At 39.0% G+C, this 144179-nt stretch overlaps 4 protein-coding genes across 19 annotated transcripts; 1 reads left to right on the top strand and 3 right to left on the bottom strand.

Annotated features, from left to right (window-relative positions):
- Positions 1-29196: 29196 nt before the first annotated feature.
- Positions 29197-46229, bottom strand: TMEM267 (transmembrane protein 267). 3 transcript variants are annotated; one of them, XM_075136268.1, is made up of 4 exons: positions 46085-46229; positions 43052-43197; positions 40682-41069; positions 29197-33423 (listed from the first exon to the last, which is right to left on the bottom strand). In XM_075136268.1, exons 3-4 carry the CDS (start codon positions 41003-41005, stop codon positions 33088-33090), a joined length of 660 nt encoding a protein of 219 aa, XP_074992369.1. In that variant the 5' UTR covers positions 41006-41069; positions 43052-43197; positions 46085-46229; the 3' UTR covers positions 29197-33087. The 3 variants fall into 3 exon arrangements, with proteins under 3 accessions (XP_074992369.1, XP_074992371.1, XP_074992372.1); XM_075136270.1 differs by lacking the exon at positions 46085-46229 and adding an exon at positions 45733-45943; XM_075136271.1 differs by lacking the exon at positions 46085-46229 and adding an exon at positions 45262-45723.
- Positions 46230-46494: 265 nt separating this feature from the next.
- CZH5orf34 (chromosome Z C5orf34 homolog) lies at positions 46495-61931 on the bottom strand. Of its 8 annotated transcripts, none has more exons than XM_075136259.1 (14): positions 60472-61931; positions 59227-59431; positions 58646-59054; positions 58167-58256; positions 54360-54994; positions 53690-53785; positions 52296-52419; positions 51348-51439; positions 51116-51185; positions 50641-50811; positions 49544-49632; positions 48710-48802; positions 47875-47915; positions 46658-47104 (listed from the first exon to the last, which is right to left on the bottom strand). In XM_075136259.1, the coding sequence occupies exons 3-14, from the start codon at positions 58991-58993 to the stop codon at positions 46911-46913; spliced, it is 2043 nt and encodes a 680-aa protein (XP_074992360.1). In that variant the 5' UTR covers positions 58994-59054; positions 59227-59431; positions 60472-61931; the 3' UTR covers positions 46658-46910. The 8 variants fall into 8 exon arrangements, 7 of the variants coding, with proteins under 7 accessions (XP_074992358.1, XP_074992361.1, XP_074992360.1 ...); XM_075136261.1 differs by having other exon boundaries at positions 58646-58853; XM_075136257.1 differs by having other exon boundaries at positions 46495-47104; positions 58646-59431.
- A 161-nt stretch (positions 61932-62092) lies between these two features.
- PAIP1 (poly(A) binding protein interacting protein 1) lies at positions 62093-89389 on the bottom strand. 4 transcript variants are annotated; one of them, XM_075136264.1, is made up of 13 exons: positions 89301-89389; positions 88066-88183; positions 85729-87178; positions 84292-84473; positions 78694-78882; positions 75136-75248; positions 72340-72451; positions 70934-71059; positions 68596-68702; positions 66567-66684; positions 66378-66432; positions 65674-65767; positions 62093-63516 (listed from the first exon to the last, which is right to left on the bottom strand). In XM_075136264.1, exons 3-13 carry the CDS (start codon positions 85967-85969, stop codon positions 63423-63425), a joined length of 1431 nt encoding a protein of 476 aa, XP_074992365.1. In that variant the 5' UTR covers positions 85970-87178; positions 88066-88183; positions 89301-89389; the 3' UTR covers positions 62093-63422. The 4 variants fall into 4 exon arrangements, with proteins under 4 accessions (XP_074992365.1, XP_074992366.1, XP_074992367.1 ...); XM_075136265.1 differs by having other exon boundaries at positions 85729-87168; XM_075136266.1 differs by lacking the exon at positions 89301-89389 and adding an exon at positions 88533-88553.
- Positions 89390-89809: 420 nt separating this feature from the next.
- Positions 89810-134918, top strand: NNT (nicotinamide nucleotide transhydrogenase). 4 transcript variants are annotated; one of them, XR_012670818.1, is made up of 22 exons: positions 89810-89916; positions 90910-91104; positions 97954-98183; positions 99340-99557; positions 101042-101129; positions 101837-101925; positions 103532-103719; positions 104491-104624; positions 106361-106552; positions 107697-107850; positions 108748-108909; positions 109674-109784; positions 110568-110713; positions 111675-111870; positions 112499-112732; positions 114628-114788; positions 115527-115706; positions 119947-120106; positions 121531-121612; positions 130217-130335; positions 130489-130611; positions 131313-131399. XR_012670818.1 is itself a non-coding variant. In XM_075136253.1 (22 exons), exons 2-22 carry the CDS (start codon positions 90954-90956, stop codon positions 132883-132885), a joined length of 3261 nt encoding a protein of 1086 aa, XP_074992354.1. In that variant the 5' UTR covers positions 89810-89916; positions 90910-90953; the 3' UTR covers positions 132886-134918. The 4 variants fall into 4 exon arrangements, 3 of the variants coding, with proteins under 3 accessions (XP_074992354.1, XP_074992355.1, XP_074992357.1); XM_075136253.1 differs by lacking the exon at positions 130489-130611 and adding an exon at positions 132736-134918 and having other exon boundaries at positions 131313-131428; XM_075136256.1 differs by lacking the exons at positions 90910-91104; positions 130489-130611 and adding an exon at positions 132736-134918 and having other exon boundaries at positions 89849-89916; positions 131313-131428.
- Positions 134919-144179: the final 9261 nt, after the last annotated feature.

The following is a 144179-nucleotide window of genomic DNA, read 5'->3' as shown; positions in this document are numbered from 1 at the left end:
TGCTGCACCTCGGTAACCTTAGAACTGGAAACCTGGGAAAGGAGAGGTCCATTTAATAAGGATGGTATTACCAAAGAAACTCAGCATGATTCAGAATAACCTTGGAGCAGAAACATGCTCAGATGCGGCTAGAGGATGAACACACTTCCTCTTCCTCCATTAAAATCCAGTCTGTTTTGACAAAAAAGGAGTTTGAATTTTAGTCTCTCTCAGCATTTTTCAGCTGTCTGAAAGTGGGTGGGATCTCCTAATCCAGTACTGTTTTGAAAGAAAAGCGTTTGCTGTCTGATGACTCACCTTTACTTCTAGCTTTAAGCCAGTGTATCAAATTTAGGGCGCTGGTTCTGTCTCAATAGACCCAACAGGTTCTTTGCTTCTGTTAGTAATTCTTAAGCAATTCTATCCGTGACTTTTTTTCCTAAAGCCTCCTGAAGTGAAAAAGACTGTCATATTAGGTTAAGTTAATAACTCTTAAAATAAATGAAACAGCCAGGTGATTAAAGCTGTTTCTTAAATCCATTTAAGAGTGAATTTATTGGAATTTTCAAGAATGTTAATTAGAGGTCTAATATGGATTTAATTCAATGGGAGCTACACTTCTAAGTCACTGAAATACTCACGGGGGTTTTCAGGTGCAGCCAACTACATCTAGGCACCTAAACCCATTGAGAAGAGAGCTTTAGCCAGCATTTTCAGGGAGAACGAAGTCATGTACCATAATAATCTCTTTCACAAAACAAGATGTTGAGATGACTTTACTGAAAAAAGTATTGATTTTATTTTGTTGCCAAGTACAAAATAGCAAAGGTCAAAATTAATGCTCAGGTACAGAGAGGGTGAGGTCACCCAAGTGAAGGTTTGGAAACTGGAAGGTTTTTCTTTCACATATTTGTGTGTCAGGGTTCAGGGATAAGTGAAACTGTACCAGAGAGCAGATCTTTCCACTGCTGTTTTGATACTTCATGTACCAATATCAGGGAAGAAAGTTTTTTAGGAACCCAGACTTGAAACACAGTTGGCAGCTGGGAGAGGACTTCTGACATCTCATAATCTCTCAATTTGACCTACTGAATCCAAGAGAACCTGATACAAGATAACACACACTCTGAAGAACTGGGAGATGTAAACAAAACTATCACAGCCTGTCTTTTAAATGGGGTCCAGTAAATGCAAATATTTCGATAGTATTTGAGTTGCAGATCTGGCTGGGTCTTAAAATATTTGTGACATTGTAACAATTCCAGTTATTAAAAGCTATAAAAATGCATTTAGATCACACTTTGCTGCTTTTATACGGTATACATAAGAGGAGGAACTGCAAGAGTGTTATAATTTCAAATGCGAAGCAGTAATCATTGAACAGATAAGAACTTAAGATTTGGGGGCCAGGAAAGCTAACAGTACAAAAAGAGATCACCACTAGGAAGCAGATACTGCTCTCCAAACCGGAGAGAGAACTGCAGCTGTGCTGCGTCCTTACAACCGGCAGAGGACACGTCTGCAAGCCAAGACTGCATGGAGCTTCCCAGCAGCCTGTGCCTAAACCAGCAGGGACTTTTCCTTCCCCTTCCCCTTCCCCTTCCCCTTCCCCTTCCCCTTCCCCTTCCCCTTCCCCTTCCCCTTCCCCTTCCCCTTCCCTTTCCCCTTCCCCTTCCCCTTTCCCCTTCCCCTTCCCCTTTCCCCTTCCCCTTCCCCTTCCCCTTCCCCTTCCCCTTCCCCTTCCCCTTCCCCTTCCCCTTCCCCTTCCCCTTCCCCTTTCTCTTTTCCTTCCTTGTCCTTCCCTTCCCTTCCCTTCCCCTCCCCTCCCTTTTCCTTCAGCAATGTTTAATGATTCTGGAAGTGAAACAGTCAGATGGTTCGCGGGGGCCTCAGACATGCCTGCATCGTCGCAGAAAGTTAGTTGCATAGCTCTAATCCTGTGAAATGCTGGATATCTCCAGTAGAACAGGCATGGAAATTAGGGTACGCTCCGTACTTTAGTCAATACTTAGGGTACACTCCATACAGTCAAAAGGCCACTGGTTGCATTGATGGAAAAGCTATGAGGAGCTGAGATGCCATCATAAACCCACCTAGAAATCTGTGACTCAGGAGGGAAGCATGAAGGTAAAATCTGGAATCCAGAGCAGGACATGAGGAAGAAAATAAATAGAACTGCAGAAACAGTAAGATACTGATACCGTAGTGTAATATATTTCAGCAATTTAGCATTCCCAGTGCTCTGCTGACTGGGGCAAGAGGATTGGATTGTCTAATACCCATTCGCTAAATCTGTGTGGTGTCCAGGCAGCGCAGCATCAGAGTGCAAATGAAATGGTGGAAAATGTGCGCCATTTCAGCTTGCATCACCATCCTCTGCCTCCCCAGCGTGCCCAACACGGCGTGCGGGGGGGAGAGCTTCTGTGCGTGTTCAGACCAGAGGGAGCAATCCCAGCTCCTGCTCCTGGCCCAAGGCTTCCTGCGTGTCATTTCAGCAGGCAGAGGATGGAGCTATGCCAAACGTACGTGGTGTATGCAATATTCCCTAGAAACTGGAAGAAGAGTTAGATGAGTTGTCTCATCCCTGTTAGGAGGCTGTTGGCTCATCAGAGAGGATAATTATGTTTCTTGTTTTCTCTTATCTGTTTTGGAAGGAGTCAGTTTCTTTCATCAGATATGCATCTGTGGGAGTATGCTACCTACTCTCTAGTGACCTTGCTACAGATGTTCATCTTTATTTTATTTAGGGAACCTATCAGCAGCTGCTTCTGTCTACTGTCATCTGCCGTGCTTTCTCCCGTGTTTGCAGTATGTGGTTAGACTTAACAATTACAAAACAAATACAAGAGACAACTCTGAGGAGCTAATTTAAGTCAAATGCAGTGAAGGAAAATAAACAGTAAGTAGTAGGGGAAGAGGAGGAAGAACAGAATTATGCTGCTGTATTACGTATTTTTGGCTTACTAAGTAAATATTTTAAGTATGCATTCTATGGCACTTATTCTTTTTAAGACCTCTCTTTTCCCTCATGTGCTGCTTTCCACGTATGTGTCTCTGAGGAAAAGTGCCTTTGACTGAGATGGCTTTGTGGAAATATTAAATTAGTTTGAAGTTTCCAAGGAAGGAGGGAGGGAATTGGAGACTGTGGCACATGGGAGAGGCAGTGCTGTGCAGTGGGAGGGAGGCAATGGAGTGGGTAGCCAGACTGGCATCATCGTTAGTCTTCAAAGAAAGTCCTTGACTGACACGTGCAATCCTCAATGCTAATTACGAGAAATTCAGCAAAGAGAGTAGGAAGGACCCAGCTGAAGGATTTCAATAGGGGATTGAATGAACAAAAGCGGTGTTCCCCAGGGCTCAGTACTGGGGCCGGTCCTGTTCAATATCTTTATCAACAATCTGGATGAGGGGATCGAGTGCTCCCTCAGTAAGTTTGCAGATGACACCAAGTTGGGCGGGAGTGTTGATCTGCTGGAGCGTAGGAAGGCTCTGCAGAGGGACCTGGACAGGCTGGATCGATGGGCCGAGGCCAACTGTATGAGGTTCAACAAGGCCAAGTGCCGGGTCCTGCACTTCGGCCACAACAACCCCAGGCAACGCTACAGGCTTGGGGAAGAGTGGCTGGAAAGCTGCCCAGAGGAAAAGGACCTGGGGGTGCTGGTTGACAGCCGGCTGAACATGAGCCGGCAGTGTGCCCAGGTGGCCAAGAAGGCCAACGGCATCCTGGCCTGTATCAGAAATAGTGTGGCCAGCAGGAGCAGGGAGGTGATCGTGCCCCTGTACTCGGCACTGGTGAGGCCGCACCTCGAATCCTGTGTTCAGTTTTGGGCCCCTCACTACAAGAAGGACATGGAGGTGCTGGAGCGTGTCCAGAGAAGGGCAACGAAGCTGGTGAAGGGCCTGGAGCACAAGTCTTATGAGGAGCGGCTGAGGGAACTGGGGTTGTTTATCCTGGAGAAGAGGAGGCTGAGGGGAGACCTCATCGCGCTCTACAACTACCTGAAAGGAGGTTGTAGTGAGGTGGGTGTTGGTCTCTTCTGCCAAGTAACTAGCGATAGGACAAGAGGAAATGGCCTCAAGTTGCACCAAGGGAGGTTTAGATTGAACATTAGGAGAAATTTCTTTACTGAAAGAGTGGTCAGGCCTTGGAACAGGCTGCCCAGGGAAGTGGTTGGGTCACCATCCCTGGAGGTATTTAAAAGACGTGTAGATGAGGCCCTTAGGGACATGGTGTAGTGGACATGGTGTGTTGGGTTGACGGTTGGACACGATGATCTTAGAGGTCTTTTCCAACCTGTATGATTCTATGATTCTATGATTCTATGATTCTATGATAATAGAGAGAATCTTTATTGCATAGCTTTGGCTGCCACACTTTGAGCCCGATGAACAGGCTCGGTTATTATCACTGAGATGATATTTCACGATAATAACAGCTGGGAGCAGAGATTGTTTGGAATAGGTAAAAGATACATGGTTTTGGCCAACTTAAACTGAACTAGTATCTGGAAAGGTATCTGTAAAATTATGTAAGAAGGAAAAAAAAAGATTAATAACTGGAAGACTAGCAACGAAACAGACAATAGCACAAAGATGATTGCAGACAAGGAAGAATAAGGGCCAAGAATGGGAGTGGGAAAATGGAGCAATGAGAAGAAACTGCATACTGGCATGTTAAAATAGAAATCACAGGGGAGGTAGCCATGAAAGCAGGGTGGGAGAGCGGAGCATTTAAGTCTACCAACAGATCTAGGAGGTACAGTGAGCACTTGCTACAAGACATTGTCAGGAACACCTTGTTGTTTGGCTGGTGATCTGACCAGCATCGTTCTTCTGTACAGGTGGTGTTTTCTGCCACTGCTTTCTCTAGCACATAGATATTTGAGAAGTCATTTTAATGCTACAGTCATCCACTGTTGATGAAGTCTGGTGTCTTTGTTCCCAGTGCCGTATGCCACAGGTATCTTCATCATGGAGCTTGCTTCAACATGTTACTGTTTCTTTTCTTTCTTTTTAATAATTTTGGTTCTTCTCTGCTTTCTACCGTGAGTTTTTTTTCTGGGAATCTTGTGCTTATTCTTCTTCATCCATTTTTTAACTTTTCTAATCCGTGGGCTCACACAGAACTTTCTGCCTTCTATGTAGAGTCTGCCAGAGCAAAAATTGGTTGTCAGTTTCAAAGAAAAAATGTAAAAACCACAACTTTTTAAAACAATCATACTTATCACTCACCAATGAAGACCACAAAGTTAGAATTGGTTAATCTTAAATTATATTTTGTAGTATGTCTATTCACTTCTGTCTGGTTTCAAATATGTAAAAGTTAGGATCTAAGGTTTACATGATTAGACTTGTCTTGCAAGTCTGAAAAAAGCTTTACTACTTCAGTGGGTCTGAAGAGAACCACAGTGCAAAACAGTACATTTCTATGGCCAATAAATAAGTAGACCACTTTATTATTATTATTGTCATGATCATCATGCAAATGTCTAGAAATAAAAAATGTCCAGGATTTCTTTGAAATTTATCAGTTTAACCCAAACAGTGTGATATTGTACCAGCAAAAAAAAAAAAAAAAAATAGAAACAGCTTATGTACAAAAGTAAAGCTAATTTAATGAGTTTAGGCAAGGTTTGTAGAGGATCAATAGTTGGAAAAAAACAGAGTAGTCTTAAGATGCACGAGTCATTTTTCAGTTCTGAAAATAAAGCAAGTGAAAATAAAGTTAGTGCAGGCTGAATATTATTACCGAAAAGGAAATTCAATTTTAGCAGTCAGAAGTTTAAATAACACAAGGAAGGACAGTTCTTAAATCACACACAGTCTTGTTTTTCATTGAATTTGTGTTAGCATTCTAAGATCCGACTTGTTTAGATGGTGCCTAATAGGTTTTAACTTGACAGTACCCCTTTCACAGTGAAGGACCCAAAAGATCTCTTACATAACAGCTTCAAGGTGACACAGGCCATCCGCTTTCTGGATTTCAAACCTCTCCACTCTTCGGAGAATCCCTTTGGGAATTTCAGCTGAAATTTTCATGCAGCAATTAAAGGCCCCAGGAAACAAAGCTAAGAAGAGTAATAACAATGTTAGAAACAACATAGATATGAAGGGGACAAGTCATAGCTTGACTTCACAGAATCACAGAATGGTTGAGGTTGGAAGGGTCCTCTGGAGGTCATCTGGTCAAACCCCCCTATTCAAGCAGAGCCACCTGGAGCCACTTGCCCAGGACCATGTCCAGACACCTTTTGAATAGCTCCAAGGATGGAGACTCCACAACGTATGTGGGCAACCTGCTGCAGTGTTTGACCAACCTCACAGCAAATGTAAGTGTTTTCCTGTGTTCAGATTGAATTTCATGTGTTTTAATTCATGCCCATTGCCTCTTGTCCTGTCAGTGGACACTACTGCAAAGACCCTGGCTCCCTCTTCTTCTTTCATTCCCATCAGGTATGGGAATGATGATTACAACATCTTGATGAGAACTCTCTTGAGCCTTCTCTTCTCCAGGCTGAACAGTCCCACTCTCTCAGCCTTTCCCTGTATGCAAGATGCTCCAGTCCCTTCATCATCTTTGTGGCCCTTCGCTGGACTCTCTCCAGTAACTCCATGTGTCTCTGGTACTGGGGAGCCCAGAACTGGACCCAGCACTCCAGATGTGGCCTCACTAGTGCTGAGTAGAGGGGAAGGATCACCTCCCTCCACCCTGTGACCGTACCCCCGGCTCTCAACCCCTAGTAATGTGGTTAGCATAACTAATGCCATTTTATGAGGCAAGCAGGCATTCTCTGTGACCGAGTGAGTGACATATTCGTTCCCTTTCCCTCATCATCAGGCCCTGAAGGTCCTGTGAACCAAACAGACAAACCAAACAGATTTCTCTTCCCTTCCCTGCCAACCCCCAGCATGTACTGCTGCCTGGCGTTATTCCTCCCCAGATGCAGGGACTTTGCATTTCCCATTGTTGAACTTCATGAGATTCCTCTCTGCCCATTTCTACAGTCTGTTGAGGTCTATCTGTAAGGCAGCAAAACCATGTGGTGCATCAGCCACTGCTCCCATTTTTTTATCATCTGCAACCTTGTTGATGGCGCATTCTGTCCCTTTGTCCAGGTCATTAATGAAGATGTTGAACAGTATTGGCCCCCTGGGGTACACCAGTGGACTTTGTGCCACTGATCACAACCCTCTGGACCTGGTCGTTCGGCCAGTTTTCAGTCCGTCTCACTATTCACTCATCTAACCTGTACTTTGTCAGCTTGTCTATGATGATGTTATGGGAGACAGTATCAAAGGCTTTACTGAAGTTGGGGTAAAGAACATCCACTTCTGTCCTCTTGACCACCAAGCTGGTGACCTCATTGTAGAAGGCTATCAGGTTGGTTAAGCATGATTTCCGCTTCATAAATCCATGCTTACTACTCCTGATCACTGTCTTGTCCTTCGGATCTTTGGAAATGCTTCCCAGGAGGATTTTCTCCATCACCTTCCCAGGGATTGAGGTGATGTTGACCAGCCTATAGTTCCCTGTATCTTTCTTCTTGCTCTTCTTGAAGATAGGAGTGGTATTTTCTTTCTTCCAGTCTTCAGGAACTTCTCCCAGTCGCCATGACTGTTCGAAGATAATTGACAGTGGCCTCACAATGACATCAGCCAGCCTCCTTAGCACTGGTGGGTGGTGCATCCCATCTGTCCCTACGGCCTTATGTAGGTCCAGTTTTTTCAAGCGCTCACTAATTTGGTCCTCCTCCACTGACAATAAGTCTTCCTTGCTCCAGACTTTCCCTTTAGTCTCAGGGACCTGGGATTCTTAAAGGCCAGTTTGAATTGTAAAGAGTGAGGCAAAGAAGGCGTTGAGTACCTCAGCCTTATCCATGTCATTTGTCACCAGTTGCCCCACCCCATTCAGCAGCAGGTTCACATATTCCCTCCTCTTTCTTTTGCTATTTATGTACTTGTGGAATCCTTTCTTGTTGCATGTCACATCCCTTGCCAGATTCAACTCCAGCCCAGCCTTGCTTTCCTAACCCCATTCCTGCATGATCAGACAGCAACTCTATACTCCACCTGGGTCACCTGCCCCTGCTTCCACCCCTTTGTTCCACACTTTGTTTTTATGTTCAAGTTCAGTTAGGAGCTCTATGCTCATCCATGCGGGCCTCCTGCCACTTTGCTTGGCTTTCTGTTTGTCGGGACAGACCTTTCTAGAGCTTGGAGGAGGTGACCCTTGAATACCAGCCAGCTCTCCTTGACCCCTCTCCAGGGTCATATTCCATAGGATTCTTCTAAGCAAATCTCTGAAGAGGTTGTAAATCTGCTCTCCTGAAAGCCAGGGCTGTGATCTTGCTTTTTGTTCTGCTCTCTTCTCCTAGGATCCTGAACTCCACCACCTCATAGACACTGCAGCCAACGCTGCCTCTGACTTTCATGTCCCTTACCAGTTCTTCCTTGTTTGCAAATATCTGGTGCAGCTGAGCACTTTTCCTTGCTGGTTCCTTGATTACTGGTGCCAGAAGATGTCATCAATGCACTCGAGAAATCTTGTAGATTGCTTGAGCACTGCTGTATTGTCCTTCCGGCAGATATCAGGGTGGTTAAAGTCCCCCATGAGGACCGGGGCCTGTGAGCGTGAGGCTTTTTCCAGCTGTTTGAAGAAGGCCTCATCTACTTCTTCCTGCTCAGGTCTATAGCAGACAACCAGTCCAATGACACCCATGTTGGTCTGCCCACTAATCCTGACCCATAAGCTCTCAGTTGGCTCATCACCCATCCCCAGGCAGAGCTCCATGCATTCCCGCCGCTCTCTTGCATAAAGGGCAACTCCCTCTCCTCGCCTTCCAGCCTTTTCTTCCTAAAAGCTCATATCCCTCCATTGCAGCACACCAGTTATGTGAGCCACCCCACCACGTCTCTGTGGTCCCAGTGAGGTCCTAGCCCTGTACCTGCAGACAGACTTCTGACCCCTCCCGTCTTCTCCCCAAGCTGCACCCTTCAGTGGAAGGGCATTTCAGAGAGGTATCGAGGCTTAGTTATCTTTATAGCTTACGGGATGAGGTACCACCCTCTCAGCTTCTCCCACAAGACAGATTGGTGTTTCTGTTGTTTAAAGAACAGCTTCCTCCACCTGCCCTTGTGCACACATATGTAAAGGCTTGTTAAGTAAAATAAAAATAATTAAAAAAAAAGATATAAGTAAGTGTTTTATTTGTGGAAGAAACTCACTAACATTAAGGACGCAGGAAGTCTCGGGAGTATAATTTAAAAGCTCTGCCTTGTGAGGTTGAATCAGGCCCATTATCTTTTGTCTTTGAAATTATTAATGCTGTTGCTGGGTTTTGTGTTTTCTTTTGCCCCAAGGGCTCCCATGGCTGAATGTGTCTCCACTAGGGAATGATCTCCTGCTGATTTTTTCCTGCTTGCTAATACCATCTTGAAAATAAAAAGTCACTGAACTTTAAAAAGCGGATCATAACTCAAGATTTTTTTGATGCCAAATGCTAACGTTTTGGTGTTTGATTTTCTTCTGCTCTAGCACAGAAATAGATCTTCTAAAAGGGATTCCCTCCATGAGCTCAAGGACAAGCAAAGCTATGTGGCTCAGGGATTTGTATAGGATGGGAGAGTCTCAGGATCAAACCCATGCTTCAAAGTGAGCACAGCAAGGACCCCTGTGTCCCAGTCCATGAACTAATCTGGGAGAAGTGGGGAAAGAGTCTTCTTCCTGTTTGTTTTGATTAATTGTTTTTCCTAGCCTGTAAATCATACTCTTCCTTAAGTAATCATTTAGCCTTGGAGCACAAGAGTCATAGCGCAAGAAAAAAGGAAGCAGGAGAATCAGTTTCAGCTCCTGTAAGCAGGAGATGAGAAGTCTGTTTAAAAATTCTCCTGTAAGCAAGAAGATTGTGTGCTCTGTTCCTTACAAGAGTGCTCGCTGAGCGCTGGAATAACAGATGCCGGCAAAGCTGTAGCAGTGAGCAATGTAGCAGGAGTCGCCAAAGACCAGTCACGCTGTAGCTTGCAGGGGGCTTTCGTACCGGTGGGGTTGATGACAGAGCCCTGGGATTTCACAGTCGGAAGGGAGGGTGAAAGAAAGCAGCTGGCCAGCAATTGCCTCCTCAGCAACCCAGAGAGGAGCACTATAAATAATCATATAGTGCAGAAGGGTTAATTAAGTGTTGAATGTTGCCTGTATTATTTCCCTGTTGTCCTTTGCTTTTCTCTCTTCGACGGCATACTGCTTGTGAAGCCAATTAATTCACGTTTGCAAACGGGAATTCAGCTCACTGAGCACCACTAAGTTCAATTTTTTCTGAGAGTGTTGGTGACACTAAGTTTGTGGTCGCCAGTCAGTTCCTGGCAGAAGGATTATGTGGGATAAAAACTCAAGGAAGGGTAATTATACCTTGAACTCTATCTGAGGTTGCTGGCTGTGCTTTTTGGAGAGGTCTAGTCCTCTGCTGCTTTGGGGTCTAGTAAACTAAAATACTTGGCAAGACCAGCACTGCCAGCCTCCCGTGGAATGGCTGGATATTACAGAAGGTCTTAGGGTGAGCCAGCTGTCTCCTGAACTTTTCCTCACCTGGTTGCTCCGGTGCCTGGCTACTACCTCTTGCCCTTCACGTACTCAGAAACATCACTTGCTTTGATCCTCACATCTGAACCACCTGTGTTGCACTTTATAGTGCAATGTAGTGGACTATATAGCACTATGTTAGTCTTTTGTACACTTTATAACTGAAAATTAAGAAATTAATATTGATGTACTTCTATAGCTTTATAAGGAAAAATATACACAAACTCATATAAGGAAAATAAAGCAAAATTCTTGATGCATCCAGGTGGGCTTATAAGTATCTCGCTGGCCACTTGTGACAGATTGCCCTTTTGCAAGGAACTTAGCCAACAGGAATTGCGTCTTCTAGAAACTTGTTTATAATTGCACCTTTAGATACCACTTATATAACTGGAGTAGCAGTTTTAGAGTGAATTCAATTACCTGATACTCAGTCAATCTTTGAATTGGAGCATTAAGCCACTGACATCTAATTCATGCAGCTATACAAAAAGCTGTGCCTCTCAACATGAGACTGCATGTGAAACTGGTGAATACACCAACAGAAAGCGGATTGAAATTTTGTATAAAATGTGAATGACCTGATGCTTATGTTCTTGCTAAAGAGGCAAAAGCCTTTCCTATGGAGATTGAGAGCCTGCTAGTAACTTTTTATTCGAGGTGTGTGCCTGGGAGGCTGTCTTGCTTTCACAGCTTTGTACGGGTGTTTGCCGTGAGGAATTCTGATCTGCACTGGTTTTCTGACAAAAAAGAAGCTGGCAATTTTAAATAATTTTGTTGTTGTTGTTCTGTGCATGAGAGTACAGCTACAATATGGAACATAGAATTTAATTATCTTTGAATCACAGATGAATATGTGGCATCAGGTCTTTTCGTCAGACAACGTGAAAGTGTCATCAGCAACCTTGTGTTGACAGAGGCACGTGTGATAACTGGTGCCTTTTTACATGGGAGTCAGTTTTAAAAGTGATTTGTTTTTTTTCCTGAGTGTGAAGAACGATCAGGGCAGTGAGCCAAGGAGTTCCTGTATTTCCCCAGAGCCCCAGGGAGGGGATGCTGCTCTCCTGGAGCACTGAGCCATCCTGCAGCTCCGTTGCCCAGTCCATTATTACCGTAACTGCACTCTAAACCCGCAAGTGGGAAGGATCCAGGAGGTAGTAAGCAAAGCTAATGATTTCAGCCCAACCCAATACCATAAATTTTTAGGGATTTCAGCAATTATATCAGGCTTATTAGTAATCATTGGTCTAAACAGTGGTTAAAAGGAAAGAAGCGTGGTTTTCCACAAGGATGTTGGCCTTTTGTGTGCGATTTATCAAAGAGATTTTTTCAGTGCTGCCCATTTAATTTGTCTGTATGGCTCAATGGCACAATCAGAAATCCACAGCTGCTTACCCAAAAATTATTTAGACCTGCTGTCTGACACCGAGCCTCTTTAACCAGAGAGCTAAAGGAGCCGCTGAAAGTACTGACAAGCTTAGCGATAGCTCTTGAGGCAGGTCCACTCACTCAGGGATTGCTCTGTCGTTATTTCAGCGGGTGTTATAATTCTGTTTTGGTATTTCTTCCCTGGGAACTCTCACCAGGGAAAGACCTATTGCTTTTCAAAGGGTTTGTTTCATATTTTTGGTGGCATCTAAATACTTCAATCTTGCAGAAAAGTCCACTGGAGCAAGTTAAGTACCCTTGCAGAGGGCAAGCAAGATATTTACCAGAAAAATACCTTCACTCACCTCACCTTCTCTCTCAATAATGCCTAAAAAGGACCTCCTTTTCAGATACATGTGGCTTGTGGAATACAATAGTACTGATCTTTTAATTATACTGGATTTATTTAACATGCTACGTATAGCTTTATCAATTTCAAAAGAAGTGGAGAGAAATGGAAGCTTTGCCTTTCTAGAGACAATAAGTTGTTTAGCACATTTGAAAAAAACTCACTTGATTTTTTTCTTAAAAAAAAAAAAGAAAAAAGAAAAACAAAATCCCTGAAATTCTGAATTATTTAAAAAAAAAAAATTGTTGTTCAAGGAATGTAGCACGAGAACTTGATTTAACTTCCCACAGCGGTTTGTTTCTTTGGAAGCCTGTCAAATCCTGGTGGCACAGGAGCCAGTCACTTTCTTAGGGCTGAAAAGATCAAAAGCAGTTGGCAGCTAGAGATTACTGTTTTCACCTGCATTCAGCTAGACCTGTTAGAAGCTCTTTTAGTAAAATGTTGCTCCTAAATGCAAAAGATCCGCAAAGTCTGTGAGACTCGGTGATTGAATTGATGTGATTGCAGTGGGGTGCTAGAGAATGAAGCACAGCGAAAACAACAGCTCTGGTGGAACAAGACCTCCGCCAGCACTGTTCATTACATCTGTCTTTACACTTCTGTTGATCAGTATCAAGTCTCTTTGACTGCCGAAAGTTTCTTTTTCCATTTCCTATCTGCTACCTGGCCAAACTCAGTCCATAGACACTTTTCTCATCCTTTCTACTTTGCTTTTTCCATCATCATTCTCAACCTTGAGAGCCACATGTTAAACAGCTGAGGAAGGCCATGTCATCTAGAGTCCAGGCAAGAAACATTAAAAGCAATTTTTGATGCCTGCTCAGTTTCTGGGGCAACAAAGAACATTTCCCGCCTTCAGTGTTGAGCTGATATTCTCAGATTTGCCTACCCGTTTAGGGAAACTGCAGTGCCTGGTGAAGAGCCCTCCTCCTGCATAGGGCGGGAGCAGCCGGAGGCTGTTCTGCTGCTCTCCGGCTGCAGTCTTTAGGCAGGCAGGACTGGGTTAATGTCTCAATACGAGTAGGGCAGACCACTGGCCAGGAAAAACACAGCAATCATTGGTTCAGCCAGGCTCTTCTGTAGAAAATCTAACACGGCAGGGCAGGTCTGTGCCTCATAAAGGGGGGTTAGATGGAGAGAAAAGATGAGATGAAGCCACATGGACATAGATGGTGAGTGATGGAGCCACTGCGTTCCCCGCCCCTGTGCTTGCTCTTAACTATGCTTGGTTTCGTTTTGGGCTCTTTTGACTAAATACGATAGGAAAAGGTGGGGCCTAGGTGAGAACAGTGGGGAAGGCATTTTGTCTCCATTTCCCTCTGCCCCAGACCCAGCCCGGCTGCCTTAGGCAGGCCTGCGCAGCTCGCTTCCCGGCAGGTTTCACTCCAGCAGTTAGTGTTTTGACCAGGCCTTTGGTGGTCCCCCCTGAGTCCCGCGGGCAGCTCAGAGGAGCCTGTCAGTACTGCTGCTGAGCACTTAGTTGACCTTCGTGAACTGGATGTGACCCACGGACTGCTGAGTGAAAGGCCATGCTGTACACGTTCTTCTATGTAGCCGAAAAACCAGGAGAGTTGTTGCAGGAGAGTTACACAGACTAAGGGAGCCCAGCGAAGACGCATACAGTTATGAAGCGGAATGGGTTCCCCCAACATACTGTGTGGTCTGAGGGACACCTTCTCTTGCACGGTGAGGTCCATAAACCTGAGGCACTTTCTGTATCTACGCTGAAATGTGAGACCTGCTGCTGATGTGCCTGAAGTGCACCATGAACTGATGCGGCTCTGCACCGGTTGCGCAACTTCGGCACACCTGGGGCTATTAGCAGCAGGCGTTAGTGTTTCCTAATGGAATTCTTTTGTGGTTACAAAGTAGGCTTTGTACATCTGGAAGAAAAAACCTTTGCATTGATTAATTGGATTAATGTCTTGCTTGGTCAGAACATGATGTGTACTGAAATGCTCTGGTCTCAATGCAGCCATTTCCATGAAGGGTTTCAGCTCTTAATCCGGTGTGTTGGCTTATGAAGATAGAATCCAGGCTCTGTCCTTGGAAGGAAATTTACTGTCACATCACTTTATATTAACTACTGTAAGGCAGCTCATTTAGTACTCAGTTGCTCATGAAGCTGCCAGAAAAAGTTCCTCTCATCTAAACCAAACTTGAGGCTATTTTAAGAGCTCAGTACCTCAATGCAGGTCTTTTCAGCTTAACCTAAAGCAAGTCAATAACTATTTCGTTTTGCAGAAGGCTCTGGTCCTGGTTGGCAGGTGAACAAAGCAGGATGCTAGAATCCTTGACAAATGTAGCATAGCTGTACTCTGTAAAAACAAGGAGGTTGCTTAACAGCTGGAGATGAGAGGGGAACTCAGATGCTGAAAAATGCCCTAATGCAAAGGGGCATCAAGGAAATGCAGAGTGAAAATTGGCAAAACAGTGTGTAATATTGATGTGGTCAAACAAACACTACTACCCAGTGCCTTATCAGAAGGTGAAATTTCTGCTACTCCTAGCAAAAACAAACCAGATAATGTTTTGCACATTAAGATGCAAAAAGAAGTTGTCATGTGAACATACATCTGTTTTTTTCTATGAAGTAATGCAGTTTGATAAGAGGGAACCTATAGAATCATAGAGTCGTAGAATCATTAAGGTTGGAAAAGACCTCTACGATCATCAAGTCCAACCATTAACTCAACACCACCATGCCTATCTCCCACACTGCACAGATCACCCTCACTCTGACCAGACCAGCATTACTGGAATAACTTGACTAAGATAACTCTAGCTAACTCCTTCGGGAAGACCCGGACAGTCTCATTTAGTTGTTATTCCTACGATGTAGCATTTAATACCTTGTTTTGGATGCTTTTACTGTATAGGAATTACCAAATTTCTCTCTTCATATCTTCAAGATGAAATACATGTAGGAGCTTCTGAAAGAGAACTTCTGCCTTCTCAAATTGAAATTCAAACCACTTTTGAACTAAGTTCCCTTTTCCGATCTGTTGTATAGTCTGTCATGCAGTGCTGCCCACTTCACTGCAGCTGTGACAGCATCTGGCACTCTGTAAATCCCTTCCAATGAGATGGGATGATGGAAAATTACCAGGGCTTTTTTAAAGTAAAATTGCAAAAACTTCTTTTGAATGATATTATGGGAAAAAACCCCCACAACATTCCTGTCACACTCTACAAAATAATCTTGATCTCCTTATTTTCTGGCACTGCCTGGCAAGGCCGCGTTCCTGCCTGTGGCTCAGTGTAATTTTGGCCACCAGATAGCTTTCCTGGCCTCTGTCAACAGCTACCACTTCACATCCACAAACAAAGGAAACTTCTGCAAGTTTGCATTTACCAGCCCAAATCTTACTTGTGTGTCTGTACCATGACCCTGAAATAAATGAATGCATAATGGCCAGCCTAAGAAGCCTAACCCCAGTTAGGGTTAACCCTAAATCTAGTTCAGATGGGGGTAGGGTGTGCCTGTACCCAGATAGCCACATTCAGTTCTGTCCATTTTTACTGTGGGTTCTGCTGCTTGAATATTGTTGCTAAGAATGGAGCATGTTTGCATGAGGAAAATTAGGTGGTAAAGGTACTTCCCCTGTGCCAGATGGTTCCGTATAAAAGACCGTGTTCTAAGAGAACCTTTACTTTGATCTGTGCATGTACGTGCCAGTCCTATTGTGCAAGACCTTGCTGACTGGCCAGGTCATAAATCTAATAGAAGAGCATTTGCAGAGCCTTCCCACACCAGCAGGTGCAGTGGCCATTTTAACAGGATAAAATTTTAAGGCAGATTTTGTCCATGTGTTGTCTAAATCCTCAAGGAACTCCACAATTCCTATTCCTACTGAAGCCGGGAGCTTCAGAAAGGAGCATCTCAAAGGCTGAAGTCCTCCAGAATTTAAGTTATCTTCTCTGTGAACACAGCTTATTTTACAGTAGAAAATATTACAAAGAAAAACTAAGAATTCAAGCACAGCACTGACTAATCTGTTTTGAAAATTTTTTAATTTTGATAAAAATGCAAAAAGACAAAAGTAAGTGTTATTAGATCTCCCGAATCCTTGAGACATGCTGCACCGAATGCGGTGCAAAGCTGCATGCAAAATCGCTTTTCTGCAGAGAGAAATCAGTTATGTGAAGTTTGTCATAAAAAGTTTTTTGAAAGGTTTGCCATCCAGGGCAATTTAACTTTAAAGGAAAAAGACCAAGTGATTTTCTAAACATATTCCCTCTGAGAAGCTTGGAAAGGAGAAAATTGCAGCTGAACTAGAGAGATCCTTTTAAACAAATAGTGAAATTTTATTAGGTGTGCCCTCAGGAAATCACTGCTTTAAAGATCTTACGCCTTCAGCAGTTAAAATCTCTCAGCTACGAAGTTCTTGATAATGTTTGCTATGACAAATAACCCACTTGCCTTTTCCTTGCTTGAGCCATTTTACAGAATCATAAAATCCCCACATCTGTTGTGGAAACATTGAGGAAATGCTCAGGTGAAGCCCTGACTCCACTGAAACAAATGCCAATTGTTCTATGCAGTTTAAGACGGCCAGGTTTCACTTTTTAAACCTTCCCGTGCCACAGCACAGACCTTTGTGCTATCATCAGTGGTCCCGTTCAGAGCTGCAAAGGCTCAGGCAGACACAATTCCAGGTAGGCACCCTCCAGGTCTTTTTTTCTTTTACTTTTAGGAGATTAAAGTATAGAAATAGATAAAGTACAATTTTACTTACTCTCAGACGTCTTACTAACCACGACTGCTAGAATAGCCAAAACAGTGACCAAGTTCACACCCATTCCTCCTAGGAGCTGCGGGAGCAGAGCCACAGAGCAGGCGGTGAGCTGCAGGAACGAACGCCTGACCCTACCTCCCGGCTGCTGGGGATGAACGTGACTCAAAGCCCCACCCTGAGCAGCAGCTCGACGTCGGCTCCGTCCCGTGCGGCACTATGGACTTCAGCAGGATTCCTCTTCTCACCTGTAGACGCGTGGTTAAGTGTTTTGCGATGGGAAAGTAGGCTATTTTTCACATAGCACCCCAACATTGTACTGCCTTACGGCCGGATCCTCCCAGCCCTCCTCACTGATGAGGCTCTTCAACAACAGAAATGCCAAGGGTTCAGAAACAACTATTTGCAGGATTAAGGCAGAAGAAAAAAAAAAAACCTCTGCTATTAGGTATCATCTCCGTGAAAGCTAAACATGCAACGTTGTGGGTCAAAGCTGCTGTAGTATAAACAGGCACAACCTCAAGAAGATCCTAGCCTTGCACTAGCTGTGCATTTGACCTATGCATTTTCAGCCTGTAAAGATCCTGAGCAAGGGCTGTGTTATTTAGCACATCTTACTCTTTGCCCACGGGTAATGCAGCAGCCATGTTGTTCATGAAAGAGGCTCTGCAATGTTTTGGGTGCAAGACAGCTGGAGAGAAACTGCAGCTGATGTATCTTCCTCCGTTTTTTTCCTGAATCTTCTTCCTGCAGCCCTTTTCAGTAATTTCCTGTGATATAGAGGAACACTCAATCTGAACAAACGTGTAGCTTTCGGGGGGGGGGGGGAGGGGGGCAGGGCGAAGATGCATATTTGCAGGCTGATAATTTCTGTAATGCTTCTGTGAGTGGCATCGGAAAAGTCTTTTTCAGACTGATGCAGGCTATGGAGAAAACTGTCTCTAGAGAAGATAACTCCTCAAATTTCCTGCTACACTTGACATACGTCACTGGCTCAAATCTTCTAAAACCCCAAAAGATTACCAAATTGAACACTATGGCTGTATGGGAAGCAAGCAGTTGTCAAATTTTTCCATACTCCACGACTGCCACTGCAGTGCTGGCTGTCTGCTTTGACCTTTTCCAGGGCTGAACTAGAAAAATCAGTCTGGGAAGTCCCTAGACTGTTTGACCAAGCTCACCTTTGCTCTGGCTCATTACAGCTATTCTTACCATTCCTAAATTTCCAGAACACAAGATAGAAGAAATTGCTAACCTCAGGGACTTTAATCTACACTTACACTGTCCCAACACCAGTTTTGCAATTCCATCTAATAATAAATTAATATAGTGCAATCAAACTTTCTGGCTATCACAATTTTACTTCATAGCTCTTGGTTTCTGCTTGACACTGTTATCTACCACAATAAAAGAATAGGGCAATTGCAGAGTACTACACTTTCGAATGAAAGTCTACTGTTAAGAAGAAAAAGAGTGGTAGATAATGATGTGTGCTGTTTAAAGTATGATTTTGGGGAAGTCATTTATGTTGAAATCAACAAGCTGATTCATTGTCACCATTTAGTTACAGTGAAAAATATGTGTTATAAGAGCAAAACCACCATGGCCAAAGCTAAGACAGCTCACAACACCTTTATTAACGTGAACTTAGATAAGGACAAGACTATTAGCAGCATTAATGTCCTTCAAAGTGGCACGAAGAGGAACAAGCTAGATTAAAAGGAATACAGTGAGACAGGTGTTACTGGAGTAACATGTTAAAGAAACAGCTTCGGTCAGTATTAGCTTTTGTATTCCAGTGTCTGCTTGGCACGGCAAAACGGAGTGTTTTGTGTCCTTGCAGGTGATTAACTAGTTTGTTCTGACAAATGCTTCGCATGGGATCTCCAGATACAGTTTTAAAGGCCTGATACAGATTACAAAAGTCTCACCACAGTAAGAGGATGGAGTATGGGGAGCTGTAGCTAGCAGTGATGGGGATGGGGAAAGAACCAAAGCACTTCGCATTTTTTAAGATCAGTTCCTGCAGTGACAAGTCCAAAGTGTTTCCAGGTGGTTGCTCAGACACACACACATGCTATGTTCTCAGAAACGCAGAGTAAATACAGGTATCTGCAGGTATGCATTTCTCTGCTGCTGGCAACAAACTACAGCATGCTGAATAAAACTTACTTCTTCAGTCACATTGCTCAGTTTGAGCTCAAGTTTTACATCTTACGTTCTCTCAGAGTTCATGATATCATTTATAGGTCCAAAATAAAGTAAATGTCTATTTACTTCAATGGGAAAGTGCAGCAAGGAAACTATGATTATATCAGACCTGGAACATGCTTTCCACTTTATGGCGGCTATATAACATATCAATGATTTAAAATGCTAAACCTATTAGAACAGGACAAAATGTAAACTGAGAAAACAACACTGTTTTTTGAGATTGAAAAATTAAAAACAAAAATAAAGCCAGGGAACAATAGCAAATATTGTGCTATGGCTCCACATGAATGTGCTGGCAGCCATCCAGCTTACGAAGGAAGAACAAGTAAGCCAGAAATTCTTTTCCAAGAACTGCACTGACATAGTTGACAGTGGCATTAGTTTCAAGTACAGCTAAAGGAAAGTGAAGAGTTTTATTGACGTATTGACTTGGATTGCATTCAAAGCTCAAATGAAAGTACAAACCTGCAGGCAGAAAGTGTTGCAAATGAGAAGGTAGTCATCATTCTATCCTGACACACAAAGCAAATCCTTGTTTTAATCCTTTTTGAAGTTCTACCTTTTACTTGTGAATGAAGGACTGCTGGAAAGGCTAAAACTGACAGCTCTTTCAATCTGAGCCTTTAATTTTGGAGCAGAGGTTAATGATTGTAACTTCTGCTACGTTAATATGCATTGTAATATAATGCCTTCAGTTATATATACCTTTCTCCAGTTACTCAAGCAGAGGCAAGAGTAAACTGTCCTTCTTTAACCCACTCCTTGCCCTCAGACAATCTTCTTTTGCAACAGGAGTGCTGATTACTGAAGACAACTAAAACCACCGACTCAGTTTGTTAAAGCAGGATAATTCATGTTAAAACAACTTTGGATCATTGCTGTCTCCAGCAAGTCTTAATTTGACAAAGGCTTCTGACATACTGATAGATGCAATAGGCTCATCTGTTACTTCAGTACTTCCTATTACTCTGTAAATGTTCATAATAATCAACTCACAATAATAATTTTTTTTCCTAGAATTGCTTAAATCATGAATGGACAGAGGACATAATTTACGATTATACTTTGGACTTCCTAGAAATGTCTCCAATTGTTTGTGTGGGTACCAAAATCCCAAAATCTGACCTCTTCAGATGTCCCCTATTCTAGACTGCATCAGCTGGCCCTGTGCCTACCATAAATCCCCAGACTTTAAAATTCTCTGTGTAACTCTCAATCAGCCTTCTGCACACCAGAAATTTATCTGTGGGTAGTTTCCTTTGGAGGGTGGGGGAGAGGGGGGGAAGTCGATAAGAAAAATTCAAGCTGTGAACATTTTAAATGGTTAATGCACTTGCTAAGAAGCAATCCAGCCAGATTCACTCCTCTGCCCAAGAAGGAGGGTATAGATATACCCACTTCTCAGGAAAGGTCCCCTACAGCCAGCTACGGCCTCAGGGGGGTATATTTTACATTCAGCACTACATCTTATTGATACATAAGACAGAGAAGAACCTTGAGGAGAGACTGGAGCACCCATTTCCTTCCCATCAGGGCAATGTCCCCACAAACAGATAATGCTCTCATGCCCCTGCTGTGCTCAGCCTCCCTGGGACGCTTGCACTCTCTGCTGCACAGAGTTGCAGTCCTTGCAGGAGGAGCTGAAAGGCTTGTCCCAGCCTGTGGTGTTGCCCGGCACTTAGGGCATGGACTTCCCGCTCCCTGACAACTCAATTAAGGTAGAATAAGATGAAAGTTGAGTTCTTTGGAAGAATGCAGGGTTTTACACACCAAGAAGACAAAGGTGCCAGGTCTGGCTGCAGTGCCAGAATTGCAGAGAAATACCTGGTATTTTCTACTGGCTCTTTCAATAAAATTTTCGTTACAGATATTTTGAATTCCATCTGAAGCAGCTGACTCCACATACACACTACCTAGGAGCCAGGCATATTACTTGGAGGTGCCTTTACTGGATTTTAGCTCTTACTGTGGTAGTAGCTATCATCACCAATGGAAACAGCACTTAAGAGAAAGCCCTTACCGCTAGTAAACAGCAAAAGGGATTGTTCCTCACAGGGCAGCGCTTTGGAGGCCAAACCACAAAAGGAGGAGAGGATGCTGCGGCACAGGTGCTAACAGGGACAAGAAGGTGACAGGCATTCAAAAGAGAAGTGAAAATCTCTCTGAAGAGAGAATTAACAGGAAAATTGAGGCTGATAAAGTTCTGTGACTCCATTCTTCTGTGAAGGCAAGAAACAGAGACTGCAGGGAAGATGGGCATGAAAATGCTGCAGGCTAGAGAATGACAGGCAGACACCTGGAAATCCATTACTGAAGAAGCAAGGAATACCATTTAGTAGAAAGCTGTGTCAGCATCATGTTGCAGATGTTGAACCATTCTGGGAAGTCACCCCTGAGCAGAGCCCCAGGATTCACCTCAAGAACTTTCTTCAAGACTGCCAAGGAGTACATCATTGCTGGTGAACTGGAAAGCTTGGCTTCCAATGGTGTGTTCCCATCATTTGAGATAGCCAAATCATAACTCTTTCCGTATCTCCAATATGACATTTAAAAGTTGACACATTATTTTGCAGCTTTAGAAAAATTCATTGAGGAAGTGAGCAAAAGGAGAAACTGAAGATACTTCTCAATCTCTATTTTTAAAAAATCAATCATAATTTAGAGGAGGACCACAAGAGATGTGCTGAGAGGATCTGCAGGTGCTGAAGAGAAAGAATGGCAGATGTTTTCCATGGTTTGCTGGATCAGGAGAAAACCTGATGCTGAGATACACAAACTGGAAATAAGTACATTGGGATTTGTTTTTCTTAATAGAACAAAGACCAGTAATTCTGCATGCTTCCTTATTATTTTAAAAATTTTCTTGACTACATAGCTTAGTTGTTCTTGCAAACCAAGTAAAAAATGTGACGTTTACATCAGTTGTCCACACAGGCTCTTCCCAACTCTGCCTCCCAAAAGACTTCTCATGACAAAGCTGAGTGCTAAAGACCAGGTTCCCCTAAGTTTTGGATGTTTTTTTTTGTCCTAGGTCTTAACTGACTTTTTGAATGAGGAAGCGAGTCTGTTATTTTGATTCCAAAAGGCAAAATGCAAAATGGAGGATGGACAGAAGGTCTATTCAGAAACATATAATCAGCGAAAGCTTATGTCCTACAGGGGCAATGTCTGACTATACAGATCAGTGGTCTGGTCCAGCATGATGCTTTATTTCTAACCTGCTTGTCTTGAGTCCTGAAAAGTTTGAACTTGGCTTTCAGGACAACATGAATTCTAAGCATCTATTCTGATCTCCCTATCTTCTAAAAACTAACATTGTATGTATAGGGGGATAACAAAAAGTCACAAATACTCAATGGAAACTCATAAAATCAAGTTGAAAAAAACGGTTGGTGCTCTTTTCTACCAACATAAATAAATACACAAATGTTCTGGTCTTCCACTCCAGCTGAAAACATGTTTACGGTCACGAGAGACTTACGCAGGGACAAGTGCAAACAAAACCGCTGGACGAGGTTATACTAACAGAAGGCTGTGCGGAGTACATGCAGCACATTACATCAATGCATGAGGATCAACAACCTTGCACCAATTTTACATGGAACAGATGTGATTCTCCCTCTTTCCTGACCCACATTCATTGACTGTTACAGTGGCTTGTGAAGTCATTTTTAACCCTGAACTACGACCTCTTGCAGCCCTTGTTTATATGAGGAAATTAAATTTTGACTTATAGACCATCGTGCCCACGTTACATTTTCATTATTTAGCTAGCACTGAGATTTTTATACAACTTCACATGATCTCACATCTGCCAGGTAACAGGTAGTCCCCTCACAGCTCTGAGGCTATGATGTACTCTTTAGTCTCACGTAGTATACTTGGTTTTTCATTCACAGAGTTGAATTCACACTTTCTTTAAGCCCAGCGCAGGTGTGAAAGCTGGGGAAGAGAAAAAAGAGCTGCAAGACTTCTTTTATGCTTCTTATAGCCTGGGCTAAGAAATAAGAGGGCGGCTCTAATGAAGGATCTCTCCTTTCTGAACGGGCCCCATGGCCCACTGACTGTGAAACAGAAGTGGTGTATTTTCACCCCAGGTCCTTGCACATATTTCCTATCAATGTCCATCCTGTTTCAGGAGCTGCCAGGTAGCTTGGCAGAAGGGGGGAAACTCACCATGTAAGGAGTGCTCATCCAAAACAGCTTCTTCCCCGCGCCTTTTAAATTTTTTTAGTTCTTTCTTCCCAGAAGGGCACAAAAGAACTTTAGTATACAACTCCATCATGTTATGATGAAACACTGTAGGCAGGACTGCAGCTGGGTTAATTTCTACTGCCTTGTTTGTAGAAAATCTGATATGCCCTGCTTTTGAAAAAGGCATACTTTACCAACAATGGGAGACATACATAGTAAATTTCTGAACAGCAAAAAGATGCACGAGTTGGATATAGCTCCTCCCCATCCTCCTCCATGGTGTCACTGTCTGTGGAAAATCTACTTATGATTTTTTTTTAAAGAGAATGTAAAAAAAAATAAAATGCGTGGGGCTATTCTTGGCAGCTCTCTTTTTGGAATACCAGATGCATGAGTTTCACAAGTCCAAGGGGTATGGGAAATGCCAATATTTTGAAACAAGAAGTGCTAATTTGCATTTATTCATTCTAATTTGCATTTATAAAGTCTGTAACTTGAAGCTAAACAAGATCAGAATCACTTCCACTATTTTCATATTTTTATAGTTAAATGTTATCTACATGATATAAACCACATTATTTATATTGTAAGACTACTTGGGCAGGAACTGTCTTACTGTTACACAACAGCTAACATAATGACAGACTGAAATGTTCCTGCACTACCACAAACAAATAAATTATTAATAAGAATGTTGTTAATAATATGCCTGCTTCTGCAGTTCTCATTCACTAATACCTGGAAGGGCTTGGGTTGCTGGATTTGGCCTGCTTTTCTTTTGAATTCCACTTAAAGTAATGTGATCACCAAGCATTCCTCATTTGCAATATAGGTTAGGCTATGAAACTTGCACAGTGAACCAAGCTCATCTCTCGGCTAACAGATTGAGGCTGCACAAGATGTAACAGAGTAAAATTTGATGCAGGAAAATAGAATAGAATACATAGAATACAAATTTGCATTCAAATCTCTTTCAGGTTACATTAACCACCTGAAGTTGGGCAAGTAAATACTCCCTTTTGTTTCATCTCGTCTACACTCAGGTACCACTGACTGTATGTTGCCAGTTAAAGACAGGCCACCTTGACTTGTCTACCCCTTCAGGGATCCAGTCTTTGGATTGCAATAAAAAACAAACAGGAATAAGAGACAAATCTTTGCAGTAAGTGCTGACTGTCCTTCCCAGGGGTCGTTCCGTGCCCTCCAGAGGACATTATGCACACCCTCTCCCTGTAATTTCTTTCACTGCCTTTTCTTCAAATTATCTAATGGTTTCCAGTCCATCAAATACTTGGATGGAAGAAAAGTCCTGCACATTTGTATTTATTCTTGGGGCAGGGAGGTGATTTACTTTGGCAAGTGAATTTGGTATCTTAGTTCCTCATCGCTATTCCAAAACCTATTTCCTGGCATTGGAAAGTTGTTTGCAATACCCTGCTCTCTTTTTGTAGTTTTAAAACCCAAACTATTTCACCAGTTTAGGTCAGCTAGCAGGAAGTAACTCATATATATTACTTAACCATGAAACTCGGAGCTAGTAATTACAGAGTTTGAAACGAGATCCTCTCGAGAGCAGTCTTTTTCTTGAAAAAATACATTTCATCCTAACATTCCCCAGTCAGCTCTACTTCTTCAGCTTTGAAGAGCTTATCTTTGAACACACTTATCTGGCCCAGCTTCCCCACTTGTTCACATATGACAATAAACCTTTTTTTTTTCCCCCCGGTAAACTAATGAGGGACCTAATGAGATTGGGTAATGCTTATAAAGCACTTTGGAGATAAATATAAAAAGCTACCACCAGGAGAGTCAAGGAGATAGGAATACTAGAGGGAAGAAAACAAGTGTCAGTTAAGAAGTTTTACTTCAATAAATTATGAAGGGATATAACATTCAATAACTTTAAAATGTATTTTATGCATGTCACAGAACACGTCTGTTCAACTGTTTTGATTTTGAAAGCCTAGCAGTTACTTCCTCCAGAAGGCTGATAAACCATTTTCTCCTATATGTATCTCTGCAAGTTCTTTCCTTCTCCATGAAGTAGAGTATTCAATTATCCCTAAGGACTGCACGTATGAGTTACTTCGGGATAGAAAGTAAGCAGAAATAGCAAATACCCTTTATAAACATGGCAGGAGAGTGTTTTCAAAAAATGTCTCCAACACAAATTATTCTGCTGCATTTTTTTTTCACGTCTGGATATAGTACAAACGTTTTTAGTAGAAGCTGTTTTTATTACACAGAGAAAATCAATGTTTGTTACCTCTGTAGATGTAATTATGTCAGTGTGCCAAATCAGCTGGTATCTCAACTGAAAACTACAGCTTTTATCTCCATCAATAAAGTAACTCTTGCCAGGGAAACTGGAGTGATATCCTGGCATAAGGAAGTACCACCAGTGCCAGGGAAATAACGTGTTCTCTACCTTCAATCAGTGCTACTCCTTTTGAGAGGTGCTTCCCCTCCGGTTGGTATCGCATACCATCAACAACTCAGGAACAGAGCATTCTGCTACAATCATGCAGCTCACCTTCACCTGTGCACTTGAAACCTTTCATCTTTCATGTAAGCTTAGAGTATGTGTACACTATGTGGCAATGCGAATAAACTCACTAAAAGGCCAGTCCTTCTGCAAGGTAGAATAACCGGATGAAGAAAAAAGCTACAGCAAACCAACTCTGTCTTCGACGCTTTGTTTTTCAATAGCCTATTTTATGATACCAGTTACTTTCTTCCAGTAAGTGGAAGATGCATCCAGAGATGCATCTATAACCTGTTGTGTAAGCAATTTGGACAGATTCTGATGAAATGCTCAGCGTATGCCTAGTTCGAAGCATTTTCCATCTTTTATTGAATACCTTTTGTAACCATGATAGGTGAATGTTTGCGAACATGTGCCAAAGGCAAAGAAGCTGTACTCAATGTTTCCAAACCTTTGTATCTGTTCACTATAAAGAGGGAAAATGCTCACATTCTTGATGACTAAGATGACACTGCCTTTTTTGCAGACCTAATCCAGGCAACAGAGACCCAAAGAAATATGCCAACATTCATCCCTTTAAAATAGACAGCAAGAATATACTTTCTTGTAAATGAAGTCACAGCCAAACTGGTTTTCTTACCTGAAATGAGTTTTCAAGAAATTTGATCATTCAACAAGACTTTCGGTGGCAGAAATTCATTGGGAAGAACCTCTTTTTTTGAAAATCAGGATTTTCTTTTTAACAGAAGCAGGTTTTAACACCCACAGGAACTGCTGAAGCATGGAGCCCCATACGCCACATACTCAAGCCATGGCTTTCCTTAACTGCAGCACTCCTCCTTTGCACTCAGTGTGCAAATGGCAGCAGCAAGTTCAACCCACATCTCCTTAGTAGTGCTGGAGAGTAATATCAGAGGCTTCTAACTGCAATAAATATTTATCATGACAATAACAGGTGATCAGCTTTTATATACTGCCATTAAGAGAGACTGACAGTACCTAGGTACAAGCTCCACTGCAGGATACACACATAGAGCCTCTTCTAAGTCAACTTTCAAGGGAGAAAGAGGTGGAGTCTTTTAACAAATCTTGCGTTCCTAGTCCAAGTCCCCATACACTGGAGATAGAGCAAATTATTTTTTTCACAGAAATGTAAACTGAAGCAAAGACTTAGCACTGAAAATTTCAGCCATGATAAATATACTAACTGCAATTGTTAAATCTTTTAAAGAGAAAGTCCTGGCTTTGGACAGATTTTGATTTTGAGAAAGAAATTTCACAATAAATGTTTGTTCTGCATTTTAGAAGTTACAATTAATTTAAAAAAGCTGATTACCCCTCTACTGAAATATGTCAGTCTAGAAGTGATGTTAAGTGCCTCATGAGAACTGCCTTTAGTTGTTTCACTTTTCTATGTTTCGCTACATGTCAAAGAATCTCCTGGATAAAATACTCCCTGAAGAGACAGTTTCCTTCTCCAGCCATAGGAAATCATGGTGAACAACAGGAAGACAAGCCCAATCTACAATCCCAATTTTAGTCAGCTACCATCTGGTTAGTACAATCTGTGGTGACTAGAATGCAATTCAGTACAGCAGAAGTAGGTATCTTTTTTAGAAAGAGATAAATCACCTTTTAAGCACCACTGAACAGACTGTCTAGCTACACACTGAATACAAAGGGACTCTATGATGGTTTGCTAGGAGATGTCTAAGATTTACTCTGCTGAACCCAGCTGAGGTACCTGGGTCAGGTACATTGAAGCAGCAGCATACTTTTCATCCAACCTGAGGTAAGCCAAGCACCAGGAAAGCACACGAAACACTGCTGGTGTCTCTGTAGCCATATAAAATTATTAGAAATACCACTTGGTCAACATTTACATAGACACGTAAATGCAATATGCATGATGCAAGATGCAAGATGCAAGAGCATGTTAAATTGTTTTTACTTTGGGGAAAAATTTATAAATAAACCATGTGCATACATTTTTATGGTATGAAGTTGTGCATTTGCTTTGCTTATTTATGTTTGATGTACAAGGCATACAGAACATTCACCCAAAAGGTGCTGGCAAATCACCCAAACTTTCACGTTAACAAAACATGTCTAGAAGAAAGGAAGATCTATCTCTCCAGGGACTAATAAAACAAAAATCACTTGTGCTAAAAGGTTTTGCTAGCTAGAGTATTCTGTATCAAAACTCTGCAGGCCCCAACCATGCTTTCATGGTAAGACTGGGAAAAAAATGAGTGCTTTTATCTATACATTATATACAGTTAAATGAACAAAAAAGACACAGATTATTTTGTTGAAAATATATTGAAGAAGCCTTATTTCTTGAATCTTACAGTATTAATTTGGCCCAGAAACATGTCATATTTCTAGAGCAGTCATCACAAAATTTGCTTCTAAATTGTTGGCAGTAATACATAAAAAGAAGTTGGTTTTCTCTATCAGCAATTTAAACTGAAATGTAAAAGTGAAACTAGCAGCATTATAACCTTGTAAATTCCTTATGCCATTCTTATGTCTGCTATCTTTGGTTTCATTTCTTTACCATAGTTCCTGTACCAGGACTCACAGCTAAGAGCTTTTTTGGCTCATCTGTAAAAATTGTTGTGAAGGAGTGGACAGCAGATCAAGGAAACTACCCCACACCAGCCCAGGAACTCTTACTCAATGTTATGCAATTTTTAAGGGGAAAAACTACTAAGGTCAAATTAAGTTTGAATTCCCTTGGCAACATGAGGGAGGCTCCAGGGACATTAGTGACATTCCTTGGACAAAGGAATTGTTTCTGTGGTGGATATGGCAACAGCATACAGTCTGACTTGGTCAATTACCCCTCAACAGTTTCAGTATACAAATCCAGTTTCACACAGATTGTTCATTCATATTTACTAATACAAATGTTTTCAGTCAATTAGTTTTGATTAAACAAATCTGTTTTTACAAACGGCCTAAAAATCTACTTAACATTTCCATCAAAAGGAATACAGGATCATTTCTTTTCTAGTTTTCAATATTCTGAAGATTTCCTTAACTTTTCCTTTAACTGCATTAAAACGTTATTGCTAAGTAGTAGCATACCTGGGTTTCCTAGTCATCGAGACAAACACTCCTCCTTACCGCAGGAACATTCAATACAAAATTAGGTTAAGCAAATGGAAAATGATTATATGAACACAGAAGGAAAGATCAGTGTGTGATATATATACAAATACAAGTACTATTTATCTTTAATAGTGGGTTTATAAGTAACAGAAAAGAGTTCTACAATACAGCATTCAAATTTGTAATTCAATGTAGAGAACATAAAATTTGGGGAATTTTAAGAAAGAACTGAAGGCAGCAATTTATTATTTTGAGGAAAAATGTTACTACTGTTTTTTTGTAATGAATGCAATGGGTACTTTAACCTGACAGCTCTTCCTTTCAGTGCAAGGTCTGTCTGTAGCAGGGAAACAAAACCTTGTTTTGTTTGTGGAATCAAAATTACCAATTGATCAAAGCCCATGCTATGTAACACAATACAAAATTTTTCTGCCCTGAATAAATCTGCATAATTGACAGAATTTAGATTGGTCAATTACTTAACCAGAAATGTACTCTTCTGATGCATTTAATCATTTAGCTTCATACTGACAGTAGCTGATGGAATAAAAATACATGTGTTCAAAATTAACTATGCACTAACATTTCCTTTAGACTGAATTTTAACCCCTTCCCTCTGTGTCTCTTCCTGGAACCTTATTTCCATTAGCAAAGGAAATGTTCTTTTGATAATAAGCTAATACCAATGGTCTGGCTGTTGGAGTTATTTCAGTTTAATTCAAACTCACCAGCATTTTCCCTGGAGCACGGCATCAATTATGAATAATTCATTTATCAATAACCAATTAAAGGCACATGATACAATATACTTCACTGTAGAAAAAAGTGATACCAGTAATCATGCAAAAATACAGATTACATTTTAAACTAGAATATAAACTGATAGGAAGTACGTTCACTCCTTCTGTTAAGGCCACTAGGGAATTAGAAGAAATTTTACCCTACTTCTAGAGGACTGGGGAGAAGAAACATTCTAACATTTTTCTTTTAACTTGGCAATTATTAGTACCACCAGCAATCCATAAAAGAAGGAAAAAAAGCAGCACAGTTCTAACAAAAAAGTAAGTCAGAAAAACCCCACACTTCCTTCAACTTTGTAAGTACAACTTGAAAATACATGGAAAAAGTTTAAATTAGCATAGTAAATGAATCACTGAAATAAGTAATATTTTAGTGATATGTATCATACGTTGTGCACGAAATTATTAGCTTGAGTTTGTTAACAATTTTTTACGTACTTCACATTTACTCTTTATTGTAATGCATGCAGTAAAGCACAAATTCATTATGTTTTTAGTATCTTGGTTTATTTCTGCCATGGTTTTGCTACACATGGCAGGTATCAATGCATAGCTGGAAATATCAATGAATTTGAAATGTACATGAAATACTGGTACGAAACTGTTAGGCAATTCATTCGTAATAGGCAGGTGTATCTCCTAGATGACATGGGCTGAAACAAATACTTAACTTCTCCTTTGTTCTGTAATCTGGCTACCCACAAATGACAGCATTACATGCAACATGTCAGTTTACCTTAAAAAGTTGTCAATGGCCTGAGCTAAAGTTGCCTAAATGTCAGGACAAGGCATGAGACTGCCACGTCTGTTTGGAGGGAGAGAGAAAGAAGTCAGGTGTCACAAGTGCTTGCTACTTTCCTTAATATGTTTCTAAGCGGTGTTCATCTATTGCTGTGGTAGAAATGGTATAAGAACATGACCAGAAAAATAATATTTTGAAATACAGCTGAAAAATATTGTAAAAAATGCCACAAAATCTGCTATAAATACAGAGAATGAAAATATATGTTTTTAAACTACTGAAAATGTACCCATTAACTGATCCTTGAACATAGCTAGAACAGTACAGTTCAACAGTACAATCTTAAGGACTATTGGTGGACATATAGTTACCAAAAATGCTACAGTTACAATCTAAAAATGAGAAAGTGTAATTCTTCACTTTGTTCCTACATACATTTCTCTTTGCAACAAACCTGGATAAAGCACAAAATTATACAAATATTATACCATGAAACAAGAACACAGAAAATTTTCTACATGGACTTAAGTGTTCACTTTTTGCACAAAATATATTCATTATTGGCATTTCATAGCCTATAGTTTAAAATACAGGTTAGAAGTAAATGAACGAGCAATGCTCCTCCTCTAGTAAACCATCATGCCTTTGGATAAAAGATAGTTCCTGCTCTGATGCTCTAAAGCAAGACATTTCCAATGTTGTTTCTGGGAAACTTTTACATACTATAAAAGACAGAAATCCACAGTATGAGGATAATCCTTTAAGGAGTGTCCTGCTTTTCCAATCTTCTTTCCAAGAAAAAAAACTTTTAATCATTTTATAATAAAGGCTAAACAGGCCCACTGTAATGTCAAACAAGCTTCCATAAGCATAGATTTCTAACATGAAGAACAAATAGGGCAAAACATTCTTTTTGTGGGAAGGCACATTTATTTAAAAGGGTGAAACACTTTCCGTAATTAGCTTAGTGTGCTACAGAGAGCCTTTAGTACTTTGCAGCCACAGAAGGTCTCTCGTACCCATTAAGCCAGCCATCCCAGTTCATATTTTCTGTAATTTTTTCTACTTTATACTAACATACCTTTACTAACATAAATGTAGTATGAACACATCACCTAATCTTTGCACCCTTTGATACTTAAGTTCAGCACATGCTACCCTATATATGCTCCTCCATAAAAATAATCCCTTTTGACAGCTACTCATCACAAACTGCAGTAATTAAGGCCCCATCTCCTTAATAGGCAATGGAGTTCAATGAATAAAAAATTAACAAAACAATTACTAATAGACATTTCTCAGCTTGTACACTGTAAACTAGACAAGAGCTTCATTTTTACTTTGGGACATTTTCTGAGAAATTTCTGTAAATGAAAACTGTTACTTTGAATAGTCCACAGTGAAAATTACTATGTTATGAACCTACAACATAATAACATTTTTCCTTAAGGAACTTACTTAAGAGGAAATTTCTATTTCTGCACAATAATAATGCATTTTATTTTGCAATAATAAGGATGACATTGCACTTAATGGAAAATACTGTTTATGAGTACAGTAGTAAGTTCTTTAAGCAAACTCACATTTTGAGCAATTTTGATTTTCTTATAACTTCCTGAATCTTCCCTAAAGCTTACATTTTACTGTAATAAATGTTTGCCTTTACATAATCCTTAAATATTTACTAAAAGTCCTCCGTTCCAAGTTAAATAATATTCATAATATTTTTAAAATTAAACAATTTGGCCAACACACATAATACTGTAACCAAACTGTCTTCTCCTTTCTAACCACAAATAGTAGCTAGTAATTACCTGCAAATTGAGTACCAAGCAACTACAGCGGAATAGAATTTAGTAGAAACACTGTATGATAGCAGTGTTCAAAGAGGTGCAGATATACAGTTGCACATTGTGAAATATAAACAGCTTTTCTTTTAAAACAGCTGTATACAAGAGTCCAGCAGGAAAACAAATACATATATTCAAAAGGCTAACTGGTACTTTTTAGAAGTGCCACACACTACTAAATTCTCACTTATAGTTAGCATTTATACAGTACTTTACATTTTTTAAGTGCTATACAAATGCTATCTAGATTAAATGTATTACCTAAAGGCAGAATACAAATCCAAAGTGAATGGTGATCAGATGAATGGTACCATGACAGTAAAATGTAATGTAATTACTACAGAGAGAGACAAGTACTTTATAAATCAGCTAGCTATGCATGAACTATAATGGAAGACCACATATTTTACAAGGGGAATGCATAGATATAAAATTATTACCATTCATGAAATAGGTTTCTATGACCACACAGAACTGACACAGGAGCTGTAACTGGCTCCACAGGCTTAAAATGCCTAACTCGGAAGTCGTAAGGAAACCATAAGGAAACCACTTCAGTGATAAACAGACAGATTATTTCAAGTGCTAATACAAACAACCTTTAAGAGCCATCATTCTTATACATCAATGCGGATTCCGTGTTTTATAGACATTAATTCTCTCGTGCCTGTTAAATACATAATAAAAGAACACAGATGAGGTAAAGATGCTGTAATTGCCACATACAGCCAATATGGCAAAGGAGGAGTTTTTCCAAATGGGCAGATCCAGAGGCCATGACGAATCCCGTCACGGATGTGATGAGAAGTCCAGGATATGAACAACATCCAGGGAAGAAAGCACCATGAATCCTTAAGCCTGAAAAGGTGCATAATAAACTTTAATGTCAGAGCCACAACAGGAATCACAGTAGAACAATGAAGAAGTGGTCTCTGTGGAAGAGTCAGAGCAGCCTGCAGAAAAGAAAAATATAATTGGCAATGGCTACAATCGTGACAAGAAACGAAATGTTTCATGGATGTTTACAGGTGTATTATCAAGTGGCTAAGTGGAAGTGCAAAGAAAAACATACTGTTCCTTTCCACTGCAGTTGATCAAAATCAACGCTATGACTAGATGTATGAGAGCTGTGTGCTGCCCTATCATTAGTAGGGCTCAGGGTGCTGGGACAGGCTTTTCTCTCTCTAGTGTATGATACGAATCATGCATCCTACTAAGCATTACCGACGGCAAAACAGAGAGGGAGAGGGATGAGGTATGCTATTTGTCATATAGTCATGTGGTATACAGGAACTTGTGTAGTCTGCTGCACTGATTACACGTATTTAATTTCAAGATAATTAAAAGGAAAACAACTATACAATACACTTGAAATATTTAACATGCTTTACTTGAAATATTTCATACGCTTTAATGGCATTTATTTTCAAAAATACATCCTGCATTATACTATAGTTAGCACCCGTGAAGTTGTTTTAGTTGGACAATATCTAAAACAGAACAGTAATTTCCAATACAAAAAAAATATGATCTAAGTTACATTTATTTTGATTGCCTTGACACAGTATTCTTTATGGACAGGCAAAGGATAAGTTCAGAAGCCAACATCAGAATAATTTGTGACTGGGGTTTTTATATCAACAACTTGTTTAACATTAACTCAGTTGAAAGCCTGATACTTGGTTTTAATTAAGGTGAATGTCTAACTAGTGAGATTAAATTTTGCCATTTTAAAAAGTTAAAATTATCAATTTAGTATATGTAGTTGAGAAAATATTCTGGCTGTACTTACTAGCAACAGCTAGAACTATCCCCACAAATTCAAAGATAGTAAAAAAATTAAATAATAATATTTTGGATTTCTAAGCAACAAATAAGTAGATTCTTGTTTCTTAAGCATAGGAGAAATGATAGCACATTACTAAAAGATCTATACAGGTGCTAATGTAATATTAATTGGCTCAATTCAGACACTGGTGAACATTTGTAAAGACTGTAACAGGCACCAGAGACATACTCTTTGCACATGACGGTGCATCTGATTGTTATGTTGAACATATCCCTCACTGCACCTACTGCAGAAAGCATTGCCACAAGGCACCAGCCAGTAACCCATTAATGCTTCAGTTGTGTTAATTGTTGCAGGATTCAACAGCTATGGTACCTGACAGTGAGACTCTGGAATAGCTTCATCAGGTTTTCATGGTTAATTTAGACAACTGCTTGGAATCCTATCTTCTCTGTAAGGAAACTTTGATGTAGCTTAGCCAGAAATACAGAGACGGAAACTTATGGACTACCTTGGAATATAATAGCCTGTGCTTTAAACCAAAGCCAACATTAAAAGGCTTCCAGAAAGCTTTGTTCTATTAGCTTCCCACCATGTGCTTGTCCATTACTCTCTCAATTAGGTGACAGAATTAGAAACTTCACAAACTGTCTCAACAACTTTTAATTCTAATGGTATGGACCCAACTCCTTAAAGTTGCTGCAAAGGGTATATTTTCTACAACTTCACTTCTGCTTCATGCAAGCAGATTGTTCACAGATTAAAGTAGAAAATCTTGTGATGGTGAAATTGTTTATCACCTACCCTACATAGTCAGATTTTCATTACTCTCAGCAAGAGCCTAAGAAGTCCATACTAGCCTAATTTTGAAAAAACACCCTGGATGGTGATACATTTTGGCAGATATCCTATTGACTGGTCACTATTTCTGCGCTTTGAAAAAAACAGTGGTGAAGTCTAAATGAGTCTTTTCCCTCTGCCCTATGGATGTTAGGTGCCAACAGCAACACAGTGAGTAAAGAGAATTTGAATGCTAATTATATATGCAATTTATCAGTATTAGTGCCACTTTTGGGGAGGTGATGCTTGAATTTTTTTCACACAGAATTTTAGATGGCAGGGTTGATCATACAGTAATCCGTAGTGTTCAATTTTAGCAAGAGAAAACCCTATTTTGTAATTGCAGTACAGTCATTAGGCTTCTGAAATTCTGTTGCTCAAGTTCTGAGAGAAGAATAGTCTGTTTTCTCTTTTACATTCTGTAACTAGAGGAACATTTACATTGAGTTGCCAAGCCCAAGAGACAGACATGTAGTTCTAATTGGCAATATAAGCTGTTATACTCTTTCTCCTCACAGGCAAATTTGTTCACCTTTGAAAATCACCAGATCTTAAAAAAAAACAAAACCAAAACCAACCAAGCCTTTTCTGCCTTAAACCTCCTGGAAAAAGATGATCATAGTTTGGGTAGATTTAGGGGGACATCTACCATGACAGAGATCAGGCCGCAGTTGCAAACAGAATTTATTCACAACACAATTTACCTTTTCCATTTGCCTAAGTATTCAATTAGGTGCAACATCTTCTTGAAGTTCCTGCTCCTCCAGCCCCTCTCACATACTGCAGTGAGCAGCTGGAGACAGCAGACAACAATCATGTGCAGGACAACCCAAGCAAATTCTTTGCTTTAATGCTCAGAGATACCACGGAATTTATGTAACAACATGGGCTCCCTCACTAATATTCCGTGATGCCTCACAACAAGTCCTTAGTTTTGAGGATGTATAAATTCAAAGTTAAATTAATTGTGTGTGTACAAAGCTTATTCCCCAATTGCAGAAGCATTCCTGTGCAGCCCAGGTGGGTCAGCAATGGCACACAGCTCTGTTATGCATGTTTGCTGGTACAATCTTGTTTGCCACCAATTGCATTCTCTACACTTAGAAGCTGGTGAGTCTTAAGTAGCAAGCTAGCAATTTCTGCACATCTGTTCTGCAACATGAGTGTTTGGGCTACAATCCTGGGGGACATTTCTCATTGAAGTCATACCTGTACCACATTTAGCCCATCATGCTGCTCTTGTTTATCAATAATGCTGAGTATGATGGCAGGCTGCAGTAACTTTCACCTTTAAAGTTAGTCAATGAGACAGATTCTTCAAACACCAATTCTTAGATTCTTCTACGCTTGTGTGCATATAATACACAGTAAAAACTACATGGAATACAAAGAACTAAAAATTCTAAGTAGCAAAGTCTTTGTAGACTTTATACGTGTTGCAAAAATAATGTGGGCAAAAGGGCAGATCACGTGCTACTTGGTACACAAGTATTTATCAGAGTAAACGTATAAATACCACAGGTGACTGTTTACTCTGAGTACTCCAGAAAAATTATGACAACACCAAGAAAAATAGTCCAATAGCCAAATAATCTAAGCAGCGAGCTATGTCAGCAGGAACAGGAGTAGATGACTGGAGTAGGGTGAAGGTAGCAACTGGAGGTAGAAGACAATACTGCCTTGTGCTGCATAGAAGGGTTACTTCAAAAAAGCAACCCATCATCAGATTTAAGAGTCATGATGAAAAGCTTTATAGATAATTGCGTAATGTGAAAAATATTATTGTTACAAATTAGTAATACTCGTGTAGTTAGTTAGTTAGATTTCTTAATTTATTAGTTACTTAGTAATGTGTCGCATAAGCAGTAAACATTGTAGTCTCTTAAATAAGTTACTCTCGATCCTGCAATCTAAAGAGGAAGAATGGGACTGGAACTAAAAAAATACGTACTAAAAAAATATCCCACAAAGTAATAAATTACATAGGCAATAGTCTGAAATTATGACATGAAACTGAGAGGTGCATCATATTAAGCTGAGGAAAGAAAAATCACATATTAAAATCAGGTCTAGCTAGCCAGGCAACAACACAGCAGAAAAGTTTATGGGGATTACGTTACATTACAAACTAAAAAGACTCTAATGTCATTACAAGAAGATATAAAACCTGTAACAGATTTTTGTTTTTCTTTTTAAAAAGACAGAAGTGTTGTATGCATGTGACATTAAAAGGAATTAATCTATGCTATTTGGCTCAAATGAAGTCTCACCTAAAATACTATATGCAGTTTTGGACAGAACCCTTTAAAGATAATTTAGGCAAAAGGCAATCCAGAGGAGATGAGAAAAATAGTAAGAGGTTTAGAAAACATAAATCCAGGCCCTTCAGATTTTTTTATGAGTTATTTAGTCAAGAAGAGACTTTTTGTAAAGCATAACGGTTTTGCAAGTTGTAAGAGTAATGCTGTTACTGCTGTAAAGATCAAGAGACCTACATAGGATACGGTTTACAGGTAAACATCCTTTATTAGCCCAGTTAATGTAGGGAAGGGGGAGCAGTTTGTAGGCAAATGACTATGAAAAAGCCTTTGGGCATCTTGCCTTCTCCTTCCCTCAGCTAAGTAAGTTCGGTTACTAAAGGGCTATTCTTCTACCTGCAACATCTTGTATTTCTGATTTGAAAAACGTTTTTGGGGAGAGCACAGCAATCATCTGTCTCCTGCAAAGAGGCCTTAAAGAATAAGAAAATAAGATCTAGCTGTCAACAACAGGCCGGATATTAGAAAACCAATTTCTAGCTGCTTGGGAACTGAAACAACACAAATTAAGGAACAAATTAAGTCATGAAACTGCAATAATTTACTTTGTTTGGGATACTAGGGATAGGCTACACAAACATTCTCCATCATGGAAAGTGCAAGCATATTTAACCTTGCCTCACGGAAGGCAGTAACAAGATAGGTCACCTCCCAATTCTATGATACAATACTCAACTTTCTAAACAGACATTGGTGAAGAGTGTCATCTAGTGGTCATAATTAAGAAAAAATACTGGTGATAATCTCAAATGCAAGAAAAAGTAGCAATAAAATTCTAACAATACTTTCTAATAACTAGTCATTCATTACTTGCATTTACTGATTTTAAAATAAGAAAATACACATTAGAATAATTATAGATTTAAATGCTATACTAAAATGTTAACATTATAGGATCCATTAATCAACCAAACTAACTTTCCGTTTCTTTATATAGTTTTATAATTTTACAATATTTCCATAAGCAACAAGTACAGAAAAGGGGAGAACTAGGAACTACTTAGGGAGGAACAACCCCAGCAACAGTACATGCTGGAGGCTAACTGGCTGGAAAGCAGTTTTGAGGAAATGACCTGGGGGTCCTGGTGGACAAGTTGACTATGAGCCAGCAACGTGACCTTGTGGCAAAGGCCAGTGGTATCCTGGGCTGCATTAAGAGGAGTTTGCCAGCAGGTCGAGGGAGATGATCCTTCCCTTTCTCCTCAGCACTGGTAAGGCCACTTCTGGAGTGCTGAGTCCTGTTCCGGGCTTCCCAGTACGAGAGAGGCATGGAGCTACTGGAGATCAAGTCCAGAGAAGAGCCACTAAGATCATGAAGGGACTGGTGCATCTTGCATATGAGGAAAGGATGAGAGTTGGGACTGTGCAGCCTGGAGAAGGCTTAGGGGGAATGTCATCAAGGTGTATAAATACCTGAAGGGAGGGTGTAAAGAGAACAGAGCCAAGCTCTTTCCAGTGGTGCTCACTGACAGGGCAAGAGGCAATGGGCACAGACTGAAACACAGGAAGTTCCTCCTGAATGTAAGGAAACAAGTTTTCACTGTGGCGGCAACTGCGCACAGGAACAGGTTGCCCAGAGAGGTTGTGGAGTCTGCATCCTTGGAGATATTCAAAAGTTGTCTGGACATGGTCCTCAGCAACCGGCTCCAGGTGAGCCTGCTTTAGCAGCGGGGTTGGAGAAGATGACCTGCGGAAGACCCTTCCCACTCTGACTCTGTGAAAATGCCCTCTTTGTTCAAGACAAATACAAGGGGAAAACCCACTAAATGCACAAACAGGAAAATGTCTTTTCTCTACAACAAATAGTGATATTGTACGTAAACAAAAACTATTTTCCCATCGGAAGTCCGATTTTTACATCTCAACTATAAGAAGTAAGGCTTCTTGCATTTAGCTGTCTCCTACACATTTAAAAAAAATTGGTAAACTATTTTGCATTGTTCTTCTTTAATTAAAGGATTACAAAGAACAGCAATTTTTCCTCCACCTCCTTCCTTCCTCTGCTTCCTTGGAGCTATTTCCTCTATCATCGATATGAAGAGTGTAACACTATTATGAGCAAATTGGAGGAGAAAAAAGAAGGCGAGATGGTCAAACAAGTATGTTACGCTCTGGTTGAATGGATAAAGGTCGGTATCTTCCCCTTCTCCTGCGCAGGTCCATCTGTAGGTGGGGGTGTACATTTTTGGGGAGGGGAGAGTAAGTAGCACGTATGTATACATATGCTAGCAACACCAGCATAATCAAACTGTAAGGACTTGTGTTGCTGAGCAGGGCAAATTCCTGATAACAAGCAGAGCGGCAGGGCTCTTGCTATGGGGACCAGCACCTAGCTGGGGGTGAGGAGTGTCTGCCTGAGGTATGAGATCTGGAGGGCAGTGTTAAGAGAACTGTGGCCGGGGCTGGCACAGCTGGAGCGTACAGAAGGTGCAAATGTTTTGGAGAGTGTACAGAAAGAGACTGTCGTGGAGAGGGAAAGCTGGGTGTATATGTTCGGAGCAGGCAAGAAGACAGGGATATATGTACATGTGTGAATGGGGAAGCAGGAACAGGACACACCTAAACCACTGGAGAACCACTGAAAAAGAATGCCGTAAGCTAGTAGTACCAATCCTATTGAGAAACTCTGCCCTAACAAGCAGTTCTGCAAATGGACGATGATCACATATATTCCTTAACAGGAACCAATTCACCTTTTTACTTTTATCAACATGTTTGGCACTTGCTTTATTTTTTTTTTTACAACCAACTATATTTAAGGGCAAACTCCAACTGCCTTTTTAAAGGTGACAGCTCATATGTCGCTTGTCTGTGGGAGAAATATCTAGGGCTGACTAAAACCAAAAGTATTACTTCTCACTAAGACTGAATGAAATCAAACAGCAGCTGGATTATCTGCTTTCCCAATATTTCTACCCTTTATTGTAAACAGAGTTGGAATAATCCACTCCATTAGCACATGGCAACACTTAACTGTTTAACTTGGATAACAAAGCAACTATGTGATACACATAGGATATCATGTACACGGGCTTTCAGAACTCTTTTTTCAGAGCCTTGTAAGGAGCAGAACTTAACAGTATATGTAAAATATTTTTAAGGCTTTTAAAAGCATAACAACTGCACACAAATATAATATAATCTATTAAAAATTTATCTAATTAAACTATCATTGGAACTTTTTTTGTTTCAGGTATGGTAGAACAACAACAAAGTAAGCAGTGATGAAGAAAGAAAATAAACAATCACTGTCTGTTGACTTACCTTTAACGACAGGGAGCCAGCAAGAAAAAAGTGGTCCACATCAATGACAGAGGCAAGGAAGCCAGCCAGAGTGACCTCAGTGAAGTCACTTTTCTTCCTGAGTCCAATCACTATTGCCCAGGACCACATTCCTAGTATACCATGCACTGCATTATCAGAGAAGGCTCGGAGCCAGTCATTTTGCTGAATGAAAGAAAACTGCAGAAGTCTGTCTGCTACAAAGCAGAATATTCCCAAACCTAGACTAGAAATAACTGAAGCTGTGCTGAAAGTTTGGAGAAGAGCATGGGCCTTTTCAGTCTCAGATGCCATGGCAAAAACCATGTCACAGCACACAAAATGTCATCAGGATATACACTGTGCATTGTCCTTTGTATCGTCAGTTGTTCTGTAAATGTCAGAGAACAGAAAGAAAACTTTTAAAGAAAAAAATCCATTAGCACAAAGCATTTGTTATCACAGCTACAACTGAGCATAAAAAAACCAATTTCAATGTTTGCATTTAATATTCCTAGGGAATCTTTGATTTCAGTTAAGTTAATTTGTCGACTTGAACACTACAGCGCTGAATTAAAACACTTGTCCTGTCTTAATTAGAACAAGCACCTTTGTAACGTGGAAAGCTCTAACTCCACTTTCTGAAATCTTAAATTTTACAAAATAAGTTGAAATATGTCTGTGATAATACACTGAATATGTTTCAAGATTCCTCCTGGTCTTAAATACATGACATTCATCAAATTAAATCCTTTACACTGTAAGAACAACAAAAGATTCAGTTTGGAAGATTCTTAGGACTGATGCTCAAAAATCCCAGATCTCTCTATGCAACAACTATTAAAACGGAGTTTCTAATCTATAATCCAGAACACTCTTTTCATTTACATACTTTGTAAACTTACGCATTATCACCCTGGTACCCCTTTCTGAGCAATGCCTTGTTTAGCTTGGAGACTGGCACGTAGAATAAGCATTAAGAAAACCAGAACCACTGAAGTATCTTTACTATTTACACAAAAACAACCATGCAGTCAAGCAGAAGTAACCAAAACTAACTCCTTACAGAGCAAAACTACATATGCTTTTCCTCAGTATGTGCTCCAGCAGCAAACTCTACTGTTACTTTCAGGACTTGTCTACTGCCTGTCACATCACCTTCATAACAGCTCTTTTGGCAGGAAAAAAGAAAATTAACTAATCCTAGTCATTTTACTTTTCAAAAGTTGACTGTTGTAATTTGAAAATAAAGGCATTGTTATTAGCATTAATAATCACTTAAAAGTCCTTAAAAACTATTTATGTTCTGTAATTGTTATGAAACCCTCTTGTACAAGGTGATTTCTTGGGAATAATTGTTCTTAAATAACTGCTTGACACCTCAAAAGAAATTCCAAAAATAATTCAAGATCTTAAAGACATCCCCACCTCACTCCCAAGAAGCAATTATAGGACACCCGGATTATAAAGACAGAGTACTCATTTCTGTGATAACATTAAAAAGAACGCTTTTGAAATAAAAATCCTCATATAAATGATGTATTCCCTAGCTTCGTTACGTTAAACACACTGAAAAACAGTCTTTGAAGGACAGTATCAATTCTAACTGTCCCAGCTGTTACGCTCTTCTGTCTTTTTGGGGAGTCATGGAGATAGACCACAGTTTCAAAGCCTACGTCCTATCTAAAAACGGATTCTTCCCAAGAGGTTGCTATTTCTGTGCAATACATTAAATCTTGATAATCCTCCTTCTTACAGTTCCATCAGGTAAATTTTTATTCTAAATGGGCTTTTTATGAGTGTATTAGGCTTCCTTTAAAAAGTAATACTTCTAAAAATGTTGACACATATAGTTTATTACACATTATTGATTATAAGCAACAGAAAATATAAAATGTATCTTCTAGCTTATTTACATCCCTGTTTATTGCAGAATTATCCACAAGACATGACTACCAGCATTGATCTTTACAGAAAAAAAGCCCACAGAAGCATTTATTTGGAAAAGGTTAAAAAAAAAAGAAAGCATGAATAATACATGGATCTTGCACACAGATGAAAAAAAGTGGGTCAAGTTTAGAGTCTGTTAACCATGACTGTGCCTCTTCTGAATGAACATGTAGACACAAGTATTTTCTGAAACACCAGAACTGCCATTTCTGGTGGATGACTTCACAATATACAGTACATTTCTGAATAAATTCCACTTTAAGGAAAAAATAGTGATCTCCTCAAGAATGTTTCTTCTATATAACCATCATGTCAGATTGGATTTTATTTAAAATTACCATAAAATCTCTATAAGCAATCTGGGAAGAGCTGATGTAGCAACATAAATTTAAAAACCACACCAGTAGTCAGAATCAAACTTACCCTGGGACTAGGAGAACATATTTTTCATTGCAGTTGCCTTATTCCAGTAGGAAACGTGGTCTATGCCTCAGCGTTGAGCCTCTGTGTTTTCTGAATCCAGTCAGCTCAGTCCCATGCAGGAAAGGCCAAACACCATTTGTTCCATCCTAAATAAATCAAGCCAGCAGCAGTAAGCACCGATACTACTCAAAGATCTTCAACCTCTCTTCAAAACATACACGAAAACTGAACAATAGTCAAAAATACAGAAAGAAGCAACATCTTTTTAATGAATTCCTGAACAAATATAATTGAGCTAAAAGCAACTACAGCCAGGGCTTAGAAGCTCTGTTAAAGAAAGCAGGGAAAAAAGACCATAAAACAAGAGAAAACCACAAATAAAACTGGAACAAGGTAATAATTAAAAGCTAATAAAATCCAACATCGTCAAATCAGAAAAGGGCACTTCCAACTTTCTGTTTTAAGTAATTGCATTTCAAAATATAGAGAGATCTATTTTAAGAGATGTGTGCCTGAAAGATTCCCACCTAATGAAACATTTATGAGTCACATTCAGGGATGTCTTTTTAATTTCATCCCATCAATTAGTGTCCTTGGAATAGATAAACAGAGACCCACAAACTCAAATAGGAACAGAAGTTTGTGTCAGTTCTGTGGTAAACTTACACCGCTTTGCTACGGATATTATTAACGTGCATAAAGTACACAGGAAAAGTATCACTACAGACTTAAAAAAAATCCAAAATGAGTATGATTTGAGAATTATGGATCATGAGTGAAACGCCAACTGGAAAACAAGGACAATATGTGAGTGGCTGTCTTTGAGCCAGAATGAAGAACACATGGCAAAAATGTGGCTTCAGATTACCCTTAGTCAAGAGCCATGTCCATGCATAACAGTTCTTTTTAAACAATCTGTCTCTGACGTCTTTTATAGACAAAAATGACCACTGGCTGTGTAAAAATCAAGTCACATTCCCAGGTACAACTGCGTAAGTATAAATATTCTGCAGATCAAGAATGAAATCAGACTAGAAAAAGCAAAACTCTGTTCAACCAAAATAATCTCTGAAATTACAATTTTTCATATAAAATAGAAACTGTATTTTTTGTGTGAAAAATAATGATTTTCAGACTGTTTACAAAATATCACAATAAAGTGTCATAGGTTCTTCTATCCTACAAATCTCAGAAAGCATAGCTGTGGAGCTTACATTATTGTTAAAATTCAACAGTGGGAAACAGACGTATTACACAAGAATGCTTAGAAACCTATGGATGGTCAGTCCAGTTAACATATTGAAGGAAAGATTTAGGTTTGTTTTACAGAAAACACATGCACTCAACAGCTGATAGAGTAACACTGCTTAGAGTTGTGATTTCTCATGATTTTTTTTATATGAAATAAAGCATTATGTCTACTTTCCACCTATACCCACAAAATGCAATTTTGCTGATATATTTAATTTCATTTATTAAATTACAAAAAACATTTTAACACATGTAGAGTTAACATTGTAAATTATTGATACAAGACATTTACATCAAAGCTGTAAATATACATTTGGGGAAATAGCTGACACTAAAAGGCCTTTCAACTCATCGTGTAAGAGCAAAACAAAAATCCAATGGCTAAAATCATAATTTAGAAATATTGCTCTCCGAAATTTTTGCCCAAATTTTGCAAGAAGTTATCAGGTACACGAATTCATATAGGAATTTAATGCATAAAATTAGTAGAATTACGCACTTTATGCAAGAAGTCAAAAGATCGCAATAGTCCCTTATAATTCTATGATCTCCTAAAAAAACATTATTTGATATTGGATGTTAATTTATATGAAAAAATCCATAAAGTACAGTTACCGTTTAAGACACAAGCTCAAACCTTTAATGTATTATCTCATGGAAAAACAGATTCGAGCCTAAAAAATCTGTGAAGAACTGATAATGCAAATATTTTTGGGTTAGACAATTATAATGTGTTATTGGGGCTGGAGAGTGGAAGAAGGCTGAAGAGGAAAGAGGACAAAAGCACACAAGAAATTGGTAGGATTTTACCAAGATACTGAAGAACAAGCTGAATTAAACCCACGAGGACAAACAAACAAGCACACCCCCCATAAAATCAGGATTTAATTAAATTGTTTATTTCAGGAACCATAAATTGAAGAGTTTGAAAAGAGATACCAAGACGCCAAAATGCAGACCTTCTCCTTAATGAGTAGTTTGGAACTGAGATGTACCTAAAAGAAAGAGTTGAAAGAAATATCCTAAAAGTATTTAGTAATTAGAAACACACCACAGTACTATCCAGTGGAAGAAAAAATAATTTGTCATCCTAGACAAAAAAAAAGGAAGAAAAAAGTATGAGCAGTTTATGTATTACTCTCATTAACTACAGCAGCATTCTAATCATAAACAGCTAATCCAATTTAAAATACAATCAGTATATGTAACTGAAGAGAGGGACGACAAAAAGACAGGCATGGGGCAGACAGACATGTAAAATTACAGAGATCAGCAACAATTTTTATGTCTGGAGGAAAGGGTATGCCCAAGGTATTGTCTCCAGACCCAGCACCAAAGCCCCCCATCAGCCACCTCCTCAGCATTAAGAAATAAAAATGTACTGTCATCTTTACCGCAAAAACGGAGCCAAGAGTGTTAGGGAACCTTACATGTAAGTGACATGCCTGGCTTTAGGTAAAGCACCGCATTACCGCTTCTGATGTTAAGACCCGACACGACGTATGGGTACCTATATCAATAAAAAAGGAATTTGACGCTGACTCCTGTCAGACTGCTACGACAGCCTTCCCCCGCTTTAGCTTCTTCTCAGTAAACCCCACTGCATTGTAAACGCCCGGCGGTCCCCTCACCAACGGCAGGCAGCCCGGAGCCGTGAGAAGCCCGTGTCTACCCGGCCCGGGCGGCGGCGGGCGGCTTCCCGCCTCCGAGGGGTGAGGGGGCTGCCGTTCCGAACGCCGCCGCTTCCTGTGCCCAGCCCGCCCCACCGCCCTCCGCGCCCACCTGAAGTGCGATCGCCGCCAGCCGCCCCCGCCGCCCCATCAGGTGAAGCGCAGCCGCCCGCCCCGAGCCCCGCCGGCGCGGGGGTAGGAGGCATGCGTGGCCGCGGAGCACGCTGGGACCGCGGCCCGCCCGCTGCTACTGAGCGAGCCGCCTGTCTCCTCCCATCCGGGCACGGTGCCGTGCTGGGGTGAGGGGAGTGGGGCTTGGTTCTGAGGGAGAAGTTTTTCTAGGAATATTAAAAACAAGTTTGAGTATTCACAACAAGATAAGTAAAGCGCTGGAAGAGAAACCAACGGTAAAAGGCTAGTATATTATCACAAAAGATCCGGCGCACCGAGTGACAGACCACACACCAGAAAGGGCTGAAAACACTTTAAGTAAGTATTTACTACAAAACAGTAGAGCAGAAAGCGTTTGGGACACTTTTTATTCAATTTTGGACTACTTGGTATAAGCTTCTGAATAAAAGCACCTTTTTACAGTTAAAACTGCTTATCCCTACCCTAGTCACTTGAGCAGCTAAGTTGCTTGCACAACTCTATAAAATTAAACGATTCAGACAGACATTCATACCTTTAAAAGCAGCACTGTCAGGTCAGCCCTGATGTATTTATACAGCTGTGCTCTCCTATTTCACGTGTTCTTTTTGCCTGTCCACAATATACAACTGTGATATTATAACGGCAACTGGTAGACTTTGCTGGTCGGCTGTGGTATTGTAATGGCAGCTTATCGCCCTGCCTTCAGCCTCTTGCACCTCGCAGCCTCCTCGGACATAGCTGGACACCTCCTATGAATACACGGGGTCTTCACGTGCTATAAGGCTTCACTTCCCAGAAGCTGCAAGCAGAGATTCAATATCCTGAATTACTTTTGAAGTTTTTTCTAAAGCCTCCAGGACGCACCCTTCACTGATTTCTTCCGGCTCACTCCTGTTTTCTGTTTTTCTGACAGTAATACCAGATGGATTGGTTTTTGCGGCAGATGTCCTTTCCAGAACATTGCTATTATCTAATAAAACTAGTGGGTTTTTTGTTAAGAAAAAGTATCAAAGTCTTCCTCCTAATGAGAAAAATACTTCTGCATATTCGTATTCATCATTCGGCATGCAGTCTCACATTTCATAGCATGGTAATTACATAAAACTAAAACAGTGTATTACTTAAAATGCCTACAACATTTACAGAAAATGTCTTTAACTAAGACTTCAATTTATCCAAAAGTTACTTTAAAAAGGAAACTATCTGATGTCACACTGCACAGTTCAACAGAATGCACTTTTCATACTAATAAAATTGAACACTGGCCTAAGGACAATTACAGAGTGGCTTTAAGCACATGGAGCACAGCACACTTTTTTGAGATGGCTGAACACAATGGAACAATACTGAGGTAACTGATGAACAGAAAGGCATTGTACTGCAACAACCCCAAAGGCAAGTGCATCATCGCTCTTTCAAGAACAGATCAGCGGAAGAGTGTTAGCAAAATTAATGCAATGCCCATTACATGGCTTCCTTTTTTTGGTGGTTTTTTTAGTTTTGTACTCTGCCATTGTTTTTGTTTCCCCTGTTGTCACGCAGAAGTTGGACAAGATAAATGATAAAACAAAAAAGATAAAATAAGAAAACAAAAAATGGCTTAAAAGGTAATTTTAAGAAGTGGGTAAGACAGTAAAAGAAGGCGAGAACAGGATAGAGAGCCTTTGATGATCTAAAATGCAGATTTGAATATGCAGATGAACAACAGAATATAAAAGTGAAAAATATTTACAGCTTTCAAAAAGATACAGTTAAATCTCTGTATTTTTTCGAGCTCAGCATCAGCAGACCTGTCCAAGAAAATAAAGATTATTAAACAATTTAGTATCATAAAAGGTTCTCAAATATATTTTCTACTTCAGATTTTAATTTTTAATAGTTCCCAGCAATACTGAAAATTAGACGAGCGAAACCCCAGTGAAAAAAATTATTTATTTTTGTCTTTCATACCACCAGTCAATGGCTGCCATTTGTCGATCATTTGTGTTTCCAAAAATCAGGGCTCTGCTCTAAGAATAGTTTCTTTGTTCTATGTATGTATAAATATAGATATAATTTTTGTTTCATCAGCCACTGAATCTCCTATAATTTGAATAACAAGTGCAAGTGTAATTGATTTCAATTCACACATTTTTAATACCCAAATATGTTTGTATATGATGTCAGTAGTATGTATTAAAAAGGACAAATAATATTAGTAAGAGATACAAGGGTCATTTAGCAGTTCAAAGTACTATTTTGAACTGCTTGGTGTTCTGTCAAATGACGCCCTTCTTAGTCTAGCCTGTCTTCTTCACCTTGCAAGATACTATCTCTGTAACATTAATCCTCCTTTGGCAAAGTCACCATAACTCTGATCTTTAAGTAAGGTAGGCGGAAGCGGAATGAAACAAGCTTCACGTAGAACTCAACTTACCTAACATTTTAAACACTGAAAGAAAAATATGAAACCACACAAAATGGACTTACAATTTTGATTTTTGACCTTTAGGAAATGCAGTCTATAAAATTCACGGTTTATAAGCTTTTTGAGTTTTATTTTCAACATTATTTGTAGTCAATAATTTAGCATAAAGATGAATACCAATTTTCTTCAGTTACAGAGTGTGCAGTATATTCAGGAATCTCCTTCCTTTCATTGAAACTTCTGCACCATTCTATTGCTGTTCTGATATACCTATGTTAACATGGAAATTCACAAAAAAGTAGTTATTTGTATGAGAAATACACTCTATTAATTCAAGCAAAAAACTGAAGGCATTAAGCAATACATCTGGATCTGAAAGAAAAAGCCATGATTCAAAATCTAGCTTTTTCTCTAGAATCTCGTTTTCTCCTTGCCATTTTTTGATTCCCACTTTTTGTCTAGAATCTCTTTCATGTTTAAATCTATGCAGTTACAGACAATTATAACAAAGCTGTATGATTTGTAATGAATAGTATATAAATGTTAATTTTTGTTTGTGAGTATCTGCTTGCTAAAATGCAGCACAGTAAGCTTCTGATGATTCCCATAATGAGGCTGTAATTAGAGCAAGCAGATTAGAGAAAGCAATCTGCAGGCAGAGGTCAATATCTGTAATAGAGCAAAAATTAGATAAAGTGCTATCCAGTTCTATGTACGAGCTCTATATAGGACAAAGATTTTTTTTTTTCTTATCCACTGATGTAAGTGCCAAGTTGCAGCTCTAATTATTTTTTTAAAAAGACATTACTACAACAATTATAATGGAATGACAGCATGCAGTGGTCCTGAATCATACAGGTCCTGAATCTTCACAGATGTAAGATGGAGTTTTTATCATTATGTGTTTGGTTCTCTCTCCAATGTATTTTCAGTAAATGCCATTTCTTCATATAAAAGGATTTGTACAGGATTCTTTTATATTTAACTTCAAATTGTTTGAATTACTTATACCTTTCATAGATTCCAGGATGACTTATTTGTATTAGCTGCTGTACCCCATCAGGAGTAGTTAACTTACACCAGCCTACATCTTCATTTACCTTAGAAGAAAAAAAATTACAAGTATTAATTTTCTGTTGCAGTCTGAAGAAAAAAAAAAGTAAGTATAATGTGCCAATTTAAGAATTAAGTATCTATGAACATTTCACTTCAAACACTTGAAAGTTTGTGTTTTGCTAAGGATAGAATTTGGTATAGTCTGTTATAATGAATGCGGAGGCGGGGCAGGGGGAAGAACACTTGGCATAGCCCCAATGCTCGTTTTGAGCTATTCAAGAATAAATTAATTTAATGTGTGGAAATGTTTCCAAACCTGTAGAATTTTCAGTTCTTCCTCCTTTTATCATGACTGAGTACAGAGATTTGAGCTAGCTCACTTCAGGAAGTTACACTGTATCTTTTGACACACTGACTATCATATTTATATTGTTTATTATAGAGATATCCTCATTTTAACATCTTTTTTGTGTCTTGTCATCTTAGGGTAATAAGCAAAGACACAGAAGCCAAAAGTCTCAGCAGTCAACCTTGAATCCCACACTCACATAATTTTCTCTGTAGTGCCATTTTGCTAAAACCAACATAATCTTTTTACTTCTATATTAAGCAGACTTAAAAACGTATATGGAATACTGTATGTGCAAGGTTACTTTTCCAAGTAATTTTTCACTATCCATTTGCTCAATTACAGATCATTTAAAATAAAAACCAAATACTCTCTTCTTTGATCAATGCGAGTGACTTTATAAAAGGATAAAGTTTCATTTGCCCCTTTAGGCATCAGTTGTGCACTAAAGTATTTTTCCTCCTCGTTTCTGGTTAAAACACTGGCAATACATTAACGGTGGCATTTGCGGATAGTTCCTATTTTCATTCAGACTGCTATACAAGCTCAAGAGTAAGCCACAGCAGAGTCATGAATCTCTCAAAAGACTTCAGTTTGTATTTTATAGGCATCAAAACTTTTGTTTTATTTCCTCATTGGTTTCCTAGTAACACCTTTTCATGAAGAGTTTTAAGAACAGTCATTCCTCTAACTCATGACTTACCTGGATTTTATTATAGGAAGAGCTGAAATCCCAGACCATATTCAAGGTCATCCCATCCCAAAAAGCAGCGTGGACTTTATGATCTGAGTACACAACAAGTCTTCCTATGGTGGGAACAACCTTTTCATACAGCAAAACTGGCAACATTTCTCGTCCATCTGCCTCAGGTACCTAAAACCAAACCAATACATTGAAAACTTGAGGAAAGGTTACTTACATCACTACAACTGTTTCTATCTCTCCCAGATTTTCAATTCACTTGTTTTTCCAGACCACAACAAGCTCTCTTTGTCATGCAATTGCTTTCTGCTTCACAAATATACCTTGACACTGCATGCTTTTTGTTCCCAAATATATACACTCTGATCTTTGAGGATACACTCATCATTCTTCCCTTTAGATTAGGTCCTATTCCCTATAGCCTGTATAATCATCCTTGTAACACTGACAGATTTATAAGCCTTCAGCTACATACCATCTTCCAGCAGCAGAGATAATAGTTATGAGTTAATGATAGTTTAGTCTTGTAGCAGTACTGAAGTATTCTGCAGAGAAAAAAACAAACAAAATAGTAAGTATTTCATACTTACTACGTCTTCTAAACAGTTGCGAGCTTTGTTCAGTGCTAATATAAATTCCTTTAGTTTTTATACTTAATGTCATAATAAGTATTATGTGTAATTTTAACAAAGATAAAGTAAAGTTACTTGGTTGCCTGAGTAATAGTGGAGGATATAGAGTACAGTTTTCCTGGTACATCGGGAGGTAGGCTGTTTATTGAATACATCTTTTCTTCTCTCTGCAGTAAAGAGCAGAAAGGAGGTAAGTTGGTTACAGGTACTGTAGCACGACAACAGTATTAAGAGCTTGCAAGATATGAAATTTCTGAACTCCCATAAAGCACTTACAATCACATTTAAATTTGTCCCAGAACACAGATAAGTATCTCCGTGAAAAGTAAAAAAAATGCAGTTGTATCCTTTAAGCCTACTTCTGGGCAGTTTCCATGCACTCAGTATGGACCAGGAAGTTCTCTTATCAGAGAGTAGACTGCAGTAACTATGAGTTACTGAGTAATGATGTTTGACTACAAGTCAAAGGCTAGGTTTGAAGGGTACAAAGTTGACCCTTAATTCTGCTTTAAAAATACAAAGCACGGCATAAGCACTTGAAAGGATCCCTGCTCTGCAGAAATTTAACAACAGACACAGAGAGGCAAAACCATTTCTCCACCACGGAACAGCTGCTCTGTGGCAAAGTCAGAACAGAACCTGCATCTTCTAGGTTCTGTCTCCATACAGTAAAAAAGGAAAACACTTCCAAGTACATAAAGATTAAATTCTAATCAATGAAGACTGAACTTCTCTTCTAAATTAGTGACAAATGGTTATTGTAGAATCTTACTGCAGTACATACTTGAGCTTGTGAAATAAAAGTTACAATGAATAAGATTTTTTCTTATTGTGTCTATAATTTACAAAAATACATTCTGAAACAGAAGGAATAATCTCATTTTTTGTATGATTGCTTGATTCAGTCATTATAGTAATTACTAATGTCAGGACTTCACTATAGACTGCATAGCCAAATGTCTTAAAACTAAGAAAACTGCTAACTTGAAGGAATTTGGAACATATTTTAAAATAGTTTTATACCTTTTTTGTACCTTTTTGGATTGCATAATGTACGAAATAGTTTCCCAAAAATGCTCCCTCTGACTTGAAAAATGAGTCATCACCAGGATAAATTTCTGCGATGTTGGTCCTACCATGGATAAATCTAAGAGAAATAACAAGATTTTTAACAAGTATTTAAAATGCTGTGTCATTAGACAAGAAAACAGCTCAGTACACTTGAGGAAAGCACTAAGCAGAAACACATTTTCAACACAACTCTCACACGAAAAACTTTCTACTGTTTCACAAACAGCAGAGTGTACCAATTATTTCTTCTAACACAGAAGATTAGCATTACCAGGCTCTTTGTTTGCATGTGTGCATGGGGGTGGGAGTTAAACAAGCTAAGGAAAGTTTTTTGCATTGAGGTAAGTATATCACAAGAGCTGCTCATTCCACTGATCACAACATATAGTGATTCTAAAGAGAAAAATCAATTTTCTTAGTGGACCAGCACTAGCCAGTGTACACAGAGAACTGTCAGACTGAACTGTCAGACTGAACGATTGCAGGTCTTCATTTCCACTGCAGCTGTGTGTTTTTCACTAAGATCAATGGTCTTTTACTTGCGACCATATGGTATCTTGGAGCCTAAAACCCATTTAATGACCCAAATCTGCAACTCTGTGGCTAGATGCCTGGACTTTGGTAATGGGACTTATAAGACTAAGCATGGCTACTCACCATCCTTCCGAAGAAATGAGGTATAATACTGAAGAGCTGCTAAACATATTGTTCAGATGAGATGAAAATTTAGGAATTACACTGAGAAAAATTAAGAACACTGGGCAGAGTAAAGCTTTAATGCTTTTATCAAAGACTTTTAGGTGCTGATAGCAACTGTAGCATTTTCAAAGTTTGTATAACAGATTTGAAAGGACAATTTAAAAAAAAAAGTCTTTTTTTTTTTAAAGCATATGAACAAGGTCATTTGCCAGGGAAATCCACAGTTTAGCTGCCTGCAACATGCAGACTGTGTAGATCACCAAGACAAACATTTCTAAAGCGCGAAATCTTCAGCATCAAAAGGAGCAATGTAATTTGCAAAGAAACCAAGCATCATAATTGTCAGTGAAGTCTGTGGGAGCTCCAGCTGTCCAGAAAACATTTAAGAAACCAGACAATCAGATCACTTCTTTAAAAGCCTTAAACATGACTTCAGATTGATTGATACCCACTTTCAGACCTGGAAATATACTGTACTAGAAAATTTGAATCCAGTGAACAAACAGAAGAAATGAACAGATTCTCACATGAAGATTGTGTACAATTTCTCAGAGTGAGAAAGGGACGAAGTAAGACATTTCATCTTAAAGCTTAATTCCCATACAAATGAACTCTTCCAAAGATGAAATGCATGTTCTCCTACATACCTATAAAAAACACCCTGGCACCATACAATTTTAATTAGCTGAGGGCATGAGTACTTTTCAGTACCTTGGTTCTGAAAGAAGTCACAGAAAGTCCACCTGTATAAAATACAATAAAAGCTTCAGTAAGTCCAAAGGTCAGGGGTTTTTTGTGTGCTGGTAATCATTTCTGTACCAAGAACAGATGCATGCACACCTATTCAAAGGAAAAGAGGCCACATATTTTCAGAGTCCTCTGATTCCTTATCCATACTAGTTACCAAATTAGTTTTCTCAAACCTGCAAAGGTTTTTTTTATTATTTTTAGTGGTGCTGACAGAGAACGTATGCCCACTTCAGAAGTATTACTTCTCAAAAATGAAAAAAACCCAAGCCAACCCAAAACCTGTGTTCTTTTTTCAGTATTCTCTTTTTCATTTACTTATTTATACAGCATGTCAGAAAATAAAATCTATTTTTCTCTGGACTAATTACTATATATTCATTACAGCAGGATACAGAATGTTGGTTTCACAAATTTTATGTTTCAAGAAGTTCCTAAAAAAAAAAACCGATAGTAATTTTTTTTTTTTTTTCATAGCTAGAATTCAGTTATTTTGCTAGAGGTTGAAATTCCAAATTGCAGAATTGTAAAACATATGTTAACAACTACGAAGTAAACAGCTTAAATTACCTGTGTAAATGTGGGGCTCTGCAGCTGAGTGGCAAAGCTGTAGGTAAACGAGAAACTGTTTCATGTGTTTCGGGGTCTATTAAAATATCAGCTTCTATAGGTGTATGTTTGTTTTTCTCACATGTATTCATTACATTCTTAACAGTATGTAAGTTATAGCACGTTAGTGCCAACGACAAAGGGTATTTCCATTCTTCTGGGAAGGAGGAAACAGACCAACACTGTGTAACCCATGTGTATTCAGAAGAACAATTTGTGTAGTACAAAGGGACTCCATCTCTGTCTCTTTGGTCCTTTGGTTTGGTTGTTCCTCTGTATTTACCTTCAGCATAACTATGTTCATTCTTCTTACTCTTTATTCTCGTTTGTTTTGATGACGTTTCTGCAACAGAATTTTTACTTGATTTTCCAGACTGATAGTTGCAGTTCTTTTGAGAGCAGTGTAAGGATGCTGCAGATGACTGGCTGACTTTGCATAAGAACTCCACTGTAAAGTCGTGCTGCAATTCTGACAGGTAAAGGTGAGCATAACCATCTACTGACGAGATCTTCACACTGCCATTGTCTATACATCTTGTCAGATCAACCATAGCAGGGTCAGGCCATCTAATTTCTAAGATATCACTGAAAAGAATCTAATACAAGAAAAAGGATTGGAATGTGCAGCAAGATAAAAATGACCTGCTTCCCAGAAATCACAATGGAAGATTTACATTTAAATGAATTCAGTCCTTCCGCAAGGTGACATATGGCAAGAAACTCTATTTATTCGCGTACATGAACTCAAGAGGAAGCAAAATATCTAACCTTCATATCTGCTTCCTCCTGTTCTAACAAAGTTCTATCTAGCAGTAACGTTTTAATTTAATATGCATTCATAAACTAGTAAGGTACATGGTCAACTGACCAAGGCACAACTGCTCACAGACAGCAGATTCTTCTGTTTCCAACTGCTTCTTAAGAAACACTGAAGAGAAAGCCTAAATTATCATGATCATATCAATTATGGGTAGACTGCATGGAAAGCCCACATTAAAATTATGTATGTTAAAACGCCATGTGCTCTGAAATCTTCTCTTTATTTATAAAATTAAAATAAGCCTATAAAATGGCATGTAACTGTATTTATTTGTTCTTACCAAAACGGAAATTTATTGAAAATGTTTTGCAGCTAGGTGGGTAACCTTACTTAATCCTGCAGCACTGCAGATAAAGTTACACAGCTATGGCTAGGATGTGAATAAAACCTATTTCTGAAAAATAATTTGAAATTATTATATTTTAGACTTTTACAATACAACAAAGTCTCAGAAGAACAGCCTCATCTTCCTATCGTGATATTCAAGTACAGATTGCTGCTTCAATTAGCACATTTGTTCAAAGCAAACAGAAAACATTTTCACAGCATATGCCCTTGTGCTACCCCTTCTACAAAAATGAAGCAGATGATTCTCAACAAATTACTCCAAAACAAGCACTGCATCTACCTCAAACCCCAAATTAAAGCTTTATCCAAAGAGAAGATATATAATTTAGAAAACGCACTAGTCATCTTCTGAAACTAGAAACATTCTGCCAAGACAGAGAATGCCTTTCCAGCCATCTGCAGAAAATTCTGACCTAAAATGACATATTTTCCTTTGTATTGTCCTTATACCTGATCACCACACTGAAAATACCCTTAGTCTGCTTTCAATTGAAGACTCCAGGTAAACATTGTATCCCAAATAAACACAGAAATGTAAACACTCTCAAATAAGGTGTGAAAAAAATGGTCAAACGGGTATTCACACACCTCATCATTTGTTTTATCTCAATTTAATCAGCTTTGTGTCATTTGACTGACCTTTAATCAGATATGTTTCAGCCCCGATCATACTTTGGCCCAGCACTGGAAAAGCCTGGAGTCCATAAAAATGAAACATGACAGCACTAGTGTATTAGTAAGGTGGGAAAGTCTGCTGAAGGTATTTGGGGCACTAAAGATGAAAATTTACCATAAAGAATTGCAAAAGGACCCTAAAAAAATAAAAAAATCAAGTGACCAGACAATAAGGCTGCAGATAAAATTCAGTGGAGATAAACGTGATATAAATGGGGAAAAGCAATCCTAACTTTACATATAAAAGGATAGGCGCTGAGCTGACTACCAGTACCTAGGCTTGGTGTTTTGATTGACAGTCCCATGAAAACATGTTCAGCAGGGGTTTAAGCAGTGTATCAAATGTTTGAAAATTCTAGGAAAGGAACAAGAACGAACAGAAGATATAACCATACCACTGAATATATTTATGGTTAACCTGCATTTTGAATACTATTTGCAGTTCTGAACAGGCCACACCACTGACAAGATCCGCCCCATCAAGCTGTCTAGAGATGTGGACGGTTAGTGTGGCCAAAGCAGAGCCTAAGCAAACCGTAGTACTAGGTTGTTTTGAATTCAAGTATAAGCAAAGCTTATGTGTAACTGCAGAAGTGTTTTTGTACCCAGTGGCCCAGTAAAAGTACTGTCACTGCTGGTAACAGGCCACAGGCCTTAGGCTAACTGTGTCTTAGGCTAAATAACTGTGCAAGGCCCCAGGCTGGCCCGTTAGGCTTGTTACCAACTTGTTATGAGAACATGCTGAGTGAACTGGAGCTTGATAACTGCTATCTTGTTACAATGGACTGCTGAAGTGTGGGAAATAGCAAAGGCCTTGAAAATACTGGCAGCGGTTGAAAATAGAGGCCACAGAACAATAAACTGATAGTAAATTATTGAAGAAGTACAATCTCAAGAGCTAGAAAACCACTGTTTTTGCTTTAAGAAAAGCAGCAGCTGATAAACTGAGGGGTGGGGGGGGGAAGAAGGCAAAAAAAAAAAGCCAATCAACAGGATAAGGCACTTGCTGTGGCCTGGGAAAGTTATCCCTCAGCATCCTGAAGTAGGCAGTCACAGGGGAAGTTTTAAGTTAGAAACTGTCTGCAAAGCCAGCCACCTTCTAGAAGAACAAGATACTGGCCTGGGCGAGGGCGGAGGGTTACCCACTAGCGCTAACGACAGAGCATCAGCTCTGTGCTGCTGTACCTTGCAGTGAACGTACAGTATGACTGTTAAGGACTGACTGCTGTTAAGTACGTAGTGATACTGATTAACAGTGTTTTCAGCAATTAAACATTAGCATGAAGTGTGTTACTAATGAAGTGTCAGTCTAAAAGTTTTAAAACTTAAAACTCGCCTGATTTATCACTTGGCTTAAGACTCCCATCACAGGGCGCGCTCAGGCACATGCATTCAGTGGGAACACCGAAGGGATGCTGATGAGGAGTAAAGCTCCTAGAAACGGTAAATGGGGTCCCTGGATGGTCCTTCAGTCTGACCTGGAGTGGCCATTCCCACAGAGTGACACTCAGACTCACATGGGTACTTCAATGGGGAAACAACGTGATTCTGAACCTGACAGCCTCTCGGAAAACACTGTCCTATTTCACCAAGTCCTCCCTGAAAGGTTTCAAGTGCAGAAAAGTGGTGACATATAGAACAGCTCATTCTATCATATGTGCAAAGTCCTAGGTTTTAATCTTACTAAGAGTAAATGAACTCGTTAGTGTTCAGCTACAAAGGGTACGCATAAACAGAGAACTAACTAACAGTTCAAATTGTAATTTAATAGGGCAGTATTCTAATCAAGTTGACAAATGCGTTAGCCATACGGTACTCTGTATATCTTCAAGGCCTGTACTCATACACATGCGTGTAAAGTTATGCAAGTCCACTTCGTCAGACTACTACTTATTTTACAAAAACATTACATGTGTAACTCTCACCTTTTTTCTTTCTGGAGGTATGACACGCGAAGGTAAGTACGGGTGAGAAGAAAACTTGTTCCGGAAATCTAGAGCTCGCAGAAGTTGTTCCTATTAAAGTGTGAAGAAAACCAAACCAAAGCAACACGACCCTGTTACATCATGAGTTTTTCTATGCAGTGATAAGATTTTAAGCTGATTTCTTAGCCTCTTCATTTCTGGGGCAGAGGCTAAGAAACGCCCCCACTTCGCACAGAGGAACAACTTTGGTTCCGCGGCGGAGCGGCGGGAAGAGCACCGCTGTGCCACGCCCCGCCCGCGCGCGGCCGGCCGTTACCCGCCCGACAGGAAGGCAGCGGCCGGCGGCGGCGCTACCCGCGCGGCCGTTGGTTCCCTCAGCCCAGGGGCTTCCCAGCAAGGCTGCTGCCTGGAACCCGCTCAGGGACACAGGGCACAGCTCTCCCCTCCCCAGGGTGCGACAACGCCAACCCGCCACGTACCTTATAGGCGCTGACGACGAAGGCGACCCGCTGGCGGGTCGTCTCCGCCGGCTGGAGGGGGTGGGCAGCGGCGGGGAGCGCCGCTTCGTACAGGTACTCGCTGCCGCAAGGGGACAGCAGCAAGCGGGACCCCCCCGCGTAGTGCACCTCCACCGAGTCGTCCCCGTACAGCACCATCAGGCTTTCCGCCTCCATCCCCCCGGAACACCTAGGCGGGACAACGGGGGGAGCGGTAGCAGGCACCCGCGCTCGGGACGAGGCGGCCCGCGCACCGCGCTGCCGCAAGGCGGGACGGGGCGGGACGGGGCGGCCCGCCGAGCTCCCCCCGCCTCCTTCCCGGCGGAGCATACGTACGTTTGGTGAATTAACCTCATCGTCGTGCCAGCAGGGAACAGGTTGAATATGTGACCTGGTGTATATACACATTTGTAAACCAAGCTAGGTGGAAATACCGTGTCTTTTCTTTTACTTGAACTTTTTTTTTAGTTTTTATCTGCTGGAAGCAGGGATGTCTTTTTTGCTGCTCTAGAAATGAAAATTAGCAGTACAAAGGCCTAGACTACAGGAAAAACGCTATTTACCTGTAACTGTGCTCCTTGAAGATGCACCTCGTTCAGCAGGTGCCCTGGCACAGAGCACGGCTATCCAGATAACTGCTGCAGCAGCATGAAGACGCTCCCCCCGCCTCCCACGCAGCATGCCTTCGTGCCTTGCCACCCCATGTGAGCACCTCTGGAAAACCAGGAGGAGGCTTCGGGTACAGAACCGAGAAGGCACATTGCCGACCTGCAACATATGCCCGAAACAGATTAGCTTTACATTCATGCATTCAGAGCGCAGGGAAATCTAACGGATATCCGTGTACTTGGAACTGGGTTGCAGAAGCCCTAGCTGAATAGACTGATTTCCCAAAGGCCGATTTAAAAATTCTGCTTAGTTGACTTTTTCTACGATAAGTACACTCTCCCCCCTTCCCCACTATTTACAGTTTAGTCAAAGCTGTTTTAAGTGGATTGACAGTTTACAGTTAAGTGACAATTTATTATCAATTCCTGCTTAAAGCACTAAGCAAATGTAATTCACGATCCTTTGCTATACAGGCCACACTAGATGATAGTCTCACCAAGCTGTAATAATCATTCCTTACCTATGGAGGTACAGGTTTCTCAGATCAGTATGCAGTCACGGAAGAAGTGCATTCAGTACCACTTCCCATTATCTACAACCACTTTCTCAGCAAAGTGGAGAGTAGATCAGACTCAGAAGACACAGCCATGCATCAAAACAAATCTGGTTCTATTTGCAATACCCTTTTTAATGAATGTTATTCTCCATAGTACTTGCCTGAAGCAAGTTTCAAAGTATATATTTGGATGATGAATCCTCTATTTTTATTATTTATTGATGATGCATTGTATTTTGCTGGCAACTTTACTGCTGTGGTTGGAACCCTCAGTGCAGGAACTGTGGGAGTAGGTCACATAGGCTGAAGTAGAGGTGGCAAAGCAGCAATTCACAAACAGTGCAGTATTTTCCCCGGCTTTTGGCCGGAATGTCACTTTCTGTTCCTGTATCAACTACTAGGATCCACAGGCATAAACTGGATGATTAGAACTATAATTCAGTCAGAGAGAAGTTGCAAACTTGAGCTATCACTGAGTTCTGTGCATTAGGAAGGAAAGGCAGAATGTGATAAGGAAGTACTGTCCCTTACAGAGAGAAATAAAAATGATTATTCCAAACCAGACTGAGTGTCACTAATACTCATTGCCATAATGCATTATTCTATTTAAAAAAAACCCAAACAGCTGTGCATAATTTGATACCTGACATTGATGAGCCAGTCTTGTTTCCTCCTATAGTGCTACAATTGTGCTTAAAACCAACATCCAAAAACCCAGTGACCATGTTTTCCTATTAAAAAAAAAAAAAAAGGCAGGCCAGTAACAAGTTCTTAGCAGATTTGAAAGCAAACTGAGAAAAAGTAACTTCATTTCTGAATATGTAACTCTTTTTCAAAAGCAAAGCACATGCAGAGCAGCACCTCTTGCAGCCCAGTTTGAACTGACTTTAAGCAAAGTGTGATTTTCAAACACTAAACATATTTGTTAAATCACAATTGATTTGTCAAGAGTGGCAAATATTGTGCATACTTTTTCTGGTGTGCAGCTTGGTCATGTGCTTGAATTCAAATACGAAGTATGTTTCTTTTCAGAACCAGTGCTAAAGAAGTTTGCTTCACTTCTCCCCCAAAGTTTGCTTTCCATGTTTCTGCCCTCACTGGCTTACCATTATGCCACAAAGAAAATAAATTTTTTTAAAGGGTTGTTTATCTGCAAGGTATTGTTTAGAAACTTGTGATAAGAAACACTTTTACACAGTGCACTTGAAGTTTCTAAATGCTAAAATTCAGGTGAAATAATCTTTAAACCTCTCAAGACTCATCTCTATCATACACAAACTATCGGCAGTTGAAAGCGGGCAGACAAACAGCAAATGGTGATTATGACAGTGCGGAACCTGCTGCTCTCTTTTGCTCTCTCACATCTCATTCCACCCTCACTAATTTGTATCAGACTCCCGTGAGATTTAAGACAAGTAAGAAAGATTGTTAAGTGTTTAAGGCAAAGATTATCCTGTCTTCCTTACTCAGTAGAACAGTTAAAACCAATTTTTCCTTAGTGCAGTACAGACTTAAAGCTCTTCCAAAGCTTTCCAGGTACAGAGACCACAAACTTCACCACCACTTTGAACAAAAGTCTTACTTTATGATTTTTCAGTGTTTCTGGTGGAGGACAAAGCTTATTTTGCAAACCTTGATCTGAATTGCTTCATATCTACAGTTCCTAGTTCCCAACATTTTTGTACAGGATGACTTGGCATATTTCTTATCTACATCTAAGACGTACTGTCTCCACAAGCTGACAGAGTCTACATCTGGAGTCCGACAGCTGCTTTACAGAAAGAGAGACACACTACAAAAGATGCAAAACTAAAACATGTAAAATGGAGTCCCTCGAGGACAGTATTATTTTACTATAATGCATATATGAATGCTTGTTCCTTGGGACTTTACGTTTTGAGTAGATATGTTTTCCACAAGACATCTGCTTGTAAAGTCAGCAAGAAGTCTGACCTGTATTTGGATTAAAAGTTTCATATGAAAAATATGCTCAACGGTAGAGAATGTGTGTGTGAAAATCACCTAATTTAATTTTCACTTTTCTTGTTTCTGGATTTTAGTCTAGAGACCTTGAAATGCAAATATAGTTCTTATGACCATACTGCCCTTTGATAAATTTTATTTTCCCAGTACGTATTAAAAGATAATTCTCTCCGCAACTGCGTACATTTAAAAAAAAAAAAAAAAAAAAGGAATGTTAGGTGAAGGGCAGTCAGAAGAAAGACCAAAAAAAATTTTTTTTTTAAAGCAGAAAGACAAGGTAGTAAAATTATACCAAAAGAAACAAAGCTAGTTAAATTTTATTTTCCAAAACTCCAACCTAAATAAGTATGTTAAATAAACATCCAGAAAACAGTCAGTGCTCACTCTATTAGCAGATGCACAAGTTATTTAACCAAACAAATAACAGTGAAATATTAACAGAATTATTTACATGCATATTTACAACATGTGTTCTTTACAGTAGCTAACTTCTGGGAAATATTTCCATTTGTTTTTGGTAAGGGGTTCTACTCAGTCTAACCAGTAACAGATAACAGGAAACAGTACAACTGAGTTTGGCAACAACAATAATGGAGTATCCTAGGAAAACTAACATGATTATATGGGGTCAAAAAAGAGCAGTTGGCTTCAGAACATTAACATTTATGAAATATATGAATTTACTCCAACTACAAAATTAAATCAAACTACATGAAATTAGAAGAATGGAGAAGGGTACAAGGGTTGCCGGAAGGTTAGACATGTTAGATACATTAAAAAAAAAATTGAGCACTGCACATACTCTTGACAAGCATGTGTTAAAACATAACTATATTCATACAGTCTTGAAGAACACAACAAATTAAAGGATCATTTTTGCTTCTAAAAGTTGAAAATAAGCTTATATGAACCAAAGATCTTGAAAGCACCCAACTTCCAAAATACTGATTGCTTTTTCACATATGAACATATAACATATTTATTAAAAAAAAAAAAGTCCGGACCTCACCCATATGGGTTTTGGAAGAGGAAGAAAAAGGAAATAAATGAAACAACTCCCCCCTCCCCCGAAACAAAACCTTCACAAACAACTTCTCATGATTGTGATCTACAGGGAGAAATAAAAAAAAAAAAATAAAAAAAAAATCTGTATTTGGATCATACTCTCCTTAGCAAAAAAAAAAAAAAACCACCAAGCCAAAACCCAAGTATCTTGTATATGGTAGAAAGGATAAGTAACTAAAACAAGCAAGCAAGCAAGCAAATTTAGATCAAGTTATTCTTCCCCTTTCTCCCTCAAGGAAAATTTTATGGGATGGTTCCCCATTGAATTTTAATTTCAATTATGATAATTTTTAAATCATTTTTATTGCAGCCAAAACATTGTTCATGTACCTGTACATAAAATAAACTATGATATATACACAATATTTTAAGTTACAGGGCATAAGTTTACAATTTTTGGCAGATTCTGTTAAACAAAATGGAAATTCTGTAACTTTAGTACTTGGAGAAACTCAAGTTCCTTATTTTGGTACAAATGTTTTTTGTCCCCCTGTATTCTAACCATACCTAAGCTGGTTTAATAAACTAACATTAATGTGTAACATCTCACTGTTTTCTCTTATGTTCTGATTCTAGACAGAATTTTTCATATGCTTCTTCAATTTCTGGATCCATCTCGTCATCAATGTCATCAAAATACCTAAAAAAAAGAAGAAAAAAATCACCAAAGATGTTAAAAGTTTATGTACAGATTTTCAGAAACATTTATGTAGATGTCAAGAATAAAACAGAGCTTTATAAATAGCAGTTAACTATGACATTTTCTTAAGGGGGATGAAGAGGAAAAAAATTGTGGGCATAGTAGGAAAACAAAGAAATAGAAACCTCAAAGCAGCATAGATATGTACAAATAGCTACAGTGTTTGTCACCATTTTAGATCATCTTATGCTGTCCACAGTTTAAAAGACAGAAATAGTTCCCGAGATGATAGAAAATGCAATAATACAATCCAAGCTTTCCAAAATTTAATAATGCATCTGTACTGATCTATTTGCAAAAACCATAACTGGCATTGTGTTAGCATAATTTTTGGCTGATCAACATCCTAGTTCAAATACTGTATCAGCTGACTTGGTTGCACACTAGTCAAAGAATATATTTATATAGAAAACCTGCATTCCTATTTGTTGATATATGAAATAAGGCAACCTTTATTCACCTCCCTATTGCACCTGCATTATATTACCTTCTATTATATGGTAACCAGTCTTTCAGAAAAGATCTGTCTTATTTAGGTCACAGAAAAGACTGGATCCCGTTAATGATAATAAGTATTGGACAGAGTGGAGGCTACCATAAAGTTTCAAAATAAAGCTGGGAAGTGATGGTTACCGCTTCAGCTTTCTTTCTCCCCCCAGTTATTGGGAAGTAACTTAAGTGTTCCTTGTGTTCTCTAGGTCCAACTGGAGTGTTCATCACCATAAACTAGGACAATGGATTTGTAGCTTGAACATGATAGTGTACATAATTTTAAAAACAGCCTTAAAAAAAGCAGTCAGAATTTCAGGTGCTCAATTTATCTCCCGTGCCTTAGTTCCAAACAAGGGAATCGGCATGTCTCATATGCAGAGAGGCCATAAATGGTATGTATGTTTCACACAAAACCACAGTAAGTGCCACAGAAACATATAAGGAAAGTATTTTTTCTTCAGCGTTGTGCCTTGAAGAAGCAGTCTACATATTTATTTTATTTGTTCGTTCTTTCTTGTAGCAGTGTAGACTTGAGAAGGGACTCAACACAGAACCCTTGTCCCTGATGTCAGTCATGAGAAATAGCTGACAGAGGATCAGCAAACATTTGTCTAAGCTTTTCTTAAGCCTTCAACAAGGAAGGTTCCACAGTCACCTTGTGAAGGTTGACTCACACTCTTCCACGTCACTCTTTGGATTTGCTGTGTTTTTTAACTGCTGTCTGCCTCTATTTTGCATTTAATTTGTTCTTCTAAGCACAGAGGTTCACATGGGTCTTTTTTTCCCCTCAATATTAGCTTGTTCATTTCTGATGACATCTCTAATTTATTTTCCAAAGTTCTTGCTACTCGCCTCAGCTAGGCATGATGTAAAAGTTTTCTAATTTACTAACAAAAATATCGATCCAGGACAGCACTCATTACACATAAACACAACACTGAAAATGTTCTTAGGTATCAAATCATGATCTGAAAGTCCTCCTTCAACCAAGGTGACTACAAAGCTCAGAGCAATTTATTTTAGACCATATTTCTTTTACTGGTTTCCTATTAAATTCTTACAAACTGGTGTCAAAAAGTCAGACAACATTCCCATCTATTGCTTCCCCGTTTGCCACTAGGCTGCTTTTCTTGTTCTACAGTCATACTGAATCACCATTTAATTGAGGGAATACTACTTATCCTGAGGAAAGAAACTTAACAACCTCCTCCCTCTGAAAGACTGAAAATGTTGTAATCATCTCTAGCTGGGAAGTGTATGCTCATCAGTCAAATAAATTCAGATTGCCTCACTACCAACACTTGAAGGTCTGGTGCTTTATTTTGCTTGCCAATTTATTATTTTTTAATGCAGAAGAGAGTATGTTGGTACATATGCATAAATATTTGAAATTTAATTACCCTACTCAGTTGGAAAAATACAAAATTTGTTTCAAACTTGTGTGATTACAAACCAACTCACACCCAAACAAATACATAACTTCCATTATGGAGCTAAATAATAATTACATTATTTAGTTTCATTTTTGTCAAGATTGGATTCCTAAGTCTGCAGTAAAAATAACTAGTATTAAAAAACCCCCTATCACTCAAAAAGAAAACATACGGATCTCCAGGTCCTGATAGATCTGTTCCATTTTCTTCATAATCTGGAAACAAATCCTCTCTTTCAAGCAGCTCTTGGTATTTTTCTTGGTAATCTGGCAAAGTAAAAATGAGACTGAGTAATATGCAAGACTAGTCCTCTAAATTAACATACATCTATACAGTTTGAAAATAGCCTATTTAATGAAACCATAAATGGCATGAAACGTATTACAGAAAAAACTCCTGCTACGGTGTTTCTCAGGACATCAATTGACTCTAAGAATGATACCTATCTTTCCAGAGAACTGTAAAGGTAGTCACAGATGTCTTCACCTCAAATGACGTCATGCCATGTTGTGCTCAGATTAAAGAAAACTAAGAAACCAAGGAAGAAACAAACCCTTTTGCTACTAACAACGGACAAACAAAAGACTTGAAGATTTCCGGCTTCCTGGAGAGACCAAGTGCTGAGGACTATAGCACAAAGTCTTCTGAACTATATGAACTCAAATACATATTCTCCATTTTAAACATATACCTTCTTTTAATGCAGAAAAAGGCATGTGTTACACAAAGCCTGCAATTCAGACATAATTTTGTCTTTTAAGTGGTACGAGTTTCAGATGTTTGAAGAACAGCTTTTTATGTACTTCAACAGAACAAATTTAATTACAACTTTTTAAAGAAGATTGAGAAGACAGGTATACTAAGCTTGTGACGTACCTGGATCTGCTGCAGTGAAAGGAACACCATCAGAAGTGTAAAATGTTGGCTCATTCTAAGAATAAAGTTATACAGAAAGTTATACACATTCAGAAAGACAGCTGTTTGTGGTTTTCAGCAACGTGATTGTCTATGAATCAAATTAAGTTCACATTAAATTAAGGAACTGAAGTGTCCATACATTCTTACCATAAAATAGTTTGGGTCATTTTCAGGGGTAGCTTCTGTATGTGGAGAAGTTCCATGAACTCTACCCCAGTTACTTGATCGCAGTTCTACTAATTTCAGAAGCATATGTTTCACATCTCTGAAATAAAGAGTAGCACCACAAAAGTTAGAATGTTTTGTGCTAAGCAAGAAATTTGGCTTATCTTGCAAATACTAGATAGTTAAATCCCCCCCCAAAAGCTCTAAAAAAGACAAAATTTGGTCCAGTCTGCAGATAACTTTGAGTTTATTTTTTTTTCCCTGCACGGTTTGTGTGTCAATTATGAGATACCCTCTCCACTTCCTCTGTGGTAAAGTAAGGAGCCCATATGAAACAGAAATTGCTGTAGTTTTTAATCAAGATACCAAACCTGCAGCAGAAGTTGAGGAACAAATCCTTTTCTGATAAAAGGATAGTACTGGGAGAAACAGGGGGATGGTGTTCAAACTGTATTTTAATTCTCTAATTAATGCTCCTAACTTTAGCCCTCTTAATCACGCTGAAATTTTGCAGTCAACAGTGAGAAGTAAAGTCTCCAATACATTAGATACCACCACCCATTTCACCCCTAGAATAAGAGAAGTTGCTTTCTTCTTTTAAGCAAGTCCATGGACAAGAGTCTCATTAAGGAATAAACAAACAAATAAAATCTTCAGTTGTTTTCTGTATTAAAGTAAGTTTGTGCTTCTGAGCCTTTGAAGCTGTCGTGGTTTAACCCCACCCAAGTGAATAAACCCCAGGCAGCTGCTCATTCTTCTCCCCCTCCAGTAGGATGGGGGACAGAATCGGGAGGGCACAAGTAGGGAAACTCCCGGGTGAGATAAAAACAGTTTAATAACTGAAATAAAACGAAGTAGAACAGTAAGAATGAGAACAACAACAATAACAGAATACACAAAGCAGACGATGCGCAATGCAACTGCTCACCGACCACGTGTCACGAACAGCGGGGCAAGCCCTACCCCCCCCCCGGTTTTTATACTGAGCATGATATCCCATGGTATAGAATACCCCATTGGCCAGCTGGGTCCACCACCCCGGCTGTGCTCCCCCTCCCTGGTGCAAGCATCACCCAGCAACATCCAAAGCATCAATGGGCCATCAACGCTCCTTTCACACCGAACCCAAAACACAGCACACCCCCCAAGCTACTGGGAAGAAAGTTAACTCTGTCCCAGCCGGAACCAGGACAGAAGCCTTGGCTTGCACTATTAATTTTCTCTGCTTCCTGAGGAAAATGTTCCTCATCTTCCCTGGGGGCAGCTCAATTACAACCCACAGATACTATGAGTTACCTGTTGGCCTCCCTCCATATGGCAAGAGATCAGGTCACAGTGTCTGAACCCTCTATAGGTTTTTACTATGTTTGCAAGAAGCTGAGGATGAAGTACAGCAGAACCAGATAACCTCATGCACGCAGTTGATTGCAAATTGAGAAGCAGAACACATTAGCCAACCACTCATTTTTTTTCCAGACTGCAGTAAGACCCTGCCAAAAAGGTATGCTCTCCAAGCAAAAAAAACCCACCAACCACAAAGCATATCCCATTTTGCCTTTACATTTATAGTGTCTTACATATATTTAATACTGTTACATATTTAATACTGTTTGTATATATTTAATACTGTTAAATTCAGATTTAAAAGCATAAACTATGAGATATCGCCACTATTGTCTCTTTGTATATATACTTGGTCTTAGAGCCTAATTCACTTATGACCTAAAACGTTTAAAGAAAAAAAAATCATTAGAGTGGAACGTGCATCTCTGTTAAAAGATAAAACACAAATGAAAAAATGAAAAAACCAAAAAACCCCCAAACCCCCTCAATTGAGAAATTGAAAAATACTTTTTTTTTTTTGACACGGGAAGTGACCCAAGTATCACCTTACTTTTCATAAATGGAAGTTTTTAAGATAATGTTTTGGACATGTTCATATTCTTTAAGATTTTTAAGGTGTTCTGTTTAATATAAAACCAAAACACTGCACATAAATTTATCTTCTCACCTACTACAGTTTGCATCCAACACAACATTTTCAATTCTCTGGATCATTTCCTCCATATCATTCTTTCCTTTTTCTTTCCAGGCATCTTCTAAAACTGAGCCTGTCAACTAAAGACAAGGGATTAGTATTTTTTTTAAAGAAAATTAAGAAACTTTAACAAACTGTCAACAGGAGAAATTCTATAAAAATTCATAACGTTTAGATGCATTGTGTGACTATCTGAGGGCTGAAGCTCCCAACTGTCTACATGTTTTTGCTAAATAGATTAATAGACCTTTAAACAGTTTATTTTAGACTACAGAGAGTATGGTAGCTCTATGTCCAATGTTTATGTTACCTAGAAGTTCACAGCCACTTCTCTCCTTTCAGTCTTGAAATATGATTTTGAAACAACTCTTCAGTGACATTTGTCAGATCTTACTTGATTTAAGTATATGTTATAAAAAAGGAGACCTTATTTTTGCAAATGATGCACATGATGAGAATAACAAATAGTTTAATAAACTTTAGAACACTTCAGTCAACTTAGCTAGCATCAGACATGCCAGAGAATTTCATCTGGGTATATACAAGAAGAGCCAAGAATTATCTGACCAAGCCAGCCTGAATTTTAATACATGAAATCTGTGAGGCTGAAGCTGCTGCCGAGAAAGGTTTAGCAGCAGACAGTCTAGAACCACTGTGGATGAAGGCCTTTTATGTTAAGAATAGGTACTTTGTCGCCCAATAATTGCACAGTAGGAATTAAATCAGAAAAAATTAGTTTGCCACTATGATCAAAGTTAATAGCAATTCCTGATCTACTCAGCATAAATATTACATGATCTAAAATGCCTGGAATGGCATCCGATGATACAAAAGGAAAAAATGCAAAGATAAAAGCAAGCATCTTAGTCAGTACTTGTTTGGTATTGCCAGTTTTCTACTGCGGTCCTACCTTGATCCTAGATAACAGCATCAAGGTGGTTTAATTAAAAATGAACATATTGCAAAGCAAACAGGTGAAAAACTTGTATCTATCACTATATTAAATGGAATAGACAACAGGAGACATTTCTTCAGTAGTGAAACCAAGGTTTCATGAGGTAGCCCAATCTAGCTACAGATATACTCCAACATTCGTAGGTACTATAAGACATGAGAAAACACTTGCATTTAAAAAAAAAAAATCTCTGTTCTGTAACACATTTTAGATTTAGCAACGTGTCATAGAATAATTTAGATCACTGGCTTTTATTTCAGAATGGATGCCGTGAAGCCAAATAAATATTCCAAGAACATCCACAGAAATAGCAAGACGTCCATCTTCTTTCGAGAACAATTATAAAGAACAGCAGCACTAGAAAGCTTCCTGATTTGTGTACTGCCTTTTTGAAAGGTCCTTCAGTGGGTCTTGCCTGAGGGAAGCACTGCTGACATAAGTTTTGACCACAGGAGTGAATGTGCTCGTTGAACACAACCTCACACTTACCACGAGCCAATCTGCTTAAACATCCAAACTTCAAATGAAGGGTTTAAATTGGAAGATGTAAAACCTCTCTTCCCTATTCCCTATTTACCATATCAAAAGAAGCTGCTAGAATTGGAATTCAGGATAGAAGAGTCTGAAAAATAGTGGAGTGGGAGGATAGGGGAAGAATGAGGAAAAAGAAACCGACCAACCACAAAAAAACCAGAAACAAAACTCCATAAAAATACTGTTTAGCTTTTAACCTTCATTCCTAAAATAAACTGTTTTCCCAACTACGAGTATAAACAGAGCTAGTGAAGACAGAAGTTTCTCCCTGCATAAAGACTAACATTTTTTTAAGAAAAAGTAAAACTTAAGAACCAAGAGGTTTGTTTTCATCATGAAAAGAGAAATACCTGTATTTCTATAGTAGTAATGATGCAGACAATACAGTATGAAATAACTGGTATCAAGAACCCTTTGCCGCAGAAAGTGGTAGATCCTATCTGCTGAGCGTCCTTCAGAACAGAGAACATACCCAAAATCCCACAATTCATTCAAGTTGGTTACAGTTTTCTCCCACACCAGAAGCAGCAAAAGGAGACCTGAAGGGACTGCTTACTTCATTGCTCCTTGGCTTCAGTTCTATTGCTCTTGTATGTACACAAATAGCCTTGCATTTTACTTTTAGATCAGTACGTTACTTTTTTGTTGACTCAATTTCATAACACTACTAAGGGGGGAAAAAAAAAGTACAGCTTGGACTGCCAATGATTTAATGCATAAAACCCAATAAACACTTCCTCGTTTGCAGTTTCCCCCACTGCTCTCAAAGGTAGCAAGGTTAAAAAACTTGATCTTTTTTTTCTTGTAAAATTACTATCTCACCTTCAGCAGTTTCACTGCACATATCAAATTACTGTCTACAGGATTAGAGAAGAGCGCATTTAGTAATTCCCGAAGGCCTTCTTGAAGAATTTCTGCTCGCGTTACCTGTCCCTTTGTTCCTTTAATCTGCAAAATATATATTAAAAAAACATTTAAAAGACTTAAGTTTTAGAAATTAATTTAGTCACATTTTGTCTCTTGAATGCTGTATGATTTGGTTTGTGATCAACGTAATTGAGCTCCTTAGTTGGAAGAATGTGCCAAATATTGTAACTATTTTAGAACACAGACTTTGAGTAATATCCTTACAATTGTGACATATATGTAACAATGCACGTCTAGCATTTTGTTTCTTTGCTAATAAACTGCTAAGAAAGCCTGGCAAATGGTCCAAAAAATAATGGTCCACAAAACAATGGTCCCAAATTCCCAGAACCCCATGCTCTTTCCCATACTACATTATGTATTCTCTACAGCTGTAATGGCTTACTTCTAGAAGGCACCCTTTATGCATTTAAAAAATTATAAAAAATGGTTTAAAAATAAATTGTATATTCCACAGAACTGGACAACTCCCGCTCCCCCAAACCCTTTGCAAATCTTCCTTTTTACTTGTAACAAGTGAAAAGCAGATTTCAAGGCTCACTTACGAACAGAAAAGGAAGAGTCAGAGAATTATTTTCTTTCCTCATGCCAGCAGAACATTTTTATAGTGGTTTTTAAGTGCCAGCTTACATCAAACCATTGAAATAATCCAGTCAAAAATATATTTAAGTACACTACAGCAGTTAGTGAACTTACTGAACTCACAGGTATAAGAGTCAAAGAAGTTTTACATGTATGTACACTTTTTTGTACATATCACAGATAGAAAAACAAATCCAAATACAAGATTTCATGCTTCATGCATAAGCCAAGGACTCAATCTTCAGAAGAAGTATCTTTAAACGTCTGCATTTTTAATTGCTCATTTTGAGGATTTCCACATCTTCCTCAAAGGTTTGATAATAGCGCCTATTAATGGCTGAATACTGCATTACATGGGTTATTGGTCTGCTTCTGCTAAGTTGTAACATTTCCTATGTTGGTTAAGTGTAGTCATCTGGGGGTTTTGCCAGTCAAAGGAAAATACCAGAAGCTTCATTCCAAAGGTTGTTTATGGTTGGTTCTTTTTATGAATTCTTACACTTTTTTTTTTAATCCTTATACACTTCTCCTCTAATGATCTTCTCCTTTTTGTTTATCTGTTTCTTAGACACACTTTGTAATGAAACTGTTCTAAATTTCTTTTACTTTATTCCCCTCTCCTTTTAGAAAAACACCTCAAATTATATTCCATTTCAGTGTTTCCCTAAACATAACAAAAAATTACGGAAGAACCACCTGACGTGCAACTTTCTTCTTACCTCTAGGTTAAGGTAAAGTTCAGCTAAGAACAGCACAAAGGCATGAAATTGTTTTCGAGTAGTCTCATCTCCTTTGGTAGCTTCATCTCTGTTTTCATACTCTGTTCGACACCTGTAAACATTAAAACAAAATCATATCATCTGTAGACATCTCAACATATATAACACGCTAGTTACTTAACAGAATGCTAAGAACTTATCAACTGCATTGAAACTGCTAAATGCTGAATGCTGAGAAGTATGATTCGTGAAGGAAATGAGAGGACTTCACAAAACCACTGTGGATTTGTGTCCTTTTAGATGAATACATATGATTACGTGATTATATTTTCCAGCACTGAGATATCTGAGACAGAAAAATGAAATACAACATGTAAAAATTAAAAGTTAAACAGTTACACAGTTTATATATTAGAATATGGGCCCAGGAAGTTTAACATAGGCAGCCAAATGTCCACAAAAATAAAGTAGATACACTCTGAAAGACATTTTCCGCCTTTCAGCGTGCTGCCCACATTGTCTTAGACGCATTTACGCTTACTGGATAAATTCTTTATCTCACCATTTTAAGTGACAGTGATTCATGACACCAAGCTGAGTGGTGCGGTTGATACTCTAGAGGGAAGGGATGCCATCCAGACGGACCTTGACAGGCTAAAGAGATGGGCCTGTGCAAACCTCATGAAGTTCAACAAGGCCAAGTCAAGGTCCTGCACCTGGGTTGGGGCAATCCCAAATATAAATACAGGCTGGGCGATGTATGGACTGAGAGCAGCCCTGTGGAGGACGACTTGGGGGTATTGGTGAATGAAAAACTGAATAGGAGCTGGCAATGAGCGCTACTAGCTCAGAAAGCCAGTTGCACCTTGGGCTGCATCAAAAGCAGCGTGGCCAGCAGGTCAAGGGAGGTGATTCTGCCCCTGGTGAGACCCCACCTGGAGTACTGCATCCAGCTCTGGAGTCCTCAGCACAGGAAAGACATGGACCTGTTGGAGCGGGTCCAGAGGAGGGCCATGAAAACAATCAGGGGGACAGAACACTTCTCCTATGAGGACAGGTTGAGAGAGTTGGGGTTGTTTGGCCTGGAGAAGAGAAGGCTCCAAGAAGACCTTATAGCAGCTTTCCAGTACTTAAAGGGGGCCTACAGGGAAGATGGGGAGGGACTCTTTATCAGGGAGTGTAGTGATAGGATGAGGGGTAACAGTTTTAAACTGGAAAAGGGTAGATTTAGATTAGGTATTAGGAAGAAATTATTTACTGTGAGGGTGGTGAGACACTGGAAGAGGTTGCCCAGAGAGGCTGTGGATGCCCCATCCCTGGAAGTGTTCAAGGCCAGGTTGGATGGGGCTTTGAGCAACCTGGTCTAGTGGAAGGTGTCCCTGCCCATGGCAGGGGGATCGGAACTAGATGATCTTTAAGGTGCCTTCTAACCCAAACCATTGCCTATGATTCTATAATTTAGATACAAATACAAATACAGAGGACTTAGGTAACGTGGCAGCGAGGTAATTTTTTTTGTGTTCAACAACCGTGCCAAAAATATACAAGTTTACATAGCAGTTCAAAAACAGAATTAAAAAATATTTGAGATAAAAGGAAAGCTAGACAACTTCTAACCGTTCTCAATGGTTATGTAATGGATTAAGAAAGACTGGAGAAACTGAAAAATCTAAGGAGCTGAAATACAAAATTTAAGGTAGAAACTTGGGCTGAGAAACAGAAGAGGAGCTCTCTGCGGTCATATTGTTAGGTTGTTTATTCCCCCTCTCCCACCCCCCCATTCCATCCATATTAGCAATAAAAACATAAGCAACGTTAAATTCATGGCTTCAGGGTGCTAAAATGAATGTTATCTATTGGGTTAGCTTTAAAAACCAGGAACCAGATAATCCAGTGTTAACAGGAATTTCCTTCGTGTTAAAGTAACAAACAGTTAAAAAAATCAGAAGATGAAAGTGAGAATTTTGAAGGCTCATCTGCTTTGGGACAAGGGAAAAAATAAGTATTTTCAGCTTCTCCATAAGGTACCACTCCTGATAAAAGATCATCAGAATGCATTGCTGTTAAAATTTATCATGCTTTTGCTTCTAAACATAGGTGGACTAAGTGAAACTTAAAATAAGAAGCAAGCCTGAAGCTTAGAAAGCCAGAAGTCCTTAAAGAAAAAAAGGCTAATTTCTAAAGAATTCTGAAGTATTAAAGTGTACTGCTCCTTCAAATGTCACGCAGTAAGATTTCAAAGGAAATATATCAATTTAAAAAAAGTTGCATTTTTGTCAACTACGAAGTCTAATCATTATTAAACTGTAAGCCCCCAGAACTCTGTAGTAACTGAAAATTGAAGACATTTATCCTTCTGGATTTTACGCATCTACTTCATAGATATAAAGTTAGCCGATCAATGAATAAACCTTATACAGCAACTCCAGCCAGAAAAGTAATTAAAGAAAAAAACACAATGAAGTAAGTCCTGGCAAGAGTAAAAGGACAGGGACAGTACATGTATGTGCATTTAGTATACTTTTAAAGTTGACTAGCTTTCAAACTTACCCTGTAATTAAGAATCAATCTAAGATACTCAGTTCAAAAGAGCCTACAGAACTCCAAATGGAGTCCTATTTAAAAATATTAAAATATTTAAAAATATATGTATTCCATATCCAGTATGTACCTGTGCTTTAATAACCCTCAAGCTAAACTGCTATTTTAAATATATACCTCTTCGCACACGACGTTAAGAGTTACATGCAAAACAGGAAGACATGTAAAGGTCTAAACTGACATGCTGATACTGACCTTTGAAGTAACAACTGTCGGAAGTTCCCACTTTGCGGATTAATGGTTAGATGGTGAGATAGATAGTTACACAACCGTGCTCCCATGTAGGAAAAATTTGGGACAGATGTGGCCTTCCAAAATAGAAGTGGAAAAATAAATTATTCATAAAACTCATGATTAGGCTATCAGGAAATATTTTTAAAAGCTTTTCTGAAAACTGTGTTTAACAACAGTTGATTAGACAACTGAAGAGCAGAAGATTAATAATTACTATTTGTCATGTTAATTTTTGTATCTCATCAACACTTCGCTATATGCATTTCAGCACTTAAAAGTTCATTATACTGTGATTTTGCAGTTTTAAGAAAACAACCACCATAATGCCATGTGCCCTCAACTCCTCCATTGTGACCTACAACCAAAGAGTGTCTGAAAATCACAAACTGTTTACACAAAAAAATCAACAGTTGACATTAAGACACTTTTTCAAGGACACACACTCTCTCAAGGAGCACCGAGTACACTAAAACAAAATAAAAAAAAGTCACCTTCATTCAGTCCAAGAGCTATTTATCCCAGAATCTATTTTTGGCAATAGTAAATGCCCAGGGAAAGAGTACAAGAGCATGACAAGTAAAGACACTTTTCCTATGCATGCTCCAGCAATCTGCAGAATAGCAAACTCCTGATTCAGAAGTTAAAACTGTATCATTTCAGTTAATAGCTCTTGATGGGTCCTTTTTTCTAAAAAAAGTCCTGTTACTGTTGAACATTTACACTTTTGTCATCTAAAAACAGGTGGTAGCAATGAAATTCCATAAATAAGTTATACGCTGGCTGAAAAATATTTTGCTTTAAATCTGATACTTCAAGATTTCAGGAGGTGGAAAAAAGAAATTAAGAATTCAATAGTGTCTACATTCAACCTCATAGAACTTAACGCAGAACATCCCCTTATTTTGGCAATTTATTACTGTTCACTTGTTTTGAACTCTCTTCTAACAACACTTGAATTTGAGATTATTTCTCAGATAGAGCTTCAGTGAAAAGAGGTTCTGGTGTAAATAACTCCATCAGCTCTGCCAAAAATAAAACAGGGATACGAAGAATTCATTAAACTTCTCCTATGGCTTTATCATCTTTGAACATTCCTTTTACATCTTGATCATCTATCAGCGCTATAGATGTGCTTACACGCTTCTGCTTCTAACATGCATCTTACCATTAGCATGTCAATGCATTATAGCTAGTTACCTTCTACAGGCAGAGAAAAATATGCACTCAATGTAACTGTACTATGTGCATAAAGTCGTTGGAAAAAAAGGAAGTATCTTTGGAAAATACAACAAGTTTAAGTCATTAAGAGAGTCAAATAGAATTTAATTTCCACTAAGAGGCATGTGAAATAGCTAACGAGCTTTTTTGTGCTTTGGTTCAATCAGTTGCTTGGCCTAGAAGAGATGCCCCCTTTTTTATAAGGCAAAATACATCACTTAAATTACACTTCTCTTTCTAACAAAAAAACAGAAAACCAAACACACACAAATTCTTCAAACCTCATCTGTATTTTTTAAATGTTACCTTCCTAATTAGTTGGTCTGTATTTGTGGTTGCATCAAATACTGAAACTATTGAATTTTAGGTATTATGACCTGGCATAGCACACAGAGACCAAAAAAACCACCTTACATCTTCTTAATAACCAATCATTACAGTGCAGTATCATCTTCCCTGAATTATTGTTGCCGGCAATCCCAGTTTATCTCCAACTCAAAAAAGTCACAATCTAAGCACGAAGGCTAATCTACGAATACATATCTTGAGAAATTTTAGTTGCTGTAACAGGAACAATCCACTGTATTAATGATACAAGAGTCAAGATTCTTAAGCTATGAAGTCAGAGTGTTCAACTTTTGGAAAACGGAAGAACTGGCACTTTACTCTGTCCAGAGACATAAATGGATTAGGAAGAACAGGGGGAAGTATATAATTAATCCTTACAGATCCTTAAGATACCTGACACACAGATGAAGGGAAGACTGTACAGGACTTGGTCTTTTTCCTTCACGAACCTAGCATCTGTAAATCTGCTCAGTTGGGTTAAATTAACATCACTGAAGCAGATGCTTATAAATACAGTTCAGCAATTTTGTTTTGTGATAAGTCAGGAAACACAAATACTTGAGCCTCTGCTCAAACAAAAGAATAATAAGCATAGTCGACTTACACTCGAACACTATCCTATCCTGACATACAACAAAACTAAAACCAGATGCTTTTGGATACTAGTACAGCTTTTTTACGCTAAGTTTTATTTTTCACATAATTTCAGACTGATAACACTTAATGCTTCTCAGCTGAGGAAGGCACAGCCAACCCTAACACAGGACCTGTTTTTAAAAAGGGGAAGAGAGGAAGAGGCAACATTAAAGACTTACATTAAATGAGAGTCAATGTATTTAACATGTATGAAGTTAAAAATGGGATAAATTCCTCTTTTTTTCTTCCAGTGAAGTTATATGGATTATGTTCCTCTTTTTTTAACTATCCTCCATGTGTTCAAATAAAGGATGGGAAAATTATGCTGCCAAACACAGCACGGGTTATCTTAACATCTAACTAAACTGTTCTGAACTAAATGTGCATCAATTCTGTATGATAATAAGAAACTTGAGACTCTACAGTTCTGTACAATGACTAACCAGTCATGCAGCTTCTACATACCCCAGATTAAAATATTCTGCAAGTATGTGCACTTGAAAGGTGAGTAAGAGTTTGCATTCTTCAAGGTAGAATTTGAAAGCAACCAACCCAGAAAAGTGAGAGACACCCAATGTAATAAATAGCTAGCACAAATGTGACTTCATTCTCTGCAGCAAGCCCAAAAGACAGTAACAGCAGCTCATTTGCTAAGCAACACATATTAAGCTGTTCTTTCCAATGGCTCCCCCAATTAGTACAGAGTTCAGCTCAAGGTCTCTGTCCTCATTTCCATGGCCATCAATGGGACTGGACCTAGTTACCATTAGACGAGCTTTCCTTTCCTCCAATTATGCTGTTCTGAAATAGGTATATTCCAAATAAAGAAGAAAGCCTGTCATAAAGGAGCATTTCCCAAAGGGTGATGTGTACAGTAGGTATGAATTTAATTTTTTTAAAATACCAAGGAATTAAAAGTATCTAAGTATTATAAAGACTTTGTTTTGCGGTATAGAATAAAAATGTACAACTCTGACATTGCTTAAGAGTTTCTTCAATCTCTACTATATATATACAGCAATTCAAATGTAACTCCCTTTAAGTGCTGTAATTTCAACTGTAGTACATGACCCAGGAGATCCAAAGACACAACAAAGGAAACAGAGTAAATTGGGGAAATTTATCAACCATCCAAGCATCCCACATTTGAGCTACCATTTCAATTTATTGAGCAAAATCTTTCCCTATACGTTTCAGTCTAAAAAGAAAAATTCAAACCATTAAAATACTATGTAAATACAATTACATAATGCATATCTTGGACACTAGGTAACAGAGGTATAATATCGATGTTATAAGACACAATACACAGGCTACCTGCTGATAGATGAGTTCAACAAGTTCTTGTAAAGCTTCATCTGCAGTGACCCAGCCATTCAGTGTTTCGGCAAACTGCTCTATTTCAGTTTCAAAACAACCTGGTTGCTCGGTGAGGTGATTCAGGAAGTCTTGTACATATTCTGCCAAAGTCAGATAGCCATCATATCTATCTTCAAACGAAGAATCCTATAGCAGTGAAAGAATATACCAACTGTTTAAAAGGAACCTAAAATAATGTTGTTACACTTACTATCTCCAGAAGTAACCATATAGCCCTTAGTCTCGTGTCTCTGCGTACTTGACAGTGATCTTAATTACACAGTTCACGTCAACATTTTTAGATAGCATAGACCTCAATGCATCAGAAACCTCCAGTAGTCCTGTCATCTTAAGAACTAGGTAACATATTTTTATACATATTAGGATGTACCAGCAAAACACATCAAAAGATAAATTAAAAAGAAATTAAACAGTTTGCCAAGTTGGGTACAAGATTAACTGACAAATAAGTAAGTATATCTGTTAAGAATAAAACTACCAAACTGAGGCTCAACACACATTCCTGATGCGAACACAAACTGTGCTGCAGATACATGAACTGTAGAAGGAAAAATAATTGAAAATTTGAAACAAAGTATTTTGGGCTCCAAAATATAGTGCTCCAAAATATGCAGAAGGAGGAGAAATTACAGAAATTCAATAAATACAGTGTAGTGTTCCCATGTAGAAAGTAGAGCCAGGAAAACAGATCTGTTAAAGTTAGCAAATTTGCATCTCTTGGCAATGGATGAAAGATTACAAGGCATGAAATGAAACTATTCAAACGGTATTGTATTAATTTGCAGCTACTGTGGTTAAAAATCAGACAGTAAACACACCTGCTCCCTAAAGAAAGGATGAGCTAGCAAAATACCACATCGATGTTTATGCCTCTGCTGACAGAACAGAAGGCTGCTAATTTCGTCCATTCAGAAATGAACGTATGTAACAGTATCTAAAGTCAATACTGTTCTGGATGATTATAATGCTAGTGCATGAGGGCAACAGCAAAGGAAGCAGCATACTACATGATGTCACTAGTAATAACACAGTACAAATAATTCACTTTGTCACACTACACAAAAGATTGTGAAAAGCATCTCATATAGATTTCAGAAGTGCAAACAGGAGCCTGAAGAGGGACTGCTAAAGAAATGACTTACAATTAGCGATTCAAGACATAATGGTAACATACAGAATATCAGAATTCTCAACTGATCTACTATTTAACAAGATAAAGATTTAAAATATACCTACTGTAATGAAAAATTGAGCTAAAAATGATAAAACACTTTTTCTTTACTTAGTGACATAAATACATTGATAAGGTTTATAATTATATTCTCTCTCTCCCCACCACTCCTCCCTTAATGAGGGTCTGTCGTTTACTTTCTGTCTTCAAAATATCTCAACCTCCTGTACTGTGAAGCACATGGATCTGTGAACCATTTTTATCTGGATGTGAACTGTGGAGAAAGACAGATACACATTGCTGAAAATCGGTCTTGACGTTAATTTCATCACCTATGAAGAATGTGTGGGGAAAAAGACAGATTTTCCAAAATCCTTGAAAGACCCATGTCATAAGGGTATACAACTTAAACTAATGGGGGACACATCAATATAACAAAAGAAAAACTAGATAGATCTCCTATGATGTTTAATTAAGTAGAATATTTGCCCAGTGAATAATACTATGGGTTTACGGAAACGGTGGCAAATTGTTACTACTGATAAAGATAAAGCCTTCAACAACCTGATCCAAGTTGGTTTTGCTTTGAGTTGGGGATTGGAGCAGAGGAACTTCCGAGGTCCTTTGCAACCTGAAGTATTCTACGATTCTAATGGTTTGGAGCTTTTAAAGCCAAAGAATAAAGGCTTACAGGCCTATGTGTAACTTGCTAAACACTCTATTTCTCTAAAGGAAATCAACATTTACTAGGCAATTTCAAAAAACCCAGTAAAAGTTCAATACCATAAACTATTTTGTTCCACAGAATTATGACATTATTGTGCAACAACTGCAGCTTAATCACATACAGCTGAACTCGCATCTCTCCAAATAACCTGTTTGAAAACTCTCCAGCCAGGTTGCAGGGAATGCAATTGCTGTAGCTAATAAAAGAAGCTGCTCTTTCTCACAGCCATCAGGTTGTTACGACATCCTCATTCAGCAGAAAAGAAGGTATCTTCCTCTTACACTCACGTGAGTAAGAATTCAATCTTGCAAGACAATGTCCTTGTTTTGGAAGGGGCCCCAACACCATTTGGTATACTGGTGTCCCTGTATTCATACTCTCCTTCCCATTTTGTAAGAGGCTAAACACAGAGGGTAAGCTCTGTACCATGTTCATCTACCTGTACTAAATATGCAACTTCAAAGGCAGTCTAGGTTTTAGTAACTATGCCAAGGAAAAGAACAAATGGGAGAGAAAAATGAGTAATTCAAATGTTATAACAAAGTTGTATATTGCTAAATTAGTAACACTTGATACTTTAAAAACTAATTAAATTTAGCTCATAACTTCTAGACACAAACCACTTGCATTTCTCATTGGCAGATTTTAAGATTTAACAGGGAAGCCAGCACCACGTACTCTGTCAACTACAGGAAAACAAAGCAAATCGCTCTTGATTATTTTTAAACAGCAGTTGGCTAACAGGAGGCTATAAGTTTACACATTCATTACAAATTTATGATTCAAAGCCAACTAAATGAAAGTCAACTAGAAATTTTCCATTAATTTCAATGATTTCTCAGTCAAGCTAACACTGTCTAATCCTTCTCCTTTATGTTTGATAGCTATTGGATAGGATCCAGGATTATTCACAACAAGAGAGTCACCAGTTAAAGATTATAGATTTGCCTCTCTTCAACTAAGAGTCAGTTCATGAGTTTAAAGACATAACAATGAAAAGGCTAAATAGGTACTAAAACTCCTCTGATTTACATAAAGATAAAAACCAGAAAGTCTATAGAAAAGATCCATGAGACAAATTTGCTCTTGGGCTCTGTTTCTGTACATGTGGCAATTACCACTTTCCTACACCTGGTAAGTATTCACAACATTTCCACTTAGGAACTTAGCCAGTAATAATTTATCACTGATTTGATTTCTCTTCACACTTCTTAGGAACAAGCTTTTTTCCCCTTCAGATTATATGCACTCAACAAGTTTACAATAAAGTTATTGCAAACTTAAGTACAAAGACTGTTGCATATACAAAATCACCTATCCATGCCATATGAGGTTAAGTGGCATCCTCATGCTTGGTTAAATGTGTAAAACCAACACTAAGGCTGCTTAGCCTCCTTTTGGAAGATAACTGAAGTAAAAAAAAAAAGGAGGGGGAGGGGAGGATTCCACCTAAGATAATACAAATCTCACTCCTAAAACTATGAAGTGAGAACATCATTATGCTCTTCTGATTGAGTGATAGCCATATTATTATCATACACCCATGCCAGAGAACAAGTCTGACATCTCCTACTGGCAATCCAAACCTAAATCTAGTCACCAATTCTACTGCAGACATCCACAACTTCCAATGGGATGGGCAGCTGTACGCAAACAGAGAATTCCTCGGAGATCTTTCTTCCTCAAAGTCCCAGTAAAGTTTTTCTGAAAATTCTAGTGTGCCTTGTATGCTATACCCCTTGAAGTATCTTAACGGGTAACTGACAGTTTTCAGTATCAGAACTAACTGGAAATTAACTAATCTAACAATCAAATGTTATACAGACACACATAGCAATTATGATAATGTACAATCAAACAAGAAATCAACACTTCGTTTCTAAAACAATAAATGCTTCACAGCAAAACCACTGTGCATTTTATAAGAGAAATGAGAGTTTTCAGATCTAAAAATTCCAGGGAGCATTATAAATGAAAACTAAAATGTATTAATTTTAAGTCAGAAAAACAGAAGTTTCTCAAAACTTTGTTTTGATTCAAATTTTAAAAATCGTGGTCAAAATCTGTGTAATAGTAAAGTGTGCTAAATTTCTTATTTTTATTGCAGGTGAGCCCAGTTTATGAAATTGATTGAGTCATTAAAGTAAGAAAACCCCAGACTCTGTAACAGTGAAGGATGAAAGTCTGAAACACCACCATTCTATGCCTAGTATATTCTGATTAGATTAAGGTCCCTGCAACATACTTCCAAATAAATGTTCTAGGTTTTGCTAGCATTTTAAGAGGTATTTTTATTAATAGATGAGTCACTTACATTCATAGCATATTCCTACAACATAGCAACCAGAAACTCCCACATGCTCATGTGTTTTTGCAAAACAGCTGAAAAGCAACACTGCTGGCCTCAGAAACTTGTAATTGTAAGTATGCAGTATGTATGCCATTCCAAATGGCATTTCTTTTGGTCTTGAAACTGAAATCCTTTATTTATAGAAAACATGTAACATGTACTGGGGCAAAGTAGTTATTTTTCCCGTAGATTATCCATTCACTGAAGCTTGTTTGTGTTGGCATTTTGTTAACAGTTATATATTTGCTATGAGCTTGTATTATCCAGAACAGAAATTCTATTCAGTAAGCTGGCAAAGCTGGTAACATTAAGATAACATTAATTTTACTGGTGAGTAAAAGACTTCAAAACACCAAACCACCATATTTAGCATTCAAATCAAGTATTTTTCTATAAGTTATTAAAAATCTCTTTGTTTCAGTACAATTGTTTTTTATCACTTGGCTGTATTTGTAAAAGTAATAGTTCCTACCTATTTATATATAGTACCAGAGTTTGGCTGCTTGCATAACAAAAGGATATTCCAAGAATTTACATAGATCTTCCCTGGAGAATTACTGAAGCAATAACATAGAAGACAATGGAGTAGAAAAGAAGAAGTACCAACTTTTATTACATGATGCATCTACAATATTGATCTGAGATTACTCTTAATCTGGCTGCAAATATATTTCTTATTAGGTATGCGGGTAGGTAACTGCTAGGAATGAGCCTAACCCTACTTTTTTGCCCTTTGGTGATACAATACCACTGAAGGCATTCAAAGACACATGATGGTACAGTGAGTTAGGCAGTCATGGGCAATCATACCCACGACACACTAAATTTAGGAAAGGTAAATTTAGGAAAGGTAAAGCCTGTGCTCAGAAAAGCTAAAGTTCAAGCTTTCTCCCACACTTGCTTCAAAAACCTGTGAAATCTGCATAAAAGTGCAGCTAAGCCTTTACTTAAAATGCAGTGTATATGTAACTACACAGAGGCAGTCGCCAAAAAGACAGCTTACTCTGATGTTGGGTGTAATCAATGCTTGGTGTAATCAACAAGGAATGTGGTTATCTGCAGCAAGCTTTAGCAAAATATCCCACGCTAAAGGCTCTCATGTACAACATAATATCCACTCATCATCACCTAACGTTCTGACTGTGACTCTGGAGGTTATCATCAGAATTTTTGGAACCTCTTCGGTAAATGCAGCATTAAAGGTATTTAACATACAAGATGTCAAGAAAACGTTTATTTGAATACAAGTAAACTGGTATATACTAAGAAGAGAAAATAAACACTCACTGTGAAGTTCTGATTGAAGTTCTGGTTGTATCCTGATGGATAAAACTCAGGTGCTTTAACAGACAACTTTGACGTTACCACAGGAGCCACAGCCACCTGAGGTTCAGCCATTTCTGGCCCAGAATCAGGAACTGAAACTTTATCTTGTGATCCAGATGGAATTCCCGACTGTTGCAGGTGTTCTGAAAAGTTTTTGTTAACAGCTTTTCTTAGAAATCGCTAAACTAGTATGTATTCACACAGAGTACACACAGAACACATTTATTTTTTGGACTTTAAATATACTTTTACTATAAATACACTTTCAAGTTTATTTCAAATATATTGGTTTTATTCTTTTTCTTAAATATGGATAAAGTTTTCACTTTAGCAAACTCTAGACATCCTTCTACATGACAGAAAGTGAACACAACATTCATGTGAAGGTGACTAAAAAAAAGGGAGAGGAAGGAAAAAATGAAAAAAGAGCGCGCTCCTCTCCCATGAAAACATGTTTTCTAAAAGAGCTAACCTGAGAAACTAGTAAATCTGCTTATGGTATGCTTGCTCATTTTGTGGGTTTTTCATAGATTTCAGATACAAATGCAAGACTTTGAAGGTCAATAAATGGAAGACGTCAGTAATTTTTAACAACACTAATTTTTAACATAATCCTCAAAGACACTTAGTTATCATTGTTCTCGTACACCATTTGCCAAAACATCCAATGAAACGACGTTTTTAAAACCATATTTTCCACATTTTCCGAATGTATCTTTATAGATTAGCTCCTAAATTTATTGAAAATAGAATCTGATACCTACCTGAAAAAGTTAACCAACAAACAATGCTTTATGTTAATGTTGGGTTGAATTTATTTTTTGGCAAACCTTTAGGCTGGAGTTCTTCAATAAGGGGAAGGCTGAGACCACCTGCGGTCAGATTAACAGATGGATAAAACGCACACTCAGATGTGAGGGCACAGAAAGGTGGGGACGGACAGAGAGGTGTTGCAGGCGGCTGCAATACAACATCACACCTTTACCTGGGCACAGGCCCATAACCCAGAAACATGACCACTCTTCCGAGGAAAAGTGCAGGTGCCCCTAAGTGGCTCATCTCCGTGCAGTGCCCAGGAGCCAGGCAGATTGCAGGCAGAGGTGTGCAGAGCGCTGGCCCTCAGGCCGCGGTAACCTCTCTGCTCCTAGGTGCGGGGGTGGGAAGGACGCGATCCCGTGGCCAGGCCGGAGGGAGGTCCAGGGGGAAGCCGCACGGCTCCAGTCTCGGTGGGACGGCGAAGGGAGGGGGGGGTGAGTCGGAGCGACAAGGGAAGCAGGAGCAGAGCGGTGCGGGAAATCGAGCGGAGCACGGTAGGCTTCAGGGGGCTGCTCCCCGACACCTTCGACACCGAGGGCCTCCGGAGGGGCGGGGAGGGGGCCGCTGCGCGGCGGCCCGTACCTGCGATTCCGGTGCCCAGTGGCGCCGTCTTCGGAGGCCGCAATGGTTCCTGCTGCGGGAAGAGGCCGCCCGTTTGGTGCTGCTGCTCCTCGGCCGAGCCTGAGCTGTGGGAACCGCTGCCCCCGAGGCGGGCCCCGCCGCCGCTCTCCGACGCGTCCGCGCCGCTGAGGGGAGCAGTGCCTCCTCGGCCCCGGCCCCGGCCTCGGCCGGCACCTGGAGCTCGGTCGAAACTCTCCGACATGCTCAGGCCGGGGCGGCTCAAGCGCTCATGGGAGGGAGCCGGCGATCGGCGCGGGGGTAGGCTGGGGCCCGGGGGGGGCGGGCGCAGCGCGGCAGCTGAGTCCCGCCTCGCCGCGGCCCGAGCCCTTCACTTTCAGTTTCACCCCCACACGCACCGCCACGATGGTCGCGGCCCGTCGCGGCTGACAGCGCCCCCTCGCGGCTTGGCCGCGCCCGTCGCCATAGCAACCTCGGCGCGGGGCCGCCGCCGGGAGAGGAGGAGCGCTGTGGGCGAGAGCGGCCACCGCCGGGAAGGCCAGCTCGGCTGCCACGGGTGGAAGGCTCTCGCCCGGACTTGGGGCCGCGTTGTCAGCCTCCCGCATTCGGAACTGATGAGTCAGCACTCCCCCGCCCCCCCCGGGCGGTCGACTTCCAGCAACCAACTAGCGCGGGGTCGGTCCGTGCCAGCAGCCGGCTCTGGGGCCGCGGCAGGTACCCCAGCCACACCCCCCTCAAAACTGCTCGGAAACGGCGTGTTCAAAAAGACGGCGTCCCCTCGTTATTGCTTCCCCACAGCAACAGCGCGAGGTGACCCTAACAGGACCAAGACTGCAGCGACACTTAGTAGGAGACCTGTCGCTTCAGATGCATCACGCTACACTGTGCACATCCAGCCGTTTCCACAAAAAAGGGGTTTGTGTGGAAAAGTTGCAGGCTCAATCCTGGATTTAAGCCAACAAAGTTAAGTCTCCAACATGTCAATATTATTGTACTGTTAGGGCTGTTTAATATAAAGGTGTTTGTTCAGAATAATGTATCTTCGTGTATAATTTATGCATGATGTGATGACAAATGCTTTTCTGATTTAATTTTTAAAACCTTCCGTGCCAACAGGGACTGACTGAAGGAGACTGTCCATGTAATGCACTTTGCTTGCATTACTGCATTAACTGCGAATGATTCAATTCACATGTCCATTCACAATTTAATTCACCTATTTTTCGGTCCAGCGTCTTGCTCTACTTGCTATGAGAACTCCAGATCACCGTCTGCTTTCAAGACAAGGCAGGTAACCGAGACCCGGGGCGCCCAGCCCACGCCTCAGCAAATCCTGCTGGTGACATTTGTATTTCGTCTTCCTGAGCAGCCCAGGCGGCGCTGGCCTCCCCGCCTGCTCCTTCCACAGCCAAAGTCAGAGGCTCCTGTGCTGTGGGGTCAACCCTGCTCACCACTCACGAGGGGACGAGAAATATGCAAGTGTGTATGAAACATTATAAAAAAATCAGAATAGCACTGTCTTGCATTTAAAAAAAATCGAATTGTATTGTAAAATGGTGTCTTTAGAAGTTATGTTCCTATTTGGTTTATTATTACATTTTACCATTTCTACTTATTAATGGGGGAGAGGGAGAGTAGGGTGTAAAATATTTGTTACTTCCCCAAGGCATGAATTGGACTGATTTTTGGAGAGAGACAAAGTTGGCGAGACAGTAAAGGTGACAGAGTTAAAATTAATCACGCTTATGGGAACACTGTTCCTAGGCAACCCTTACTGAAAGTGAGGACTGGTAAACTAACAAATCTATACCCTGCAACTAAAATGAGAGCAAGTGTAGGAGATTTTGATGAGTCTTCAAAAAAATCAGAAGAATTCCATTGTGTAAACAATGTCAAAACTAGATTTAAGCAATATTACCAATCTTTTAAAGATCACAAAATAGCTACTAAAATAACTATATTAAAAATATTCAGTGTTCTTGTGTTATTTCAGCTCCAGTTTCAAAGCCTCTGGTCACATCTGTAGACTTTATCTTACCAGGAGGAGAATGAAAAGCTTACATTAATGTGAAAAAGGAAGCTGAGATTCTCAATCACTGGTCTCAGGATCCTGAGGCTTTAAGAAAATTATCATTATATACTGGCATTCTTTTTAATATGCCAATCTTTCAAGCAAGCAAATCTTATTCTTTAAGGTATACCCTTAATGAGGAATTAAATGCTTCAAGTTACCATTACTGAACCAGACAACTTTTCACCTTTGGTCATAAATGTGAATTCTTTTCACTTAGCAGAAATTCTATATTGTCTTAATTTAATGACTGTTTGGCAACTACTCACCATTTAGAGTGGAATGTGATCCCAGATCCATCTTTTCGTTACAGATGCACTACTGAAGTTTGCATGAGAGCAGTTATGTTTGATTTGGAATCCAATTTCTCCTCCCTGATGTAGACACCTAAAACAAAAATAAAGAATCTTTCAGGCAGTTAAATCCAAAATTACAATCCCCAAATACTACCTACAATAGTCAACCCCTTTAGACAATGCGTAAAGACCTGCTTAGCATGTTCTGGCCTCAGTAGCTGACGTCCTATCACGGACTTCAATCCTCTGAGACCAAACAGCAGAAAACCTGAGATAACCAAGCTAGCAAGTCGTATCCTACGCACTCAATGACTGGATTGAAACTTTCACCAGATGCAGTTATGACCACTTAAAAATATCCACTACAGGAGTTACCTGCTTTGTCTTAAGCGTGTTACTCAATAGTCTAAAACTTTCTTCAGAAGCAATACTGCACATACCTGCAGTGCCTGGTGCTGAGAAACCACAAACTGCAACTTTGTCACTACTCAGGACACAAACACTTTTACGTGGTTTTTTTTTTCCTTTTCATGCTGACAACTTATTTCTAATTAGAAAAACAGAGAGGGCTGGTTCTAGCTTTTAAAACTGAATATATTATTAATAATTGGAATTATGCTGATTGCTATCATACCGATGAGGCATGTTGTTGCACTAGTCAATGGTTACTGAGCCCAAAACATAAAGCACATATATTAGCACATAAGCTGTTAAGTCTAAATGGAATTTTTCCCACAAATTTATGTAAAAGCACGGTAGTCTCCTGAAAATCTAGTAGTACAGTATCCTATTAACTACTCTCAGAGACTCATGATTTCAGTGCTTAACTTCACTTCTAGTCATAGTTCATCAGCTGTGAAACTTGAAGCTGTGTGGCACCTCCGGCAACGCATGTTTTGCATGAACAGTTACAGAGATGTAAATAAATAAATAAGAAAAGCCTAACTCGTACCTAGAAACTACAGATCGTGTGAAATAAGACAACATATACAGGTAATGGGCAACCTGCTAAGTTGTCCTCTGTAAACTGCCTCTTTAATACCATGTGCTCTTTATCGAATCATATATTATTTATACTGTTGCCAGAGCTCCTCTTTTTCTCTTATCCTCCCGTACTTTACCTACCACTCGTAAGTCCAACACATACACCACATCACTGCTTTATTACACATTTCAAGAAATAACGACAATAATAAAGAAGATACCACCTATATGCTGTGGCGTTTGTTCACGTGAAACAACCACGCTCCAGGAAGTCTCTTCGCCAGTCGGCTGCCTCGACCTTCGCCTCCTCGCCCCAGTCACTGGCGGCCCGCCACGGCTGAGGGACGAGGGCGCCCGCGGCTGCTCGTGCCCGCCTGCTGCCGGCGCCCAACACCTGGCGGCTCCCCCAACGGCTGCGACGACCTGAGCCCTGGCAGCGATACCTTAGTTTCCCTCGGGAAACCCCTCGCCCGAGCCGCGGCGCCGGGCAGAGCGCAGGGCCGCCGGGCACAGCCGCCGCTGGGGAAGCCGCCCGGCCGCCCCTCAGCCGCGCGCGGGCGCCTGAGGCGCCAGCACGAGGGCGAGCCGCCAGCAGCACGCAGGCGCCACGTGACGGACACCCCCCGCCGCCCCTTTCCACTTCGGGGACGGGGACACCGCGTGACGCGACCGCTCCGACCTCCTCGTTCCCCTCACTCCTTCCGGGTTGGCGGGCAGGCCGCTCCGCCCCCCGCCCCGCCCCGCCCCGCAGCGCCGCCTCTCCCCAAGGTCGGTCAGTGCCGCGGCGGGGCCGGCGCCGGCGGCGCGGCTGGGGGGTGCGGCGCTCAGCGGTGCGGTGAGGTGAGCCCGGGCGGGGGTGCACGGGGCCGGCAGCGGCACCACCACCTCCGCATTTTCCCGGTGCGGGCGGGGGGTGGCCGTTGCTGAGGAGAAGGCTGCGGTGTCCCGCTCTCGCAGCGCCCGGGAGCGGCGGGAAGGAAGGGCGGGGGGGAGGAAGGACGTGTGGGAGGAAGGACGTGTGGAGAAGGCAGGTGGCGCGGGAGGGGGCCCCCGGGAGCGCTCCCAGGCGGGGAGCGGAGAGGTGGCGGCTGCGGGCTTCCCCCCGGGCGAGCGCGATGGCCGCCGGCCGTTGTGGCGGCGGGCCCGGGCGGCGGAGGGCGAGCCGTCTGCCCAAGGTCAGTCAGTGGCCGCTGGCTATAAATAGCGGCGGGAGTGAAACGGGGCCGCTGCCTTGTGGGCCGGGCCGGCGGGGAGCGGTGGGCCGCCGCCGTGAGCGGCGACGGGACGAGGCGGGACGGCACGTTAGTGCGCGGCGGCGGCGGGATTTCGGGCAAAGAGCCGTTTCCTCCGCCGGCGGCCACCTGCTAGCAGGGCGGCCCGGCTCCCCTGCCCGCTCCCCGCTGCCTCGCTTGTCCCACTCCGAGTGCCTGCTTTGAGATGTCCCCTGAGCCCCTGTACGCTGATGTCCCACTCAGGGTAATTCCCGTGGGAGCTCTGGCTGGGATTTGCATTATTTATCTGGTTCCTTGGGGCGCAGGAGGTTTTCACGTGTCAGAGTTGCTTGTTTGGAGCAACGATGTGAAGAGGATACAGTCTTGAGTTACAGAAATATGATTGCTAGGTCAGCTTGTAATGTCAGGCCTCCCGTGGGCTTGTTACTTTAGTTGTCTTACTTAGTTTGAGAAAAAAGTTGCTGTTTTCTAGGTAGAAAGAAAAGGTGGGGAGAAATGATCATCTCATGGCTACGGGCAGTGGACTGGACTTAAGCTGCTGAGTTTACATACCTTCTGTCTAGTATCATTAATAATTCTTGCTTTGTTTTTACATGTGCAGGGATTCCGTACGTGGCAAGGAGTCTGCTGTGAGGTCTGGGCGAAATGGCGAGCCTTCTCCGTATTGCTGTTAGTGGGTGTTCAACTCCTGTTTTTGGCAATGTGTTACTACCTAAGGTGCATTCTGCAAAGATGCCGTGTTTGCGAATGTTTAGAACCCACCAGATGCTCAGATCTCAGGCGGCTCCAAAGCCAGGTAAATTGATTAAACTATTGTAAATAATCTTCTATTTTGAAACATCAAAATAGCTTGAATTTACCTTTCAGATATGCATTAGTATAGAAAAGACTTAAAATAAAAAGAACACTCTCAAATCATGTCAGCAGCTTACTTGAGTACAATTTTATCCTGGTTTTAAAGGGCTTATGCAGAAGGTGTTTGTGTTTATTATGAATACTTTGGATCCAAATAGCTTTTAAGGGTAGGTGGTCAGAGCTCCTGCTGACACTTACCTTGCTTGAGGGAAGTATTTAGACAAATGCTTTTCTTAGTTAAAAGCCTGAGTTCCCCATGAGATTTGGTAGTGCAACTCTTTGTGTGCATGCAGGGGAAAATACAGCTCTCGCAAAGAAAGCATATGCAAGCATAACTACATGTAGATGTAATTATCCCATCTAAAAAATTTCTTAACTTTGTTCAGGAAACTTTTAACGTTGTACCACTTTGAAGAACTTTTGATCTGCACCTTCATGCATAGGGTTTGTTGGTATATTTGCACTAATAACATTTTAATGCAGCTAATGGACATGTTCAGGTATTTTCAGGAAAAAAAAAAGCAGGAGGGAATGGGGCATCCTTGGTTCCAGTTTATGATGTGAGCCTGGTGTATGAAAATCAGAACTGACACTTTTTTGCTATGCTGTGCATAGCCTGACAGCTAAAAGACCGGAGGACATGGTTTAGAGATATTTTTGCCCATTATGCTGTGTGGGTCATGTCTCCCTGAAGGAATTTGGAGACCCTGCTTCAGGGCGGATCTAGGGTCTTCTCAGTCTGTGACAGATTCATATGTAGAGTTAGACTGATTGTACTTGTGGTGTTTGGTTCTTCCAAACATACACAGCAGGTAACTGCATTAGATATTTTGGAGTATTAGAAAAGTAGCGCTGTTTGTGAACAGAAGTGTCTGGTTGTGAAAACACGGGACATAGGATTAGACTGTGTAACTTGGACAAGGCTTTGTTGCATGGAATTTCTGGCAATCCTAACGGTGGCTGGTGGATTTTGGGGTCCTTTCAAATCGATGACCCAATGTTTTGGAGCTTCTGAAGAAATATGATGAGAGGAAGAGTTTCGTTACTCTGAGGGTTGCCGATAATCTGTATTGCATGGCTTTTTACCACAGTTGCATGGTGAAACCTGAATTTCTTTGCTCTGACAGCCCAGGGATCTGGGGTCTGTCAGAACTGATCAGGTAATAGTTTTGCCATCCTATGAATTTGTGATGCTGCAAATTTATTTTTCCATATTCAATATCTGAATGAAAGAGACATCTGCTTGTCCCAATATGGCAAATTGTCCCTTTGTTGTGAGTGTTAACCTGGGACGTAGGAAACTAGGTTCAAAGTTCTTTCTCAAATGTCCCAGGTAAGTGCCCTTGCTGTTGTTTGAGTTTGGAATCAATTTTTGTATTTGACTTTGACCACAAATTTGATCATGAAACTGAAAGATCTCTTTAGTTTTACTGAAATCAGTATGCTCGTCTGTGTGTGTGTACGTTTTTTTGTTTTTATGAGTCACTTTTCAGGAATTTTTCTGCAAGGACAGAAAATTCTGATTAGTGTCATGTGTTTAAGCATTCAGTGTTGTCCCTTCAGATCTGTCGTGTGGAAGCCCTTATTTAAGGGCGAGTAGTATTCATGCAATGCAGTTATTTAGTGCTGAGAATTATAAGTTTGGTAAGTCTTTTGGTTGATAATTAAACTGGCCTTATAGTTCATTTTGGTAACATGAGATTTGTCATTCAGTAGAAGACAAATCAAGGATAAAACAGCCATTGAATGACAAATTAGTAGCAGTACTATTGCCTGTGTATACTTTTAAAGTGCTTTTGAATCAAAACCTAACAGCATGTAAAATAGCTACATTTTATTCTTAATTTTAGAAGTCATCTTTGATTATAGTGACACTTGGTGAAATCACTGTCGTACTAAGAAGAGTAAGTTTTCTGAAAAGACTAGTGTCACAGTAATTCTTCTTTAGCCTGTAGTTATTACTTCGTTCTCTCAGATTAGCTTTCATATAGTCCAGGATATGTTACGTACAAGTGTAACAGCTGCTGGAGGAGTGAAGAGGTTTAGTGTCAATTGAAAAGTAAACTTGGAAGATGGATACTTTTCTTATTGCTATTTATTTTGCTGCTATTTTCTTTGTTTCTTAGAAACACAGGAATTTTCATACAGGAGTAAACAAGTATTCCTGTAACCTGTCTCAAATAGTCGCTAGCACCAGATGCTTCAGAAACAGATGCAAAACTTTCCCAAGCCCTGGGAAAGGTGCTTACGGAGTGACCGACTCTGAGGTTTCCAGTATACTTCCAGTTTGGTTTGTGCTACAGCTCTGTGGCTTTTACCCCTCTCTATCTTGGGATTTTTAATGTCCTTTTTATTTTGATGCTTCTTTCTTAAAATTTCCTGTTTTTTTCCTAAATCTTGCAGAACTTTTAAACCTATAACAATTTATTGTCAATTAATTCTCTGGATAAGCTGTATATTATTTATAAACCATAGATATTCTCCTTTAATTTCCTTGGGGGTTTTGTATCTCCTTGCTTATGTAAGAAGAGGAATCAGGTGTTTGTTTAATCTTCTGTACCATTCTTTTTTTTTTTTCCTTTTCTTTTTGCCAACATCATATTGCTGTTCTTCGGAATATGTCCTCATCTTCAGAACAGGTGAGATGGTTTGTTTAAAGGTGGTAGTAGTGTAACTTAGAAATTAGGCAGGTTACATGTCCTGTTTTCCCATCCCAGAACATGTGGCATATATTCAAAACTTCTCCTTTCTCTTTTCTGGAAGTCAGTCTCTAATAGTTGTTGATACTATTTTGCTACAGACTACTTCCTGAAATCAGGTAGAGAAGATGATAACCTGTATTTTTCTCTATTTCTCTACGTACAATGAGTTTTCGTGATAGTTTTAACTTAGGATCTTCTTTGAACACTTGGTTTGTAGATGGAAGTTAAATGGAGAAAATTGCTTTTATAGTTATTTTTAATTGTTTGATTTCTGAAGCTTGAAGATGTAGACTATTTTGCTTACTTGAAATTTGAGACTGTGCTTTGAATATGTCCTCATTTACACAGTCGAGATTGAGTTAAGGGGATTAGAAAGAGTGGCTTCTTACTAGTTCTTCTAAATTCTAATTTATGTACATTCCATACTAAGATTCTAAGGCCTGTGAAATTTAATGATTCTACTTTTGATAGCGGCAGAATTCTTTTGGTGTTGATTCTTTGTATCAAAAAAAGTACCGTGTATCTCCTACTCAGTGAACAATACGTTGAAAATCTTCATGTGACTCAAAAAGGTGCTCAAGGTATGTATATTGTTCTGTTTTTGGAAAATGTTCTTGATGTCATAAAGCAGTAAGTTACTGAAACATACACAAGGCAGTTCTTAAAGAGATTATCTGATGTGGAGGCTTGGAAAGGTAACTTGGAAGCTTCACTCTCTCGTGCAGTTTTAAACCCATGGCAAGGATAGCAGATGTGCTTTCTCAAAAAAAAAGCTAGATTGAGATCCCAAGTTTATAATTCTAGATTTCAATGTTTCAAAACTAATGACTTAAATGAAATTGCTGCGTTCAACAAATCAAATCTGAGTTCATAGTATAGCTTCCTTCAAACATACTATTTATCATACCCTGTCGTGAAGTTTTAACATAGATCTTTGCTTTGCAGTTGCAGACATCTGCTCCTTTTTGGTGAGGAATGATGTGATAGCTCAGGGTAGTCTGCTTGAAAAATGTCCTATACCTGCTCTAGCTAAAGACTGGCAAACTGACATCTTGCTTCTGTATTCATTTGCTTCTATATTCACTGGTTGCTAGAAATTTGATAGTGTGACAGAGGAGAAAAGAAAGTGAGAGGCAAATGAGACTTGTTGAATATTTATCTTGGATTTGATCTCCCAAAGCATTGGACGAGGGCATAGTCCTCAGTATTGGTCTCTGATCATTCTACTTACTGAATAAGGTGCAAATCCTTTCTATCTGAAAAAGTTTTACTATTTTTACTGCGTGCAAGATGTAACAATGTGAAAGAAAGAGATGAGGAAACACGTTCGGCATGCAGCAAGTGCATATTCTTGTCCCATCCCTCATAACCTTTTACTGTTCTACTTTTGTACGTACACAAAAGCAAGTGAACATCAAGAAATCAGAATCAATTGTCATTTGAACTTGGGCCTTAGGAGCTAAAAAAAAGTAAATTTTTTGCTTGAGAAGTGTATAAGCTTTAGTCAAGTATCTGTGTGCCTTTAAATTTGCAGTCATCCTTCCATTCCCTGTATGCAATAATTTATTCCTTCCTTCCTCTGCATTTGTGTGCTGCAAAAACTTCCAAAAGGAGAAAGAGAAGGTAGCACTCCAGTTTTTATTTTCTCAATGCTTCTTGAAGAACTTTTTGCCTTCTATCCTAGAGCTACTTCCTTTCTGAAATTATGGTTAGTCTCTGTTATTTTAACAAATTTCAGTCTTCTAGGTTTCCTTTCCGCTTCTAAAAGACAAGAGAGCTCATTTGCACTTGAGTTGAGTTAGTGAAAAGTCAGAAGTAGGACTTTATTGTGTAGTAATTAGGAGAAGAGATGAGGAGAAAGTTCTCTTCAAATGACAAGGGTAATTTGTATGAGTGACATCAACAGTTACCGTAGCTTTCTTTCAAGTGGTTAGTGCTGCTGTGATAGGGATGCCCTGAGTTGAACAGTGATGATTAGATGTGGTGTATGCTGATGAAGCAAATTTTGGCAAAGCATTGTTACGTTTGTGGGTCTGTTGTTTTAAATGCGCATTCTTGTTCCTGTTGTGACTTTATGTTCCTTTTAAAGCATGTTTTTCTGAATTTGATTTTTGTCTTGTAGTCTAAAGAATTTTAAATGTTCTCCAACATACAAAATATCAAAACACTTATGTCTTCAAATTATTTGTTACCATTTTATTAGTTTAATTTCAAAGAGAAAGCTAAAATTAAAAAAAAAAGTAAAAATAATTAGAAGTAATGCACTTCTTTGTCTGGTGATCTTTCGTTCTGTCTTTTTGTTGGATGTGTTCAATCAGTTTTTTTAATGGGCTAGAAGACTGAGAAGTACAGGTAGCTATTCAAGTACCAGTTCTTAGCAACTCTGTATTGTATTGTCAGAACATTATGAGTTGGTAGTATTTTGGAAGTTGTTTCTAAACGATTTTCACATGTTCAACTTTAAGCACCTTACAGTCCCAATTTTATTTCATAGATAGATTTAGATTTAAAAATATCAAAATAATTCAGTTCCTCAAAGCTCTTATAGTATGGTATGTTTTTGGCTTTGTTTTGCTTGTTTCTATCTTAAAAAACAAACTGGGGAAAAAAGTGAAAAGGAGACCTTCCTAAAACGTGCAACACATTACGAGTCTGATACAATTTTTGTAGCACAATACATAGTATTGATGGCCAAATTAAAAGCAGATTTGTAATTTAAAACAAGCCATTCACTCCCTCTTCCCCCTTTTTTTTTTTTGTTTGGTGGGTTTGGTTTTTTGGTTTGGTTTTTTTTTTTGGTTTCGTGTGGGGTTGTTTTTTTTTGTTTGGTGGGTGGTTTTTTTTGGTTTGGTGTGGGAGGGTTTTTTTTTGTTTGGTATGGGGTTTTTTTTGTTTGGTGTGGGTTTTTTTGTTTTTGTTTGGGCTTGTTTTTGTTTGGGTGGGTTTTTGCTTGTTTTTTGTTTGTTTTTTTTTGTTGTTTGGGTTTTTTTTGTTGTTGCTTGATCTTTAATATGAGTGACTGCTTAGGCTGCTCAAATTATATTTCATTAATATATATGTGATGTAGGTGTCTCGTGTATAAATGTCACAATCCAGGTTTAAATTGTGGATAGGCAATCCACAAATAGAAAGCTGGTGCAGAACTGGGTCTGTGGGCTGGACTGCATGCTGTCTAGTGTAATTGAAGCAATGTGGTAGTTTGATATACGATTATTCTGCTTGAGTCTGTGTATTTATAAATAATGTATTTAAACACTTGATTGGATCAGAGAAGTTTAACTCTCAGATATTAGAGTGGAAGCCGACAAATTGTACATGATCAAAGTTAGCTGTTTGTAATTTGAAACGTTAAGCTAAAACTGATAAATTACAGCTCCTATAGTTTCCTGATGTTATTTAGTAGAGCTTTGAACAAGTTAAGACAAGGAAATAACATTGAAGAGAAGTCTAATTGAACAAACTAGTAGACACATATTCTGTTATTCTTCAGTTACTCCTGAATTCACATTTTTCATTTCTGTAGCAACTCCTAGAGTACCTTACCGGTGTAGTTATGCCTTTCAATGTAATTTGTGGTATGTAAGTTACATTCATTAATAGTGATCTGAGACAACTGTAATTTGATAGACATTAAAAACATGTTCAGTTAAAAGGCAGTTCAGCTGTTCAAGCTCATTTGTTTATTTCTTCACAATAAAGTTGAAGTGACTAGAGAGGGATTTAAGTTCTTCTTACCTCAGCTAGAATGTTTTATCACCAGAACACCATGTATTGTGTAATTGGCATTCTGATTTATACAGTTAGAACTGTATAAATTCAGATGGCTATGAACTGCACCAAACACTTGTTACTGCTTGTGTGGCTGATTGTGCTGACCTGCTGATTCCTCAGAGAACAGGGATCTCTAGCAAGATGGTGTAATTTAAGGAAATGTAACTACACTGTAGGAAAATATCATTCTGCTTCCTCATCTCTTAGGGGGGAGAATTGCTAAGTGTGACACGTCTGCATGTGTCTGAAGAATACCATTAATATAAATTCATTAATCTTTAGTGCAACTAATGCTGTTTTATCTGCCACTCTTACAGGAATTCCTTATAAACAGCTGACTGTGGGTGTCCCCAAGGAGATATTTGAGAATGAGAAGAGAGTGGCTCTATCACCGGCTGGAGTTCAAGCCTTGGTTAAACAAGGCTTCAATGTTGTGGTGGAATCTGGTGCTGGAGAAGCTTCCAAATTTTCTGATGACCATTACAGAGAAGTTGGAGCAAAGATCCAGGGGACCAAGGAAGTTCTGGCTTCTGATCTGATTGTCAAAGTAATTGCTTTATTAATATATTTCCTATTACATTCTTTTTGGAGAAACATATAGGTCAATTTTTTTCTAATAGTCTGCTGAAAGTTCAGTAAGTAAGCTCATTTAAATTAATATTTTCCATTCTAAGTTTTGATTCAATTTTAGTCTGTCTGCCTTTTGTTTTCATGGCTCAGGTGTATACCTACAGAGTAGTAAATGACAGCATTGAAAAAATTGAGGATAATATCTTACCAAGTTTTTAACTACCTTGGAGGAGTTGTGTTTTCTAGAGCAAGGTAGACTAGTTCCAGACTCTAATCAAATAAGATCCCTGCTCTCAGAAACTCTCGCTCCAGGATTATTAACACACAATGCAAGTTACTCTTTAGGGAGAGTTGCCTGGAATTTTGAAGATGCAAGTGCCTAACTTTTCTCAATCAGCCAACCAACAATTCCACAGCAAGTGTGTTTGAAAAGTACTTGTAACTAGATGAATTGCAGCTGATTTGGGAAGACAGCTAGAAGTGGAGTTGCTTTAGAGATATTAGGTTGTGCAGAGTCCTGAAGGAAAAACGAAAAAGGCCTTAAACTTGATATTGAGGCTTTCTTTAACTGCTGTATTTGAAGTTATCCTGTCAGGATTGAACATAGAATTTCTGTGAGCTAGTTTGTGAACAATCCTTTTAAGTAGGTTTCTCTTTGAAGAAAAGTGAGAAACTCGGACGAAGTGAATGCGGATCTAGATGAGTATCTGCTGGACTTCATGCTTGAAATTCCCTGTATGTAATAGTGCATTGCAACCTCATAGTGATTCTTATCCTGTAGAGCTTAATTGGCACATCTGTTCAGTAATAATTTTGCTTAAAAATGGCTGGTTTTGGGGCAGCTGTCTGTCATAAAAGGCAATAACTGCTGGTTAGAAGCCATCAGATCTTCCTGAAGGTATGTGCTGACTATTACTGCCCTGTCACCAATCTGCCTAGAGCTAATTCTAATATGTGGACTGCAGTTAAGAAGTGCCGTTACTCAGTTCAGTAGTGTCAACAGCCTTTGATACACTTCCTTCCTTGTGTACTTTGTGGAGGGGAATGGGCAGACTGCAAGCTGGGAGAAAGGAGGTGGAATGTGTTGTGATTTATTTCCTTTGATTAATTTGGAAACTTGTCTCTTTCATCAGGTAAGGGCTCCTATATATAACTCGGCTCTAGGTGTACACGAGGCAGATCTTTTTAAGACGGCGGCTACCCTGATTAGTTTTATCTACCCAGCACAAAATCCAGACCTCCTGAAAAAACTTGCAGAAAAAAAAACTACTGTCTTGGCTATGGATCAGGTTCCACGAGTCACCATTGCTCAGGGATATGATGCACTTAGCTCCATGGCCAACATTGCTGGGTATGAATCTTATTTCTCTCCCTCCCCTCTCCCCCCCCCCCCCCCCAGCTTGAGTAAGTATAGCTGGATTAAAAGCTATGTACTTTGATATTAAGTCTATCCAAAACAATTCTGCATCTCTATTTTCATACAGCTGTTTCAAGCAGGATGAAGCTGTTGGAGGTACCAAACAACTTCTTAAGTGTCATGGTCAGCTTTGCAGCAGATCAGAGCAAGGCTTTCAAAAAAAAAAAAAAAAATTGAAGGCTGTTCTTCAGATTCCTATACTGCTTCAGATTCCAACTGCTTTGTCTAGTACCTTTTTGGTCTGAACTAGATCAGAGCAGGCTCAAAGATATCCTTAAGACAGCTTGAACACAGATTGTCTGTCATTGGGATCTATTGCTGTTGGGAGCTAACTAACCCAAACAGTGCTCAGTATGAATGCAATTGCCATGGCAGATGTAAACAAAAGAACAAATACAATCAGACATCTTCATGCTTTGTGACTGGTATTGTAGTGAATTAAAATGTTATTGTCGTCAAGCTGACTTCTATTGTCAGGTTCTTTATTGTTCTTTTTTTAATTTTCTTGACTTTTTACATAGATGATGTCTGTGAGGCATAATAAGCCTTGGAGAAGGCTGCCAGTTTTTGTGGACAGCAGCAGTATACATCCACGTACATGTTTGGTTACCTCTTTACGTTTTCATTCTGTGTAATTTTACTAAAATATAGACGTTCATAATGTATTAAAGGTATCACATCTACAAGCTGCATTCCAAATTAGAACTAATTTTATGGCATACAGACCTCCACATGTCCCTGCTAGAGGTAGGAAAGAGTGGAACGGGACTGTTGAACCACAACACTGTTAGTAAAAATGCAAGAAAATGTGCACTGTTAAGAAAAGACATAATTACACATTAATCTGCATTTTCAGATAGCTCTACTGATGCTAACGTGGTGTCCAGCCACCCATTCTCGGATGGCTACAAAGGGATGGGGCGAAAATAGTAGTTAGGTTAAGCTATTTGCCCTAAATCATATAGCTCTGCACAGTTAGGGTCAGAGTATCTTTTTTGAATCTGTGCTTGCTTGTCTGAGTGACAAAACTGCTCTGGGTTTTGCAATTGCCTGTTCATGTTTCCTTCCCTAACAAGCCTCAGGTTACAGCCTTTGAAGGTAGCTTCAAAGACCACAAAGTTAACTTTTGGCAAGTTACGCGTTTATTATTCAGGTAAAATTTTATTTGAGAGAGTGAATAGTTGTGGACATCCAGTATATTGCAGTCCAAAAATTCTGTCTGAAAATGCATTGCATGATCTAAAAAAAAAAAGCAAGAAATATGAACAAAGACAGACTATTAAACTCAACAGTAAAATATTAAACTTCCTTTATGCTATGCATGCTGTGGTCAAATGTTCATCCTTTTGATTGTTGTCATAAATGGAGTTGTACTGAGCCTGGGAAAATACTGATGTTTGTTTGTCCTTAATTGACAGTTACAAGGCTGTGGTACTGGCAGCAAATCACTTTGGTCGATTTTTCACGGGTCAGATCACAGCTGCTGGTAAAGTTCCTCCAGCAAAGGTATGTGCAATTAAACAGATACTGTGGCAGAAGAATATGTGGATTCCTGACCACAGCTAACCACTGCTGAAACTGTGTTAAAAGGCTTTTTTCCTGCCTTGGGGCTAGTTCTAGAGGCTTTAGAAATCGCTATAGTTATTCCCATACCAATTTTTGTTCACTACCTGTAGTGTCGTATTTTTTTGGAAACAGTAGAATAATTTGACTTTTATTTAAGTGTGCTTAGTTTTAAACATCAGTCTAGCTATACATGGATGATTTTTTTTTCCCCCCCAGAAGGGGAAAGGCAAGGAAGCAGTTAAGAAAAGTCAGAGATGTTGGGATTTCGGGTGTCTTGAAGGCTGTGGTAGAAAGGATTGCTTGATTGGAATTGCAGGTGGATTGGGTTCAAGAGAAATGAAAGTAGAATTAGGGAAGGAAAAAAAAAAAAGAAATTAAGGAGAAAACCTGTACTTACTTACTTAAACTGTTAGCTACAGATGTCTTCGCTCTCAGATAAGTGGAGTGAGGAGTTACAGCTTTTATACCGTTAGATTTATGGGGCAGCTTTACCAAAGTCATTTTGGGATCTGAGTCCTAAGGTAACTTGTTTAAATGGCTGGTTAATGAGATGTATCTGCAGTTGTGAAAGCAGTACAATGCTGCTGCTTTTCTAACCAGCTCTAGTTTTAGTTTATGCTCCAGGCATGGTGATGGTATCATTCTAGGTCTTGATCATTGGAGGAGGAGTTGCTGGCCTCGCCTCTGCAGGAGCAGCTAAATCGATGGGTGCAGTGGTTCGTGGATTTGATACTAGGTAGGTGTGTCAAAATGATAATAGCAATCTGAACTTATTTTAAGATTAAGTAGTTTGTAGCTGTGTGGCAATGAAAGCACTTGTACTGCACTGAATCACAATTCCTTTCCTACCATTTTTATTCGCTCATTATTCCTCCGTTTTTTACACCTCAAAACAACCAAACCTTCCAGAGTCCTCATTAAATCACTCAGAACTATATGAAAAAAAATTGTTGCTTTATGAAAATGAGAAAATGAGGACTTTTATCCAGAATTTCATGTCTCTTCTTGGGCACACAGGGAAAATAGTAAAGAAATAATCTTTATGCCCTCGTTTATAGTTTGCTTTGATCCAGGTTCATAGCTGCATACTCTCATTCACCTCTACTCTCCTAATCCCAGAGAGGCCAGCTAGGAACTCTTCGGAAAGACGCTTCTTTCAATCTACTGAAGGAGAGAAAGAGATCAAGTTATTTTATTTATGAAACTCAAGGTGAAAGAAGAGAAACTGCAGCTGAAGCTGCTTCAAATGCTGCCTTCCTCAGGTCTCTTCTTTATGTTCAGAAGGATTATTTTGTCCTGTAGCCATTTTTTAGAGCAATAGACTGGGAAAATTACAGTCTACAAACATTTTTCTTCTTATAGCTACAGGGACTGCAAACTTCATTAAATTTTTTTCTACTAAATGGCCTTCTTATCTTGAATTTGTATGTGCTTAATACTGTATTTGCATTAAAATTACTTATACAGGTTTGTTTTTATGCAGAAGTGGCATCTAGTGCTACTTAGCTGTATCTAATGTGGAAAGAATAAAAATGAGTGTATCTCCAGATTTATGATGTGCAATATGAAAGAACCTTCACTCTGGTTTGTTAGAAAATCTGCATATGCTTTAAAACAAACTGGAAAGAGTTTATTTTTCTTAAAAGCATGATCAAAATCTGTCTAAAACTTTTCAGATTTTTTTAATTCCCTTAAGCATCCTGTATACTTTTATCTTGGTGTGCAAGAATGTGTTAAATCCTCTGCATGTTGTGAATGTTCACCTAACACTGAAATTTAGTCTCATTATTTACTGTAATATCACGTGATGCAAAATAAATTACAGATTTACAGGATAACTGTAAAAAAAACCCAAACCAAACACAAAACCCCAAAACACAACCCCCACCCCCCAAAGCCCTCCAAACCCAATTTTCCCTGTGAAAATAAGACTACTAGTATTTCCCATTTCACAGATTAAAGACAGGGCCATGTGTTGTGTATTTATCAATTGTCTTGGGCATCTTAGGGCTGTAGATTTACCTAGTCATGACAAGAGAAATGATTGAGCAGAGTTAGTCAACAGTTAAACTCCAAGCTTTGAGGCTTTTCTTGGAGCTACTCTGCCGACTATGCAGGAAACTGTAGGCTGCCTTCATTCCTTAACCAAGTATCTTCATTAAGGACCTAACATTAGTGATGCAATTAGTTTTTTCACTAAATACAGAAAGCTGAGGACTTCAGTTAATCCTGGAATAAGTTTTAGATCTTTTGTCTGAAGACTGCTACTAAAAATACCAGAAAAGTCATGGTGGATTTTTAAAGTAGTGATTGTTTCTTCCCCTGCAATTTTCTTTTCCTAGAGCTGCAGCTCTGGAACAGTTCAAGTCTCTTGGTGCTGAGCCGTTGGAAGTAGACGTAAAAGAGTCTGGAGAGGGACAAGGTGGTTACGCTAAAGAAATGTCCAAAGAATTTATTGAAGCGGAAATGAAACTCTTTGCCAAGCAGTGCCAAGATGTTGATATTATTATTACTACAGCGCTTATTCCAGGTACGTTTTATGTACAAGATGCTAATTTTCATTTATCCTGTGTGAGTTGGCATGTTTTGGAGCTGTGCCTGCAATGAAAACAGAGGTGTTAATCAGTTACGTCTGTGTGACCATGTACCTTTTCCCTTCCCTGATAAATGCCTGTTTTTAAAGTGTGTGCCTTTTTTTACAACTTTTGTTTTCACAAACTAGTAGTCTTTGAGTCAGTATCATGATGTTTTCTTATTAAACAAGGAGTAGATAGTAATAAAGTAGGAGTATCTAATTCTCTTGCATATTTATTGCATCACTGCTACTTCTGCTCTCCAGCTTGTGCACTGAAACAAGTCCAATTGAAACAGTACTGTCTTTTGTAGTTGAAACATAGTAAGGTAAGGCTTAGATTTTAGTGCTTTGTATTGCACAACATCTGTCTCTTAATAACTTCTGATGTAGCGTGGTTTGTTTCTTTTTTTTTTGATTATGACTTGAATTGTAAGATTGCATGTTGGTCAGTTTACTGAGGACAAAATTGGACTTGTCAGCATCTTTGGTAGACTGCCCATGCATACCTTTTTTTATATGCTTGGGAGCAAGACGTTGTAGCATCTCTTCTCTCTGCCTTTGTAAACAGACCTACTGTGGCATTTCATCCTAGGTACTAATTACTTGAAAATTTTGCTTACAGGAATAAGATTGAGAGAGAGAGAGAGAAGGGGAGAACTCATCTCCTGAGCTCTACAGATAAAAAGCTGTATTTTGTGTTTAACTTACTATGCCTTGTCTTGTCAGGCAAAAAAGCTCCCATCTTGTTTAAGAAAGATATGATTGAATCAATGAAGGAAGGTTCAGTTGTTGTGGATTTAGCTGCAGAAGCAGGGGGAAACATTGAGACTACAAAGCCTGGAGAAGTGCATGTTCATAAGGTGAGCATTTTAATCTTCTGATTATTCTCAGTTTGCATTAATTCACACTGTGCTTTAAACTGTATGCTGAAAATGAGTAGCTGATTTTGCTATTTGGGCTTAAGTAATCCTTTAGATTTGCATTTGGTCACAAGTCGTCTCTATGTATAACAATTTCAAGATTTTTAAAGAAACAGATGCCTTTGTATAGTGCTAATTTGGTTGTTAAGTATGGAAGTGTTACTATTTAAACTTCCAAGTCCACTGATTTGTCTCTGCTGAGTTGAGGGTGTGGTTTGATTTCTGTTTCTTGGTCTACCTAAAGAGACAGCAATAGCAGTAGCTTCTTTGACTTGCTCATCACCTCCCACAACTGGAGGTTAACAGTCCCTGTCATAGGTAAGCTAAAGAGGTTCAGACTATGTCAGTGCAAAGTCTCTGGCTTAGCTCAATGTAATTTCAGTTTCAGGAGGGTGCTGTCTTTGTATGTCTTTAGCTTTGCCAACATGAGCGTATCTGCCCTAGAGTATCCAAACCACTTGTAACCCAAACTAGGAGTAGTGTGAATTGGTTCACTAAAGTAAGCAATTTTCCTCTGGACTGAACTAAGTATTTGCTCCAGCATTTGTTGGCTCAGTTGAGAGCTTGTTTTTCTGCTTTTTGGGTTTTATTCTTATTCTTGTGAGAAATCTACTAGCAGTTAGAAATTTGGGTGATGGGATTTAAAGTAGCAGATTTCCAAGGTTGTTATTTGGTAACATAAGGATATAATGGTGTTACTAGGGAAGCCTGTAGGACATACTGCTGCCATGGATATCATTAATATAAGCAGGCCAGTGAATGTATATATCATGAGTCACTCATTGTATTTGGCTTTGTGGTTTTCAAGGGCTTTTGATGTCATTGCTTAAAAACTGAAATTAGAGTATGTAGAACAGAAATAAGCAGATACTTGCATGAAGAATTTATGTGGAGTGCTTTTAGTAAGAGTAGTATTGCCCCTGGATATACCATACTGGCACTGAGCTGTGGAAAAGAGCAGCAGTGCAGAACTATTAGCAGTGTGTCAGAGCATTGCATTAAGAAGCCAGAGTTCCTGGAAGCATGTATGGATCTTACCTGTAAGTTGTAGGAGCAGTGTTTTGACACAAGCCTGCTTGAATATGAAGAGTGTGTGCCAGCCTCAGCTTCCCATATCTTCCAAAAGCTCAAAAGCGTGATAGCCAGGTATACGCACATCTGTTCTTTAAGTAGTGTGGATATATTATGTTACATCTTTACATAAATGTGAATCCGGGCATATTACTTGCAAAGCTAGCTAGCTCTGAGGAACCTCCCTTCACTCCTCTGCCATATAGAAAGTTGCATCCAGTGCATGCCCTCCAGAAGGACTGAGAAGCTGCCAAGCGTTGTGCAGGATAATCTGTTACCTGGTTGCTTTAAGAAGCTAAGTTCTGAGAGAACAGTAGGATTTGGACAGGACAAGCTCTTGCACCAATACATTTTCCTCTCTGTGTAGGCTTGTTGCTAATAGCATTTAAGGTGTTGGGTTAGATCATTTTGAATTCTGTAACTGTTGTGAGTAATCCTCCCCTGACTTAATAATGTTAGAGCTGCAGGTAACAGTTTTAGCTGGGGTTAAAAACAGAAATAAGTGAACCAGTTTGGGTATATATTTCTAGAAGGATATATTGGAAGAGATGCTGCTTTTTCAGAGATTGAACTAATCCTTAATATTTTACTTGAATTTTTTTCAGGGTGTTACACACATTGGCTACACAGACCTGCCTAGCAGAATGGCTACGCAGGCCAGTACTCTCTATTCCAATAACATTATCAAACTCCTAAAGGCTATTAGTCCTGACAAAGAGAATTTCTACTTTGATCCAAAAGATGAATTTGATTATGGAACTCTGGATCATGTTATTAGAGGAACTGTAGTCATGAAGGTAAGTCAGTAAATATTCTCTTCTTAATTTGTGAGTACGTACTTTTACATTTATCAGTGTTGTCTCTTTAAAATGCATTCAGAGATACTGCATGCCAATAGACGTCAGATGTGCCTTGATGGACAGTGTGGGCAATCGTGTCTGTATTCAGCTGAATATTCCTCTGTCCCTTTTTGTGAAGGGAAACCTCTTTGCTTTTGTCATGGTTAAACAAATACGTAATGTCTACTATTGAAAAATAGGAAAAAGGTTAAATATGCATGTTATATTCATGTGATAAAACCATAGTTATTTAAAACATCTTTGAAACATTAATACAGGACCAGAAAAACATTCTTCCTTTATTTATTTTTTTTTTAAATAAATACATGTTTCTGCTCTTATAAGAGTAACTTCAGAAAGAACTGGTGGAAGTAGAATATGCAGCATACTTTAAGCTCTATTAGGAAATAATAAAATACAAACTTAGGACGTGGGCCAGTATGGGCTCTCCTCCTGCAACTATTAGGAAATAATAATTTGCAGTTTAGGTAAGAGGTATTAATTTCTCCTGAGTTTTGCTGCATAATGTTGCCAACACTTCGTAATGCTTATGATATCTACTCTGGAGGAGGCTTGCATTGATTTCAGCTCTCCCAGACCATTGAAGTGGTGTGTACAACTCAGGTCTGACAGCTCCACCAGTTGGTCCTGCAGAGGCCTGGAGAACAGCAAGAAATGTGAGACATCATGCTTGTCCTTGGGGGAGGTCTGGGCAGGCTCTGATTACAGTTCAGATATGTAGCAGATTTTGCTTTTTCCAAGACCCTGTTTTATTTTGCATAAATGTTTTCCATTTAAGAAACTTTACCTCTTGGTTTTGGTTTCTGCTTTCAAGCCTTGTGCTGTGTGTGTTCCGCCAGGTGCTCTTGGATGCTGATATTAAATCTTGTCTGAAAAACGTGTAAACCAGTATGGTTAACTTGGTCAGGCTGTACTGATCATCCAGGCTTGCAAACTTCTGCTGATGCAGAAAAGGAAGATGTTACTGTGGCATCGCTGTAGGATGTTAAGACTTACCTGAATTGCAGGATTAAGAAGAGTAGGCTCCTCTAACTGTAAAGCATCTGCCATGTTAGGGATAACTGTAAATATCTCTTGTCAGGATGGCAAGGTGATTTTCCCAGCACCTCCACCGAATAACATTCCTCAAGGAGCCCCTGTGAAACAGAAGACTGTAGCAGAGCTGGAAGCAGAAAAAGCAGCTACTATTACACCTTTTAGAAAAACTATGACTAGTGCATCTGTATACACAGCAGGTAGGCAACTTCCAGAGTTGGAGAATCAATGTGGAGTGCTCCTCATTTGGCTAATACTTTTAAGTGACTCCTCATCTTACTCATTCAATTTAATAACTATTTGGGAGAGCAGTTGATTGGTGGTATATCCTAGTGCAAAATCAGTGTAGTGTAATAATTGCTTTTGAGAGGGAAAATACAATTTTAGAAATTTAACCAAAAGTATTAACATTTCAAACAGTACTGACTCATGCTGTGTGCATGTATGTGTGTTTGACTTTATTTAAATATCAGTAAAATACTTAAAATTCTGAAGGACACCTGCTAGGGACTGTGCCCATACTTTGCAGCAGAATCTATTCAATGCCATTGCTTTCTTCGAACTTTCATGTACTGTATAAGATGCCCACAATCTACTGAAGTATGGAGAATAGGACATTTGTGTTGACAAACAAATATTGGCTGCTCTTGCCATTTGGTATTATGTGTGCATCAGAACTTCTGCATGAGGTAATTAATGAATTGAGTATTCTTAATTTTAACCTCTGTTCTTCATATGCACACTTTGAGTCTTCCAAGTCGTTTCTCAACACGATTGTGACTCCTCTCCATTTTTGCTATAGAACAGGAGAATGACAGGATTCAGTGTTGGTGTAGAAACCTATCTTTGCTGCTTTGTGTGCATGCATAGCAAAGATGTATGTATTACATTTACCGTTTTATTTTCTATTGTAAAAGAAACACTTATAACCAAAAGAGCCTTGAAGCTGAGAAAGATGATCCAGCTGATCTTGAAACAAGTCCATGCAGAAAACTCCATTTTGCTTTTAGCTCAATGCTGGGCTCCTATTGTACAGAGTTTAAATGTAAGAAACCATTGAAAAGTTACAGAAAAGTTTTGCTGTGCTTTTCTTTTAGGTTTAGCCAGCATGTTAGGACTGGGCATTGTAGCTCCTAATACTGCCTTCACGCAAATGGTGACGACATTTGGCCTAGCTGGAATAGTGGGATACCATACAGTATGGGGTGTGACTCCTGCTCTCCACTCTCCACTCATGTCAGTGACTAATGCTATCTCAGGTAAGTAGCTGTCACACAACAAATATTTTCTATTTTAAGTAAGCACAGCTTCTTTTACTCAGACTTTAGACAGAAGTCTGCTGATGTACCTTTTAAAATGCCAAAGAGCCTAGTACTACTCTGCAGTCTGAGTTAACTTTCATAAATAGCAAGGACACTCCTGAGAGTATGTTTTTTCAAAACAAGAGCAAATGTGGTGCTGTGTATTTTTAATTTTTGTAAGTAATTTTTTGCTCTTGACCCGTTTACTTTGAAGTTTGTTTTACTTGGAGTGCTGCAATCTGTCTTTTCACAGAACACATCTTCCCTCCCATCTCGTGTCTTCCATATTTTCTGCATTCTTTTCTTCCTCTCCACAAACTATGTGTTTTGAGAGGGGAGGGAAAAGAAAAAATTCCTAAGTGACCCGTAGGAGTCATAACTCTATGAATATGTAAGATTTTATATATCTGTGTGTATATATGTGACAGGTCATGAGTCTGATCTACTTTGACTGTTAAAAGCAAAGTTTCTTTTATCGAACAAGTACTTGGAGGCTGACTCTGTGCCTGTACTTCAAAACTATATTCATATACTAATTTTTTTTCTTTTGAAACATGTTTGTATTGCTGAAAAAGACCATGGTATTCTTTGTTTAAATAGTGATGTGTAGTGTAAGGGCCAAAATTTGACTTGACTGGTACCTGTTTGACAGCTGAAAGGAAACTTGGATATAGGTGTAGGGCCTTTTAAGGTTCAGTAACACTATTTTCTCTTTTAAATAGGACTAACTGCAGTTGGTGGGCTGGTATTGATGGGAGGAAACTATCTCCCTGAAAACACTCCTCAAAGTCTAGCAGTACTTTCGACCTTTATCTCTTCAGTCAATATTGCAGGTATGAATGTTGGGTTTTCTCCTGAGGGTAACTTCAAAGCACTTGTGTAATTCTTTTATTTCTTCTAGCTCTTTAATTGTATAGATTCCAGAAATACTATTCTGGGAATAAGATCTGAGAACATCCATCAATAAAGAACTGCCCCCCTCCCCCCCCGAATTTTCATAGTAGTTATTGTATCTAGTTTGCACACCCTGTGGTATAACCTTTTTTTTAGGGAAGCATTTAAATGTGCATTTTTCTCTTACAGTATCCTTTGGGCAATCATTATATGAAATGCCTTTTCCTGTATATCCCAAGATGGTACTGCATTTGTCCTTGTATTCTTTTTCCTGCTTGAAAAATACACTAATGGCATAGAATAAAATTCTGCTTGCTTGAGCTTCAGAAGTCCCAGCTTCACGAACAAAAAAAATAAGAAAGTGAGCAATGTGACTTATAAGTACTGCTTTTTGCTAGAGTAGGTAGGGATAAGAACACAGTTATAAATTAAGCTGTGTCCTACAGTCAGCATAGAGTATGAAGCCAGAGCAAGTCCTCCAGGCTTTCCAACTCTTCCTTTTATGAATTTCCTCCAAAGGTTAAAAAAGACAAGAAGATCTCACCCTGATTACACCTTTGTTTCCTGGTGGTTTTCCAGATTACTAGCTTTTCAGAGGCTTTATTGGTGTCAGTTGCTAACTTTGTACGGTATTACGGTTTAACCAAATATTTCTCTTATAGCTTGGCATATGCTTAGTTTCAGATTTTATTTTTGTAAAATTGTTCCTTTGCTGTGGCCAGGTGGATTTCTAGTTACACAGAGAATGCTGGATATGTTCAAACGTCCCACAGATCCTCCTGAGTACAACTACTTGTACCTACTTCCTGGTGGTCTATTTGTAGGAGGCTATGCAGCTGCTCTCAATGGTGGCTATAATATTGAACAGGTAAGAAGATAACTTTGTGGCTCTTAGCCCACTGTGCACAGCATGGTATGCTTCTTCACCGTGTACTCTGATGAGTAGATAACAAATTAGCCATGGTCTTTTCATCAGCTACGTATTCCCACAAGGCCAATTTGAAGTTGATAAACTTTTAGCTTGCAATCATACCCCAAATGCTGAATCTGCAAATTTGAAGAGCTTTGTGGTTTTTTTTCTGTAAGGCAGCAGATGCTTTGTTATTTACTGGACAGTTTTCATAAATTGAAGCTTAAATATTAGAGTGACTGCAGAAATCAGTCTTTGGTTTAAATGTTTCTGAACATTCAACTTGGTGTGACAGTTAAAGTAGGTATGACATCTGGATGGGATGAGATTTCAGCACAGAGGGATGTACAGGGATTGTACGTATAGCACCTTTTATGGTAAACTTTTGTTTGCATTTGTTCTAATAGTAAGAAAAATCAATGTGTATTGCCTTCTGTGTTTGGAAAAAGTAAATCCAAACATACCTTTATGCCAGGGGCTTGTAATATATTTGAGTTTTTTCAATTATCTAGACATGTACAGCTCATTTAATTTAAGTTTGTTTATACTTTTTGAAAACAGGTGTTCAGATGTGCCATAAGCAAATTCTGAAACTATTTAGCTTTGGGTTTGTACTAAAGAAAAACTTGCTTCCGAACTGATGAGGAAAATTGGCTTGACTCAAGTTTAGTATTCGTAGTGCAGATAAACCAAGGTCATAAAGTGGGGAAGAAGTTTTAATAGATATCGCATTTTAATTGGCCAAAATCACATCCTGTACAACAGTTTCTCACAGTCAAGAGTTTTGACTTATACGAGAGAATAAGTCAAAGAAGAAATTCTGAAGAAATCATCCCTTTTGTGTAATAATCGGAAAGATTTTTGTAATGGTTATGTTTCTACTTCATGTATGCATATTGATGTTTTTCTTATTTTAAAGATAATGTATCTGGGCTCAGGCTTATGCTGTGTTGGTGCCCTGGCTGGTCTGTCCACCCAAGGAACAGCTCGTCTTGGAAATGCTTTGGGTATGATTGGTGTTGCAGGAGGTATAGCAGCAACTCTTGGAGGCCTTAAACCCTCACCTGAATTGTTAGCGCAGATGTCAGGCGCAATGGCACTTGGTGGTACCATAGGTATGTGTATGATACTATAAACTAACAATATATGCTCTATAAATGCATTTGTGCAAGCTGTATACACACAAAATAGTGTATAGCTCACAAGTGAACTGACTAACTTAAATTTATGGCTTGTGTATGTTATGCTGCAAATGTGCGGACAAAGAATCATAAGTCCCAGGAGTTTTATTAATGCATCAGGATATGGCTAAAGAATGGGGAGACTGGTGGAAAAGCAGGAGCGCATCATTTCTGTTAGGAAAACTGGGTATGCAGAGGTGAATGAACTTGCCCAACTTCATACTTCTGTTTAGCTCTTCACTGAATGCTGCCAAATTCCCTTTTTCACACTGTGCTTTTGTCACAGAAAATGCTGAATTTCTCAATATTTAGTGAAGCTTCTAAGAACGTGATACGCTTTAATCTTCTCTCTAATTTCCATGATATCCTCATTGCACAAAATACACATATGCAGCTTTCAGTTAAATACCGTAGCAATTTCTAGTGTAGAACAGATTTTTCCATTGGAACAGGCATGTGTGTGCATGTATTCATTGCACACTGAACCATGATACATTAATTTCTAGCTGCACAGATTGGTTGTGTTTTGTAAGACTTCCCTTCTGTCTTCAACTCTCAATAGGTTTGACGATTGCTAAACGCATCCAGATTTCAGATCTGCCTCAGCTAGTGGCTGCTTTCCACAGTTTGGTTGGTTTGGCTGCTGTGCTCACCTGTGTAGCAGAATACATGATTGAATATCCTCACTTCGCTACTGATCCAGCTGCAAACCTCACCAAGGTTGTGGCGTACCTTGGCACGTACATTGGTGGAGTGACTTTCAGTGGCTCTCTTGTTGCTTATGGAAAACTGCAAGGTGAGACCTTCCATTCAGAATTAAGTATTTGTTAAAGGTTTTTTTTGCCCCCCCCGAGGTTTAGCTCTGCCTTTCAACTGCTGTGTAATTGGAAAGAAACCTTGTATTTTGCATCAGGTAAAAGTTTCTATGTTTAATTGTTATGAGTGTACTTTTTTCTTTTTAATTCTGTTTAATTTATGTACCGCTTTAGTTGTGAAAGGTTTGTCTTCAGTGCTTGGACATACTATTGCTATTAATTACCAAGTCATGTAAGCTTCCCTCAATTCATCTTGTCTAGAAATAAGTATTCCTTTAGTGTTGTTAAGACACTACCTGACATTGTTTCTCTGATTTTTATTGAACTTTTATGATCACAACATCATATTCCTCAGCAAACATTTTAATTGAAACCCTGGTGTTGCTGGACTCAGTGAGCACTGCTGATATTTATGGGATTTTGTTCTTAGCATTGCAGGCTTCATTTCGGTAGGTAGCTTGCGGTATCGGTTGAGACTGCCTCACTTCAAACCATTCAGTTCACTGTCTATTTACCTACTGTGCAAATTCCATGCTCCACTTACTGTTTTAGTAAATATGCATTCTAAATTAAGTACTCATAATTCCTGATTCGTATGCACCTGAAGGTTGCCATATTGCATCTTTTTTATATTTTGTAAGCACGCAGCTTTTGAGAGACTGAGATAATACCTGTACTAAGAAGTTCCGGCTAAGAGCTTCCTCTTACTAATCCTGTTACTAGCTTTGCAATAGTTCCTTTGGGAAACATCTACTTGCTTTCTTCAGTGTTTATGAGACCAGCCATTGAAGGAGGAAGCATGACATGGATGGAAAGCTGTCTTCTCTAATAATCTTTTGTCAGTAGTATGTATTTCTGTTGTATTTCTGCTAAGTAGTTACTCATTTCTTTCTTCTTTATTTTTTTTCTCTTCTCTTCTCCGTCTTACCCCTTCCACCACCTCAGTGATTTGTGAGCATGTCCCTGGTGAATTTCACTGCCTGTTTCAGCCCATTTTACTGTTTTTGTTTAATTTTTCCCCCTTGCATTTTCGTATCAGCACGATAATAATAAGCTTGTCTGTACTATTGAGTTAGAGGTAGTAGGCCACACACTTTGACTCCTAGTTCTGGGACCATCAGTTCATTCTTTCCCTTGAATTCAGCTAGATTTAAATGAGATGCTTGGTAAGCAATTACTTACACCAAAAGTAACAGATAAACTTGCATTATTTTTACTCTTTGCTGTGGTGTTTGGGGGCGGAGAGGGGAAGCCTAGGGTGAAAATAAATATGTGATTGTCTTTTTAAAACTGAATCACACAAATACCGAACCCTCTTTTCCACTCGAGTCTCTGCCAATGTGCGAAGCTGTGGGAAGTCTGTGTGACTGGGGGTGCTGGTGAAATTAAAGCATTTGAAAGCAGGAGTGTTTTGTATTTGGGGTTGTCTGTGTAGTCATATTTTTCTAAGCACACAGCTTTTGAGAAACTGAGAGGATACCTGCACTAAGAATCTCCACCTAGAAGCTTCCTGTTGCAGAGTGTCAGACACAACATGCAAAGACTTGGGGCCAGAATGAAAGTACGTTCTTAAAAAAAAAAAAAAACAAAACAGGGCTTTTCAAGAGGAGAAAAGATTTTTGTGATGATTCTGAAGCACTTCAGTGAGATTAGGAAGTAAAACGAGTTTAAACAGGAGTATTTTGGAATCTAGGGTAAGTTTGAATGTGTTGGAATACTGAGTCAGCACAAGGTCTCAGCTTCAACTAACTTGTTTTATCTTCTGCCCCTCGCTTTTTCTTTTTTAAATTTTTCTTTTGCTGAGGTATTCAGTCTTCTCTGAAGACAGGGTCTCATGCATATATGTGTCAATCTCTGAATATGCATTTGATTGCAGGTATCTTGAATTCTGCACCATTGCTCTTGCCTGGTCGACATGCATTGAATGCAGGATTGCTGGCTGCCAGCATTGGCGGAATGGTTCCGTACATGATTGATCCTAGCTACACTACAGGAATTACTTGCTTAGGTTCTGTGTCAGCTCTCTCAGCCATAATGGTAAGTCGGGGAATTGTAGGAGGTGAAATGAATTAAACAAGCAGTTTGTTCTTCAGCTTTTGCAAGTTTGCTCTTAATGATTGTGTTTTACCATACTGAATCACAATTGTCATAGTGCCTGTATGCTAACTTGCAGTATAGCAACGGACTTTCCTAAATCGAGCTGTAAACCAGAACTGTTTCAGAGAACCAGCATGTATGTATATAATTACTTTTTGCTGCTATGACTTAATGGAGCCTTTTATATGGCAAACTGGTACTTTAAACTTTTTTGAAAGTTTATCCTTAATATAATTAAAAGAGCACTGGATCTACAGGTTATCATGATAACTTAGTAAGATTATCCCAATGTATGACTTCCCCAATTCACCCACACCAGCTCTTGCAAAATTTACCCTGAACGTTACCATTCTGTATACTGAGTCTTGCAAAGATTGCTCAGTATGAATCGTTTAATGATATGAACAATTCCATGGAGCTGGTAGGATATTTTTGTGAGTAAAAATATGTGACTAAGCACAGGATGGAGGACAGTGGAGTGCCTTCCTGTTCTCCCTCAAGAGACAGAATTGGTAAATATAATCCTCAGGCCACAGCTTGATGTCTCCTATGTTGAAAATACTTGAATAGGTTATTAAGTAGCTTGATATTTATTTTTCAGAGCTGCAGGCAGACTGTCTTCTCTGCATGTTCTCCTTCGTCATAGCTTATACTGAAGCATTTTCTTTCCTTTTCCAGGGTGTCACTTTAACAGCAGCTATTGGAGGTGCTGACATGCCTGTAGTTATTACTGTCCTGAACAGTTATTCTGGATGGGCTTTGTGTGCTGAGGGCTTCCTACTGAACAACAACTTGCTGACCATTGTTGGTGCACTCATTGGCTCCTCTGGGGCCATCCTCTCTTACATCATGTGTGTGGTAAGAAGTCAGCAGAAATTCTGCTTGTTTTCCATTTAATGAAAAACCTTATTCAGCATGTTTGCTAGGAAGATAAGCAATCGGAAGACCAAACTACTAGGTTTTTACAAACTAGAAAATTCTCGATTGAAATTGTTGGACTAGATGTCAGTCATCTCTATTTGGTTTGGAGAGATATGTACTTCAAAACTGAGGAAAGCCTTTGCATTGACTTGGGCGTTGAGGGTTTGAATCTGGACTCAAATAGGTATGGATTACTCGTGCGCTCAGCTGTGTGGTGGGTTTTTTTTTTTCTAGTCATATCACTCTGCAGTGTTGTTAAATTTAAACTAAATTTAAAATCAGTGGGAGATACTTTAAGTAGTGAGTTCCTTTAAAAAAATGTTTGGTTTGATTAGAGAGTAATTTAAAGTTCATTTTTTGGAGTGTAGGAAAGTGTGCTACTTGCTTCAGAGCAGCTACTTCGAAGTACCACGGGGTGGCAGCAGGCTTGCATTGATGTATTGCTGATACTAATGTCTGTGTCAGAGCAAACTTGGGCTTCACTTCTGTGTGTAAATCATATTACGTTATTAGTAATAGTCGTCTTTTCTCTGGAACACTTGTACAGAAGTCTGTTGTTTTCCTGTCTCTCTCTCATTTTTGTTTTCAAAGATGGAGAGGTAATGCCTTAAAGAAAAATGTTCACAGTGCAACAGCTGCTGACCTCTTGATTCGCTGTTGTGTAATTCTGCTTCAGTTTTGCTCTTGTGTTCTTGTATGATCAGCATCGCTGTTCTCCTGTCCTGATGTTTTCCTATGGTCAGACCTGGCTGTCGTCTTTTACTTCGTCTCTGCTGATAAATAGTGTTATTGCCATGTTAGTAATGTTCAGTATCATTCATTTTTATCTCTCTTGAGGAAAAATTTCAGAAAAGCTTATCATTAAGTATTTTTGTGCAGCTTTGTGGAGGTGAGTTCAGATGAACAATCCCAGGTATGAATTTTAAAGAATCTTGTTTGTTCTTGAACATTTTGTATCTCCTTATCAAAAGGAAATCAGATTATGTGGTTCATGGGACATCTTTTTATATGTAAATATATATACATATGTATTTGTATACAGTCAGTAATTTAATCCATGTCAGTAGAAAGATGATGCTTAGTGGCAACACAAGTGTGAAAAGTATGTTCTTTAAAGATCAAATTCTTGTAAGTCTTGGTGAAAATATGATCTGTTGCGTATGTATTTACCAGTAGGCATAGTCACTCTATACCTTCATTTTTCTTTTACTGTCTCCTTCCTTTTTTATTTATTTTATTGCTAGCTCCTCTCAGCACTGCCAGGGAATTTTGAGATACTTGCATCTGTTGGTTGGAGGAACCTAGATAAGTAGGAAGCCTGGGGAAGTAACTAGCAAAATAGTTATGCAGTGACAGAGTGGCTTTCCTCTACATATTTCTCAAATTTCAGGAAGTTTCGTTTTTGAGGTAGTATTATAGAAATCTTTTGCTGCTTTACATAAGCTTAGACAATTAAAGTTGATCAGCCAGTAAAATTAAAATTATTTTGTATAATTTCTGCGCAATAAGCAGGATAACTTGTTTCTAGACCAGCATTTTTCTTTTCTGCTTTACTTCCTTTAATGGAAATCATTACTTTTAAAAACATTGTTATAATCAGGGGATTAAGTATCATTGTCTTGAAGTTGCATTTCAGGAGAAAAAATGCTCAAGAGTTTCAATAAACTCTGCTTTAGGCTGTTGCAACCTGTGCTAATGAAGCAACAGTTTTCCCCTCCTTCCCCCTCCCTCCAAGTATGACTTCCATCCAAAGCAGTGTATTTATTGAAGCTTATCTAGTACAGATGAGAAGATGTTTGTGGAAACATCTTAATGGTTGAAACCTCCTTTTTACAACATTTCCAATTACTTTTTGTGATAAAACTGTAGCTTAATCATCCAAAGCCTGTCCAGATAATCTCTTAAGGCTTGAGTTGATAAAATTGGCCAACATGAATTCAAATAACGACTTAATTTTTGCACTTGTATCTGCTTGATTTTTTCCACCCATCCCTCTTTTGTACCTATTAGTAGAGTGAGTTAAGGACAAAGACTTTAACTTCAAAACAAAAAAGCAAAGTCCTGTATTGTTCATTTATCCTGTGAATTGTGACTTCTTTTAAAACACTAACACAATGTGTCTTCAGAACACTTGATTGTATTAGCATGTCCTTCTCCCTTTTTTTTGCAGAGTGAGTACTTGGTAATTGCAACTGTAGTATTAGAATCAGTATACTTAGGGATGGGGAAGATGCTTCAAATCGAAGGGCACCATTAATTCGAGTGATGAAACGGAGCGAGAGAAGGGACGAATTGTGTTAGTCTTACAAATTGTATGCTGGCCCATCACCTGTACTAGCTGTGTGGTTTCTGTGGGCACAGTGGAAGGACTTGGAGTTCTCAGGGATCAAGGGTTTGGTTTTCCCCAGGCTGTAAGCTCCTGGCCAGTATCACCTGTGCATGCTCAGCATAAAGGGCTTTTGCTGGTGGTTGGATTATTTGTGAATGGTGAAGCTTACACTTTATGCATATATGTTTGTGGTCTGTGGTGGTAAAGAAGGTGAAAGAGGCTATAGAAGAGTTACCACACTGGTCCTGTGCTGAGCAGGTCTTAGCTGTGTTCATTTAATTGTTGCTTGATGAGGTCTTGGCTCATTTGGAAGCCTTCTGTACCACCCCCTTTTTTTTGCCAGACTTCCTTCCTCTTTCCTTGGCTCTTTGGTGCAGAGCCATGCAAGGGTGCTTCAATCTCATGCTTGCTTTGTGTGGATTCTCAGATTTCTAATAATATTTGAACTTTTTTTGCCTTTGGCCTGGTCTTACTGTTGTCTTTTGGTTTAGAAAGTGCTTTTCTTGTAAGCTTAGCGTGTGCAACATCTGAAGAGGGTATCCTTCTGTCTAGGCTGTTTTACCTGACGCTTAACTGCTGTAATATACTAAGTAGTCTGTTTTTCTGTTTGATGGTTTAAGATTGTGATGCATGTGTGATAGATGTTCTTAGAGGATATGAACTACTGCCTACTGTAATGCCGATTTCACTGCATTTGTGTGCCTTCCTATCATATCTGAAACAGGGGTGATTTATCAGGATAAACAAAAGTTCTTCTAACATCTTCATTGTGCTTATTTGCTAGATGATGAATTTCACAGAATGGCATATCTTCTCAGGTAGCAAAAAACCTGTGGAGTTGCATGATTTGAAATGTCAGTGGAAAATGGACACTTGGAAGCATACTTTTGTGTGGGTGTTTCCTCTCGCTTGTATGTGTGCCTCTCCACATCCATTCTTAAATTTTGCTGTGGTTTCTGAGCTAGCACAGCAGATGTATGACACACATGTTTAATTAAAAAAGCAATTTACCCTGTTCCTTTCCTGCTTCTAAAGTTTTGTTTACTGCAATTACAAGTTTTGCCTACTTCCAGATATTGCTAGATACTGCTTTGGGACCACACTCCCAAGGAGACATGCCAGTGAAAGCATTTAACCAGTGGCTTTTTCTGGCTATGTATCTAACGGAGCCAAATTTACAGGATCTGTTCTCCTCTTAAAGCTCTTAGTTTAAGATCTCTTGTTCTCCTTTGGTGCTCAGCCAGTAAGTTAATGACCCCCTTTGGTTTATTACAATTTGTTTTGAGTTAGCATTTGGTTAGTTTTGTGTGGCTACTTAGCTTTGTTGTGTTCTTTCCTGTCTTGATGCTGTAGAAGCTTTCCTTCTTTACTACCTGTAAAAGCTGCATGGTTTCCATGCTGTCATGTAGCCGGTTCTGTGCTTACATGTTGCATTGCTCAAGAACTTAAGAAAATATCTTGCAAAAATTGTGTGTGTGTGTGTATATATATATATCTAATACATATGTTAAAAAAAAAAAAAGTTCTGTCATCAAATATGCATTCTTTTATCTCTCTCTATTTTAAGAACAAAAAGAAACCAATATTTGTTATCTGTGTTGTTTTGTTCTTTGTCTTGGGGAGACACTGATGCTCTCTCGTTACATGTGTAATGTAATGCATTAGAAGCTGATGTTTGGCTATTGTGTTAATCTGGGTCTCTGTTTTAAGGAGCCTGTTTAAGAAGTTTTGAGTTGTAAGCAGGCAAAACCAGCAGATAAAGACTATTGTCAGGAAGACTTCTTTGTGGACATCTCTCCCTTATCTTTTATTTCATCTTTAGCTGATCAAAAACCTCTTGTCTTTCAGGCTATGAACCGTTCCCTTGCAAATGTGATTCTAGGGGGCTATGGCACCACGTCAACAGCTGGTGGGAAGCCCATGGAAATTACTGGAACCCACACAGAAATCAATGTGGACAATGCAATTGAAATGATAAAGGAAGCCAATAACATTATTATTACTCCAGGTAAGACACTCTTGACTCATACAACAAGGTATTCAGAGGATGTATTATTAAAAAACAAACAAAAAAAAACCCAAAACAAAACAAAAAACAGTAGCCTGTCTTGCAGTTGCAATGTAGCAGCAGCATGTCAAATGTTGACTGGGTCTGTGGGATCTGGTTTTGTTCCCAGGTCAGTCATCATTCCTCTGTGTAGACATGTGTATGCCCTTTATTTTTCCTTGTGCGTGTCTCTTCAAACTTTGTCCTATTTATTTAGATTTTAAATTCTTCAGGACAAAGACTGTCTTTTGTAAATTATGTTTACAGTTAATTTGGTGTACAGCTGTTGTGGTGTGAGTTTCTGAGCACTACCACAGTACCAGTGGTACCAACAACAAAATATCTCTCTGTTAAGTTACTGAAAGAGGATTTTGTTTATGCTTCTCATCTACTTGCTCAATTCTGCATTGTTTTATTAAAGAAATAGCAGAAAAACATCTAAAACTTAGTTAGTATACAATAAATACTGGAATTAAAGTAGAAGAAAATCCTGAAAACCAAAACCCTGAATTGTGTGAAACTATTACGTTGGCTGTAGGCTCATATAGTTCAATAGCACATTCCCTGTGTCGTGGTTTAACCTGGCAGGCAGTCAGAATACCACGAGAGGTCAGATAGGGAATAGCTCAAGACTTGTTTTCCTTCAACTGAATGGCAGAACTATTGTGTTAAGTTTATTTTACCATAGGAATGAGAAGAATGCTAAAAACAAAGTCTTTCATTTTGCTTCAGCTTAAATGAACACACCAGTGAGGTAGGGTTCTAATTTGAGAAGTTACCTTTGTTTCCAACAAAGCTTACAAACATCTTCAAGGAGTTTGCCTCTTGCTCCTGTGGTCAAACCTTGAGGACACCATTAATAATTTATACTCTGCATTATCTTCCTTGGCATTATTGCTCTGATGAATTAATTCAGACAGAAAGACTGAAAAGATTATTTGCTGCTAAAAGCTGTATTCAACTACTAGATTTGCATTATGCAAATCCAAAATTTTGTTGAGGATATGATGGTGAAGTAACCTGATAGTAACCTCTTTATCAATTTTTCAGTGTACCTGTCTGAAGCATCCTTTTCTGATAGAGAAAGGAACATGTGTTTTTGTGAAGCTGAAATAAGTTACCTGTGTAGTTCGACTGGTCAAACCACTACACTGTTAGTGGTCAGGAGACCAGAAAGATGAGATGAATTACAGTGGTCAGGCTGAAACTCCTCTGGAAATATACAAGTATCTTTTATATTTATCAAGAGAGAGAGATATTATTTGTTTGTCTATTTATTTTTAATTATGAGAGCTTCTCTTTGTGTGGAAAGTACACTTACTGTCTGTAACTATGCTGTCTGCACTGAAAGAGAAAAATAGCTTAAAATTTGGAAATTCTTTCAGGCTATGGTTTGTGTGCAGCAAAAGCTCAGTACCCCATAGCTGATCTGGTGAAGATGTTGAGAGAACAAGGGAAAAATGTCAGGTAAGTACTTTCCTTGGTGAAAAGTGTTACAGGTTTGGTGGTTTTTTTTCATTCCATTCAAGTCCCCTACAAGTCTGTGTTTTGGTTTAATTTTTGTTTCAGCAGTCATTATGATGCTGATCACTCTCTCTCAGAAATACTAGCTGGAGGAATGCTCAAGTCTTACTAACATACAGCTGAAATTTCATGTTTTAGTGTAAAAATTATTTCTACCTTTTACTGATTTTGGGGAATTAAGATCCCTTACTCCTTTACACTCTTATTAAATTTGGTTTTTGGAAGTAGCCCCAGCAGTTGGAGAAAATTTTTTTGTTGTTGTTGGTTTGTTTGGTTTGGTTTGGTGTCATGCTGAAGTTCAGTTAAAAAGAATGGTTTTAAAATTTAATACTACTTCATTGTAGCAACAAAGTCTTACTTTTTTGAAAGATAAGTTAGCTCCTTTAGATATATATGCTCTGCCTTTAGATATAGTGTACTTTTCTACAAAACAAGCAGTGAAGTTTTTTTGAAAAATCAAACTTTAATGTAGCTTTTTGTATTGTGTTCAAGAAAACAGCAGCCTTTACTAAAGGTGTGTGCTGGTTTTGGCTAGGATAGAGTTAAGTTTCTTTACAGTAGCTAGTGTGGGGCTATGTTTTGGATTTGTGCTGGAAACAGTGTTGATAACACAGGGATGTTTTTGTTACTGCTGAGCAGTGCTGACACAGAGTCAAGGCCTTTTCTGCTCCTCACCCCACCCCACCAGCGAGGAGGCTGGGGGTGCACAAGGAGTTGGGAGGGGGCACAGCCAGGACAGCTGACCCCAGCTGACCAAAGGGATATTCCATACCATATGATGTCATGCTTAGCATATAAAGCTGGGGAAAGAAAAAGGAAGGGGGGGGGGCGTTCGGAGTGATGGCGTTTGTCTTCCCAAGTAACCGTTAGGCGTGATGGAGCCCTGCTTTCCTGGGGATGGCTGAACACCTGCCTGCTGATGGGAAGTAGTGAATGAATTCGTGTTTTGCTTTGCTTGCGTGCACGGCTTTTCTTTACCTGTTAAACTGTCTTTATCTCAACCCACGAGTTTTCTTACTTTTACCCTTCTGATTCTCTCCCCCATCCCAGCGGGCGGGAGTAAGTGAGCGGCTGTGTGGGGCTTAGTTGCCGGCCGGAGTTAAGCCACGACAAGGTGGAGGTTGGAGAGCTCTGTGAAAGCAACCACTTTGTTGGAAATATGTTACTGTGAGGAGTAATCACAACAGCTGACTTCAGTGCAGGGAAAGCAGGGAGAATAGTTTTTCTTTATGCTTGTAGTCAATGGGGAGAGAGCACAGCCCTAATTTAAGTGCTTTGAATTGCCTCCTAGAGACACCTCTATTAAGATTGTTTACTAGACTAAATAGCTTCAATTTTATTTTTTTTAAGTCCTGATTTGATAAGGAAATGGACCCTCTCTGCTTGTGAAACTGTTGGGGAATAGTTAAAGGGGTGCAATGGGAATAGTTGAGGCTTCTAGGCAGGAAATGAGAACCTCCTGCAGTATGTAGAAGTGTTTGATGGGGTCAGTCTGGTATGAAGTGGAAGAGTACGTCAGGTAGCAGCCTCTGCACCAGGAACATGGGACTTACTTCTTTCCTGGGATAACTGACTTGCATTAATAGAAGTAATGCTTACTACTACACAGCAATGTTTGTGTATTAAAAAAAAAAAATAATATGGACAGTAACATCTGATTCTGATTGGCATGTTTGAAACAATGCTGAAAAGAATTAACCACATTATAATGTTAGACGCCCTTCTTAGGTTAAAAATCCACATTCTACCTTGCCTTTCTACTCTTCTAAAAATTTTGAAGACCTGTTTGTTGTGCAACAGAAGAACCTTTCTTGGCTAATGTGATGACAGTGTCGTGTGCTTTTGGCTTTCCTTTCAGTGCTTCTGTGGGGATGAGAGCTTTATTTTATTTTTTATCAACCTTGGTGATATAAAAGATTATTGGTTTTGCCCTTTATGTTGGCTTTGCAGGGGAGAAATGTGAATGAATCCTTGAAATAACTGGCTTATACTTGAAATGAGTCAATTTCAGGAAGGGATCACTGCAGTGGTTACCTCGTATTTTAATGAAATAAATCTGTATTTACAGTTTGTGGTAATTCAGGCCTTTCATCACTTTGCGAAGCTCCCACGGTGTTCATTGAGTGCAGCTGGTGTCCCTCTGGTTTCAGTAGGCCTGGAGTGCCTCGGGACCCTAGTACACTCACCATCCAGATGTAGTGACACTCTCACACATCCGCTGTGGAGGGGTGCCAGCGTGGACATATGATTGTCATCAATTTGTAATGCCCATACCATGCCAAGAAAAATTGCATCTGTCATATGGTCTTTTTTTGCTTCATGGCTCACGATTGATCCAGAGAAGCTGTTGTTTTCATTTACTTTGCCTATAGCCATAACATTCGCGGTGAAGAGCGCAGATTATATAACATGATGCATAACCTCTGACTAGGGTTTAAATTTAGAAATACGGGAGAGTTTGGAAACTTCAAACTGTTTTAGTTATTAAATTGCATAGCTAACATCATCCCTTACTCGACATGGTCTTGCAGCAGATCACATCTTTAATGCATTAGTAGGATCACATATAAAGCTGGATATTGCTGAGCCTTCATTAGAGCTTTCTCTTGTTATGGATGGGTAAAACAACAAAACTTTTCATAGGCTAGATTCTGTAGTCCCCAGAATCCGTTCGCCTTGGAGAAGAAATGCTTGTTCTACAACTGGTGTCCTATTTCTGCAAAGTTACAATTGTGTAAATTATTGAAAGTTCTGGCCTTACCGAAGTTCTTCAGCCACATGCTGTGTTGTTTGTAGGCCCCTAGTTGTGAAATTCTGATTTCTTCTATATAATTTAATTATAATCTATGGTAATTCTATATATAGATATATAATTATTCTATCGTATTATAGTACACTTTAAACTGTATACATTCTCATATGTGCATGGGTAATCGATGCTGTCCATGTCCACATCAAATTAACTATTTTAGATTTTGCCACAGTATGACTTTTCTAAGACTTTTTCTATCAGTGTGTTTTGTTTTACTGCATGGTAAGAAATTCTTGATAAGAAAAATGTATTGCAGGGTGAAAGGACTCTTAAAATTGTGCTTTGTATAGACTTTTTAAATCTAACTCATAATTAAATATGGTGGTTTTCGGGTAACTCTCATAGTTGAGAAAAATGCAGATTACCTCTTTAACAGCCTTTCAAATTAGTTGCTAATATGTTAGGGTATTCGTTTTGGGTTTTTTTAACCTAATTTTTATAGATGGATGTCTTGAAGGACTTGGATTTCTGTCTTCTGATGCTGGAGAGTCTAATTACTTTTGAGCATATGGAAACATGGATTTCTTACATTTTTGAAAATGTGATAGCATGGATTTTGTGTTGGACCTGCATTTTTGGATTTTTATTGTTACCTCTATGGCTCAGCTCTAATCAAATGTATTTAGGGTTCTGGGTTTTTTTTCTCAATTGTTCTAATTGCTTGTGAGTAATAGAATATGTGGATGGGTACCACTTACATTTATCTACAAATTAATAAATAAAACTTCAGTTGTTTAATTATATCAATTTACAGTCATCATTCTTTGTTACTTTACAAGAAAATCTAGAAGAATTTTAAAGGATGAGCTGTTAAGAGGCTGTCCCAACCAATCTTAACATATTGCATAGCTCAAGTGTGCATAAGATGGAAATTACTGTCACTGCTGAATGGCAGTGTAAGAACAACGTGCTCTGATGCAAGTTTCTAGGAAGCTGCAGTATGCTTATTTGGAAGACACTAAGCATGTACATACGTGTCAGTTCGCAGTTTGTTTCTTATTGTCAAATTAACTGGGTGGGTTCTGAATTATTAATGCTGCAGATGAATGGATAAATGGAGTCCAACAGTTCTGTTAGCTCAGGTGCCGTGTCAGTGTAGCTAGAGACAACTAGCAAACCTTGCTGTACCTGATCTGCTTCTGCAAGGATGCAGCTGTAGCTGTATCCTTCTGGGGGGTGTATCAATATGTCATTGGTTCCGTATGGGTCAGCCTAGCTCTGTGTGATGCTTTGTGGAGGCAGACTCTTCTTTCTTCCCTGCAGTTGGGTTCTTGGGAGGGTTATTGCATTGAGCTAAGGTCCATGTCATGTATTTGGATCTTGCCCCTGCTGTGATAAACTATAGTGGTTGGAAATACGGAGCCAGTACCAACCCTCACTTAAATATGCTTAATTTAATTAATTTAATTAAGTTTAAATTTTAGTGACCTGACCCCAGCAGAGCCACTGAGCTTAGTCCATGCTGAAGTACTGTTTCTGGGAACATGTTGTTGCCTCAGGCATGACACTAGCTAAGCTGGCTATGTGCTTTGATGCTAGCCATCTACATAGTCATCTACAATGTGTGATGGGCGCATTATACTGTGATACTTACAAGTCGTGCTACACTGCAACTGTTGTTATATCGCAGGATTCAAACTGTGGAATATCTGAATGATGCACTTCTTGGTTCATCTAGGTTTTTTTTTCCCTTCCTGTTATCTTGCATTACAGATTGTCTCTACTGAAAACAGAGTTGGAGAGGTGTCTAAATACAAACAAAGTGAATGGGGGGGAGGGAAGAGGAGGTGAGGCAAAACCGTTGAGCAAATTATTCTCTGTATATACAGCTTCTGAAGTGTTGAGTAAGCTAGGTTAGGCACCAGTCAGGTGTTACTTACATCACTCTGTCCAGCTTTGGCATAACGACAGGAATCCTATCTTTACATGGATGAAGTGATCTTGAAACACTTCTGCATTGGGTTAGGTAGGTGCTAGTTCTTTCAGTATTGATTACAAGAATGTTATCCTTGTAATAAGGATAGGTGCTGACTTTATGAACTGTATAAAAAGTAATTCCCATTTTGAGATTTTTCAGAAATTTTTCATGCAACAGTGTCTTGTACACACTACTATAATTAACTTCATACTACTTTAAGTAACTTCCCCCCCTCCGCCCGAATTGAAATGCTTTCGGTGCTGAGAGTGCTGTCCTAGATACGACCTGTATGTCGGGAGTTTTAGATTTTCAGTCTAAATTTAAAAGATAATGTTGCACTTCTTGTATTACAAGAAGAAGTTCAAAATATGAACTCATTTTTCAGTGTGCTGTGTTGTCTTTCTAAAGCTAAAAAGTATCCGAAAGAGGCTGATTGAAAAGGCTGAATAGCCTTGCCTGGTACTCATGCTGTTTAGGTCTGAAGTCTTAGTAGCAAGGAGGTGTGTGCTCACTTCAGTGTATCTGACAATTGGAGGTGATAAGCAAGCCCCATGTTACACAGTAAGGGTCAGCAGGATCAAGAGAAAAAATTCCTGGTGAGTTCTGTGTTTCAGTGAACTACCAGAATAATGTTCAAGTCAGACACAGCATGATTGTGAATCTTTGTTATGGGTAAAGTATATGTAGACTGAAAACTTAATGTCGTGTAAACAGAAAGTCAGAAAGAGTGTGAGATTTCTACTTGATTTAAAAACAAACCAACAAACCTAAGGGAGTTCTTGCATAACTGGTATTAAAAGCATATCAAAGAAACTTAGCAATTTTTCACTTTAAAACATTTTTGCCATAAAACATGTCTCTCTTTCAAAGTCATTCATGTTTTGAATTTTTGAATGTGAATGAGGCTCATATTTTGAACATCTAGGAGAGCGTATGTGACAAAATGTTTCTGCCCTAACGCACACAGCTTTGAGAACTGCTGTTGTTGTGAGTCAGGAGCAAGATACAAGCTTTTATTAGACATGTTGTAAGCCATCAAGGATTTTAGCTATCTCTTTTCCATGCTTACCTGAATTCTGCTTTCAATTGGACAGGCTAATTTCACTCCAGATATATGTAGATCTTATCTTGTGAAATAATGAAAGCCTTAGAGAGGCACATATTTTTAATGATTCTTTTTGACTGACTTGCACATCCAGTTTCAAGACAGACTGGCAGGCCACTGTCATATTTGGTTAACAGGGAGACTTCAGGGAGTCACTTCAATATTTGTCCAAAAAGCTTTTGTATGAGTAGCTTTCTCAGACTTTGTGAATATGCAGTATGTGGTTTCAAGCAGAGTCTGTCAGAAGTCTCTAACTACAGATGGTTGATGCCGTAACTCTTCCTGAACGAAGATAATCTGTCCCTTTCTTTTCTTCTTTGTTTGACTCTTGCCAGAAATAGTGAAGTCAAAGGTGAAATTCGTTCTCTTGGCAGCTTAAAATTTTGGCTTTTCAGCCCTTGAAATAAGATTGTATGTGTATATAATATTTAATAGAAACCTCACGAGTATTTTGTTTTGTGTATTGCCAAAACAGCTTTGGTCACAAAGAGGCTCAAATAATTTTATTAGAAACAAAAGAGAATTTTGTTGGAAAATCTATTTTCACTGCCAGAGGAGTGATGGGTTTTCTCAAGTGTACTTCAGAATAAGAGTTCTCCTACTGTACTGTAAGTGATTGAATCTGGTATACTTTAGGACTAGCTGCAGTACTACACATGTCTTATATTACTGAGTGAGTGGTGCGAAACGTAAGCTGTTAATGTTTTGTCCTGTATATTTGCTCTCCGTTTTCTGATTCTAGGTATTGTCCTTTGCAACAGGATCCCAAATGTTTACTAGCTGAATACAATCTATTCTCTTTGTTTCTTTAAAAGTATTCCTTTTACAGTTAGCTTTTATCCTGCGGTTTGACCTGGAGCTTAAAATTGTGGTATATCTAGTATTATGTGGATTAATCATATGTCCTTAATTTTGTTTCTGGAGTTCCAATTGTCTCATCTTTGCATTGTCTTAATGTTGTCTTGCTGATGCAGTGCTCAGTTGCCCTTTTAAGGATGCATTTGTACAGTATTAAATTCACAAGTGAACTGCGTTGATTGGCTTGTGACTTGTGGACCATCAGTGATGTGTTATTCACTTCCATTGCAGTGGAGTTGAAAATAGAAATATGTGACAATCTGTTTGTCACGTCAAGTTGATTTATCAGTCTTTCTCTCCTTTCTGAAGAAATCTGAAGTCCTTTTTTTGCATTCCTGACTCACTTGGATTTCTGCTCAGAAATTTCTTTTCATAAATCCAAGAATTTACAGTTTTCTCTTGGGTATTTTCTGTCTCTTCCAAAGTACACATAGGCTTCCTTATTAAACATTTAACTTCAGCTATATACAGTATTCATCTGAGGCATTTCTGGTGTGCTTGAGTCAGCATTGCATTTGGTGATAGCTCCAGAGCTGGAAAGACAGAAAATGCACAGGACAGTAGACATTGATCTGCTTAGTTTATTCAGGGCCCGTACATGAGCAGAAGAGTACAACCTGCTAACAAGAAATAGATTTGCTCCTAACCAAAATATGTCTTTGGGAGCTGCAGCTAAACCAGTTTAACATTTCCATTCTGAATTTTGTCAGATTTTTACAGAACTGCATGCATGCCTTAACACTGCCCCCCCGTGTGTGTCTGAATTTTTAGTAACTCATAAACAATGTATTTTCTCTAAGTTGCTTTTGAGCTGTTCTGAAAACATTTCTTAAATTGTTATGCTTAAACTGGTATAGCTTCTTAGCTCTCCGCCTTCTCACTCCCCCTCCTTCCCCTCCCTCCCCCCCCAAGATCTGTCATGAGAAGAAAGTGGCATGTTAACCTAATTCAGCAAAGCTTGAAGTAGAATTCCTGCAAATATTTCTATTGGAAAAATAGAAACACTCTGTTGGAGTGTTAGACTGTGATAACCATGCATACTCTAGAGATACCTGAGTCAATAAGGTCATTTGCCAAAGGCATTTCTAGGTCTAGGAGTGGTTTTGCTTCAGGAAGGCTGCACAGTCTTTTGGCCTTTTCATGAAGAGTGTTTTATTGTGGCCAGTTCATTTACTCTGTGGTGCTTTCACTTTTCAATGGTGTAAGGGACCTGCAAAGCACATTAATGTGGGTGGTGGTTTTGCAGCAAAAAGGCTTGTTCATAAAAACCAAAGATATCTGTCACAAGGTTTTAAATATGGTACTGCTTGGAAGGTGGACATGAATGCTTGCTGTGTATGATGTGGCTCAGGCTGACGATTGTAGCCAGACAAAATGGCCTATTACTTTTAAAAGTAATTGGATAAAAGCTTGTTGGTATAAGCTATTGTTGGGTGGAAAATTTAGTCTGTTGGTCCATCTTACAGTGATGTATTCCCAGACATTTCTGCCATGACATTTCCTTCTGTGTTGTCACTAGAAGTGTCCAGCAGGTTCTCTCATTTACTGGGAAATGAGCGTATTCTTTTGTATACTTGTTGTCAGTCATACTTTTAACTTTGCAGAAAAGGAACCGCTGCTCTCCAGGTGAAGAGTCAAATCTACGGGCCTTGTTGCCTTTCCCACTCACTCAGTTCCCTGCAACACTGGAAAAGTAATTACAATATTGTTAAGGTTTAAACATTTCTTCTTATTAATTCACATATGTGCTTATACTTAAGAACTTCTCAGCCTTTTAGGTTGCAGGTGGCAGTTTTACTTATAAAACAGAGTGGTCAGTATGTATTAATGGGGTTGGACTTTCTTTCCTGTTAGGTTTGGTATTCACCCTGTGGCTGGCCGTATGCCTGGTCAGCTGAACGTACTCCTAGCAGAAGCTGGTGTTCCCTATGATATTGTACTGGAAATGGATGAGATCAACGAAGACTTCCCAGGTTAGCATGCAAGCTAGAAGTTTCCAGTAGATTGGATTTGATCTTGTCAATTTTGATTTGATTCTGTTTTTACATTGCCCAAGGATTTTAAAACCAGAAAATTTCAGTCAGGCCATTCAGTTTCTCTTTGTGTCTGTTGTGATACCACTGTAGAGGAGCAGAGGTCTTTCTCTTGCAATCTGAGTGCTCTCCCAGCTGATGGCAAGTGAGCACAGAGGAATACAAGACATAGCCTGACTCAGAAGCAGAAAACCGAGAAGCAGAGAGTACAGACAGGTAAAGCAAAGGGAGATACTGAATGCAGGAGTACAGAAAATAGATATTGAAGGGAGGTTAAATAGGCCTGTGAAACTTGTTTCCTCCAGAACCAAGAGAACAGGTTTTTTTAGTTGCTTGTAGCTGTGAAGTAAATGACAAATACTGTGTCTTTTTTATCACTGTTACTGCTCCATACTGGAAAACTACTGTTACTTCTTTAGGTCAGATGTTGTGGATGACTTGACCCTGTCATGTCTTGCAAACCAGTATAGCATTGTACAGCAACTTCTTGCTTTCTTACATCTTTATTTAAAAATCAGGAAGTTGCTGGTAATAGGTTTTTCAAAAGAGTATTCAAACAAAAAGCCAGGCACAAATAAATTTGAAGGTGGTGATGCTATGTATGTATGAAACCACATTTAAATATCAAAGGATTTAACTTTTGTGTGGTAGAGTGGTCTAACGAGTCCCTTGGAATGGGGTTGTAGATGCTTGCAGTTTGCTGGAGGTATTTGGTAGCACACTTGGACTGTCACATGTAACTTGCCTGATAAGTTTGTAAAATACTTGTGAATGAAGTCCCCATAAATGTTTGTAGAGTGCTTACCATAAGGGGTTCTTCTGCCTCTAAAGATCAGATTTAACACAAAAATGTATATCAGCCTCAATGTTCAGGTTTCGGATAATTTTTCATCAGTTTTTTCTTTGTCTTGCTGCAGAAACTGACTTGGTCCTTGTAATTGGTGCGAATGATACAGTTAATTCAGCAGCTCAGGAAGATCCGAACTCTATCATAGCCGGAATGCCAGTTCTTGAGGTCTGGAAGTCCAAACAGGTGAGATTAACAGAGTTGCTACTTTAGGTGGCATGGTTTCAAAAACATGGTTTATAGGATAAGCTAAAAAGGTTCTCCTACTCTTGTGGTTCCCATGAGAAGCTTTTCTGCAAGGGGTCCAACAAAACAGTCAGTACTTTGCAAGTGTGATGCACTGTTCATGATTTTATAATCATCAGCAAGTGCTTTAGTGAGACTAATGATAACTGCAGTAGAAAAGACCAATGGAAGTGCTTCTGCTAAAAAATGTGATTAGAACAAATGATCTGCTCACATCTGCAACCCTGAAGCATTTCTGTACAAATATCTGCTTTTTTAATTTTATAGGAAAATTGATTGACAACTTTAATATGGAGGTGGAAATACAAAAATGAATAATATGCTTAAATAAAAAAATCCAAACAATGAAAAATCCTAACAATGAGTGGCTAGGATGAGTAGAGAGCTTAGTCCGTCCAGATTGAACTGACAGTTTAGTTACCTCACCGATTTTGCTCTTTGAAAGCAACATCGTCTGATGTAAAGTACACATACTTGAGTTTCCTTGATGTGAAATCTTTGATCTCTTATTCTGAACCCAATCGTAGCCTCAGTTCTTCTGTGGGTTAGCCATTCAACTACTTGCAGTCATAGGCACGTACATTTATCAGTGTTTTGTGCGTAGCTATGTGTTGCAGTTTGAGAAATAAACAAGTACGTGCTTAAAGTTGGTAAAGCTTCACGGTTTCTCTGCTGAAGGTGCAGTTGTTAACTAAGCTGACATTTAATAGCCAAAACTGACTGAAATTTATTTTAGGTGGGTTTTTTGGTTTGTTTTTTTGGTGTTTTTGTTTTTTTTTTTTTTAAATCCCATGTATGAAGTAATACAGAGAAATACCAGAGAGCATTGTACCAAGTATTGATGTGAACACTCAACTGAATTGTGTTGCTGTCAGGGAATTGAGTTCTTAAAATAGTTCAAAACTAAAAAAGCCTCAAAAACCTGCTATGTTATAATAATCAGTGCCCATCTTGCTTTGACTTTATTACATGGAATAAAGTAAAAGCATATGCATGTGAAGTGTCCACAGTCTCTTCATCTGACATGCAATATTGTGTTTAACAATGAAATGTTTCTGAACCTGGTCCGGATATCAATTTGTCTGCTGTATTAAAATTTGAAGTACAGTTGTGTAGCAGTGAGCACCCTATTTTGGCCAGGGATCTCTCTTCCTCTCCTTTCGTTTGTGGGGGTTGGTTTTGTGTTGTCTTTGAGGCGGGATGGTGGTTGGTTTTTGCTGTTTCAGACATGAACTCTTTGTGTGCAGGTCATTGTAATGAAGAGATCCTTGGGAGTCGGTTATGCAGCGGTGGACAATCCAATCTTCTACAAACCCAATACTGCCATGTTGTTGGGAGATGCCAAGAAGACTTGTGATGCCCTGCAGGCCAAAGTCAGGGAATCGTATCAAAGCTAAACACTGATTTATGTTCTACTCATGATAGCGACTACAGTTTTGTCACAGAGGTCATGGAAAACGAGTTAGAAGAATCTCTTACTGTCATAATGCATTTGGAGAAGACTGCATTGACTCCTAGGAGATGTAGTTCAGTCAGGAAATGTAGGCTTTTATGAAAGGATGGGCACATTAGCCCTTCAAACTAAAACTAAGTCTCCCATGAGGCAATGCATTAAAGAATGAAAATGTGCTTTTTAAGGTTAACATTGAACTGTTAGAAGCAGGAACTAATAACTTGTCATCTTTAAGTAGTTATTGGCCTCCTCTTCCTAACTGTCTGTACTTCTGTCATGGAAATTCACTAAAAAATACTGTGCCAAAATTGTATTCTGTCTTATCATCAAAGCTGTTCTTTGGTCAGTATGGACAAAACAACTATTTATTTCATGAAAACTTAAAGCAAAATTACAAACAGATGCAAATAGATGCTTACATGATTTGAGATTCTAAACATAATGTTCTGTTACATCTCTTTAGAAAAATTGAACTGTTTCTTTTGTGGATTGTATGGATGCTGTGAATCAGGAACATTTTAGGAAAGTTACTTTTCTTTAAAATACAGTTCCACCTTTTTGTAGTGCCCACTTACACTATGTAAAACAAAACACAGGATTTCAGGGACCTACCAAGTGATCTTCAAGCCTGACAAGGAAATGTACACTTACTTGCACTGCTTAACTGTTTTAAGCAGCTGCTAAATTCTCCATCCTTTCTCGTCATTGCCTTTTTAAGTGTCTGAGGAAAAATATGGTCCAGTTCTGCACAGGCAGAACATCTTGCATACCTATCTGTTCACAGAATTTGGACCACAGTGTTTCAGTTTATGTTCACTTAGACTTTTAACTGTATTTGCTACTTTAAAATTTAGTGATGCTTTCTTAATTAACATCTTTGTGATGCTGGAAAAGGCACTTTTGAACATATTTGAGATGCTGGAGTTTATTAGAATTTTTCTAAATAAATAAGCTATTGTTTGGAGAGCACAGAAACATACCAAACTTTAAATCCAGTGTTTTGATTATTTGACTTCTCCCTAATCTAATTAAAAGCACTGTTAAATTCCCTAATAAGTTCAGCAAAGAATTAAATTAAATTATGACATAGATTGCTGTTTTGTTTTTATTATGTTAAGTGTACTTGAGTGGAACTCAAATATTTGCCTAGTAAAATGAATTTATCATGTTTCCATAATGATGTAGCAACTGTCCATGGTGACGAAGGCTAAATAGAAATAGCTGTACTTGTGTTAGAAAGCATTCATATCTGGGGGATATAAACTATTATGAAGTAAGTCTTGAAATTAATCCATCTTGATTGATAGAACAAACATTTTTTTATTACACCATGTATAGAGACCTCATATAAAATATAGTATTTCTACTTAGCTACCTCTGTTTTTATGTGAAGATCACTTAAAACACGGACTTTGAACAGGTAATGCAGTAAGAAATGTAACAATGTATGAAAGAAGCTACCCTTTTTGCAAGTCTCTTTTATATAATTTGAAATAAAAATGATCATGTAAGCATTAATATGTTGCACACTGCAGGAAAAGACTTGTAATTAAATTTTAATTTAAAACATCGCGGCAGCTATATTTGAATGTAGCACGTATGGCCTCTTGATTTCATTGTATTCAACTTTTCTTTTAAGTTTGCAAAAAATAGTAAGTACATGGGAGAAGGGGAAAGGCAAGGAAATAATCCTCTATCTCTCTTCCTCCCAACTAAGCAAAAAAGGGATTTGAAGGGATTTAACATCCTAAAGTATTAATTTTTGTCTTGTCAAACTTGAAGTATCTGACTGCAGCATGCAACATGTCTCTGCTTATAAGTAGCTAATATAAGACTTAGCTTTTCCTTTGTATTTGGAAAAAAAACCCACACTGTTGGATCAGAGGTACCCGTATTATCTTTAAAACTGTGCTTTACCATGGAACACCAGGTAATTGTTGAAGTGCTAATAAAAAGTCGATTATTTTTCTTTATTGATCCCTGTCTCTTTTCTCTCCTGTTGTGTTTCCTGAATAGGTAAATAGTTTGAGATTCTTTCTGGGAGTTAGGAGATCAAAATGCCACCAAAGGATGTTGAGATTGAAGAATGTAGTGAAAAGGAATCATGTGAAATATGTGTATATCTTTTCTTTTTTTAATTTAAATGGTTCTTTAAAATATTCATTCTCAGTGTGACTGGTGTCACCTGACTGTGTAGCAACTTCACTATGAGCTCTTCTAGTAAATGAAGAGGGTTAGACAACTTCTGAGAAGAGTTGATCCCAGTATGTGTTGCCTTTTTGACTTTATTTAAAAAGAAAAGGCAAAAAAAAAAAAAAGCTGTGAGAACTAACTTGGCTGAGTAACTTCATTTTCCATTGGCTGCGGTGTGAGATGAATCCTATCCCTTTGAGCCTGATACCATGTAAGTTTGTTTCAGTTCTTAGTTAGTTAGTTCTACAAGATGGTCAAGTTGATTGTTGCAATGATTTCAGTTTCTACCTTCAAAGTGAATGATAACTGAATAATTTTAGCCATCTGATAGGCTGTTCAAGTGTATTATTGCTCAAGTCTGACATGCAACTTCCATGTTTTCTTCAAGCTTTGGTCAAGCTGAGACTTGAAGTTTCTTTCAGAGGTTGCAGCCTGGTGTTGATTTGTGAGGTAACCTCTCTTCCCTCTTGATTGAGCAGCCCACCTGGGAGGCATATACCCACAGCATACGGATTTGTAGTCTGACAAATGGTAAAGCCATAGCCTGTGTCCTTTTGTGAATCTGGCTGCTAGTTTGAAGATTTTACTCTCTACCCATCTCCAACTGCTAATTATCACCCAAGAGGTATTTACTGTAGCCTGCTCAAGCAGGCTATGAAAATCTGTTCTGATCAGATCATGGCAAAGCAATGCAGCAAGAACAAAAGGAGAGGCTGGAGGACACTAATCTCTGTTCAGCTGGTGGAACTTTTCCAGTTTGCAGTGTGTGTCCATGGCCATGAGACACCCTGGAGACACCCTGGATCTTTGTTTTTGATACAAGTTGTTGCACTACTACACAACCCTTTGAGTCTGGTGGACCAGCTAGTTTTCCACCTAGTTGGTATTCTACTTGTGCAAACTATATGCCACTAATATGCCTGGACACTGTGGGAAACCTTATCAAAGGCCTTGCTAAAAATCAAGGTATGCAACATCTATTGCGTTTCCTGTGTCCACAGGGTCAGCCATCTCACTGTAGAAGGCCGTCAGGTTGGTCAGGCGTGCTTTGCCCGTGGTAAAATTGTGCTGCCTGTTCCTGTCACCTTGTCTTTCATGAAGTTCCCAGGGGAGTTCCTATGTAACCTTCCCAGGGACAAGGTTCGGCTGCCTGGCCTACTGTTTCCCTGTTCTCCCCCTTGCCCTTCTTGAGCCAGTGACTTATTACTCAGATCAGAAATTAAATTCTACCTTTATAAAAGCTACTGTTTCTAGCAAATACAGTTTACTTTCTGTCCTGAAAAGTATGAAGTTTTGTTTTGTGCTGGTAAATTGGCTTTGTAACTTTTTATAAGTAGGGGAATTTCACTGATTACAAAATGATGAGTTTGCAGTTGTGTGATCTATTAATCCATCAATCCATTTCTCAATCTCTTGCTTCAGTCTGGAATTTTAGAAACCGTATCATAATCTAATGAGTCATACATATCCTACTATGTCAGTTCTTCATAGGAAGCATGTAATTCTGGCCCATTCAAGTGGAAGCTGGGGCCTGAACCTACTTTTGCATTTTAGTTTGAATAAAATGCAGGCTTTTGGAGTGAATCACATTTTTTTTCCACTTGCTAAGTTTTGGTTTCTGTTGCAGAGCAGTCTTGCAGCGCACAAACTTGGATTCTTTTGAAGCTAAGTTAGAAGATGCGTTAGAGCCATGGATGAACATTCAGTCTGCAGGACCAGATTAGAGGTAGTCCATAGTAAACACCCTCAAACATACAGGAGTAAATTTCATATCCTCAGCACCGAGTGCCTTGTTTGCCAGGTTTGATTCTAGTGTGCCAAAAAAATTGCTAAGGTGGACTACCAGATGTGGAGAGCATAAGAGAGATTAGAGGGTGTGTGTAATTCACTTTCTTCCATTCTAGGGCTTAATTATTTGTAACAGGATAACTTAAAATTTAAATTCAGAAATCCACCCCAAAACAAAAAAGCTTTTTGCTTCACTGACACACTTATGCTTTTATATAAGCTTTCAAATTCTGCAGGAAACCTTTACAGGAAGGAGTTTGAGTACTGGGAGATCTGGGCACTCTGTTCTGTACCTAAGCAATGCAGTTCAAATACTTGTTTCGTAAGACTTGCAACGAGTATTTTTTCAACAATATCGCTAGTGTGGGGTGGTTTAAAAAAAAATATATATTACAAATGGTAATGACTCTCATAATCCAACTGCTCTGCAACTACCCAGAGGATATATTACATTAACTGTGTTGGGTTAATGTGGTCCATGTTTCTTTCTGAGGAAGATATGTACTTACACATGTTCACAGATGGGCTTAGTAATATTCGAAACTCCAAGTTCCCAAAAGGTAATGTTTTGAAGTAGTTAAATCAGTCCTGAAACATGAGTTTAAGGTATTTCTTGAGAAATTAAGAGACTAATTTATAGCCCTCATTCGAGGGTGATCATCATAATGACTTCTAAGGAAAGAACTTTTTCTCCGGTTGCAAAGATAATGAGAAGAGAGTGAACAGAAAAAAGTGTTAGCGGAAATATAACTATTCTGCTTTCTCTATTTCACTTTTACCTGGAGACAGATTTTGCCTGAGAATGAGGGGGATCATACTCTTCAACTGAACATATGCATAGATAGTTTGTGTTCTTCCCTTAATGACAGTTGATCAGTTCTATTTTTCCCCTTATACTCCAAGACTGCATGTAGTCCTGTACATCACTCTGAAACCTGGCACTCCACAGTCCAATTTTCTGCACAGCATATATAAATTATAAATTAATACTGTTTTACTTACCTGTTAGAGAAATGGCTGTCTGAATTCTACATTGCTAGTTTTTAAGTTCACACCCTTGACACTTTTTGAACTCTAAAGGTTGTACTTCTGCAAAGCAGTTTCGGTTACACAAGGATATGGAAAATAGCTATTAAACCTTATTTACCAGCTACAGCTGTCTTTGGAATATTATGTGAACAGAAGGTACAAAATATGTCCTGTTACATGTTTGGAAAATAGGGTCAAAGTGGGTCAGACAAGGTGGGGAAGAAATTGTATGTCAGTGAAGTAAAGTAGTCATGCTGCAAAGATCAGACCTTTACTTCACATATAAGTATAGCTTTGAAAATAAGATTATACATGATGCAGTTCTGTTAGATGTGCTGAACATGACATTTACTAACTGCAATATTTTGCAATTAGGTATGAAACCAGGAAAAGGCCCTATGTGTCTCTTGACCTTTTCCTGTCCCTTGTTGACAAAACCTATAAAATTGCTTCTTATCCAAACCTTTCCCTATTAAAGGAAGGAAGCCACAAAGGAACTGGAGGACAAAAGGGCTGAGGGGGCTTCACACTCAGTTAGAAGTGTCTTCTGAAAGAAGGTTGCGGTTGAACTCTAGCACAGCATGAAATTAAGTTATTCTATTACATGGTCAGTCTAACCCATAATTTAAAAAATCCCTAGCAGAATGGAAACTAACAGCTAGTGAACATAAAAAGCTCAAGCAGATGTTAAAGCTGTCTCATGCAGTAATAACTAGCAGTTGCCCATTCTCCATATTAAAATATTACAGATGTGGGTAGGAAAAACCATTTGGTTTTCTGATTTTACATTCTTAGAAGCTCATTGTTGTCATAGGCCATGGTACAATGAACTTAAGTTTTCAAGTGTTTTATGGTGGATTTGTTAATGTGCGACACAACACAGGAAGTTGGCTTTTCTCTAATTTATAGGCACATCAACAATCCTTATTTTTCATCAGCATTCTGTCCCCAAACGTATCCATTGAATGTTAGTTTAGTGAACCATATAATATGAGGTGATATAATTATATTTGAATTTTAAAACCTGCTCATTTTTCTTTACTGCGAGGGTGGTGAGACACTGGAAGAGATTGCCCAGAGAAGCTGTGGATGTCCCATGCCTGGAAGTGTTCAAGGCCAGGTTGGATGAGGCTTTGAGCAAGCTGGTCTAGTGGAAGGTGTCCCTGCCTATGGCAGGGGGATTGGAACTAGATGATCTTTAAGTGTCCCTTCTAACCCAAACCATTCTATGATTCATTTGCTCTTTAAGGTACCTATAAATCCTTTACGTTCATTAAAGATCTGAATAGAGTCAATGCGGCCTGAATGGGAGATGATATGAATGAGAAACTTCAGTTTTAGTTTGGAAACATACCCTAGTGTATTACCTTGAGATTGCCATAGTCCTTATGTTAGACACATGTTGCAATTCTTCAGATTTACTAAAATGGATTTTATTAAAAGGTTGAGCAAAACAATGTTGGGATGAAGCTGAGGTGACAGTGAAGACCAAAATACAGTGTGAAGAGCTCAGTTTAACAAATGGTGTAACATTCGAGGCAAAAAGACTTGCGTTAGTTTTCCTGCAGGTGTGCTGGGTTGGTCTCCCTGATGAATTGCAGTATACCCCTCTGGATAAGAAGGAGGCATCTGAAGTTTTATATGTCCTTTGTTGATGACATGACAAATGAGAAAATTTTCAAGAGGGGGTGAGTTTGACTTTTGTAACAATCAATTCTGTTTCATTCTATTCAGGAACCAGCTCTGTGGCTTTAGGCTGAACAGTTAAATCTCAGTGTTTGAACAGATGTGATATCCTTCCATCTCAGAAAATGTACAACGAGTTACAAACAGCAACCATTTTTTAAATAAAATAAGTAGTAGTCTTAGCAACACATTGTTTCTGTGCATGCATTCTTCTCAAAAGAATTGTCTTTAAAATTATCAGCTCTTAAAAAGAAAGAGAAGAAAGCTGATCCTTTACCAACCTTTACCAACTTGGAACACATATAGTCTTCAGACTTCTCCCATGTTGATTTTGTTTGTTAGGTGGTATTCTACCATTAGTTTTCAATAAACTCATAGCAAAGCCTTCCATGAATAAGATAACTTCTCACTGCAAATAGCTGTAAAAGCATTTTAGCCTACTTGTCTCTTTAATTCAGAAATAAATTCTAGTATGTGGAAGATGTGTCTTTGAGAAGAAGTTTTGTTAGAATTGTTCTTGCAGACAATGCTTTTTTCCCTCAAAAAAGCGTGTTGGTGAGGCACAAAAGTCAGTATTTGAGCCTTAGTTTTCAACCAATACCTTTTTTATTTTATCTTCAAAATATACTGATTTGACTATCAGCCAGACTTACCTAATAAGTAGCTCAGGTTTAGATCAGTTTGACATTAAGTTTACCATACCTGAAGACTTATGTTCTTTGCAGAAAATACCGAATCATTCTGCCAGAGTTTAAATTCATTAATATTTTTCCATTTCCAGGTAGAGGTAATATCAACTCTCTTCTGTCTATTTAGCTCCAAAAATTGCTTCTTTCATGGCTTTTACTTTTAGGAATAGTTGTAATTGGTTTGGGAATTACTCTGATGAACCTGTAGTATAACTCTTATTGGGTTCTTTTTGTGGGTGAAAATTAGTTTTGGTTATTTCCTTAATTATCTGCATTTTGTGTTGGAGGAGGTGGCCATGGTTAATAGGAATGGAAGCATGGAAAAGAATTACCATAGTTTGCAAGCATTAAATTTTGTTGAATACAAAGATAATAGGAAGGGAACAGAGACAAATAGGAGTTGGGCCTGTAAAGCAGCTTTTTTTTTTTGTGAAAATTTTAAGTTTTGTATATTAAAGTTTCATCAAAATAAAGACACAAGAAGGTACTTTATCCAGCCTACATCTGATCCTGTATCCACAAATTTCAATGCTCCTAATAGGAATTATTTGTGATTTATGTCACAAGCTGTCAAAATAGAGGTATTTAAGAAATGTAAATGTTGAGATTTTTATTTTTGAAATATGAAATTCATGTTTTCTAATTAAAATATAGATAAAACAAACCGGTATCCCCTTACTGGATTGTATTTCTTGTGTAGAAAATATTTTTGGGGGGCACGATCACCTCCCTGCTCCTGCTGGCCACACTATTTCTGATACAGGCCAGGATGCCGTTGGCCTTCTTGGCCACCTGGGCACACTGCCGGCTCATGTTCAGCCGGCTGTCAACCAGCACCCCCAGGTCCTTTTCCTCTGGGCAGCTTTCCAGCCACTCTTCCCCAAGCCTGTAGCGTTGCCTGGGGTTGTTGTGGCCAAAGTGCAGGACCCGGCACTTGGCCTTGTTGAACCTCATACAGTTGGCCTCGGCCCATCGATCCAGCCTGTCCAGGTCCCTCTGCAGAGCCTTCCTACCCTCCAGCAGATCAACACTCCCGCCCAACTTGGTGTCATCTGCAAACTGACTGAGGGAGCACTCGATCCCCTCATCCAGATCGTTGATAAAGATATTGAACAGGACCAGCCCCAAAACTGAGCCCTGGGGAACACCGCTTGTGACCGGCCGCCAACTGGATTTAACTCCGTTCACCACAACTCTTTGGGCCCAGCCATCCAGCCAGTTTTTTACCCAGTGATGTGGAATATGAGTTGCCACAAAATAAGCACATCTTTTAAGGCTAGTGTTTTGCCATCATTTATTAAAATCTTGTAGGAATAAACAGTATGAGGTCCAAACAGTGGGTAAAGCTCTGTTCGTACATGTGTTGGTGTATTTAAATGTGAGTTGTCAAAATGTAGGTTTCAGCTGGTATTTATCTCTACAAACACATTTCGCTTGAACATCTAAGACTTTTATATACGCTGCTGCCTGGTTGCACATTTAGAGAGATTTTTGAAAGCTTGTTTCAGAAATGTCAAAGTTAGCTCCCTTTGGCTTAGCTTGTGTTCCCATGACCACTTGGAAATAATCCTTGTGCAGAATGTATAATGCAGCAGCTATGACATCGTCTTCTAAAAAGACCTTTCCTTCTTGGGGAGTTGGTTGTTGCTATTGTTTCGTGTCCTGCTGTTGTCATAACAGACTAAAAATGAAAGGGAGAGTTGACATCTTTTATTAGGCAACTGATGTAGCTGGGAAAAGAATAGACATATTTTTCAGACCTCATTTTCTCCTTCTAGTCGGAAATGGCCTTGTATTCAGCTTCGAATGGTGTATTAGCCTGAAAGCTTGTCTGATTCTTTTCCCAGCTATATTGTTTGGTCTTACCTTATTTCTTTTTACAAAACTTGTTTTCTGTGGTGTGTCAGGCAAACCTGTTCATTCTAACATTTCTTATTGCTATGGGATCTAAAATTGTTAAATATTAATGTGGTATTAAAGCTATCTATCTGGTGTGTTTTTCTGGCATTTATTCTTAAATTACTTTGCCCATTTTTCTACAGCAGCAATGTTTGTTAACCTTCTCATTTTAAATCCTAAAATCTTGAAAATTCTTAGATAGGAATTTGAAATAGAATGCACATGTTACTATCAACACAGCAAAAAAATGAAATGCCTTACTGTAAATAAGCTACAGTAAATACAGGAAGTTGTGTATGCATGGTGAACAGGTATAGAGGATATTTCGAGGTAGAAAAAAAGGGCAAAGTTTTTTAAATCCTGTATTGTGTTTTCTAGCATTTGATGTCTTTCAGACCAGGGTACTTGATTTGAATATTTTATCAAATACTTCTTTAAAATTAACTAAAATACTTCCATCTGTTACAGAATTACATAGTTTATAGTATTCTCTTATTACTTAACTAGATTCCATTCTCTATCTTGCTTATTGATAATAAAATAATATAAAGTAAAATGAATGCCTGCTATCCCAAAGCTGTTTGGTAATCATGCAATGTTTTCATTCTAGCCATTTTCATGACACAAATGGTCAGTGGCTGCCTTTTGATGGGACCCAAGCTTCTTTTCTGTGCTGTCCTTTTTCAGTGAGTTCCAGTATCAGTTGTAAGAACAACAGCAAGGTCTGGTAAGTTCCCAATGCTGTGACCGGGCCTTACGCTTGAGACTGTCGTAGAAGATCTCCCATTTTCTTGGGATCTTTCCAGAATGTCCAGGTTGGAGATCTGTCCATCCCCATCTTCCCTGGTGTATAAATTCTGCCCATGTGATGTTATTGTAAGAAGTGTTTGGTAAGAACAGATTAAGGAGATGATTCCCTAGGTCTTTATGTAACATTATCTATGTCGAGCCAGTTAGTATGGAAATGCTTGATTTTTAAGCTCATAAAAACGAGGCTGAATGTAGTTTATAAGTACGAAAGTACCTCTGGATATTTGTACCTCAAAAATACTTTACAAATACCTCTGGTATTTGTAACAATATTACCCAGGCAAAATGTCTAATACTGCTTCTGTGTTCCCCTTCCCAGTCCTAGCAGAATCTTGCTGAGTTTTTTCAGAAACAATTTCTAAATATGCCTACTCAATTCAGCTGTTAATATGTGCTTTTTGAGAGTATTCTATGCAGCAATTTGAGATTTGATTTATATCACAAATCAAAGTAGCAAATTTCATTGGAGTACCTTTAGGAAATAAATTTTCATTTTGCTTTTTTGAGGATTAAACCGAGCTGCAACATAAATGGCTTTGTGATCAAATGCCACTGCAAACCTGAACAAAAAAATCCTCATTTAAATGTGATCTGGGCTTCCTGTCTACCTCCCTAATCCTTGTGTCATTCTCCCTTAGTGAGGGTCCTGAAGAACTTCTCAGACAGAAAAACTGGTTGACTTGCTATGAGCAGTTGGAGTAAACAGGAAGCAGAAGAAGGGAGGGAGAAAGATATGGATGCTGGAGCACCTGGCTTGAGAGTTGAATAGTAATTGACTGTACCAGCCACTGGATGTCACTTGTTCCACATAAATATATGTAAGAAGTTAATAGTTTGGCATCAGAGAAAATAGCTTGCGTGTCTGTTGTGAACGTGGAAAGGTGCCTAGGTGAGCACGGCCAGCAGAATTTTTCTTTGTCTGCCTTGTACTTTTTCATCTGAAAGTCAAGAAAGGTTAATTTGAAGTGACATCTGGTTACTTTGGAGCTTAAGATGCTTGTAGCTGACTTTTGCCTATGTTACCCTATAATGCTTCTTAAGTGGGGTTTAGATGTTGGCTTTTCCTATAATGTGTAACCATGAGACAGCCATCAGGAAGGTCTTATTTCTGCCACTACCATGCTGGTCTTAATCCCCTCTGTAG

The sequence above is a fragment of the Calonectris borealis genome, chromosome Z, assembly GCF_964195595.1.
Source record: "Calonectris borealis chromosome Z, bCalBor7.hap1.2, whole genome shotgun sequence".
Taxonomy (NCBI): Eukaryota; Metazoa; Chordata; class Aves; order Procellariiformes; family Procellariidae; genus Calonectris; species Calonectris borealis.
This window is presented reverse-complemented; position numbering and strand designations above follow the sequence as displayed.

What these genes read in the sequence shown, in the direction of transcription:
- NNT (XM_075136253.1), top strand. Translation starts at nt 90,954, where the DNA reads ATGGCGAGCCTTCTCCGTATTGCTGTTAGTGGGTGTTCAACTCCTGTT. An exon ending in TCAGGCGGCTCCAAAGCCAG is followed by an intron (nt 91,105 to 97,953) that starts GTAAATTGATTA and finishes CCACTCTTACAG; the next exon opens with GAATTCCTTATAAACAGCTG. An exon ending in TCCATGGCCAACATTGCTGG is followed by an intron (nt 99,558 to 101,041) that starts GTATGAATCTTA and finishes CTTAATTGACAG; the next exon opens with TTACAAGGCTGTGGTACTGG.
- CZH5orf34 (XM_075136257.1), bottom strand. Translation starts at nt 59,071, where the DNA reads ATGTGTATATACACCAGGTCACATATTCAACCTGTTCCCTGCTGGCAC. An exon ending in ATCTCTGCTGCTGGAAGATG is followed by an intron (nt 50,812 to 51,115) that starts GTATGTAGCTGA and finishes GTTTGGTTTTAG; the next exon opens with GTACCTGAGGCAGATGGACG. An exon ending in TCTGTAACTGAAGAAAATTG is followed by an intron (nt 47,916 to 48,709) that starts GTATTCATCTTT and finishes TTTCTTGGACAG; the next exon opens with GTCTGCTGATGCTGAGCTCG.
- TMEM267 (XM_075136268.1), bottom strand. Translation starts at nt 41,005, where the DNA reads ATGGTTTTTGCCATGGCATCTGAGACTGAAAAGGCCCATGCTCTTCTC. An exon ending in CTGGCTCCCTGTCGTTAAAG is followed by an intron (nt 33,424 to 40,681) that starts GTAAGTCAACAG and finishes TCTTTTCTGCAG; the next exon opens with GCTGCTCTGACTCTTCCACA.
- PAIP1 (XM_075136264.1), bottom strand. Translation starts at nt 85,969, where the DNA reads ATGTCGGAGAGTTTCGACCGAGCTCCAGGTGCCGGCCGAGGCCGGGGC. An exon ending in CGACAGTTGTTACTTCAAAG is followed by an intron (nt 72,452 to 75,135) that starts GTCAGTATCAGC and finishes TAATGTTTACAG; the next exon opens with GTGTCGAACAGAGTATGAAA. An exon ending in CTATCAGGACCTGGAGATCC is followed by an intron (nt 63,517 to 65,673) that starts GTATGTTTTCTT and finishes TCTTTTTTTTAG; the next exon opens with GTATTTTGATGACATTGATG.